This window comes from Carya illinoinensis, chromosome 3 (assembly GCF_018687715.1).
Source record: "Carya illinoinensis cultivar Pawnee chromosome 3, C.illinoinensisPawnee_v1, whole genome shotgun sequence".
NCBI lineage: Eukaryota > Viridiplantae > Streptophyta > Magnoliopsida > Fagales > Juglandaceae > Carya > Carya illinoinensis.
In genome coordinates, this window is record NC_056754.1 from 54,457,831 (window position 1) to 54,599,878 (window position 142,048).

General features: G+C 36.7%; 11 protein-coding genes, 1 long non-coding RNA gene, 1 other non-coding gene and 1 pseudogene across 44 annotated transcripts; 12 read left to right on the forward strand and 2 right to left on the reverse strand.

The window, feature by feature from the left end:
• Nucleotides 1–332: 332 nt before the first annotated feature.
• LOC122305378 (MDIS1-interacting receptor like kinase 2-like) lies at nt 333–4,383 on the forward strand. Of its 2 annotated transcripts, XM_043117873.1 has the most exons (3): nt 333–791; nt 864–3,756; nt 3,880–4,383. In XM_043117873.1, exons 1-3 carry the CDS (start codon nt 459–461, stop codon nt 4,272–4,274), a joined length of 3,621 nt encoding a protein of 1,206 aa, XP_042973807.1. In that variant the 5' UTR covers nt 333–458; the 3' UTR covers nt 4,275–4,383. The 2 variants fall into 2 exon arrangements, with proteins under 2 accessions (XP_042973807.1, XP_042973806.1); XM_043117872.1 differs by having other exon boundaries at nt 335–3,756.
• Nucleotides 4,384–7,056: 2,673 nt separating this feature from the next.
• On the forward strand, nt 7,057–13,149 carry LOC122305791. Of its 5 annotated transcripts, none has more exons than XR_006241243.1 (6): nt 7,057–7,208; nt 8,870–9,019; nt 9,108–9,194; nt 9,291–11,975; nt 12,077–12,199; nt 12,436–13,149. It is a non-coding gene; the product is annotated as an uncharacterized LOC122305791 (long non-coding RNA). The 5 variants fall into 5 exon arrangements; XR_006241245.1 differs by having other exon boundaries at nt 12,717–13,149; XR_006241244.1 differs by having other exon boundaries at nt 9,291–11,746; nt 11,838–11,975; nt 12,077–13,149.
• An 11,309-nt stretch (nt 13,150–24,458) lies between these two features.
• On the forward strand, nt 24,459–28,646 carry LOC122305381 (annotated as a pseudogene).
• A 2,002-nt stretch (nt 28,647–30,648) lies between these two features.
• On the forward strand, nt 30,649–34,860 carry LOC122305382 (MDIS1-interacting receptor like kinase 2-like). Its single transcript, XM_043117878.1, has 2 exons — nt 30,649–34,231; nt 34,356–34,860. Exons 1-2 carry the CDS (start codon nt 30,952–30,954, stop codon nt 34,748–34,750), a joined length of 3,675 nt encoding a protein of 1,224 aa, XP_042973812.1. The 5' UTR covers nt 30,649–30,951; the 3' UTR covers nt 34,751–34,860.
• On the forward strand, nt 34,856–53,793 carry LOC122305384 (60S ribosomal protein L23). 2 transcript variants are annotated; one of them, XM_043117881.1, is made up of 5 exons: nt 34,856–34,861; nt 50,816–50,845; nt 50,932–51,216; nt 53,020–53,061; nt 53,502–53,793. In XM_043117881.1, the coding sequence occupies exons 2-5, from the start codon at nt 50,833–50,835 to the stop codon at nt 53,582–53,584; spliced, it is 423 nt and encodes a 140-aa protein (XP_042973815.1). In that variant the 5' UTR covers nt 34,856–34,861; nt 50,816–50,832; the 3' UTR covers nt 53,585–53,793. The 2 variants fall into 2 exon arrangements, with proteins under 2 accessions (XP_042973815.1, XP_042973814.1); XM_043117880.1 differs by lacking the exon at nt 34,856–34,861 and having other exon boundaries at nt 50,679–50,845.
• LOC122305965 lies at nt 51,788–51,930 on the forward strand. The gene has a single exon (XR_006241390.1). It is a non-coding gene; the product is annotated as a small nucleolar RNA snoR137 (small nucleolar RNA).
• A 6,099-nt stretch (nt 53,794–59,892) lies between the features above and the next one.
• Nucleotides 59,893–61,977, forward strand: LOC122305383 (acid phosphatase 1). The gene is made up of 3 exons (XM_043117879.1): nt 59,893–60,490; nt 60,957–61,166; nt 61,555–61,977. Exons 1-3 carry the CDS (start codon nt 60,105–60,107, stop codon nt 61,730–61,732), a joined length of 774 nt encoding a protein of 257 aa, XP_042973813.1. The 5' UTR covers nt 59,893–60,104; the 3' UTR covers nt 61,733–61,977.
• Nucleotides 61,978–64,896: 2,919 nt separating this feature from the next.
• On the forward strand, nt 64,897–72,999 carry LOC122305387 (protein PHOSPHATE STARVATION RESPONSE 1-like). 3 transcript variants are annotated; one of them, XM_043117896.1, is made up of 9 exons: nt 64,897–65,171; nt 67,578–67,730; nt 67,908–68,210; nt 68,358–68,568; nt 68,655–68,731; nt 68,847–68,886; nt 69,994–70,051; nt 71,197–71,266; nt 72,449–72,999. In XM_043117896.1, the coding sequence occupies exons 2-9, from the start codon at nt 67,584–67,586 to the stop codon at nt 72,809–72,811; spliced, it is 1,269 nt and encodes a 422-aa protein (XP_042973830.1). In that variant the 5' UTR covers nt 64,897–65,171; nt 67,578–67,583; the 3' UTR covers nt 72,812–72,999. The 3 variants fall into 3 exon arrangements, with proteins under 3 accessions (XP_042973830.1, XP_042973828.1, XP_042973829.1); XM_043117894.1 differs by having other exon boundaries at nt 64,901–65,171; nt 67,578–68,210; XM_043117895.1 differs by lacking the exon at nt 64,897–65,171 and adding an exon at nt 65,523–65,789 and having other exon boundaries at nt 67,578–68,210.
• Nucleotides 73,000–75,366: 2,367 nt separating this feature from the next.
• On the forward strand, nt 75,367–82,669 carry LOC122305385 (cellulose synthase A catalytic subunit 4 [UDP-forming]-like). The gene is made up of 12 exons (XM_043117882.1): nt 75,367–75,627; nt 75,799–75,997; nt 76,110–76,228; nt 78,170–78,227; nt 78,342–78,492; nt 78,645–79,257; nt 79,366–79,503; nt 79,783–79,908; nt 79,997–80,209; nt 80,323–80,835; nt 81,144–81,494; nt 81,836–82,669. The coding sequence occupies exons 1-12, from the start codon at nt 75,382–75,384 to the stop codon at nt 82,415–82,417; spliced, it is 3,309 nt and encodes a 1,102-aa protein (XP_042973816.1). The 5' UTR covers nt 75,367–75,381; the 3' UTR covers nt 82,418–82,669.
• A 555-nt stretch (nt 82,670–83,224) lies between these two features.
• LOC122305386 (probable inactive histone-lysine N-methyltransferase SUVR2) lies at nt 83,225–91,674 on the reverse strand. Of its 10 annotated transcripts, XM_043117893.1 has the most exons (11): nt 91,353–91,674; nt 89,252–89,486; nt 89,105–89,140; nt 88,519–89,002; nt 87,057–87,262; nt 86,178–86,852; nt 85,744–86,006; nt 84,913–84,979; nt 84,739–84,789; nt 84,025–84,203; nt 83,577–83,994 (listed from the first exon to the last, which is right to left on the reverse strand). In XM_043117893.1, exons 2-11 carry the CDS (start codon nt 89,432–89,434, stop codon nt 83,991–83,993), a joined length of 2,148 nt encoding a protein of 715 aa, XP_042973827.1. In that variant the 5' UTR covers nt 89,435–89,486; nt 91,353–91,674; the 3' UTR covers nt 83,577–83,990. The 10 variants fall into 10 exon arrangements, with proteins under 10 accessions (XP_042973825.1, XP_042973826.1, XP_042973827.1 ...); XM_043117891.1 differs by lacking the exon at nt 83,577–83,994 and adding an exon at nt 83,225–83,549 and having other exon boundaries at nt 84,107–84,203; nt 86,178–87,262; XM_043117888.1 differs by having other exon boundaries at nt 86,178–87,262; nt 89,252–89,477.
• Nucleotides 91,675–97,139: 5,465 nt separating this feature from the next.
• Nucleotides 97,140–98,928, forward strand: LOC122305390 (plasmodesmata-located protein 1-like). 2 transcript variants are annotated; one of them, XM_043117898.1, is made up of 3 exons: nt 97,140–98,075; nt 98,337–98,456; nt 98,700–98,928. In XM_043117898.1, the coding sequence occupies exons 1-3, from the start codon at nt 97,325–97,327 to the stop codon at nt 98,705–98,707; spliced, it is 879 nt and encodes a 292-aa protein (XP_042973832.1). In that variant the 5' UTR covers nt 97,140–97,324; the 3' UTR covers nt 98,708–98,928. The 2 variants fall into 2 exon arrangements, with proteins under 2 accessions (XP_042973832.1, XP_042973831.1); XM_043117897.1 differs by having other exon boundaries at nt 97,141–98,075; nt 98,337–98,492.
• Nucleotides 98,929–102,304: 3,376 nt separating this feature from the next.
• On the reverse strand, nt 102,305–112,967 carry LOC122305391 (mitochondrial import receptor subunit TOM9-2-like). Of its 3 annotated transcripts, none has more exons than XM_043117902.1 (2): nt 112,480–112,967; nt 102,305–102,461 (listed from the first exon to the last, which is right to left on the reverse strand). In XM_043117902.1, exon 1 carries the CDS (start codon nt 112,833–112,835, stop codon nt 112,521–112,523), a length of 315 nt encoding a protein of 104 aa, XP_042973836.1. In that variant the 5' UTR covers nt 112,836–112,967; the 3' UTR covers nt 102,305–102,461; nt 112,480–112,520. The 3 variants fall into 3 exon arrangements, with proteins under 3 accessions (XP_042973836.1, XP_042973834.1, XP_042973835.1); XM_043117900.1 differs by lacking the exon at nt 102,305–102,461 and adding an exon at nt 102,752–103,010; XM_043117901.1 differs by lacking the exon at nt 102,305–102,461 and adding an exon at nt 102,752–103,109.
• A 3,695-nt stretch (nt 112,968–116,662) lies between these two features.
• LOC122305793 lies at nt 116,663–119,037 on the forward strand. Of its 7 annotated transcripts, XM_043118341.1 has the most exons (7): nt 116,663–116,988; nt 117,103–117,133; nt 117,236–117,340; nt 117,732–117,827; nt 117,950–118,048; nt 118,277–118,341; nt 118,593–118,731. In XM_043118341.1, the coding sequence occupies exons 1-6, from the start codon at nt 116,797–116,799 to the stop codon at nt 118,327–118,329; spliced, it is 576 nt and encodes a 191-aa protein (XP_042974275.1). In that variant the 5' UTR covers nt 116,663–116,796; the 3' UTR covers nt 118,330–118,341; nt 118,593–118,731. The 7 variants fall into 7 exon arrangements, with proteins under 7 accessions (XP_042974275.1, XP_042974269.1, XP_042974270.1 ...); XM_043118335.1 differs by lacking the exon at nt 118,277–118,341 and having other exon boundaries at nt 116,666–116,988; nt 118,593–119,037; XM_043118336.1 differs by lacking the exon at nt 118,277–118,341 and having other exon boundaries at nt 116,666–116,988; nt 117,103–117,118; nt 118,593–119,037.
• Nucleotides 119,038–120,763: 1,726 nt separating this feature from the next.
• LOC122305392 (pre-mRNA-processing factor 39-like) lies at nt 120,764–138,928 on the forward strand. Of its 6 annotated transcripts, none has more exons than XM_043117903.1 (14): nt 120,764–120,922; nt 121,889–122,411; nt 123,141–123,250; nt 123,827–124,056; nt 124,690–124,857; nt 125,656–126,019; nt 126,504–126,647; nt 134,239–134,391; nt 134,503–134,619; nt 135,201–135,281; nt 135,407–135,556; nt 136,408–136,707; nt 137,760–137,876; nt 138,596–138,928. In XM_043117903.1, the coding sequence occupies exons 2-14, from the start codon at nt 121,931–121,933 to the stop codon at nt 138,701–138,703; spliced, it is 2,523 nt and encodes an 840-aa protein (XP_042973837.1). In that variant the 5' UTR covers nt 120,764–120,922; nt 121,889–121,930; the 3' UTR covers nt 138,704–138,928. The 6 variants fall into 6 exon arrangements, with proteins under 6 accessions (XP_042973837.1, XP_042973840.1, XP_042973841.1 ...); XM_043117906.1 differs by having other exon boundaries at nt 137,763–137,876; XM_043117907.1 differs by having other exon boundaries at nt 123,147–123,250.
• The last annotated feature ends 3,120 nt before the right edge of the window (nt 138,929–142,048 follow it).

A 142,048-nucleotide genomic window follows, 5' to 3' on the forward strand; every position in this document is an offset into this window, starting at 1 on the left:
TCCTCACATGGGCCACTCATGATATATTAATCACCATATTATAGTCCAACTATAATATATTTAAAATTTCCCCAACATATCTTCATACATCAAGTTCTGGTTTCTTTGACCGAAACCAGAAAAATGAAAATAGAAAGAGATCTGATGGGTTCTAAATGGGTGCAAAATGCCCCTTAATTCAATCTCACCTTCCATTACAGTGAGACTTTAGGAGTTACAAAATACTCGAGAGAAGTAGTAATAGTTAGTTTTCTTGCCTTTTTGCATAAAACACACATGAAAGTGACATGGAGCCGTCTAAGTTGAACATTATCATTCGATAATGATTTAATGAAGATCTGATACCAATGACATTTTCTGACTCTTTTTTTTTTTTCACTCTCTCCCCCTCATTCTGACTGCTATAAGAGATCAAATCCAGATAAAAAAACATTGCATATCGAAGTCAAAAACTAGGCATGAAAACAGATACCAAGCCTCCTCCTCTTATCCTTAACATTCTCTTGCTCTTCTTGCTTTCACAAAACATCACAGCATCACCAGCAACTCAAGCAGAAGTTCTTATCAAATGGAAAAACAGCCTCCCAGTTCCTCCTCCTTTCACTTCATGGTCCCTCACCAACCTCAACAACCTCTGCAATTGGACAAGCATTGTCTGCGACTCATCAGAAACTGTCTCAGAGATAAACCTCTCCAGCACCAACCTCAATGGAACCCTTCTCCAATTCAATTTCACTCCATTTATTAACCTCACACGCTTTGATCTCAGCAACAACAATCTCAGTGGATCAATACCACCAGCCATTGGAAACCTCTCCAAGCTCACTTACTTGGACTTGGGTCTCAACTACTTTGACAACAAAATACCTCCGGAGATAGGCCGCTTAACGGAGCTTCGGTACCTAAGTTTCTTCAGCAACTATCTGAAAGGTACAGTCCCTTATCAGTTGAACAATCTTCAAAAGGTATGGTACTTAGACCTTGGTTTCAACTACTTAGTCGATCCTGACTGGTCCAGGTTTTCGGCCATGCCGTTGTTGACCCATCTTAGCTTTTCTTTCAATGAGCTCCATTCCGGATTCCCGGGATATATAATTGATTGTCAGAACTTGACGTTCTTGGATTTATACCAGAATAAGTTCAATGGATCCATACCAGAAATGGTATTTTCCAATCTGGGCAAGCTCGAATACCTTAATCTTACCGATAATTTATTCCAAGGGCCACTGTCACCAAACTTTCCCCAGCTTTCCAAGCTCAAACATCTTCTTCTAGGACGAAACCAGTTCAGCGGTTTCATACCTGAAGATATCGGTTCGATGTCGAAACTGCAAATGATAGAATTGTACAATAATTCATTGGAAGGGACAATTCCTTCTTCAATAGGCCAGCTCAGCGAACTCTGGAAGCTTGATCTCAGAAGCAATGCCTTGAATTCTTCTATACCTTTTGAGCTTGGTTTTTGTTCAAACCTCACCTTCTTGGCACTGGCCGTAAATTCATTGACCGGCGAATTGCCTGTATCCTTGACCAACTTGACAGGCATTACCAATTTGGGTTTATCTGATAATTCGCTTTCTGGTGAGATCTCACCTTATTTTCTATCCAGTTGGACCGAGCTGATCTCGTTTCAAATTCAAAACAATCATTTCACTGGAGAAATTCATCCACATATTGGCCTATTGACCAAGCTCAATTACCTTTATCTGTATAACAATCAGCTCTCTGGCTCAATTCCCTCCGAGGTTGGGAACTTGAAAGATTTGATGGAGTTGGACCTTTCAACAAACCGGCTCTCCGGTTATATTCCTCTAACATTGTGGAGCCTCACAAATCTTCTAAGGTTGCAGCTTTTCAACAATAATCTCAGTGGGACAATACCACCGGAGATTGGAAATATGACATCGCTGGAGACTCTTGATCTCAGCGCTAATCAAATCTCAGGGGAGTTGCCGGACACCATTTCTGGCCTCATTAATTTACGGTCGATCTCTCTTTTCACCAACAACTTCTCGGGCACTATTCCAAGGGACTTTGGGAAGTATAGTCCTTCTCTGGCCGATGTTAGCTTTTCCAACAACAGCTTCTCGGGAGAACTCCCACCTGATTTGTGTAGCGGCTTTGCTCTTCAAGGTATCACCGTGAACGGCAACAACTTCACCGGGCCATTGCCGGAGTGCTTAAAAAATTGTTCACAACTAAGTAGAGCACGTTTTGAACGGAACCGATTCAATGGAGACATTACAAATGCCTTTGGAGTTTCTCCAAGTCTTTATTTCATTGGGCTTAGTGACAATCAGTTTATCGGTCAAATCTCACCAGACTGGGGAGAATTTACATCTCTCTCTAATTTACAGATTGACAGAAACAGAATTTCAGGCAAGATCCCAGTCGAGCTTGCGAAGTTGACAGAATTGCGAATTTTAAGTCTGAGCTCCAACAACTTGTCCGGGGAAGTTCCAAGTGAACTGAGAAATCTAAGTCAGATATACATGCTCAATCTGAGCAGGAATGATTTGACAGGAGAGATTCCTCGAAGTCTTGCTAGTTTGAGTGAGCTTCAGGTACTTGATTTGTCTGAGAACAAATTGAGTGGGAACATACCCAAAGAGCTTTCGAATTGTGAAAAATTATTGAGCTTGGACCTGAGTAACAACAATCTATCAGGTGAAATACCACCCGAGCTTGGTAACTTAATTGCATTGCAGTACTTGTTGGACCTCAGCAGCAATTTACTCTCAGGAACAATCCCTCAAAACCTTGCAAAGCTTTTGACATTGGAGAGTCTTAACGTTTCACATAACCAACTCTCAGGGGAAATCCCAGCATCATTCTCCAACATGGTTAGTCTACGCAACAGCTCCATTGATTTTTCTTACAATAAGCTAGCAGGTCAGATCCCAACAAGTAAAGTGTTTGAAGAAGCACCCGAAATAGCGTATGTTGGAAACTCAGGCTTGTGTGGAAATGCAGAAGGGCTGAATTCTTGTTACGCAGACCCCAAAAAGAAAAAGGATTCTAAGACGGTTCTTCTAGTTGTCCTCATGCCGGTATTTGGCCTTTTATTCCTTGCTATCGTAGTTGCCGGACTCATGATATGTTACCGGAAAACCAAACTCCTCGATGATGAAAGCAAAGGAGTTGGAAACTCTGATGAGAGGGCGGAGTCTATGATATGGGAAAGAGAAGGTAAATTCACATTCCAAGATATTGTGAAGGCCACAGAGGACTTCAACGACAAGTACTGCATCGGAAAAGGTGGATTTGGAAGCGTATACAGAGCCGCATTGTCAACAGGTCAGATTGTTGCAGTTAAAAGGCTTAACATGTCAGACTCCAGTGACATTCCGGCAGCCAGTCGCCAGACTTTTGAGAACGAGATACGTATGTTAACTGAAGTTAGGCACCGGAATATCATCAAGCTTTACGGGTTTTGTTCCATTAGAGGGTGCATGTACTTGGTTTACGAATATGTGGAGAGAGGCAGCTTAGGAAATGTGTTGTATGGGGTGGAAGGGAAAGTAGAGCTTGATTGGGTTACAAGGGTGAAAATTGTGCGGGGTGTGGCTCATGCAGTTTCTTATCTCCACCATGATTGCTCTCCACCAATTGTGCACCGAGACATAACTGTGAATAACATATTACTCGAGTCAGAGTTCGAACCAAGGCTCTCAGATTTTGGCATTGCAAGACTGCTAAACCCAGATACAACTAACTGGACAACAATTGCCGGGTCTTATGGCTACATGGCTCCAGGTAAGCAAACAATCTACCATCTGCATTTTTGGTCTGCTCATTTTATGTACTTAACTACAATATCTATTGAGACAGTTTTTTTTTTTATCAAGAGGTTGATAATGTTATGTCATGGGTGTGCAGAGCTTGCTCTCAGCATGCGAGTAACGGATAAATGCGATGTTTATAGCTTCGGAGTGGTGGCATTAGAAGTTATGATGGGAAGACATCCAAGGGAGCTCCTAGCTTCCTTGTCATCATCCCAACCAGTTTCAGACAGCACGGAATTTCTGTTGAAGGATGTGCTTGACCAAGGACTCCCAACACCAACAGGCAAAATAGCAGAGGCTGTAGTGTTTGTAGTGACTAGAGCTTTACTATGTGTGCGTGACAATCCAGATTCAAGGCCTTCGATGCGTTTTGTGGAACAAGAATTGTCAGGTCGAACACAAGCTTGCATTTCAGACCCTTTTGAGACCATCACCATTAGCAAGCTTACCAGCCTTGAAGAAATAAACCGAAGTGGCATTAAAGGGTAGTTGTGGTTTAGGTTTGCAGGCCATGGATTAATTGTACAGCATTTTTCCTTTCTTTTTTCCATTCTGTTTCAGTTGCAGAATCCAAAGACTTTTGTGATAGTTGCACATGCATCCAATGACTTTTTCTTCTCCCCAGTCCTCGTTGGAACTCGAGGACTTTCCAATCATTTTCCCTTTAGCATTTATTTTCCACCGAGGACTTTCCAATCATTTTCCCCCTAGCATTTATTTATTACTTGATATTTTTCTCTTTCTTTTTTGTTTTTTGTTTTTGGACAGTGGCAGAATTAGTAATTTTTTTAAGAGCCAAAATTTTTAATGTACACACGTTGAAATTTAAAACTCATAATATATATATATATATATAATTAGATCTCGATAATTTATAATTTACTTGTAAAAATTAAATTCTAAAAATATATTATATTATTATATGTTTCATATTTTTTACGATAAAGTTTTATAAAATATGATTCATCTATTATTATTTTTATAATAAGATATTTAAAATTTATTTACTTCATATAAACTATTAAGTGAGCTTTGAGAATATCATATTTCATTCTAGTATGTAAGCTAGTTTATTAAGTTTCATGTAAACTTTAGATATTTTCGTATCACATTATGCATATAATACTATAATACAGACCTTAAATAAGTTTTTTCGTACTCAATGAAATCTAGAAGATAAAACCTCTCAACTATTTTTCATATAAATCACCAATTTTAAATTATTTTTCTTATATTTTTACTTTAAATTCTATATGAAGAAGCCTAATATTGTATAATAAAAAATTTATTAATATAGAAAATTTTGATATCCATATTAATAAATTTTTTATTTTTCTTAAATTTAGTTTTGATTTAATTTTGAGGAGACCACAATTTTGAAAATAAATAATATATAAAAATTATATAAAGTTATGAGATTATAGGAAAAAAATTATAAAGACATTTTTAAGTATATTAAAATTTTATAGAGTATATAAAAATAATAAATTTTTTTAGGGGCCATTTTTTATATTTATAAAATTATGATTAAAAACTACGTATATTTTGATTCCGTAAATACATGTACGTCCACCCCTGGGTGGCGTTTGAGCCGTCAATGCTAACTTAATTGCAAAGAACTTTTTTTCAATTTAATAAATCTACTTTCTTCTTTTTCTTTTTCTTTTTTTTTTCTTTCTTTTTTTAATTTAAACTAAAGGGGGACGACCAGGGATATATAAATAAAAATTAAAAAAAAATTCTTTATGTATGCCTCAACACAATTTAAGACATATCTATTTATCACCTCCAAACTTGTACCAAACTGTTCTTTTAGCCATTTTAATCATAAGATTATGCGAACCCACTCTTTAGAGAGAGAGAGAGAGAGAGGCTCCTCATTATCTCTAAAAACCCACACAAAACAACTCCTCCCTCCCTTCTTCTTCCCTCTTCTCTCTTTCATCATCTCTCTAATTTTCCTCCTTGTTTTCTTTCCTTTTTTGGTGTTTTTCAGGGTTAAGTATGGAGGAAGGCTGATATGCTACTTTCCGGAAGTCCAGCGACCACCACGCACCTCACAGCTAGCTTCCCAACGCGCTTATCATTCAGATAAGTGAAGAAATTCGTCGAAAGGAGCAGCGCGTGACCCACACACGTGCTTCGAAGTAGATGTGTGAACCCCACACGCCTCCGCCAGGGGTGATTTTCTGCCGCCATGCGTAGTTGTTTTGGATCTAGGGCCACCAGTTATTTCAGATCTGACTGAACGCCATGTTTCCAGAGTGACGTGTTTCCTTCACGCGCCATGCCAACCTCTGTTATGTGCTTTTTTTTTTTCCATATATTTATATTTTCTGCTATTTACTTTGTTTTAGGTTGTATTTAAGAAAAAAAATACAAAAAATAAAATAAAATAAAAAATATTATCCCTAGGACTTGTTAGAGGGTGTACTCCACTCCATGGGAGGGAGAGATATATTACTGTCTTTCTAAGACAGTGTATGCCTCACAGACAGTTTGTCTGGAGGTGTTGGACAAGACCATGTCAGCCATGTGTGTTAGGGAGGTTGAAATGTTAGAATTTGGCTTATATTTCCCAAGTCAGAGTTGTAATGCCTGATGATGAATGAATGAACAATGTTTCACTATATTAAAAAAACAATAAAAAAAAATCATATGATTATACTTAACATTGAGGATTATATCATATGGTTAGATACAGTTGGTGTTAAGAATAAACATTACTCTCTTAGCAAAAGATCACTTTATTCTCTTGCTAACAGTTGGTTGGTTGCTTGGAAGCAAGAGTGTGTCAGTGTGGTGTGGATGCTCACCATTTTCAACTTTGGAGCTACATCTTATAGCACTGGCACTGGCCTATCCAAATGCAATGAACTCTAAATTTTACATTTTTTTGAGTTAAAATCCCTACATTGGACTAGCGAAAGTGGTGTTTTCTTGACTTTGAGCTAATTCCTCTCCCTAGTCATACTTGGTGAGGCACTGTAGAAGGACCAAACCTTTATTTTATGAGTTACACTACACAACCACCACTGTTCACACATCCACCGCACTCCAACCTACATGGCAAATAATTTTTATTTTTTTGAAAAAAATTAAAAAAGCACGTTTTGATATACATTTCAATTTCTTCCCCCCCTTCCGTCCCCCTGGTTCGTCTTCACTAATTGCAGAAATCTTCCCCGCGTTTTCTCCTCCACGTCGCCCCCAGCTCGTGTCTTCGCCGGTCTGACCCTCCCCCCCCCCCCCCGGGCATCACTACGGAACTTTGTGGGTTCATCATGCCGTCACGGTGGAATGAAAGTGAACATCTAGGTGCACCATTTCCGTATGAGTTCTCGAGCCTCACGGTTTCGGAACGGGTTCAGTCCTCTAGTGGATGAGCTACTTCCGAGACCCACCTTCTCTCGTCTTGAAAGGGTAAGAAACTAATGGCTAGGGTTTTGATTTTTCTCTTTTTGTTCACATCTCTCCATTTATAGCATTATTCTGTTTTGTGTGTTATTTGCATTTATTACCCAGCATTTGATGTTGGTTTCTGCGATTTGATGTTGGTTTGAGCTGTGTTTTGTGGTGTTTTTGGGTTATTGATATTGTATCTATGCCACCGATTTTGTGGTTGTATTTCAGTGAGATTTATTGGTTGGGACTGGTTGTAAGGGGAAAACAGAGGGTTGTTGAGCAGAAAGAGTTTGAGAGGCTTGGTATACAACATGGTATCAGGTTCATAAACATGATCTGGTCTCAAATTATTGAGGAAAAAAATTTGGACCTTTTACCAGCTCCTTAAAACAGAACCATACATCCAAGATCTTGCTAGCATAGGACAGTCTTGACCCTGCTATTTTCATAACCATTTAGACGCATGGTGACATTGGAACTCTTTCCTATGTTCATAAATGGAAAGAGTTTTGACACCAACTCTTTCCTATATTGGTGGATTGACTTTTGACCCTAGCTCATTATTATAAGTTCCTCATGCACATTTTATATTATTACGAAGACGGTATACAATCCATAAATAAAGTTGTACTACAAAATCTCGTGTGCGTAAGAGAGAATTATAGTATATATAGAGAAGGAAAGATAACTTAGCTCCTGTACTAGAGAGTGGATAATATTACTTTAAATATCGACATGATGCGGTCATGTGGTCTTGTGGTGCTAGTTTATGGCATATGCATGGCAAAATTACACGTTGAGTTTGTTGTTGAGTGTGTTGGTGCGATGGACACAATGTGGCCTCGACCATGGTGCTCCATTTTGACCAAAACCTTGGGACATATGGTAACTCTCTAGGACTGGTCATGGTAAGTATTACACGTATAAGTTAGTAGCATTATTATTAAAACAGAAAGATCTTGAACAGAGTTTGCAATGAAAATATTGCATGAAGATGATGTGTAAGTACATCCAAAAATATTAAACTTATGGTACATTTATGACTTGCTACGTGCATACACCTTGTGGAAAGGCACAAGAATGCTGAACTATATATGTACACAAAAAATTTGAGAAATACAGGCTTCAATTACATGGATTTCCAAATTGCACCCCTAGCCTGTCATTAATTTATATTTCTTGAGAGTTGATAACGTTGCATGCACTAAGCACAGAGATATTTATGAATATTGCCCCTGGTAAACATTTCTTTGAATGATTATCCTTAAATACAATGGAGGTGTAGCTAGACAGCCTAAGTCCCCTGCCCCAAGTAAGGTTCCTCACTATTACTCCCAACAATTTAAAGATAAAGAAGCCCAAATTCCAACCTTGCACTACCCACGATCAATACTGGAAATATACAAAAAGTTATTAATATAAATTAGAATATGGGCAAAATATCAATGATAGAGCAGGTCTTTTTTTGGCTTTTGTCATTTAAGTGATTAATATTTGGTCATACTCGATACATGTCATAAAACTGAATAAAATTTTTATTTGGGTACTCATGCCAAAAGTTCAATGGTTATTAAATTCAATTTATATGTTATTCATAACCTTTTTAATTATAATTTTCATATTTTTTAATATAATATTATGCCCAAAGCACTGTTGACAAGAGTGTTATGTGTTTGCAGGGTGTTAGATGAGGTTGATTTTAAGTAGATAAGCTGCCCACCCACTAAATTTACGTGTATTAGATACTGTTCCATAGAAATATCTATTCAAATAGCGTGATGGGTGAAGATGAAGATGGAAGGCCACCCAAGCCTTCTACATTGACCCGGGTTTGATACACAGATTGCATATTTGTATATGCTCGCAATGTTAGATATTGTAGCTCTTACTTAATCCATGTTTTATTTTATATTGTAGGGATATCATGGTACTGCAATTCCATATGGCCCGCCATATATGATGCCTACATATCAAAATCCATATTCTTATACTTGGGGTAGCCAGGTTAATAAATTTTGATTTCATGGTTGATTTATTTATTTATTTATTTTTTGTTACATGCGGGGGTTTGAGTCATTCTAATGCAGTGGGTAATTGCAGCATTTCGCAATGCCACCCTTTGGGCCAACCATGCCATACCTTATGTCGAGTAATTTGGAGGAGCTGAGAGGAGGTGAAGATACAACCCAAGTAGCTATTTAAGGTCACTTTTTATGGTTTATCTTGTACCTCCGTATTTCTTTAGTAAATAACACAATAAGGAAAATACAGCATTCAGCAATGCCTCATGACGAACCAACTATGCGAAATCCAAATTTTCCAAGTGGTTCATCATCTATGCAATTTAGTGTTGAAAGTGAAAAGAATGTTCGAGGTACACTTTTCACTTTATTATATTAACATCCTATGTATATAAAATCCAAGTTTTTCCTAACCTTGTCCCATTTCCTTTTCAGAAACTTCACCCGACATAAATTTGTAATCCCCAAAGCGGAAGAGATGTTTGAAGATTCAGACGAAGATAATAAAGTTGAGCCTCCGAAAGCTGGTATGAAATTTGGGTCTGATAAAAAGGTTTTAGTGTACTACAAACGATATGCCAAACAAGAGGGTTTTGGTGTTATTATAAGAAGGATGAAGAGAGATATAGATGGGAGTGCAAAGTATGTGACGATTTCGTGTGCAAGTGGCGGCAAGTACTATCCTAGTGTCGATCGCAATTTATCAAAGCCACGGCCGACGACAAAAATGGATTGTAAGGCGAAGGTTAATGCTTGCCTTGTGAATGGGGAATGTGTGTTGACCAGTGTCGATCTTGTTCAGAATCATAGTACTGTTAGCCCTAAAAAATTCCAATTTTTTAGATCTCACAAAAATTTAGATGAATACAGTCAGAAGATGCTCAACTTGAATGATAGAGTAGGTATTCAAATGCATAAAAATTTCAATGCACTTGTGACTGAAGCTGGGGGTATGAGAACTTGGATTTCCAAGAGAAAGATTGTAAAAATTTTATTGACAGAGCTAGAGTTTTGAGAATGGGTAAAGGAGGTGGGGAAGCACTGAACGAATATTTTAAGAGAATGAGGAAAATGAATGATGGCTTTGTGTCCGTCATGGATGTGGATGATGAGTTTAGAGTTAGGAATGTCTTTTGGGTTGATGCAAGAAGTCGAGCAGCATATGAGTATTTTGGAGATGTGATCACGTTCAATAGGACGTACCTCACAAATAGGTATGGAATGCCCTTTGCTCCCTTTTTCGGTGTTAATCATCACGGACAGTCCATACTTTTAGGGGCAGGCTTAATTTCTAGCGAGGATACAAGTACTTTCATCTGGTTGTTTGAAGCATGGTTAGAATGCATGAATGGACGGGCACCCCAAGCAATCATAACAGACCAAGACAGGGCAATGAAGAATGCCATTGGAGTAGTATTCCCGAACACAAAGCATAGATATTGTCTATAATGCGGAAACTGCCTGAAAAATTGGGATCCCACGCAGAATACAACGGGTTGAAGACTGCCATTCAGAATGCAGTCTATGATACACAGAGTTGCCAAGAATTTGAGGAGAAATGGGGGCAGCTAATGCATAACTATGATCTTACTGATAATGCATGGTTGCAAGGGTTGTACATCGAGAGATCATTTTGGGACCAGTTTATTTGAAAGGTGTATTCTGGGCTGGCTTGAGCACTACCCAACGTTCTGAAAGCATGAATGCCTTTTTCGACAGATTTGTACATTCCGGTACGACCTTAAAAGAAATTGTCGATCAGTTCGACAATGCTTTGAGGAAGAAGGTGGAGACGGAGACAACAGCTGATTTCCAATCCTGTATCCAAACGATCCCATGTGTTTCACCATTCAAAATTGAGAGGCAGTTTCAGTCATGTTACACGAATGCAAAATTTAAAGAGATCCAGGTAGAGGTTTTGGGGATGCTTTTATGTAACCTTTCAGTTGTCAGCACACAAGGTAGCATTTCTACCTTCGATGTTTTTGAAGAAATTTCCACCCCCGATGGACAGTCCAAAATTTTGAAGTATCTAGTTTACTTGAATGAATAGGAATTCGAAGATAAATGCACTTGTGCCCTGTTTGAGATGAGGGAGATTATTTGTAGGCATGCATTTAAAGTATGTCAGATAAAGTACATTCATGATTTGCTAGAGAAATATGTGTTGGACCGATGGCGGAAGGATACAAAGAGAAGATACACACTGGTTAAGAGTAGCTATGATGATTGTGGGGTCAATGCAGATGCACGTCGGTATGAGCTTGTTGTTAAAAGATGTATAAGATTTGCGACCTGTATATCGCGAAATGATGAGCATGTGAATGCATTCTTCCAATTTTTGGATGAGTTTGAGCAAAAGTTGGTAGGTGTAGAGCCTGTCACCTATTCAACAAAGGTGACAGAGAATGTGAACGCCGCTAGGGGTAAGAAAATTTTTTAAATCCACATGTTGTTCGGGGGAAATGGAGGCCGCCAACGCCAAGAAAGGTCCCGATAGTCAAGAAGGCTGCTGGGAAGAGGAAGAGGAAACATGTATTTCACATCTTGGTTCGTCAGTTGTGAGGTTTTTGAATTGCATACATTTGGGTTCCTAATATATGTTATTTTCTGTTTTCCAATTTAGGTAAAGAGGAAAATATTTGATGATGAATCACAAAAAGTCGACCAAACGGTGTTAGAAGTTGGTGCTACTGTTGACGAGAATGTGATCCCAACCCAGTGTAGTAATTTAACACAAGTAACGCCACTAGCCAATGATCAGGTGTGAGGTTATTTCCACTAACTCGCATATACGCTATTTTAACGCAATTTTCCATTTTTAATGTATATTATTTTAATGGAACAAATTCTGTATTACTTTAGGCTATGCCAAGCTTGCCCCATGATACTTAGCATTGGATAGTGTATGTGTATTTTGGAGATAAAAGATGTATTGTGAACTGTGGTGGGAGATAGAGATTGGAGCAACAAATTTTGTCAACTATGGTAAGCGGGAGAAATGTCGAGAATGTGGTATTTAAGTTTTAATTTTCTGCAATACACCAATTTAGAATTTTCAGATAGTTTTTTAATGTTTTGTTTTGCTTCAGTTGCATTATTTTAATCTCCTAAAATAGCATATATATATAATCCAATTTATCTTTAGCACATCCAAGAACTCCCTTGGTGTTGGTAACGGGGATTTTCGCTCTTTTAACATATTTGTGGTTGTGCACATGCAGTTTTGTATGGGGGTAGAGAATGATCATCATCATTGTCGGGTCTACTACCTTTGAAATTTGGAGAGTGTAGCGAATATTATCTCGGCGTCTGAGCCATACGGAGTGAAACATAACATACCATTGAAACAGATATTTTATTTATTGGGATTTAGAAGCTTGACTTCTAAAACCATTGTGCTTTCTAATTATTTTGTTATGAATGTGAAATATTTATTTGAAAGTTTATTATATATGTGTAGGAACACCACTAACTTGAAATATTTGCATTTAATATCTTGCAGGGACTATTAGCAGATGGTATTCGGTTATTTTGATCCTACTCAACAGTGTAGGGAATGTGTATGTATTTTGGCAATTTTTTGGAGGGTATGGCATAGGAGTTGAAAGGAGAATCACTTTTGTTAGTGTATTTTGAAAGAAGAATCACTTTTGTGAAGGAAGTTGAAAGGAGAATCACAGGTGTAAAGGAATTTGTATATGAAAATGTGAAATATTTATTTGTAAATTCATGGTTGTATATGAAGTGAAACAAATATTTGTAAATAAAAATGTATATGAAGTGGAACATGTGAATGCAGCAGGTAGTTCATCATTTGGTAATAAGTTACAAATAAATAGCATAGATATTGAATGGTACAGCACTACTAGGTTGAAATACTTGCTATTTGGATGCTTATGTAAATTCTGTATGTTTGGTGGTTGCTGAACATAACAGGGTTTACGTGTACAAATATAATGGCAGAATATTTCATCATCTATTTGAGATGAGTTTTAAGAAATTTTGTATATGAATGCTTGAGGGTAGCAGGTTTTGAAAATTTGTAAAAATACAAAATTTCTTTAGTAAAAATTGGAGTATGATTTTGACTCCAAATGTGTTGGCAACCAATTCTCAGAAAGTCTCGGCATTGCATTGCAATTAGTCCATCTTGTGAATTTAAGTGATTACAGAATATGCTTGTCTTCTCGGTTTATTGTCTTGGCCTTCAATTAGTCTTGGCATTCCAAGTTTATTGTCTTCTCGATCCCAGGTAGTTATTTTTGTGGTCGCTACACTTTTGGGAAAATGTGGAGTATGATCTAGATATCGGGTTACAGGTCACTTTCAAATGTAACTAATGAGTTTCTTCCAAAATTACTCATGATTCTAATGTTTTATTTGGATGATACGATGAGATTTTTTTGGCTAGTGGATTTACTTATTCTGTAAGTTTTAATGCTTGAGGGTAGCAGGTTTTGACAATTTGGAAAAATACAAAATTTCTTTAGTGAAGATTGGAGTAAGCTAACAAATTCTGGTATGAGTATTGTAGTGTATGTGTATTAATGATCCGATGCACTCTAGCTTTAAGAGAATAGACAGACGGCATTACACATGCAGTTATGTAGACAGTGAAAATGCTTTTAGAAGACAAATGCATAAATAGGCTTTTCTACTGAAAAAAAAAATTCAAAAGCAGTCCTTACAAACCAGAAGATAGTCACAACTAGTCCATCTTGGCAAGGCCACAAAATATTCCAAAAGTCTTGCCACTTCGGTGTCATGCAAAGTTAGTGTATTACAATCCGGTGTCATAATTGTACATCTGGCTTAGGATAAGACATAATTTTTTACATCTGACACTAAGATGATACATCAACATTTACATCCAACCTAATACAAGAGAGACAATCCAAAATAGACACAACAAAATACGACCAATCATATTCTCTACTATCCTTCTTCCCAGTTCACCCTCATGCTTGTTAAGCATATGCTCTCTCTCCAATAGTTTGTCCTTTTCTTTTTGAGCTTCATATTCACGCAACAATAAAGCATCCTCCCTTTTTTGAAGTTCATTCTCTCTTGTCTTGTTTATTCTCACGTACTACTGATTGAAATATATCTTCCCAAATGAAGAATTGACATCTTGGTTCTTCCTGTGGACAATTCAAGAATTTCAAGCTTACATTATAGGTCATTTTTGTTCATCCATTCAAAACCAATCTGAAAAAGGGGGAGGTTAATTACCGTGTAATAATTCGGACAAGTATAAAATTTCCTTCTCGGATTTTTGTGGGTGTGGGAGATCTTTAATGGCAATTTCAACCCACACCAACAAGTCTGTGATTCAATGTCAAGATCATTAACTACAAAGGATGATGATTGACTTGATGCCATAGTTTATCTACATGATGATTGACAAATGATCCCCAGAAAATTATAAGCAATATCGAACGCAATGACTACTTTAAGTGCAAGCATAACTGACATATTAAGTGCACAATTGCCATTCATCATTATTACAGGCTATCGGCATAATATAAAACATTATTTAAACCATTGAAGCATCATATAACCCACGAAGCAGGGAATCCAACAATTGGCATGTTAACTATGGGTATGGGGAGCAAAAAATCTGGCTGCACTTTTTATTGGTCTTCCAAGTTTTACATTATTTTTTAAACAAAACAGTTTAGAAAAAATCTGGGTGCATCTCGAGGCTAACTGAATAAGTTTGACATTATTTTTTAAACAAAACAAGTAATAATTTGGGTGCAGTTGTAGATGCAACTTCCATTCCTGCTTTAGCATACCAAAAAAGAAATTAAGTTATATAGAACTAAATAGCAACAATATCATGAAAGAAAAATCATACAGAATGGAGCAGCAGTGTAATAGGTTTGTTGGATTCCCTATTATAACAGGGTTGTCCACAAAAACATACCTCAAATGCCCATAAATTCGGCGCATTGAGTTTTGGTATGCTAAAAATTGACTTCTATGAGCATAAGGTCCTATTGGTGACATTAGTACTATGCTTATATAATAAAAAACAACATTAACTAAGCTTACGAATAAAACTTAACAAATTACTTAAAAATTAAACAAACCTCACTAACTGTTGTATGAAATACAAGTGCAAAATGAACTTGTAAAATGCCCTTGGTACAAAGAGTACATGATGCAGGCTAGCAATAGAAAGCATGGAGGAATTAAATGCCTCCATCTGCATACAACAAACTTACGTGTAATACAAAAAGTAGCATCAAGACAATAGTCATCCTTCCAAGAACTTGAAAGGATCTTGTTTTACATTTATAGGAAAAACCATAAAATCTATACCCCAAAAGGCAATACTAAACCAAACAAACTCATGGGTAGTGCCTTGAAGGTTGTCCACAATAATAACATACAAGGGAATGACCTCCACTTTAGAACAAGCCAATAAAAATTCAAGGAATTCTAGTTGCAGGTATTCAGGTGCCACCATCTTTAATCACAAAGGGAGGGAATGACCTCCAATTTACAAAATATTGCAATTCATACGAAAACTAATTTGTTTTCTAGAAATCAAGAAACAAATAATTCATAGGCTATGCTCTAAATATAGGCCCTGCCTCACCTGCAGTTGTAGACATGATTTATCTCATAAATATTGGGTCTAAATTTCAACCCCAAAAAATTTTGCCAACTTCGAAAACCACAATACAAAATATTGGCAAGCCCACAAAATACTCCAAAAAACTTCCCAACTTCCAGATATGCAATATTAATATCCACAAAAAGCAACACAACACCCAGGAAACAGACAAATTACAGGAACAAAAATTCAACATGAATTTCAATACCAAAATGACTTCCCAAACAAAAAAATTAGACCACAATGGGAAAAAAATAACAAAAAGTTTAAACTATTTCTCTCCATTCATCAAGTCAATCCATTTTATACAAAAGCAAACAAACTTGTAGACATAGCCATTTCAATGATTCAAACCAGACAATTGTTTACATAAGATATGGGATCCTATGTCTACCTAGACTGTGGAGACATTTAAAACGATTTGAAAAAAAAAAAATAGAAAACTTACCTTCACTACGACTCGGTCCAGCAGCTTGGGGCTGAAGGAGAGAATGGTTGAGAGAGAAAGAATGGGTGAGAGATCTCGTTCTAGGGTTTGGGACTGCGTCAGGGTGAGAAATAACGGGTGAGAGAGAAGAAGAAGGAGGAGTGGGGTGACAGATCTGGTTCTAGGGTTCGGGACTGCGTTGGGGTGAGAGAGAAGAAGAAGGATGAGTCGAGTGAGAGGAAGGACGAGAAAAAAGGAGAAGACAGCGGGAGAAGAATGAGGGCATCGTGAGAGGGAGGAGGTCTGAGGGAGAGCATCGTGGGAGGACAGACAGAGAAAGAGAAGCTCGAAGGAGAAGAAGGGGCTTGAATGATTTGAAATCGGGTTGGGAAGGAAAACCGTGATGTGGCTCCGGACCGGATTTGCCACGTCAGGAGTGTAGTGTGTGTTTGGAAAACTGGAGGTTGAGTAGCTTTTTTGTTATTTTATTCTTTCCGTCCAATTGTCCCTCTCTCTTTCCCTCGCATTTCTCTTCCTTCCGTTTTGCAATTCCTAGGTTTTCAGTGCTTTCTTTTATCATCGTCGCTTCAAACACACTTTACAAGTAGAGAGAAATCGAAGCCGCGAGCCTCAAATCTTAATTCTCACAGGTTTTGTCATCTGTTCCTCCCTAAAATCCCTTCTTCTTTTGAAAAATATTTGCGATTTTACACCTTCCATTTGCCTCGAGTTTTCTTATTGTTTTTACAATTTCTAGCTTTTTATTCAATAGACAATTTCTAGTTTAGCTATTGAGGCCCCAAGATTGTGTGGACTCTAAGATATAATTATTTTTGTATTTATGCATTTAAAGTTAGTTTATATCCAATTTAGTATGCAATGGTAATATATTTTATTTGTTGTGAACTTTATGTTCGATTGAGATTTTATTTGGGTCAGAAGGTGGTCCAATTTAATTCGAAGATTAATTTTTTTAAAACTTTCTTTAGATTATTGTCTTTATATTCCTTCTACCATCCTGGGATGTAGTTTGTGATAGTTTGCAGTTTGTGATAACGTTTTTTTATTTGCTATGGATCCCCTTTGATTGACCTTGTATTTATAAAAGTGTGAAGGACATCTATTCTAATTGCTCTAATGTTGGCCGTTTAATGTTCTTTCTTTTGTTTAGATCATCTTATTGAAGGGTTTATCCAAAAAATCAGAGTTTTCTGGAAGTTTGTGCATGTCCTTCTTAAATCAATTCAATTCAGTTATTCAATCAAAGTTTTTGGTGTTTGTGCATTTTTGTGGAAGTCTAGTAGCCTGTTTGTGCATTATTGGAAATTAGTTGATTGAAATTATGCAAAACAGAACACACACACACACAACATATATATGGACACACCAGAATTTCATGAGCCCTGTTTATCTTCTTTGCATACCAGATCAAACTTCTTTATTTTTTGCTACATTTGTATCAAGGCTTATCTTACATCCTACATGAGATATGTAATGATAAAAAAAATTCATGTTTTTGAGGTAATAAGATCAAACTTATTTGATAATGGGTGCCATCTGATTGAGTCCCCAAAAGCAAACTAGATGATAAGTTATATGTAGTTGAACTATAAAACTATAATTTCATGCATGATCACATCCTATTTAGAAAAATTCGTGTGAACGCAATAGCAACAACTGTTGGGTGATAATTGTTGTGTGAATGCAATAGAAAAATTATAACTTGAATTATTCTTGTTGGATAATAGTTGCAGTTGATCCAGCTGATGTGAATGCAATAGCAACATCTGTCAAGAGAACTCTTGCAACCTATGGCACTCCTGCCTTGAAAGAGATGATCCAGAATTGCATGGCCCAAGATCTTTCATGGAAGGTAACAACAGGCTAAGGAAACTAGAGGCAACGTGTGGAGAATGTGAGAATCCTGGAAGGTAGAAGGGAGCGGCGGTAGAAAATGGGATGTGTTTCGTAACCTAAGTTTAAGTCTGAGATGGAGTACTGTGCAGAACTAAAGGAAGAAGCTTCAGTCAAAGGGTCAAAGCACGTGCACGTGATAGGAAATGAATTGAGCCGGGCATGGCCTTGGGCACGGGCTGTTTAGAGGGTAGCTGGGTTGAGGAATTAAGGGTCTTGTTCGGAAGCTATGTTAATTTATTAGTCTATGTTTTATTTGATGTTTGTAAGTCAGCTTAGTTTAAAGTCTAGTCCATTAGTGGCCCATATGGCCCATTTATGTTTTTGAGTGTAAGCAGGGTGACCTTATAGAAGGAGCCACCAGGTCTATAGTTGATCATCTGAAATGCAATGCAATCATAACTTTCTCTTTTCCTCTCTATTTATCATTTCTATTTGGAGGTGCTCCCTCGAAAGAGCCTGTTTTCCAGTAAAAACAAGGGGTTTGTTACAAGTGGTATCAAGAGACTCGTCCTGTGAAGAAGATGGCTGAAGGAACTAGACTAACTCAACTACAAGAGGGGCTCAATGCCCTAAAAAAAGCTGCAAATGCTCAATATCAAGAAATCAAAAAGTCTACAGATGCGCAATATCAAGACATTAAAAAGGCTACTGATGCTAGGTTCTCTAATGTAGACAGCGACATGGCTACCCTAGAAAAAACAAAATGAGGCCATTGTTCAACAACTGACCATCCTCACTGTTGAAATGCAGAAAAGCAACCCTAGCAACAGCTCTATTTCCGAACCATTTGAGGGACCCCCACCATTAGATGAAGCGAGCAACCTGCAACTGCAACAGCACCTACACCAACAACAGCAGGCCTATGTGCAGCAGAACTTTCAGCAGCAACAACAACAACAGCAACAGAACTTTCAGCAACAGTCTTTTCAGCATCAACAGCAGGCTTTTCAGCAACATCAGCAGGCTTTTCAACAACAACAACAGAACCTACATATCATGCAAATGGGTGAGACGCAGATGCAACCAAAAGTGTTGAGACTTGACTTTCCTATTTTCAATGGAGATGACCCTACAGGTTGGATTTACAAAGCAAATCATTTCTTTATGTTTTTCAATGTCATTCCACAAAATAGAGTTAGGTTGGCCTCTTTTTACATGGATGGTAAGGCACTAATATGGTTTCAAGAGATGGAAGACAGCGGGCACATCCCAAACTGGGATGCCTTTACAAAGGCTCTGCTTATTAGGTTTGGACCAAACATTTATGACGACCCTATGGAGGAGTTAACTAAGCTAAGACAATCGGGTACTGTGGTGGATTACTTATCGAATCGGTTACGTGGGTTATCGGAGGCCTACAAGTTCAGTTGCTTTGTGAGTGGGTTAAGGGATGATATTCAGTTGACAGTAAAAATGCTTAATCCCACAAACCTGATCTCAGCCTTCGGCTTGACAAGAATCCAAGAAGAAAAAGCCAACATCTCCAAGAAATACCCAAGACCCAACCTAACATATTCACCCACCCCTGGAATCTTAAAAAACCCACAACCCCATCCAGCCGAGAACTCCAAACTCAAACCAAATCTGACCATCCACAAAATAAACTAGAACCAAATGAAAGACAGGAGAGAAAATGGTCTATGCTATCACTGTGACTCTAAATGGGCACCAGGCCATAAAGGTCAAAATCCAAGATTGTACATGTTGGATGATATAGCATTGGACAATGAGGAAAGTGGGAAAGTTGAGGAAGAACCTTGTGAAACCAAAGAAGAACCCATTCCAACCTTAGACCTATGCACCACCAAAACCAAACCAGAAATTTCCCTACATGCCATAATTGGAACCCACAACCCAAGAACCGTGAGAGTAAAGGGGAGAATTAACAATCAATGGATTACCATACTGATTGATATGGGCTCCACCCACAACTTCTTAGATCTTGCCATACTCAAAAGAACCAACATACCATGGAAAAATCAGGAGCCTGTGAAAGTGAGAGTTGCTAATGGGGAAGTCATTGTTAGTGAAGGAAGTTGCAAGGGAGTGAGGGTTGTAATTCAAGGGACTACTTTTCTCTTGGAGTTACAAGTGTTGGTATTAGCTGGTTGTGACATGGTGTTGGGTATCAAATGGCTTCAAGAGCTTGTGAAGGTGCTATGGGATTTCGAAATGCTGACCATGCAGTTTTCCTATGAGGGTCAAGAGGTTAAGTTGCAGGGCCTGACAGCAGCAAAAATGATTGAGGAGGGTCCTTTGACTAAACTAAACAAGCTGGAAAACAAGGGGATAATTTTACAGTTGTTAGAAGATGAAAACCTTCTGGAACAGCGGGCTAAAATTGAAGTTCCAGCCCCTATAAAAAATCTGATGAAGTATTTTCTGAACCCAAAGGCCTTCCACCCCTTCGTACCCATGACAACGCTATCAACCTAATACCCGAGACCAAGCCCATTTCCATATGACCATACCGATACCCTTATTACCAAAAAGATGAGATTGAGAAAATTGTTCAAGAGTTATTAATGACAGGGGTAATCAGGCTGAGCCAAAGCCCCTACTCATCTCTGGTGTTATTGGTGAGGAAGGCGGATGGATCGTGGCGGCTGTGTGTTGATTACAGGGGCTTGAACAGCATTACTATCAAGGATAAGTTCCCTATTCCTATGGTGGAAGAAGTAATGGATGAGTTGCATGGGTCGGTACTTTTCTCAAAGCTGGATTTGAGGTCCGGCTACCACCAAATTCGAGTTAAACACGATGATGTGCCAAAAACTGCTTTTAGGACTCATGAGGGACGCTATGAGTTCTTAGTAATGCCCTTTGGGCTTACCAACACTCCCTCCACATTTCAAGTCTCATGAATGAGGTATTTCAGCCCTTTCTAAGAAAATTTATTCTTGTTTTTTTTACGATATTCTTGTTTACAGCAAGTCTGAAAAGGAGCATGTCAACCACCTAAGGGTTGCTTTAGAGACTCTAAAACAACATCAGTTGTTTGCAAAGAAATCAAAGTGTTGCTTTGGCTACAAGGAAGTGGCCTACCTAGGCCATGTGATTTCAGCAACGGGAGTCAAGGCGGATCCCGACAAGCTAAAGGTGATGGTGGACTGGCCCCTACCAAAATCCTTAAAGGCATTGAGGGGGTTCTTGGGTTTAACAGGCTACTACTGCAGGTTTATAAAAGGTTATGGGGGATTGTAGCCCCGCTGACTAGTATGTTAAAAAAAGATGGGTTTCTATGGCCGACAGAATCTAAGGAGGCCTTTTGCAAGCTTAAGGAGGCAGTTACACAACCACCGGTATTAGCGTTGCCTGACTTCACACTACCATTCACAATTGAGTGTGATGCATCAGGAACAGCAATAGGGGCAGTTTTGATGCAAAGGGGGTAGCCAATTTTTTTCAGTCAAGCATTGAAGGGAAGATCTCTCTCTATGTCAACCTATGAGAAGGAACTGTTCGCTCTTGTTTCAGCAGTCATGAAATGGAGGTCGTACTTGTTGGGAAGAACCTTTGTAGTGAAGACAGACCAGCAAAGTCTCAAACATTTGCTGGACCAAAAAGTGGGCACCCCTATGCAACAAAGGTGGATCACCAAGCTCCTAGGTTATGATTTTATCGTGGAGTACAAGCGAGGGGCTGAAAACCGGGCAGCGGATGCCTTATCAAGGAAGGATAAGTGGGAAGAATAGACACTGATGCTAATCACCTTCCCTAGTGTAGAATGGGTGGATGAATTGAAAGAGGCGTATGAGACTGATGTGCACGTGAAAAACTTGTTACAGAATTGTTTAGATGGCAAAATGGGGCCCAAGTACTCAGTTAGAGATGGGTTGTTATTATACAAGAACAGGTTGTATATCCCTGATCAAGTGGAGTTTAAAAACAAGCTGCTGGAGCTAACCCACAGCAGCCCATGGGGGGGACATTCAGGCTACGATAAGTCTGCCCACAGGATGAGAAGAGATTTTTATTGGCCCGGGATGAAGAGGGATCTCAAACAGTTCATTAGGGCATGTGACTTGTGCCAAAGGGTCAAAGCTGACAATTTTTTGCCAAATGGGTTGCTGCAACCCTTGCCTATACCTTCTCAGCCGTGGACTCAGATATCCATGGATTTTATTGAGGGCTTACCCAACTCCCATGGTTACAACAGTTTGTGGGTAGTGGTTGACCGCTTGACTAAGTATGGTCATTTTGTACCCTTAAAGCACCCGTACACAGCCAAAACAGTCGCAGATTCATTTATGAAGAATATTTTTAAGTTACGCGGAATGCCCCAATCCATAGTGTCCGACAGGGATACTACGTTCACAAGTCACTTCTGGCAAGAGTTATTCAAGTTGCAGGGTGTCCAGATGGCTATGAGCACATCATACCATCCTCAGACTGATGGACAATCATAGGCTGTCAACAAAGCAGTGGAGAATTACTTGCGATGTTTCACGAGAGACCGACCGAAGGACTGGTCAGAGTGGATACCTCTAGCTGAGTGGTGGTACAATTCCACTCAGCGTCTATCAACTAAGGTCACACCCTATGAGGCTCTCTATGGGTACCCCCCACCCCGTGTAATGGACTACATCCCTGGCACCTCACGAATGGAATCAGTGGACCAAGTCTTGTGCAACAAAGACCAAATGCTCAACATTCTCAAACAAAATTTACAAAGTGCTCAAAACAGGATGAAAAAATATGCAGATCTTAGAAGAAGGGAACAACAATTTGAAGAAGGAGATCTGGTATACCTCAGATTGCAGCCATATCGTCAAACGACGGTGTCCCATAGAAGGGACCTGAAGTTAGCTCCCAGGTATTTCGGGCCATATCGAGTGCTGAAAAAGGTGGGGGCCGTGGCTTATACCTTGGATCTTCCTCCATCCTCACGCATACACCCCACCTTCCACGTATCACAATTGAAGAAAAAAATCGGTTCAAAAACAGTAGCTATTCCATCGCTGCCACCTGTGGACGTTCACGGTGTACTACGTCCAGAACCAGAGGAAGTAATAAAGAGGCGCATGGTCAAGGCTGGGAACCGGGCAAGGGTGGAGTTGCTCGTGAAGTGGCACGGCCAGGATGCTGCAGATGCGACTTGGGAGGTCTATTCCAAGCTTCAAGAGGCTTTTTCCCACCTTGAGGGCAAGGTTTTTTAATGGGGAAGGGAGTGTAACAACCAGCTAAGGAAACTAGAGGCAACGTGTGGAGAATGTGAGAATCCTGGAAGGTAGAAGGGAGCGACGGCTGAAAATGGGATGTGTTTCGTAACCTAAGTTTAAGTCTGAGATGGAGTACTGTGCAGAACTAAAGGAAGAAGCTTCAATCAAAGGGTCAAAACACGTGCACGTGATAGGAAATGAATTGAGCCGGGCATGGCCTTGGGCACGGGTTGTTTAGAGTCTAGCTGGGTTGAGGAATTAAGGGTCTTGTTCGGAAGCTATGTTAATTTATTAGTCTATGTTTTATTTTATGTTTGTAAGTCAGCTTAGTTTAAAGTCCAGTCCATTAGTGGCCCATATGGCCCATTTATGTTTTTAAGTGTAAGCAGGGTGACCTTATAGAAGGCGTCGCCAGGTCTGTAGTTGATCATCTGAAATGCAATACAATCATAACTTTCTCTTTTCCTCTCTATCTATCATTTCTATTTGGAGGTGCTCCCTCGAAAGAGCCTGTTTTCCAGTAAAAACAAGGGGTTTGTTATAGAAGGTCAGTATGATATTAACATGCCGGAGCAAGAGCCAGAGCTCATTCATCATATTAGCAATGGGCATTTCAATCTCATTCAAGTACCAATTCGTGAGCAAGAGCAACATGCCTGATGAAGAAGTCATTGTTGTTTTGCAATTTTACTTTCGGAGGGTTATTGATGTTTTGAAGCTATGTATACATGAGTGACACAAAGCTAATATGTGCTGTTATGAACCAAAGAACATGTGGTTTTTGGCAGATATTGATTAATAAAAGTTTTAAGCAGTATGTAATAGGTTAATTTTAAGTAAAAATTAAGTATTAATTAATATATAAAATGTATTTATAAAATATCAAAACAAATTTATAAAATATTATTAAAATATATAATATTATATTACTATTTTGATTTTAAAATAACTAGTAGCCAATGGTTTTGACTATAGCCAAAATTTGGACTCACGCGTTTCCCAGTTTTCGTCGCTTTACGCGTGTTCGATGCAGCTGCTTCGTTCCATGCACTTGCAGTGAAGCATGGAAGAGGACTTGCGAGGATCCTCTCCATGAACTTTCGGATTACTTTACACAAGCATTTAAAATTTGATTTGACATCCCACTGACTTCAGAAAATAGATTGCCTTCTGGTCTTTTTAGCCGTAGCACACCAGCCAGGGTCGTCAACTCCACCCAACCCCAGCGGCACGACATTCTTCTATTTCCCATTCCCTTCAAAATTTCCTTTCCCCAACACAAACCTTTACCATGAAAAGCATTAAAAAACCTCTCTTTGTTCTCTTCCATTTTCTGATGCTTTGCTTGCTTCCATTGAAGATCACATCATCACCAAGAACACAAGCAGAAGCTCTCATTAAATGGAAAAACAGCCTTTCTCCTCTTCCTCTTCCTCTAGCTTCATGGTCGCTATCCAACCTCAACAACTTTTGCAACTGGACAGCCATTGCCTGCCACACCATCGGAACAGTCTCCGAGATAAACCTCTCCGGAACTTACCTCACCGGATCACTTGCCCATTTCGATTTCAGTTCATTTCCCGATCTCACCCGCTTGGACCTCAACAGCAACAAATTTAGCGGATCGATACCACCAGCCATTGGAAACCTCTCCAAGCTCGCTCACTTGGACTTGGGCACCAACAGTTTTGAAGACGAAATACCTTCTGAGATAGGCCAGTTAATGGAGCTTCAGTATCTCAGTCTTTTCAGCAACAGTCTGAATGGCACCATCCCCAATCAACTCAGCAATCTCCAAAAGGTGTGGTACTTAGACCTTGGAGCAAACTACTTTTCGTCTCTCGACTCGTCCAAATTTTCAAGTATGCCTTCCTTGACCCACCTGAGCTTGATCTTCAATTCACTCCAATCTGAATTCCCTGAGTTCATAACGCACTGCCGGAACTTGACACACCTCGACTTGTCTTTTAATTCTCTGACCGGTCTGATTCCTGAATCGGTATTTACCAATCTGGATAAACTTGAATGCTTCAATCTCACTAGTAATCAGTTCCAAGGACCATTGTCGCCAAGTATTTCTAAGCTTTCCAAGCTCAAAGAACTTCGCCTGGGAAATAACCATTTCGCTGGTCCAATTCCTCAGGAGATGGGTTTGATATCCGAACTTCGAATTCTTGAATTGTACAACAGTTCGTTCCAAGGGAAGATTCCATCCTCTATAGGCCGACTCAAGAAGCTTGAGAAGCTTGATCTTCATACAAATTTCTTGAGTTTTTCAATTCCTCCTGAGCTAGGCCTTTGTACGAATCTTACCTATTTGGCACTAGCAGGTAATAGTCTCACCGGAGCCCTGCCTTTATCACTATCTAATCTGACCAAACTTACCGATTTGGGTTTTTCAGAGAATTTACTTTCTGGTTATATTTCGCCTTATTTAATCGCCAATTGGACTGATTTGATCTCATTGCAACTCCAACATAACAATTTGACCGGGAACATTCCGGCAGAAATAGGCCTGTTGAAAAAGCTCAATATTCTTTTTCTTTATAAGAATTGCCTCTCTGGATCAATTCCCCCTGAAATAGGAAACTTGAAAGATCTGACAGAGTTAGACCTTTCAGAAAACCAATTCCGGGGTCCAATTCCCCTAACAGTGTGGAATCTCAAAAAGCTTAAAACCTTATATCTTTTCTATAACAATTTTAGCGGCACACTTCCCCCGGAGATTGGAAATATGACGTCGCTGACTACTTTTGATATCAACACTAACCAACTGTACGGGCAGTTGCCAGAGACCATTGCTCAACTATATAATTTAACAACATTCTCTGTGTTCAGCAATAACTTCTCTGGCAGCATATCCAGTGACTTCGGGAAGTATAGTCCTAGTTTGAGCTATGTCAGCTTTTCAGACAACAGCTTCTCAGGTGAATTGCCACCTGAATTGTGTAGTGGTTTAGCTCTTGAGAATATTACCGTGGATTATAACCACTTCACAGGATCATTGCCAGAGTGCTTGAGGAATTGTGCAAAACTCAGCAGAGTCCGATTTGATGGGAACCAATTCACTGGATACATCACAAACGCCTTTGGAGTTCATCCAAATCTTGATTTCCTCACTCTTAGTGACAATCAATTTGTTGGTCAACTCTCACCGGAGTGGGGAGAATGTGGAAACCTCACCAATCTAGAGATGGGGAGAAACAGAATTTCTGGAAAGATTCCAGTTGAGCTCGCGAAGCTGCCTCAATTGCACGTTTTAAGTCTGAGCTCCAACCACTTGTCCGGGGAAATTCTAATTGAACTGGGAAATCTAAGCCTGCTGTACAAGCTCAATCTTAGCAGGAATGATTTGACGGGAGAGATTCCTCGGAGTCTTGGCAATTTGAGTGAGCTTCAGGTACTTGATTTGTCTGAGAACAAATTCACTGGCAACATACCCAAAGAGCTTTCGAATTGTGAAAAATTAATGAGCTTGGACCTGAGCAACAACAATCTATCAGGTGAAATACCACCCGAGCTTGGTAACTTAATTTCATTGCAGTACTTGTTGGACCTCAGCAGCAATTCACTCTCAGGAACAATCCCTCAAAACCTGCAAAGCTTTTGACATTAGAGAGTCTTAACGTTTCACATAACCAACTCTCAGGGGAAATCCCAGCATCATTCTCCAACATGGTTAGTCTACGCAACAGCTCCATTGATTTTTCTTACAATAAGCTAGCAGGTCAGATCCCAACAAGTAAAGTGTTTGAAGAAGCACCCGAAAAAGCGTATGTTGGAAACTCAGGCTTGTGTGGAAATGCAGAAGGGCTGAATTCTTGTTACGCAGACCCCAAAAAGAAAAAGGATTCCAAGACGGTTCTTCTAGTTGTCCTCATTCCGGTATTTGGCCTTTTATTCCTTGCTATCGTAGTTGCCGGACTCATCACATGTTACGGGAAAACCAAACTCCTCGATGATGAAAGCAAAGGATTTGGAGACTCTGATGAGAGGGCGGATATGGGAAAGAGAAAGTAAATTCACATTCCAAGATATTGTGAAGGCCACAGAGGACTTCAACGAGAAGTACTGCATCGGAAAAGGTGGATTTGGAAGCGTATACAGAGCCGCATTGTCAACAAGTCAGATTGTTGCAGTTAAAAGGCTTAACATGTCAGACTCCAGTGACATTCCGGCAGCCAGTCGCCAGACTTTTGAGAACGAGATACGTATGTTAACTGAAGTTAGGCACCGGAATATCATCAAGCTTTACGGGTTTTGTTCCATTAGAGGGTGCATGTACTTGGTTTACGAATATGTGGAGAGAGGCAGCTTAGGAAATGTGTTGTATGGGGTGGAAGGGAAAGTAGAGCTTGATTGGGTTACAAGGGTGAGAATTGTGCGGGGTGTGGCTCATGCAGTTTCTTACCTCCACCATGATTGCTCTCCACCAATTGTGCACCGAGACATAACTGTGAATAACATATTACTCAAGTCGGAGTTTGAACCAAGGCTCTCAGATTTTGGCATTGCAAGACTGCTAAACCCAGATACAACTAACTGGACAACAATTGCCGGGTCTTATGGCTACATGGCTCCAGGTAAGCAAACAATCTAACATCTGCATTTTTGTTCTGCTCATTTTATGTACTTACTTAACTACAATATCTATTGAGACAGTTTTTTTTATCAAGAGGTTGATAATGTTATGTCATGGGTGTGCAGAGCTTGCTCTCACCATGCGAGTAACGGATAAATGCGATGTTTATAGCTTCGGAGTGGTGGCATTAGAAGTTATGATGGGAAGGCATCCAAGGGAGCTCCTAGCTTCCTTGTCATCATCCCAACCAGTTTCAGACAGCACGGAATTTCTGTTGAAGGATGTGCTTGACCAAGGACTCCCAACACCAACGGGCAAAATAGCAGAGGCTGTAGTGTTTGTAGTGACCAGAGCTTTACTATGTGTGCGTGACAATCCAGATTCAAGGCCTTCGATGCGTTTTGTGGAACAAGAATTGTCAGGTCGAACGCAAGCTTGCATTTCAGACCCTTTTGAGACCATCACCATTAGCAAGCTTACCAGCCTTGAAGAAATAAGCCGAAGTGGCATTAAAGGGTAGCTGTGGCTTAGGTTTGCAGGCCATGGATTAATTGTCAGCATTTTTCCTTCTTTCTTTTTTCCATTCTGTTTCAGTTGCAGAATCCAAAGACTTTTGTGATAGTTGCACATTTTCTTCTCCCCAGTCCTCGTTGGAAACTCGAGGACTTCCCAATCATTTTCCCTTTAGCATTTATTTTCCATCGAGGACTTTCCAATCATTTTCTCTCTAGCATTTATTTATTATTTTCTATTTTTCTCTTTCTTTTTTGTTTTTTCTTGGGCAGTGGCAGAATCATTAATTTTTTTAAGAGCTAAATTTTTTAATGTACACACATTGAAATTTAAAACTCAAATATATATATAATTAGATCTCGATAATTTGTAATTTACTTATAAAAATAAAATTCTAAATATATATTATCTTAATATAAGTTTCAAATTTTTGACAATAACATTTTATGAAATAATATTTATCTATTATTATTTTTATAATAAAATATTTAGAATTTATTTGCTTCATATAAATTATTAAGTGATCTTTGATAATGTTATCTTATTCTAGTATGAAAGTTAATTTATTAAGTTTTATGTAAACTCTAGATATTTTCGTGTCACATTAAGTATATAATACTATAATACAGACCTTAAATAAGTTTTTTCTTACTCAATAAAGTCTAGAAGATAAAACTTCTTAATTATTTTTCATATAAATCACTAACCTTAAATAATTTTTCTTATATTTTTACTTTAGATTCTATATTAAGAAGCCTAATATTGAATAACAAAAAACTTTGAAATCTATATAAATAAGTTTATTATTTTTCCTAAACTTAGTTTTAATTTAATTTTGGTGAGATCACACTTTTAAAAATAAATAATATATAAAAATTATATAAAGTTATGAGATTATAGGAAAAAAATTGAAAAGACATTTTTAAGTATATTGAAATTTTATAAAATTTTGTAGAGTATATGAAAATTATAAATTTTTTTGGAAGCCATTTTCTATCTTTATAAAATTATGATTAAAAACTAGCTATATTTTGATTCCTTAAATACATGTACGTCCGCCCCTGAGGACTTAATTGCAAAGAACATTTTTTTCATTTAATAAATCTACTTTTTTTTAAAAAAAAAAAAAAATTAAACTAAAGGAGGACCACAGAGATAAATAAATAAATAAATAATTCTTTATATATGCCTTAACACAATTTAAGACATATCTATTTATCTCCTCCAAACTTGCATCAAATTGTTCTTTTAGCCATCTTAATCATATGATTATGCAAACCCACCCTTTAGAGAGATACGCTCCTCATTTTCTATAAAAACCCACACAAAACAACTCCTCCCTCCCTCCTCTCTTCCCTCTTCTCTCTTTCATCATCTCTCTAGTTTTCATCATTGTTTTCTTTCTTTTTTTGGTGTTTTTCAGGGTTAAGTATGAAGGAAGGCTACTATGCTGCTTTTTGGAGTCCAGCGACCACCACGCACCCCACAGCTGGCTTCCCAAGGTGCTTATCATTCAGATAAGTGAAGAAGTTCAGAAGTTCGTCGAAAAAAGCGGCACGTGAGCCACACATGTGATTCAAAGTAGATGTGTGAATCACACGTGCCTCCACCAGGGGTGATTTTCTGCTGCCACACGTAGCTGTTTTAGATCAAAGGCCATCAATTATTTCAAATCTGACTGACTGCCATGTTTTCAGAGTGACGTGTTTTTCTCACACGCCATGCTAGCCTCTGTTATATGCTTTTTCTTTTTCCATGTATTTATATTTTCTACTATTTACTTTGTTTTAGGGGGTATTTAAGGACAAAAAATACAAAAAATGAAAAATATTATCTCTAAGGCATGTTAAACGGTGTACTCCACTCCATAGGAGAGGGAGACATATTACTGTCTTAGAACTATGTTCTAAGACAGTACATGCCTCACAAACATTTTATCTAGAGGTATTGGACAAGACCATGCCAATCATATGTGTTAGGAAGTTTGAAATGTTAGAATTTTAATTGTATTTCTCAAGTCAAGATTGTAATATCCACATATGAATGAATGAACAAATTTTCACTATAAAATAAATAAATAAATAAATCATATGATTATGCTTAACATTGAGGATTATATCATATGGTTCGATACGGTTGGTTTGTTGCTTGGGAGCGTGTCTGATGTGGATGCTCACCATTTTCAACTTTGGAGCTACATCTTACGCGTTTCCAAGTTTTCATCGGATTTACGCGTGTTCGATGCAGCTGCTTCTTTCCATGCACTTGCAGTGAAGCATGGAAAAGGACTCCTCCATGCGAGGATCCTCTCCATGAACTTTCGGATTACTTTACACAAGCATTTAAAATTTGATTTGACATCCCACAGACTTCAGAAAATAGCTTGCCTTCTGGTCCTTTTAGCCGTAGCAGACCCTCCAGGGTCGTCAACTCCACCCAACCCCAGCGGCACGACATTCTTCTATTTCCCATTCCCTTCAAAATTTCCTTTCCCCAACACAAACCTTTACCATGAAAAGCATTCAAAGACCTCCCTTTGTTCTCTTCCATTTTCTGATTCTTTGCTTGCTTCCACTGAAGATCACATCATCACCAAGAACCCAAGCAGAAGCTCTCATTAAATGGAAAAACAGCCTTTCTCCTCCTCTTCCTCTTCCTCTAGCGTCATGGTCGCTATCCGACCTCAACAACTTTTGCAACTGGACAGCCATTGCCTGCCACACCATCGGAACAGTCTCCGAGATAAACCTCTCCGGAACTAACCTCACAGGAACACTTGCCCATTTCGATTTCAGTTCATTTCCCGATCTCACCCGCTTGGACCTCAACAGCAACAATTTTAGCGGATCAATACCACCAGCCATTGGAAACCTCTCCAAGCTCACTCACCTGGACTTGGGCACCAACAGTTTTGAAGACGAAATACCTTCTGAGATAGGCCAGTTAATGGAGCTTCAGTATCTCTGTCTTTTTAACAACAGTCTGAATGGCACCATCCCCAATCAACTCAGCAATCTCCAAAAGGTGTGGTACTTAGACCTTGGAGCAAACTACTTTTCGTCTCTCGACTCGTCCAAATTTTCAAGTATGCCTTCCTTGACCCACCTGAGCTTGTTCCTCAATTCACTCCAATCTGAATTCCCTGAGTTCATAACGCATTGCCGGAACTTGACATACCTCGACTTGTCTCTTAATTCTCTGACCGGTCTGATACCTGAATCCGTATTTACCAAAATGGATAAACTTGAATACTTCAATCTCACTAATAATCAGTTCCAAGGACCATTGTCGCCAAGTATTTCTAAGCTTTCCAAGCTCCAAGAACTTCGCCTGGGAAATAACCATTTCGCCGGTCCAATTCCTCAGGAGATTGGTTTGATATCTGAACTTCGAATTCTTGAATTGTTCAACAGTTGGTTCCAGGGGAAGATTCCATCGTCTATAGGCCGACTCAAGAAGCTTGAGAAGCTTGATCTTCGAACAAATTTCTTGAGCTCTTCAATTCCTCATGAGCTAGGCCTTTGTACGAATCTTACCTATATGGCACTAGCAGGTAATAGTCTCACCGGAGCCCTGCCTTTATCACTGTCTAATCTGACCAAACTTACAGATTTGGGTTTTTCAGAGAATTCACTTTCTGGTTATATTACGCCTTCTTTAATCACCAACTGGACTGATTTGATCTCATTGCAACTCCAAAATAACAAGTTGACCGGGAACATTCCAGCAGAAATAGGCCTGTTGAAAAACCTCAATTATCTATTTCTCTATAATAATGGCCTCTCTGGATTAATTCCCCCTGAAATAGGAAACTTGAAATATCTGATAGAGTTAGACCTTTCAGGAAACCAATTCCGGGGTCCAATTCCCCAAACATTGTGGAATCTCACAGAGCTTAAAATCTTACAACTTTTCAATAACCATTTTAGCGGCACACTTCCCCCGGAGATTGGAAAAATGAAGTCGCTGACTACTCTTGATATCAACACTAACCAACTGTGCGGGCAATTGCCAGAGACCATTGCTCAACTGAATAATTTAATATCATTCTCTGTGTTCGGCAATAACTTCTCTGGCAGCATATCCAGTGACTTTGGTAAGTATAGTCCTAGTTTGAGTTATGTAAGCTTTTCAGACAACAGCTTCTCAGGAGAATTGCCATCTGAATTGTGTAGTGGTTTAGCTCTTGCGAATATTACCGTGGATTATAACCACTTCACAGGATCATTGCCAGAGTGCTTGAGGAATTGTGCCAAACTCCGTAGAGTCCGATTTGATGGGAACCAATTCACTGGAGACATCACAAACGCCTTTGGAGTTCATCCAAATCTTGATTTCCTCACTATTAATGACAATCAATTTGTTGGTCAACTCTCACCGGAGTGGGGAGAATGTGTAAACCTCACCAATCTACAGATGGGAAGAAACAGAATTTCTGGAAAGATCCCAGTTGAGCTTGCGAAGCTGACTCAATTGCAAGTTTTAAGTCTGAATTCCAACCACTTGTCCGGGGAAATTCCAATTGAACTGGGAAATCTAAGCCTGCTATACAGGCTCAATCTTAGCAGGAATGATTTGACGGGAGAGATTCCTTGGAGTCTTGGCAATTTGAGTGAGCTTAACGAACTTGATTTGTCTGAGAACAAATTCACTGGCAACATACCCAGAGAGCTTGGGAATTGTGATGGATTATTGAGCTTGGACCTGAGCAACAACAACCTATCAGGTGAAATACCGCCCGAGCTTGGTGGCTTGACTTCATTGCAGTACATGTTGGACCTCAGCAACAATTCACTATCAGGAACTATGCCTCAAAACCTTGAGAAGTTTTCATCATTGGAGAGTCTTAATGTTTCACATAACCAACTGTCAGGAAAAATCCCAGCATCATTCTCCAACATGGTTAGTCTACGCTCCATTGATTTTTCTTACAATAAGTTAGCAGGTCAGATCCCAACAAGTAAAGTTTTCAAAGAAGCACCCACAAAAGCTTATGTTGGAAACTCAGGCTTGTGTGGAAGTGCAGGACTGAAACCTTGTTATACAGATTCCAAAAAGCAAAAGCATTCTAATAAAATTCTCTTAATCGTCGTTCCGGTATGTGGCCTCTTATTTCTTGCAACCATTGTTCCTGGATTCATAAAATGTTACCAGAAAATAAAACGCAGTCATGAAGAAAACCGAGTTGGACACTCTGACGAGAAGGCGGAGTGTATGATATGGGAAAGAAAAGGTAAATTCACATTCCAGGATATTGTGAAGGCCACAGAGGACTTCAGTGAAAAGTACTGCATTGGAAAAGGTGGATTTGGAAGCGTATGCAAAGCAGCATTATCAACCAGTCAGATTGTTGCAGTTAAAAGGCTAAACATGTCAGACTCCAGTGACATTCCGGCAGCCAGTCGCCAGACTTTTGAGAACGAGATCCGTATGTTAACTGAAGTTAGGCACCGGAATATCATCAAGTTTTACGGTTTCTGTTCCATTAGAGGGGGCATGTACTTGGTTTACGAATATGTAGAGAGAGGCAGCTTAAGAAATGTGTTGTATGGGAAAGTGGAGCTTGATTGGGTTACAAGGGTGAAAATTGTGCAGGGTGTGGCTCATGCAGTTTCTTACCTGCACCATGATTGCTCTCCACCAATTGTGCACCGAGACATAACTGTGAATAACATATTACTCGAGTCAGAGTTCGAACCAAGGCTATCAGATTTTGGCATTGCAAGATTGCTAAACCCAGATGCAACTGGCTGGACAACAGCTGCCGGGTCTTTTGGCTACATGGCTCCAGGTAAGCAAACAATCTAACATCTGCATTTTTGTTCTGCTCATTTTAGTTACTTAATTAACTACAACATCTATTGAGACAGTTTTTTTTAACAAGAGGTTGATAATTTTATGTAATGGATGTGCAGAGCTTGCTCTCACCATGCGAGTGACGGATAAATGTGATGTTTATAGCTTTGGAGTGGTGGCATTAGAAGTTATGATGGGAAGGCATCCAGGGGAGCTCCTAGCTTCACTGTCATCGTCCCAATCACTTTCAGACAGCACAGAATTTCTGTTGAAGGATGTGCTGGACCAACGACTCCCAACACCAGCAGGCAAAATAGCAGAGGCTGTAGTGTTTGTAGTGACCAGAGCTTTACTATGTGTGCGTGACAATCCAGATTCAAGGCCTCCCATGCGTTTTGTGGAACAAGAATTGTCAGGTCGAACACAAGCTTGCATTTCAGATCCTTTTGACACTATCACCATTAGCAAGCTTACCAGTCTTGAACGAAAAAAGGGAAATGGCATTAAAGAGTGAGCTGTGGTTTAGGTTCGCGAGTTATGCTACCCAACCCCCTACTGTTTCCAACCTCCGCACTCCTGCCTACGTGGCTTTTAATTTTTTTTTTTATTGAAAACGTGTGTCTTCGTTCGTAAGTTTCATTTCAATTTCCCCCTGCCCCCCGCGCGTTCTTCTTCAGTTCTTCCTTCCCCAGTTTCCGTCCTCCACCCACTCCCCCAGATCGTGTCCTTTCGCCGGCCTCACCCTACTCGGCCACCCCGTGTGGCTCCATCACTCCGGAACATTGTGAGTTCATCACTCCGTCCGGCACCGTGAATATTTTCTGTTCCGGGTTCATCATATTCGTACGGCTTCGGATGTTCCGCACCATTTCCACTGGTTTGTAGCTGGTTTGTTCTGAGTATTTCCTGTTCTGAGTATTTTCTATTCCGGCACCGTGAATATTTTCTGTTCTGAGTATTTTCTGTTCCGGCAGCGTGAATATTTTCTGTTCTGAGTTCATCCTCCGCTGGTTTGTAGCTGCTGACCCAATGTCTGTTGCCTTAAAAGGGTAAGAAAATAAAGAAAATGATTTTTATTTTTCTCTTTCCGTTTCAATCTCTCCATTTCTAGCATTACTCATTTTGTAGCGTTTTTGTGTTTATGGATCTGCGATTTGATGTTTATTTGATCTGTGTTTTGTGGGGTTTTTGGGTTGTTGCTGTTATATGAATGCCACTAAGTTTAAGTAACATTTAAATGCATTTTGATCTTCAATGTTACCTAACAAGAACACGAGAATGATTGCCACGGCCGAGATGATCTTGTCCAAGATATTTTATTGTGTGAAAGCCTTCATTTTCTACTTGACTGATTTGTTGATTGTTGCATCAGTTGTCTAACCAGGCCTACCAGCTTAAAAGCCATAACTTCCGTTTTGGGTTGCGTGAGAATCAATTTAGTGTAAATTCCAGTCATAGCCACGTATAAGAACAAGAATCTCTGCCATTTATTGGAGTAGTGAAGAAGAGAAAGTTGTACAGGAGAGCCCACTTGATTAATTCTGTCCTCCAGTTATGCTGCACATGAGGGGTTTTAGACAAGTAGATCACGTGTATAATAAAAGGCCTACAATTACAACAACTCATTGCATAAACAATAATAGGCCCTTACACCAAAACTGGAATAGATAATTTCGTTGAGCCGAAAATAATTATGACTTTTTGCAATTCATATTTCTATAGCCTCAACCTTATATGATCATGACGAGAAAGAATGATGCACTGAATTTCGGCGTCCGACCCATACGGAGTGAAACATAACACACAACAGTAACAGATATTTTATTTATTGGGATTTTGAAGCTGGACTTCTCATTCCATATTGCTTTATATTACAATTTGTTATGAATGTGAATAATTATGAAAGTTTATTATATATGTGTAGGAACTAAATAAATTAAGATATTTGCATTTAATAGTTTGTTGATCTATTTGCAGATGGTACTGGTACTTGACGCTTTTTGATCCTCATATTGCTCCCTGGAATGTGTATGTATTTTGGCTATATTTTGGAGGCTATGGCAGAGGAGTTGAAAGGAGAATCACTTTTGTAAATGAATTTGTATATGCAGTGGATAAATTATTTGTAACTAGGACATGGATGTATAGGAGGCTATGGATAATATATTTGTAAATAAATTAGTATATGAAATGGAGCATTCTGAAAGCAGGTAGTTCATTCATAATTGGGTCATTCCTTACAAATAAGTAGCAAGAATGTTGCATATGAACTTAACTTGTCCCATATTAATACCACCTGGAATGAGCAGCTTCTTTGTATAATAACAGGTTTGTTGGATTGTTGTATTAAAAAAGGGTTGTCCAGCTAATGCAATGTATAATGGCAGAATGAGGGAGATGGGGTCCATGTTTGGGTGAATGTAAATTTTGGTTATATATGCAACATAGTAGCAAGTTATGCAATGAAAAAATGACTTATTTATTACGTGTTGCAAATGGGTTTCAATGCTACGGAGTTGACAAAAGCACTCATTGGGTGGGCAAAGCAACAAATTAAAGTTTTTACACAAAAAGGTAGCGTGGAACAAAACTGGTTTATGGTTAGAATGTAGTAATTTCACACCCGAGGCACTCTAGCCCCCACTAAATAAACAGAGTGCTTTAAACTAGGCACAAATATGAGTTAAAATTATAATATGCTTGTATAACTCAAATTCATAAATAGGCTTTTCTACTAAAAACACTCAATTTTAGTCCGTACAAAACCAAATGATATTCACAACTAAACATATGGCAACTTGATTTTATCTGTCCAAAAATCTTGCCCCACCTTACTTCCAGAGATGCAAAAAAAAAATTATAATCAGCTGTGATAATTATACATGTTAGTGTTTTAGATAAAGTTATTTACATCTAAAACATTTCATGACACATCTACATTTAGAACCAAACTATTACAAGAGATACAATCCAAAATAGATACAAGAAAATACGACAAATCCTATTCTCTACTATCCTTCTGCCAAACTCGCCCTCTTGCTTGTTAAGCATTTGCTCTCTCTCTACTAGTTTGTCCTCTTCTTTTTTAGCTTCATATTCACGCAACAATAAAGCATTCTCCCTCTTCCGAAGTTCATTCTCTCTTGTCTTGTTTACATTATCACGTACTACTGATTGAAATATATCTTCCCAGATGAAGAATTGACATATTGGTTCTCCCCGTAGACAATTCAAGAATTTCAAGTTCCATTTCCAAAAAATTTTGTACATGCATTCAAAAGCAATCCAATCCAAAAAAGGGAGAGGTTAATTACCGTGTAATAATTCAGACAAGCATAAAATTTCCTTCCAAGATTTTTGTGGGTGTGGGAGATCTTTAATGGCAATTTCAAACCACACCAACAACTCGGTGATTCAATTTCATCACAATTAACTATATAGGATGATGATTGACTCGATGCCATAGCAATATCGAACGTAATGACTACTTTAAGCCCAAAAAAATCAGGTTATATATAATAGCAAAAAAATCATGAAAATTTCAGGTAAAATATAGATGTTGTTTTGGACAATCTCTAACATCTTCCTTCATGATCTCAAAATCAGCACTATGTAGTGAAGGCAAAGTACAAGGGGCTTTCTTCCTTCTAGGCTATCTTACATATAGACATATGTTTTGGACAATTACTAATATCTTCCTTCCTCTAAATAAATCAGCATTGTATGTAGTCAATACTCAATTCAAAGCTTACAGTGTTAAAACATGCATATGTGTCTATCAATTAAAATTAGCATTTTGAAAATTGAATTAATAAGCCAACAAAAGGAAGAGAGACATCCAGGCCACCTTAAAATTAAATACTTTTCATTGACAATATACAAATGATAATGTTATTGATGATGATGATAATCTAGTCCACTCAATCTTTCAACGGGTTAATAAGGCTTAACTAGTTAAAAAATTAATATATGGTATCCTGCAGTAACTAGCATACAATGAGATCAGTATAGCCATTGTTTTATACATCCAAGCAGAGGCATATAATTAATTTACTAAAATACCAAATAAAACACACATAACCATTAGCTACAACTAAACAAACATATCTGATATCCAAATGGTTTTGGCAAATTTCCAAACTTTCTAGTTGGCAATTATTTTACATTCAACACTTAACATAGTTCATAACAGAGAGCTTTTACAAAAACAAAATGTAATTTACAATGGATGTAAAAACCTAATTCGCCTGGGTTTGTTATTTGGAGTAAAAGTAAAGGTAAATACTTGGGTTTTCTATCGGATTTTGCTTTTCTGCATTGTACCATAGAAACAATACATGGCCCTTAACATTGGAATTCAGAACTTCCTTAAATTTGAACAAAGGAAAGGAACACTGATACAGACTTGCAGTTCCCAAAAGTTGGCTCTTTAACCTAATTTCTAAAGGAAAGGCCCTTAACATGTGCGACTGAGAAGTAAATCCCATTAAAGTATGGCTCCACAAAAAAATACATAAACTCTGAGAGACAGACACGCAGCATTCAAACGTAAAACTTTAAAATGAATTGGATAAAAAAAACAAACCTTTGACGCCGATTTCTTCAGCTCAAGGGGGTGAGGGAAATGTGTCCAGCGGCTCAGGGATGAAACGGAGAAGGGCTTAGAGAGAGAGCGCATGGGTAAGAGAGCAAAAGCAGTAAAATGGTCTTTGATGGAAGAGCAAAAGCAGTGGTTCAAATGGCTGTATCCTCTTTGGTTTCTTCGCCAATTTGGTTTGCTTCATTTTAAACTGGAGAGACTATAACATACCAGAGTTCTCTTAAGTGTAGAGCAAATACACAATTTCACAGAGGTTTAGAGAAAACCCCATCACGACAAAGCTTAAATCATGAAACCACCCACAATTCCTCAAAGCCAAAATGGTAAACAGAAATAAAATAAAATAAAATAAAATAAATAAATAAAAGAAAAGGAAAAGGAAAAGGAAGAAGAAAATCTACCAATACAATAGATTATCTTGAAGAATTGAAACACAAGCCGAGATGGATAAAAGTACCAAAATCCATAGATAGGGAGAGAGATTGAGACGGAGAGGGGCTCACCTTGAGTTATTGACGTCTACGATGGAGAGATTGGCGGATCTGGTTTTGTCTACGATGTCTGGAGTTTGCAAGGGAACCTCAACCCACCGTTCGAAGTTTGAGAGTGAGAGAGATGGCTGGGGTTAGCACGAGATCCTTACAAAGAGGGCTCGGTGAAAGGGACAGATCAGGACTAAAGGGGGTGAGGGAGATGGGGTCTTCGTTAAGGACAATAAATAGCATTTCTAGGGTTTCAGGGGTGAGGGGCGTCGGGGTGATGGGTGAGGGAAGTGTAAGACCGGGTTGAGGGAGAAAATATGGGCTGACGGAGAAGAGATGGGCCCTGGGGGGAGGAACGATGCAGGCTCGAGCCTGAGGGAGAAGAGGATGGCTGAGGGAAGCTTGGCCCTGGGGGAGTGAAGGGTAAGAGGCAAGTGAGAGAAGCCTGAGAGAAGTGGGCAACTAAATCGACGTAGGTTAGAGAACCGGGTTCGCCACGTCAGGAGTGTGGCATGCGGTTAGAGAATCGGGGGCTGAGTAGCTTTTTCGATGAGATTAATGGACCTTGAGGTTAAGGCAACAAGTATAATACCACTTTTTTCCTTCTTTCTATTTTCCAATATGTTTCAGCTGCAGAATCCAAAGACTTTTGTGATAGTTTCACATGTATCCAATGACTTTTTCTTCTCCCAGTCCTCGTTGGAAATTTGAGGACTTTTGACTTTTTCTTTCCATTCGTGTGATTTGGATTAGATATAAGATGAGATGAGATGGTTTTAGATTAAAGATAAAAATTGAATAAAATATTATTAGAATATCATTTTCTTAATAATATTATTATTTTGAGATTTGAAAAAGTTGAATTGTTTATTATATTTTGTGTGTGAATTTAAAAAAGTTGTAATGGTGAGATGAGATGAGATGAGTTAAGATGTTTTCGAATCCAAACAAGGTGTCCCATTTGGACAGAAAAAGTATTTCATCTTAAAGCTTTCAAAGGTCCTGGCTTGTAATGAGGTGTTCTCTCTCTTGGATACTACGGCTATGTCTAATTACGTGGTTTAATAAATTTCTTCTTACCTAAAAAAGAAAATAAATAAAATAAATAAAGGAGTTTCTTCAAAGGAAACAGTTCTTATCATATTATGAATTGTTTTTCTCATGCCGTAGCCAAATGTACTTGCTTTCTAGTTTATCTTTGATTTCTTTGATAAGTGTTGTGGTAACAGTGTTTCATTAACACGCTTTTTATTTTTGTTTTATGAATATGCAAAGCTTGTACTCACAATGCAGATAACTGAAAAATGTGACGTTTATAGCTTTGGAGTGGTGGCATTAGAAGTTATGATGGGAAGGCACCCAAGGGAGCTCCTAGCTTCCTTGTCATCATCCCAATCGACAATGGCAAGATTAGTCACAGATAATGAAGAGTTTCCTCTAAAGGATAAGCTAGACCAACGTCTCCCACCAACCACAGGCCAAATAGCAGAGGAAGTGGCGTATGTACTAACCATGGCGTTACGAATGGTAAATCATAATCCAGAGTCACGACTCCCATGCGTTTTGTGGCACAAAACTTGTCATCATTACCAAGTTCAAACGTGTCATCATTACCAAGTTCATCATCCTTAAAAAACAAAGCAGAGGGATTAGAGGGTGAGTTGGGATTTGAGTTTCGTTGAGCTTTATGCCTTACATATAATAAGAGCTTTTTTCCTTTTTGTTTTAAGCCCGAGGTTGAGCTATAGTGGTAAGAACTCTGGACCCCTAACGTTAAGGTCTTGAGGACTCGACCATACCATGTATTAGGATACTACCTCATCCAATATGTATTAACGTCTAAGTTATGTTATAACCATTCACCAACCACATTGCATTATCTTTTCAAGGCAGAACACTATGGGTTTTTTTTTTTTCTCACTCCGTACATAATCAATTTTTTTTTTATATAAGTAAATGATTGTATTAATAAAAATAAATATAACTCGAGTACACAAGAAGGTATACAGTAGGTGACACCTATCCAGGGAGAAGAAATATTCAATACCCTAATGTGAAATCCTCACTTATTTTATAGGTTGAAACTTGAATTTTTGTTACATAATGTTTCATGTAAAGAATCTAATTTTTACCATATGCACTTCGCCTGCCATAACCAAATCTGAATGTGATTAGAGTTCAAATATTATTTTTTATTTATTTTTATTAAACTAATTGAGTTTTTCTACTTATAATCTATACACCACATATTTGTTATTGAAAAAATGAAAAAAAAAAAAAGTGAAATAAATATAATGTGTAGTGTATGAAAATGATAAGTAGAATTATTAGGATGAAAATATCATACGTGATCTAGATTCAGCTTATTCGATGGGGGCTAATCATACACTTCTGTCTCTTTTATTATTATTTTATTATTCAATTATTTTAATCTAAATTAAAAATTTCATAACATGACATTCTTGCATAATTTAGAAGAAAATAAATTTAATCAACTAACATAATCATGTAATTTAATTAAAAATCAATTCAATTTTATAAAAATCGATATTCTATTACTCTTTGAGTAAATCTTTATAAAATTGAATTTCTTTTTAATTAATTTACGTGATTACGTTAGTTGATTGTATTTATTTTCTTCTAGATTAAGCAAGAAAGCCATATTATGAAACTTTTAATCTAGATTCAAATGGTAAAAAAGATATTAAAAAAAAAATAGTTGAGTAGTAAAGTAGTATTAAATAGGGGTGCTACCCGCACCATACGGTGCGGGGTAGCCCCCCCCGCCCCCCGCCCCCGCATGGGGCGGATGAGAAAAATCCACTCCGTCCCCCGCCTCCGGTGTGCGGGGGCGGGGTACCCTGTCCCGCATGACGGGGTACGGGTGGGGGGCCAGTCCGTCCGGCCCCCCGCACCCCCCTTCTGGGCCTTGGGCCCAGAGGCAATTTCTGGGCCGAAAATGGCCCAGACGCAATTTCTAGGCCATTTTGGGCCCAGAAATCTCAGCAATGGGCCATTTTGGGCCCATAAAATTATAAGTAAAAAAGAAAAAAAAAAATTTTCGAAATTTAAAAGAAAAAAAAAATGTTATGTCTAAGAGTTTAATACGTAATAAACTAATAATAATAACTAAGCTATTACAAAATTGAAAGGCTAAACAATTACAAAATTACAAACATAAAAGTGTCCAAAGGACATTGTATCAACATTACAAATTATTGAATACAAAATTTTTACAAATCATTAAAAATTGATCATTCTAAAGAGGCTTGTCAGCTGTGGCTTGTCTTTGAGTCAAGAGGTGTGACAGTTGGGGCGGCCCGGGCTTGAACACATTTTTATGTTGCAGAGGTGCTAGACGTCTCATGTGTTACTACAAAAATTAATATTAAAATTAATAACGATGAAATGGAAATGAATATAAAAAAATTAAAATAATAAAATAAAAAATAATTACCAGGTGGTCCAAATCCAGACTGATCACCACCCTCATCGGTCTCCTTAAAATCTAAAATATCCGGAACATGAATATCCTTTCCTATCGTCCAACTCTGTGTGCATATCAATGCCTCTACAGTTGTAGGAGACAATGAACTACGGAAAGGATCCAATATACGACCTCCGGTACTAAAGGCTGACTCTGAGGCAACGGTGCTAATAGGGATGGCCAAAATACAGCGGGCAATCTCAGAAATGATGGGATATTTCTTTGAGGCATTCTTCCACCATCCTAATATATCCCAATGATCATCATCATCTTGGACCATATCCGCTGACAAATAGTTGTCTAACTCAGAAACGACCTCCGTAGATTGTTGGACTAGTGTGGGATTCTGTGCGAGGGTCTTAGTCCACGGCATTCTGCGCTTCTTTGTAGGAGGCCCGGTCACGATGTCTGTAGAAGGAGTTGGGGTCGGTGTATGTGTCTTCGATGTAGTACCACCCTTAATTGCCATAAACTCGTCATACAATTTTTTCAGGGTATCTCGGGCCAATTCACCAATAATGTCAGTCCATACCTGATCGTGAACAAGTCCCAACCCATATAACAAGCCTGAAACTTTCAGACGGGGATCAAGAATAACAGCCACATATAAGAAAATATTCATTCTAGTCAAATCTCCCCAATACTTGTCATATTTTAGCATCATGGAATTTGCCATCCCCCTCATCCTTTCATTGGAACCCCTACGCATATCTTCTAATTCTTCTTTTACCCTACATATTTGTTGACAAAACCCATGGGATGTAGGGTACAAAGAACCAGATATATTCAACGTGACATCATAAAATAATCCAAGAAAATCAACGAAAGTAGAAACTACCACCCAGTCATCATCATTAGGCTTTCGTGATCCCCCGTGCTCATCAAAGTATTTGACATATTGGATGTCTTCATCACCCAATAATTGAAAGGCTGCCTTATATTCCTGGGCCGCCTCCAACATCAAGAAGGTTGAGTTCCATCTGGTAGGAACATCAGTACAAAGACCCTTTTTCGATGTTATGCCCGCAGCCTTTGCAGCAACTTTGAATTTCTCCAATCTTGAAGGAGAAGACCTCACCCATTTCACAGCCATTCTAACTCGGGCAACCGAGTCATCAACATCTTTCAACCCCTCAGTCACAATTAAATTCAAAATATGTGCAGCACATCTAACATGCAAGTATTCACCACCCAAGAATGTCTTATTTGCATCTTTAAGATAATTCTTTAGATATCCCAATGCGACATCATTAGATGACGCATTATCAACTGACACAGACAAAACCTTTTCCAACCCCCACTCCTTTATTGCGGCCTCCAATGCCTTCCCAATCGTCTCACCCTTATGATCAGTTATTTGACAAAATTTAATAATCTTTTTGTGCAGAACCCAATCAGCATCAACAAAATGCACAGTCAACGACATGTAATTCATATTTTGGATAGAAGTCCAAGTATCGGTAGTGAGGCAAACTACCAAACCCGCGAGTTGGCCCCTCAAAACATCTTTATCACGAAGGTACATCTTCTTAATATCCTTTGCCACGGTGTGACGAGAAGGAAGTACAAATCTGGGTTCCAACTCTTGGACAAATTCTTGGAACCCTTTACCCTCCACAAACTGAAAAGGCAGCTCGTCCATGATAATCATACGAGCTAACTTCCTTCTACACTCATCGGGGTTATACTTCGTATACCCCTTCAATGTTGGCCCTCCGGCCCCACTACTCCCATCAGCCATTTTAATATCTAGTCTAGATTGGCCCTTCTCTACTAAGGATTTTAATATTGGACTCTTCTTGCATTGTTCCTCTAGATGGACCTTCAGCTGGGATGTAGCATGTTTCTTATAGTGACATCCATACATTTTCCCACAGTGATTACATTTAGCTTGTGGGTTGTTGGGGTCCCCACCCTCTAGTTTGGTAAAGTGTTGCCAAACTATAGATACAGGTTTCTTGCCCTGTGTGGGCTTCGGAGCAGGGCAAGGTGTACTCGTTATAGGGGTAGGAGTAGGGTTAGTTTCTGGGGTAGGGGTGTTGGCTGGGGAAGGCGAGCTATCACTGAAATCCGAAGACATTCCTGATTTTCCAACAAAAAAAAAAAAAAAATTCAAAGTACAATTCAACACAATCAGCAAAAACTACATTCATAACTATTATTGATGTATTAAGTACTTTTTATATATAATGATGATAATATGAATGGCTACACTATAATAAGTTTTTACACCTCATATAAGCAATTCCAAATAATTTGATTAGGAAGAGTCGAAGAGAGATGCTTCATATTTTTAATAGGCATTATTTTAATAGGCCATGTTAATAGGCATTATTTTAATAGGCCACTTTAAAATAGGCATTATTTTAATAGGCCACTTTAAAATACATTTTTTAATAGGCATTATATTATTTAGGGTATCTCATTTTTACTTTTCATATATTTAATTTTATAAAATTCATTTCTTAATAGTTACTGACATTAATATTAGTATATTGGTATATCTTTTAATTTTTTAAAATCTTGAAAGATGTTTAAAAAATTTGAAAATGAGATATATGTTAAAAAAAATAGTTTATTTACCACATGACAAAAGAAATAATAATTTATGACAGAAAAATATATATTTTTTCGAAATTTACTATCTTACTAAAAAAACTATCTTATTAAATTTTCACTTTAATAAGAAAATTTATTTTAAATATTATAATATTTTCATCTCTTAATTTTTGTCCAATCATTTATCTCCATTCCAACGTCTAAAAAATATAAAAATAAAAGCAACATTCATAACAAGTAACAACTCAAATTAGGTATGGGAGACAGAGACAAGCATCCAAAACGTGATGATTTAGGGGTTTCAACCCCTAAATCAAATTAGGGTTTCGGATTTGAACCCCAATCCGAAACCCTAAATTGATAGGGGTTTCAACCCCTAATTCAAAATTAGGGTTTCGGATTGGGGTTCCAATCCGAAACCCTAATTTTGATTTAGGGGTTTCAACCCCTAAATCAAATTAGGGTTTCGGATTTGGGATAGAATTTTTAAAATTAGAGACATTTAATTAGGGTTTCGGATTTGGGATACATTTAATTAGAGACAAGTAACAACTTTAAAATACATTTAAAACTTTTCAAATCTGATAAAAATGCAACTCTGATAGAATTTTTGTCCAATAATTTTGATTTAGGGGTTGAAACCCCTAAATCAAATTAGGGTTTCGGATTGGAACCCCAATCCGAAACCCTAATTTGATTTAGGTTTCAACCCCTAAATCAAATTAGGGTTTCGGATTGGGGTTCCAATCCGAAACCCTAAATTGATAGGGGTTTCAACCCCTAATTCAATTTAGGGGTTAGGGTTGGGGATTGGGGTTCCAATCCGAAACCCTAAATTGATTTAGGTTTCAACCCCTAAATCAAAATTAGGGTTTCGGATTGGAACCCCAATCCGAAACCCTAACCCCTAAATTGATTTAGGGGTTTCAATCATGAAACCCCTAAATCAATTTAGGGGTCCGAATCACAATGCAATTAACAAAAACAAAAAAAATAACAGAGCATTCAATCGGCAATCCAAAATTTTCACACAATCCGAAGACATCCACAGCACACAATCCAAACAATCCCATCCTCCATCTCCGATTCAACCCCATCCTACCTCCAATCTCCGATCAAAACTAAAAAAAAAATAAAAAATAATAACCAAACGGAGAAAATCAAAAGGGGAGGAGAAATGTTACCGTGCGGCGTGCGGCTTGCGTCCGGCCTCGTGCGTCGTGCGAGAGAGAGGGATGATGGAATACGTGCGGCGGCCGGACTGGTTGCCGGTGGGAGGAGGGAACACCGAATGGAACGCCGAAGGGGGTGAAGCCGTGAAGGGACTCGGGAGGGGAAGGGAGGGCCCGAGGGGAGGGGAGGGGAGGGGAATCAGGGGATCGGGGGGGGGGGGGGGGGTTGGGTTATGGGTTAGGGTATTTAGAGAAACGGCGCCGTTTTGTCCACTACAAAACGGCGCCGTTTCTCTTATATAACTTATATATATATAATATATATAATATATTATATATTTATATTATATATATAGATGCGGGGCGGGGGAAACACGGACCGGGGGGGGTCCGTTTCCGTCCCCCGCCTCCGCTGGGGGTTGGGATACGGGCCGGGGCCCCCCCGCCCTGGCCCTAACGGTGCGGGGCGCCCCGCCCGCCCTATGCGGGGGCGGGGCGAACGGGGCGGGGCAGCGGGTTCCGGGGCCCCGCTGCCCACCCCTAGTATTAAATGAGGTGTAAGGATATTATTACCCTATTCGATTATCCTTTGGGTTATTAGGTTTTATTCTTATATGGTTAAGGAATGACGGTCTTGAGAAATCACACCTAAATCGTGAGGAAAATCGCTCTTCCTTCCATTCAAGCTCGGGTAAAAATTAATTAGCGAATTGACCGACAAATCTCCACCATATTTTCAGTCATTTGTTATATTGCCTGCATAGGATGGCCTCAGCATGGTCATTTGTTGTTCCTAACTCCTCTCAAAGCATCAAATATGTAGTCATCTCACATTTATGGGATCGGTAGTTGGTGAGAAAATCACCCGTTTGATTAAATATGCACCAATAAATTTTTACCTCTTATTTTAGTGTGTGTGCTTCTAGAGGAGCACGTATGCAAGAATAGGATGAGATTCGACTGGTCCGTATCAGAGAAACCAACCAGACTAGCCATTTTTGGATGGTCCGGTCCAGTCTAGTCTAATTTTTATAGAATTGAACTCATTAAGTCCAGTGCCAGTTTAAGGGTTTTTCACTTAAGACCAGACCGAATGAAAAATAAATTAAAAAAATATTATTATTTATATAAATAATTGTATAAATTAATTATATAATTATTAACTAATACTAATATTTATAATTATATACTATTACTAATAGTCTAATATGGTATAAAAAAATAATAATAATACTAATAGTATGATATAGACTATAATTATAGTTATACTAAATCATTATAAGTAATACTAATATCTAGTTATACTAATAGTCTACTATTAATACTATTATATAGTTATACTAGTCACTATAATTAACACTAATATATAGCTATACGATATAGTTGTACTAATTAGTCTAAATTCTAATATAGGCTATATAGGTATAACTAATACTAATATTTATATTAATAATAATACTCTAGTCTCTAATATAGTAATGTAGAATATAGTTATACTAAATCACTAATTCACTATAACTAATGTTGGGAGGATTTTTTCCTGAAGGTGCAAGCCCAACCCAATTTATGGTGACACTCTGACTAGGATAAGGTTGAAGCCTACTTGACCCTTTGACGGCCCATTAGGGTAGCCCTCGACCCGATATGGCATAGGCCTAGTTGATTGGTTGGGTCCGCCAACATGCAGAGAACATCAGACCATCCATTTCCCCAACGTGGTAAGAAGAACACGCCACCTTGATGGGATTCTATGTTCGGGCAACTCCCCATCCCAATGGCCATGCTATGTTAATTATCCATGCCAAGGAGTCACGCTGCATTAAATGAGCTCTGTCAAGAGGAGTTCCCTCGTTCAGTTGTAGGGCATGTGTTGCTGACCCCAGGGGCAGATATAAAAGCAGCCCCAAGTGCTGGGTAAGGGGTTCAAACTCACTAGACTCTCCAAGAAATCTTCTTCCTTTAAAAATCCCTAACTAACTTAAGTATTGGAGGTTCTATATGGCCAACCCCCCTCCGGTCACCGGACCCTGGAGTGTTTCCCTGTGTGCAAGAACAGGTTGAAAACCTGAGTCGCCGAGGATCCAGCGAGCTCAAAGGCACACGAAACACGTCGTTAACAATTAATATTATTAATATATAGCTATACTAATAGTCTAATACTAATCATAATAACTAAATCACTATAAGTCTATAACTACATATATTTAGTATCAATGTATTATTATATTCTTTAATATATAACTATAATATATAGTACTAGTATATAGTAACATATTAACATATTATAAGAGTTATAGTATAAATTATAATATATGTATAAATTTATAATAGTATTAGTGTAGTTAACTTAATATGTTAGTATTAAATCACTATAACTACATAGATTATTAGTAATAAGAGTATTACTATTATTTAATATAGTATTACCAATTTATCACTAACATATAGGATACTACTAGTATAATTATTAGTTAATATAGTTATAGTATTAGTATTAGTGTAATAGTGTATTATTAATTTATTAGTTATAGTAAATAAGTTAATAACTAGTATTATATACTAACAGACTAATAGTATTAATTTATACTCATATATATTATATGAGCTTCTTGGTGCAAATTGGAACTAAGTTGCTAGTTTGTTATATGATAAATATTAAATACTATGATTGATAATATTGTTTAAATTATTTGGATGGATATAGAAAATTTTTTATTTTTTTGTAGTAAAATATTTTATTCAAATTTATTGTATATAGACAATTTTTCTTTTATACTAATTTTTATTTTTCTTTCAAGTTCTTTTTTGATATTTTTGATTTAAAATTAGATAAACTGTTAGTGAGTTTTTACCGTTAGGCTAAAAAAGATGGGATATAAAGATGAAGCCATTAGCCCATTTGGAACAAGGTTAGACCAAACGGAACCAACTGGACCGCCCCGATCCTTATAGCTGCTCGGTCCGGTCCAGGATAGAAAAACTTTAGATCGAATGGGTCTGGTCCAAACCCAATCGGATCAGATCAAACTCCCCCTACGTAAGAAGGAAGTTTGAGTTTGATGTAAATGGATAAAATATCTTCTGCCTTATATATAATTATCAATAAAATAAAAAGTTATAAGGAGTCGTGTAGTCTCACTTGGTCTAGTACATCAATGAAGTATTTGCAGCCACTTTCTACTCCAAATCAAAGTGGCATATTTTTTATCTCACCTTAGCCCTTGCTATCCACACAGATCTCTAGTTTCATGGACCCTTCACCACTCATGCTTCCATCACCTCTAAACCAAATAGGCATCCCCTTCAGTCTACATCAACAAGACTGGGTCAGTTCGTCTACTTTGCTTGGCAAATCTCGCCAACCCATTTCAATCTATTTGCATAGAATTTGCTCGTAACTGTATGTTAGGAAAAATTCTCTCCAAGTGATAACTCCTAAAAATTATTTGCAAAGATATAAACTTTAGAGCTATGAAGAGAGCAAACAATTAAAATTAAAAGTAATACTACGAACAGTCGTAAAGTACGCAAGTATTGCGTAATTATTTTAAAAAAGAATGGAATTTACAATTAAAAATTAATTTTTTATCATATGAATCTTATATTTACTCATTTTTTAAAAATGATTATGAGATGTTTATGCATTTTAAAACTGTAAATATTTAAAATTAAAACTCATACTTTATAGCAGATAAAAACTATTACTACTTTAGCCAATCCTTAAAATCTCAACTCAATATAATGATTACAAAAATTTTATAAGCAGTCACTTTTATGTATTCATTATACACTCTATTAATGTGATTAGCTGTATCACTTATTTTTAGTACAAAATAACTGTTTTGACTAATCACATTACTAAAATACGTAAAGAATACATAAAAATGACTGCATATAACAGAATTCTAATTATTATTTAATGACTATGTATTGACGTGGCTAATGATTTATATTTATTTTAAAATAAATTTTTTTATAATATTATGAATCACATTAGATTATATAAATATATAAATTTTATTATATAAAATTTCTTATACACCAAATATTTTTCTAATAATAAATAGCGTGTATTTTACTCCCAAAGAAAAATAATAAATGTAGAACAATTAATCCGAAATGCGGGATAGATTAGAATGTGTATCCAAACACCCCTAAACCCTCGCAAACCCTAGAACCACAGCAGCAGAGCAAGCCGCCGTCACTCATATATAGCCCGCCATTCACGTTCTCCAAAGGGGAAGCAAGTGTGTGAGAGCGAGCGCAACGCGCAGGCAAGCGATCAACCGATCGACAATGTCGAAGCGAGGTTCGTATCGCTGTTTGTCATTTTCCTGCACTTTCTCATCAACCAAATGGTACTTTTCACTTCTAACATTCTTCCACTTTTTACAGGTAGGGGAGGATCTGCGGGGAACAAGTTCAGGATGTCTCTGGGTCTACCGGTGGCTGCCACGGTCAACTGTGCTGACAACACGGGGGCGAAGAACCTGTACATCATATCGGTGAAGGGAATCAAAGGGAGGTTGAATCGGCTGCCCTCCGCCTGCGTGGGAGACATGGTCATGGCCACCGTCAAGAAGGGGAAACCTGACTTGAGAAAGAAGGTCCTTCCCGCCGTCATCGTCCGCCAGCGGAAGCCCTGGCGCCGAAAGGACGGTGTCTTCATGTACTTTGAAGGTAAGCGTCCGAAAGACGTCGTTTTTCTCGCCAGTTTTTTTTTTCGATATTATGTCTGATCTTATGTTGCATATTTGTCTTTAGAGGAGCCCCGTCACGTTTGTTAAGAACTAGCGTTAGAAAAAAAAAACACGCTTAAAATGACCGATCAAGAATATATATATGCGCTGTAAATGTGCCATGGTTTAGTTGGTTTGGAAGATTACAGTAGCTTAGGATTTTTGTTTTCTGTATGGTATTTTGTGGGCTCCCGTGGATTGTGGAGAATATGTGACGTAGTCAGCTGATTTATACTCGAGTGGAATGGGGATTTTGTATTCACTGGTGTTTCTGTATTTGTGGTTCTATGGATTTGTGTAGTTGACACTGATTATTTTTCAATGAAGGGCGGTCTCCCAGTGGAGCCTTTAGATTGCAACATTCACCATACTTGTGCTTGCTTTTATTAGAGTTTATCATGCTTTTTATTTTCAGGATTCTGTCATTTGGTTGAGTTAGTATTTTATTTTCATTTTTCTATCCCCTTTCACGTTCTTCATCCAGCTGTGCTTGCCTATTGGTCATTTTTTAATTTGCTTCAATATAAAGAAAAAGATGAGTGCCCAATTAACTAGTTGGTCATTCATTGTTAGAAGCATACATCAAAGAAAATACCAGCTTTAAACAGTACGATGTTCATCTCTTGCATTGTGCTACCTGTCTTCTGGTAATTGTATTTCTAGAAATGGTTGATGTCTTTTCCTATTGCTTTGTTTGTTGAAGCGCTTCATGTAGCGGGGTGACCCTTTCTACAAAATAGATGGGAAATTAGGGATTAGGAGTGTAAATAATTCGGTCTGGACAAACACAACCGACCAAAATGAAATTTTTGGTTCGGACTGGACCGGTTGGTCTCGGTCCCAAAATGTGGACCGATGGCATTCTGTCCGGTCTCGAGGTCTACAAATTTTGGACCAGACCAAACCCCTATATATGTTTTTAAAATATTTTTAATAATTTAATATATCATTTTTATATAGTAATTATATAAGTTAATGGTGTAATTTTCTATAAAATAATATATGCTATCAATTAATAATAAATTATAAATCATGTAATAATTTATGTCATTATATGTAAATAGTTAATACATTATATATACATACATAATCTATTTACACTTAATTAAAATAATTAGGTAAATTTTTTTTAAATACCTAAGCTGCAAGCAAGCTGAATAATCTATGTACAATGAAATTTATTTGATATTCATTAACCATATATAAAATGTATGACATTATTAATAATTATGCATACTAAAGAGTAAAGTCTAAGTTAGTAAGTGGTATGTTTTTAATGAGTTAGTTACATAATCCACATTAATAATTCACTTAATTTTAATTTAGTAATTTAAATAATTTTTTTAATTAATTTATTTGAAAAAAAAAAAGATGAAAAAAATAATAAAATAATTAGACCAGACCGAGTGGACCGACCAAACCAATAGCTACCGGTCCAGTCCAATCCCTATGGATGTTTAGATTGGACTGGACCGATTTACATATTAGGGATCTTTAAGATGGGAATGAATGTTTTTTGTATGATTAAATGAAAGCAATATTTTGAACGGATCACCAAGTTTTTAGCTTGGCCTTGGGCTGTCTTGACAAAAGATTGTGAATATTGTGATCCTAATTAAGATACTCTCTCTTTTTATTCATTTTTTCTGTCATTTGGTTGGTAGATGTCACATATTTGCTTATTCATTCACTTCTTACAACCAGCTACCTTCAGTTTCTGAGTTCTTGTTTTTGGTTTTTGCAGATAATGCTGGGGTCATTGTGAATCCCAAGGGAGAAATGAAAGGTATCATCATCTGTTATATCTGTTCTATGAAATGCTATAACCTGAAGCTTATCGGGAATCCGTTGATCTTAGTCACGTCTCATAGATTTTTTTTTTTTTTAATAACTTGGGTGGTGTTATGAGTACCTGCTAATCCTGGGGAACTTGCATCTCTAAAAGCGTGTTTAAGTTTATGTCTGTCACTGTGTTTAGAAAGAAGAATTGGTTGTTTTTTATTTATGTAGTTCAGTTATTTATTTTGTGGTAAGGCAGGACTTATTCACATTTAGCAGAAAAGATGATAAGCTTTTCCAGGCACAATTGTCGTGGTGGGAGGGTCTGATATTATGTGTTGGTTGTCCAGACAGCAATCTCATTGAGCTGTAAATTATGGGGTCTCTCATTTTCCCCCCTTCTTTTTTGTTATGATTTTGATGGGGTTGCTCTTGTGGTTATTGTAGGTTCTGCTATCACGGGTCCAATTGGGAAAGAGTGTGCTGATCTCTGGCCAAGAATTGCGAGTGCTGCCAATGCTATTGTCTAAAAGTGAATTCTAAGATACTGGTTTCATGATTTGTCGGTGATTGTAGGTTTTGAATCTTGTTTTGGGAGTTTTGTTTGGCTTATATAATCATTCTGTGTTTTAGGACAACTATGATGGTTAGATAGTTGCAACTGTTCAAATTTTGTTTACAATTTAGGTCGCCATTCTAATATTCATGCAGAGTCTTTGCATTGTTGTTGGTGATTTCATCTTGGCATTTGCCTCCCTTCAGTTAAGCAAGTTTTGTGTGTGTGTGTGTGTTTTTTTTTTTTTGAAATCAAAATAACTTCATTGCTCAAGCACAAGTTTACAAAGAATCAAAAGACACTACATGCCTAATACAGTCAGGTACTCCTCAAGATCATAGAGATCAATATCACTGGAAAGAGCATCCTTGGCAAGCAAGTGAGCTGCCAGATTAGAATTCGGTCTTGCATAGTAAAACCTCCAAGAGGCAAATGATTTTAACACCTCTTTAGTATATTCAATGATTAGACCAGCTTGGCTCCAATCCTTTTGAACTTTTTGCATCCTTTCCACCACCTGCATTGAATCACCTTCAAAGATGATATCATGAAAACCAGTCTCTTTACAGAATTATACAGCCAACAGCATAGCATATGCTTCTGCTGTGAAGGGAGAAATTCTGAGGTTCCTTCGTGCTCTAAGGGTCCCGTGAACCAAACCATTACAATTCCTAATAATTGCTCCAATACCAATTAGACCCATAGTCTCATTGACAGAAGCATCCCAATTCATTTTATATGCCCGTCCGGAGGTTTTTTCCATCTTTGTGCGCTGAGAGAGCACCCAGTTGCTATAACATTAGGACCATTCTGCTTAGCCTTTATGGTGTTGAAACATCCTAGATCATCTTTAGCTTTTTGAACAATGGAGTTAGGGTGTCTAAACTCCTTACCAAACATGAATTCATTCCTTCTTGACCAGAAAAGCCTTGCAATCATCCCTACTTCCTCCAACACACTCTTTGGTAGTCTGTCTGTCATTTGCTCCCAAATAGATTTAAAGGTTACACCTGCCAGAGAAAGCTTCTGTACTGGTCTACTGGCTTGATTCCAGACATCTTGAGCTGCATTACAACTCCTGGACACATGTTATCCTCTCTGATTTTCCTTTTGAACAGGTTAGAAAAAGTAGGTAAAACCTCATTACAAGCTCTTCATAGGAACATCCTCACCCTATTTGGAACCTGCAATTTCCACAGGATTTTCCATGAATCATTAGGAGCAAGGCCAGCTAGGGTACCAACCTTAAGTTATTAGACTGTATCTCTCTATGAAGATGGTAGGCACTGTTCACAGAGAATATGCCATTTATGGTTCCTCCCCAGATCACACGATCCTCTCTATTTTCGAGACTGATAGGGATTGTTTTAATAGTCTCCACCTCTTGCTGAGAGAATAAACTTGAGAGCATGATATCATTCCACATCCTGAGATCTAGATAAATTAAATCAGCCACCATCTTAACATTAGCTGTGGCATCAGTCCTTGTATGTGGGGCAAGAAAATGAGGTCGAGAGAGCCATCTGTCCTCCCATATCTTCACCTGTTATCCGTTGCCAATCATCCATTGTAACCCCTCTTTTAGAAGTTGATTTCCAGCATGCATACTCCTCCAGGCCAGTGATGGCCTTAATATATTCGCATCCAGAATAGAGACTTTTGGGAAATATTTCTGTTTAAGAATAAGAGCAGGGAGAGATTCAAGGGATTGTAGCACTCTCCACCCATTTTTTGCTAGGAGAGCAAGATTAAAGCTGTTAAAATTCCTGAACCACAGTCTTCCTTGATCTTTTGCTTTGCTTAGCTGATTCCCTTCAGTTAAGCAAGTTTTGTGTGTTGATCAGATGGTGTTACGATTTTCACCAACACAATGAGAAAATGACTAGGACTTCAATTTTTGGAGAATGAATTGATCTTAACATGCCCATTAACTTTGAGAGCGAAACAGAGAACTCGAGGGGAAAGCAATAGTAGCAAGTTGTATAAACTAATATGAAGGATTCTTTCACATGCCCCTTGAAAGGTTTTTTCCTTAGCATTTTGCACAGAAATTACAATCCTGTATACATCTTGAAAATTAAGATACTTTAATGTTGAATGTTGCGTTTGTAATGAGTGAGATCACAAAAGCTATCAACCAAGCGCGCACCTCATCAAAACCAAAATCTTTCTTAAAACGAAGCACTTCCTTTTGCAAATTCAAGGATTAACAATTAAGATAAAAGTAACATCTATGACAAACAACAGGAAAAACGGAAAATAGACGGCAGCAGTTGCTCCAGTGAATGGGAAAGCATTCCAAATTCAAGGTATGAAATTTGCACCTAAGAAGATAAGAGCAATGAGCCTAATTTGGCCAATTCTCTTCAATTAAGGTGTTATTCGAGAACCCAAGTGGCTGTTCACCCCGAGATAAAAGCAGATGGACGGGGAATTTTCTAACCAGTTATCATGATGTACGCATTCTCAATACATCATTCAATATGCCTAATAAAATTGTGGAACCAACATGTTGGTAGCCTGAGGTAGGTATACCCTCCAACAGAGGCCAAAACAGTCCCTAAAGTAGAAAACCCTAGTGGGAAATTTATAGCTATGGCAAGAAAAGAGGAAAAAGAAATCTACTCTTTAACAGTTTTATAGAGAACATGAGTCCAACTCTCCAAGTAGAATCTCAGCAATTGCTCCACCAAACTGGATTTCCCATATGCTAATGTTGGGATGAATAATGAATATTGCACTAAAGAGGATGATAATGGTGAAGAGTAATGTTTAGATACATGTCTAATGTCTAGTGTGCACAAGTCTCGTACAAGTCATTTAAAAAAAAAAAAAACCTGTTATGAAAAGGTTAATTTTTTTTACTGGGATTTACCTTTTTGCAAAACACTTACATGAAATTTTGCATTCTAATGCGTAGAAATTAATTTCAACAGTAAACACCAATATAACTCACTGATCAATGCAAATTTTAAGTTGTCTAATGTCATAGGACTTAGAAGTGAGGAAAAGAGATGGCTGACAAGTTTAGACGCAGTTGATAGAGATAGAGAACGATCGGCAAGTATTTAGAGCTTTTTAATCATTTCGTCTCCAGTCTGCCCATGATGATCCCATTTAAATTTATTCTGACGAAAACCTTTAGATCTCCCTAGAACCTTTTTTTTTTTATTATTATTGTAAAACTTGGAAGCTAGAACTCAAGAGGTGGACCTTTATGCTTTCAAACTGGCAAGTTTTAAATAAAGTTATCATTGTTATTTTCAAATCTATGAATTGGAAAGGGATGATGCGACCGACCAATACAAGTAAAGGAGATGCTTCAAAAATCATGTAAAAGATAGATAGATAGATAGACAGACAGATTCAGGATATGATGAGTAAATAACTTTTTTCTTGTGTTTTTGGGAAAGATTTCTGTTATGTTAAAGGGAAAGCCTATTTACTGATTTAACTCTCCTCGGATCCGTTCATTTACAGTCGTGATTTGCTCCATGTTTGATAGGTATAATAGGTGCTCGATTTATTCGCCATCATAGGATTTTGTGTGTAAAATTCACCTCTACTTTCTCTTGCTCCTATGCCACGTACTTTGATCTCTCTCTCTCTCTCATGCCGATCTTCTCTTTGCATATTTTTTAAGTGGGCCAGTTCAATCAACAAGCGTGATCATTCTCGCAACGAAGAATCCAAAAAGTTAAAGAAAAAAAAAAAGTGAATGACATGTTTGAGCAGGCAGTTCTTTGAGGCATTTAGGCATGGACGGCGGGATTCTCATCGTGTGAACGTGAAGATTTACGTAAGAAAAGACCTAATAAATATGTATTTGTCCTACTTTTTCTTTTTTGTGACGCTTCTGGGAAAGTTGAACCCGAATCTTTGAGTAAAATAGACGGAAGGTAACAGACGACAAGAAGAGTAACAACTTTTTGTGAATGCTATCCATTCTATAAAGTGCTCTCAAAGCTCCACTAATGGCGTTACATCACTTTGATGCAAATCTTCGACACTCTCCAAAGCTGCTGGGACCCTTTCTGACTAGATATGTGTAGGAAAGAAACCCAAGTTGGATTGGATGGACTGTTGAAGTTAATGATGCTAATGATTCTCAGTCCCTCAAATGAGAGTGAAATGTATTAATATGCGATACCTACTACTGATAATTGACAGTTGAAAAAAGAATACAATCTTCCATGTTCTCTTTTTGCCTATAATAATCTTGGTGCTTCACCCAGTTTTTTGGTGGGGAAGAAGCAAGAGAAATGAAAATGTCAAGGGGGATTGAGTTTGTGAAGTTGAGGAAGAGAATTTCATGTGATGGGTCTGCAATCACTGTTGTGAGTGTCAAAAGAAGAGCGCACCAGTTGGATTGTTGCCATGGATCTCGTCTTTTGAGGCAGTTGGTTTGGAAGTTCAAGTCCCTTTGGAAGCAAAATTTTTGTTTGCAAAGGAGCAAGGCACAGTACAGCTATGATCTTCACAGCTATTCTCTCAACTTTGATGATGGTTTCTCTAATGACTATCCCTTACACGATGGTTCCAGATGATTTTGTTTTTCCTTTTTTTCAAAATAATCAATGAACGGTCCTCAGGCCTTCCATTGTTTTTTAGGCCATTTTTGAGGCATATACGCAAGGTTTCATTGAAGATGATGGGATGATTTGTGAATATATGAATGATTTTCTCAGCTCTAGTTATTATTTTAGTCTTGCTTGACTAGTGGCAGATTGTTTAACATCAAGCCGCTCTCTTTACAAGCACCAAGCCTCTTTCTATGTTAATTTCTTCATGGCCTCTTTCTATATTGCTCCTTATGTTTGTGAAATTCATCTGAATTTGCCCATTGCAGTAATCCGCTTTGGAATGGTTGCACACTTTTTCCCCTGCCCACGACATCTACTGATCTACATGCAACCAAACTGAGGAAGAAAGGATATCACAAAATTTTTCAAATTTGCCCATTATTGATTTATTTTTAATTTCACATTTTGGTTTTGGGTCAGAAATTATTTGCAATTAGCTGGCGAGAATAATAATAAAATCCCCACCAGATCTAAGAACAAAATCGATGTCTCTTTTTCCTAGTTAAAAAACTATGAACTTTCCCACATTCTGAGAGAGAGAGAGAGAGAGAGAGAGAGAGAGAGAGGCATATTCTTTTCCCAATAAATGTAGAATTTGAACTTTGAAGTCAAGTTTCTGATATTCCTTTTAGAGACTGTACAACTTTATTAGCTGGCGTCTTCAATACATGTGATGTGCTGTGCGTGTTCTCTCACAAAAGAGATTGATCTTGCACCCCCCTTTTTTTTGGGGGGATATTAGTAGAGATTAGCCAACAGATGCAAGTATCTTATGCGTCCAGATGCAACAAGTCATTCTGAAATCCAAGACGAATTGACTCTTTAAGAAAGAGTTATCAGTTCATCTTCTTGCAAACTTGGACTCTAAAGAGTGTTTGGATTTGGTTTTAGTAAGCAGTTTAAATATTTACAAGAAGGTTGAGCAGGTATTATTTACTTTTCTATTAGTTGAAGTCCAAATTTCCTTGAAAAATCAAAGTCTTGTACCAGAACTTAGGGACAACTCATGCTAAGATACAATGTCAATTAAGCATTGTGGAGGAGAGATTACAAAGCTCCAGGTTATGATATGGTTTTTGAGCCTTTTGAGTTATTCATCTAATTCTCATGTTTCTTTCCATTCTGAATTACTCTTAACAAAAGCCTTAAAAGGAAAATGACTGTGCTTGGCATCTGTAACAGTTTCTTTTGGGATTTTCCCCTATCCATTGGCATATCCCTCCTGTTGACCAAAAGATCATGACTGCTATGGTGCAATCCACTACCACCAAAATCGATTGGAAACATGTGGGGAAGCCAAGCAAACAACTTTATATTTAAAATTGAATCTAAAATCTATTAAGATAGAAGGTGACCAGGTTCATATCTGAATGCAGATATCACAGAAATATCCCTCTCCACAAACTATATAACATTTTATATTTATGTATAGCAAAAAGCTTCTCTACCTCTCTCTTTTTGGGCCAACCCTTCAAACCTTTCTTGGTAACACTTCAACTAGTGCATATGGTTGTAATCATATCCATTATGGGCCAAATCTAAGCCCAACTCCCTAGGCCAAAACTGTACAAAGACGCGGTTGCCGCGTTGTCTTGACTCTTACTACATAGTGCATAACCAAAAGGAAACAAGAAAAAAATAATAATTAGACACAACCTCGTAGGGAACAGCATCTATGAGTTGTGAAGCATGAGTTTTCTTTTTGTCTTCTTGCTCGTTATGTACTCAATTAGTCCAAAATTAATTTGCTACCAATCCAATGTAATCAATTACCCCATGTGATCATCAAAGACAGGCCATGACACCATCCCCCACCCCCATGTGACCCTTTTATGTGCCTGCTCTCCCCCACTCCAAATAACTTCACCATTCTCCATCCTCCTCATCATTCTCTCTTGACCTTTTGTGAGAATGCAAATGGGAAAACTCCTAGGATTCCTACTGCTCTTCTCAAGCCTCTGCATCGGATTTGTGTCTGCAGATTGGAACATATTGAACCAGAAAAGGAAAAATGGGGTGGGATCTAGCTTGAAGAACTATTGTGAGAGTTGGAGGATCAATGTTGAACTAAACAACATTAGGGGATTCGAAGTTGTGCCCGAAGAATGCGTGGAGTACATTAAGAAATACATGACATCTTCGCAATACAAAGCTGACTCCGAAAGAGCGATTGAGGAGGTCATTCTTTACCTAAGCCATTGTTGCACCATGAAGGGAGATGGTAAAGATGCATGGATTTTTGATGTTGATGATACGCTTCTGTCCACCGTACCTTACTACAAGAAACATGGCTTTGGGTAAGTTCAAAGTAGTACTATGATATATTTGTTTTCATTGATATAATGCATGCCGATAGATCGGTTCCAGGAGCCTCCAATAAATGCATTGGTGATAACAGCACTGAGGTTTACAAGTCTCAAATCTAGGGAAGATCAGATCGTTTAGTTTTCCTCAGCTATATGTTGTTCTACAAAGAAACGTCACTCCCAATGAATTTTTAGTAAAAAAAGTATAGCAATTCCATGTTTTTAACCTATTTTTGCAATGCAGAGATGATTTTCTTTTCTTCTTTCAGTAATGAGACAATGCAGGGCAATGAGCTTTTGTCATTAATTTTTGAGAAGTTATTTTGTATTGGGACTATGTATTGGACCAACTTCAGCAAATTGGGCCTTATTTTCATTTGCTAAGAGCCTGCTCAATTTTGTTTGCTCTAGTTTTCTGATAGCCTATGCAATTAATGGGTTATGAAACTCAAATCAGGGGAAGGAAGCTGAATACAACCTCTATGGAAGCATGGATGGGAGAGAGTAAGGCACCAGCTCTTGAGCACTCATTCAAGCTCTTCCACGAGATCAAAGACAGAGGTCTTAAGATCTTTTTGATTTCTTCAAGAAAGGAAACACTAAGATCTCCCACTGTTGATAACCTCATCAAGGCTGGTTATCATGGATGGACGAGTCTGGTACTAAGGTATGTATGTTCATCCACTACAATGCTTCTAATTCTATTTAATTTTTCTGTCTTTCCCTTGATCCAACGACATGGTGGAAGCCAAGCCTTTTAATAAACAACATTACACCTACCTTGGGAATTTTTTTTAGTCATTATTTTCTCCATTTAAAAATGCATAATTGTTTGTTCTGATATAAAGGTAACACAGAGTTGTGTGCTACAGAGGTTTTTTTGTGAGTGTTTTTGCCTTGAAGAATTACTACCCCGTCTTGTTTTTCAAAGCTCCCATGTCTGCTAGACATCTAAATGGATATTATCAGTACAAGATTAAAACGGATGGATTTTAGCTGGTAGAAGCCTGAAACTATCCTGAAGAATTCTATCAATCAACTACATATATGTACAGGGGTCTTGAAGATGAATTTATGGAAGTGCAAACATACAAATCCAAGGCGAGGCAGCATTTGACTAATCAAGGGTACCGCATATGGGGCATTATCGGAGATCAATGGAGCAGTTTTGAGGGGCCTTCCTCAGTAAAAAGAACATTCAAACTACCCAATTCCATCTACTATCTTGCATAGAAGTCTCAAGCTATAAGAGCATGTTCATTTGAAGTCCAAGCTACTATTTTTCTTCTAGATTGTCCCTCACAGAGTTATCTCCACCTGATCTTGCACCTTCATCCTTGTTCAAGTCCATGATTATAAAATATCATCAACATCTTTTAAAAAAAAAAAAAAGAAGAAGATCCAATGCTTTGTGTACTGAGATTTTACCTTAAACCTAATAGCAGATTGTTCAAAATAATTGAAGAGAAAAATTCAAATATGCGTCTAAAGTGAACATCATAGAGCAGAGGTTACACATTGAACAAGGAAAAAAAAAGATCTGATCAGGGTAGTTATCATACACGAGAGTGAAGGGTAGTAGGGGGATATTACACATGATAAGCCAAATAACGTATTCATCTGTGGCCAACAAAATAATTGAAAAGCAGACTCAAAAGCAGTTCTCAAGGCTCCAAAGCCGTGACTTATGCCTGACTTGTGTCAATTTTGCAACCAACAGTCACTATCAATGTCTCAACAGTCAAATGGCATATCTAATCCTAATAACCCCACTTGGCATTAATCTGAAAGTCATCAAGTTTTGTTCACATTACCAAGATCCCACCTGTTAAAATCTTTGGGGAAGCTTGTTGTCATGATGAGGTTTATATGACTTTTTGTTTCGGTATTTGTAAATTTTTCATTGTTTGCACTTGGGTGCTGCTCCCACTGATTTTGTGAGCTTTGAACTGAAGTAGTCTTTTTTTGGGAAAAGAAAACTCAGCTATCATTGTTCGAGTCTATGAGATTAATGACTTATTATCTGGCAAAGTGGAAAATGGTCCCTTTAAGAGACTTTGCTAAACTAAAATTGGGGCAAAAGTGTCTTATATGTAGCAAATGCTCATAATAAAAAACCAGAAAAAAGAAGGATCTATGTAGATTATACCTGATAGAAATCTTATCAAATTGAGAGTTGGAGATACCATAGTGTTTGGATAGAAAATATTCGGACTTGACCCAAGTAAATTTTCCATCTCGGTGCAAGTTTCTGATGTAATTTTCAAGTCCAAAGTCTGTTTGTACAATCTAGATACTGATACCTGAAAGCTGTTCTTTTCTCCAATATACCCATCTATTGGAGTGGGTATATATATATATATATGCTCTCTAAGAAGAATCCAAGTCTCACAGGTACATATAGGGCATGTATGATTTGTTTGGTGGGGCAGGAGTTTAATTTAGGAGGTCCGAAAAGAACATTCAATCTACCAAAGCATAAAGCACACAATTTGCAAGCATACTTATGTTGTTTCAAGGATGTTGGTGGTTGTGATGAATGATGGTGGTTATGAAAATCAGATGTCATACGTGAGAAAAATATGGTAAAAAAAACAAAAATATATATTATGGTGCATGACATTATACAAAAACCGTGGTAATCTCTAAGAAGTATTAGATGATAGATGTAGACACATAAAGCATAATCCACGGCACTTGTTGAGTAATTAACGTTATCTAGAATAAAATCCATATGCACAATCCTAGTTGCACTTGTGGGAAATTACTTGTCGAGAGCCCATGCATCCCGGGATTAGTTAGGAATCAAGACGTTGTTCCTAGACGCCCGGTGCCAATAAAAAAATTCACATGCGCAGTACTTAACAAATGAGATGAAGCCTATTTTATTTGTTCATTTTTCTTTCTCTCTAAGCCTTAGATTTTGGTCCGAAACTCTAAAGAATCTTATTAGTCCATCTTTGATATCGTATAAGATCATGGTATAGGAATTGTCATACTATATTGGCATTGATGCTGGTTAGGAACTGACTCTTCATAGCATACAGTCAATCAAGCAATGACCAGAGTGAAAGAAAAGCTTAACAATTTTGCTAAGAAAATCTGCAAGTGGCTTTAGAGATCAGAGATCAAATGGTGTAATCTTACCAACTAGGAATCTTACTATAAGATCCGGGTTTCTAAAATCCGGTTTTACCTGGGTACGGGTCCGGGTCATAAACTAAACTAACCCAGACTAGAATCCGGTTTTGAGCAAAGATATACCCAGATACCGAAACTGGAACGTGGTTGACCACCCTTAATTATTCTTATATGCAAAAAGCATGATTTTTTCAGCATGATGTTGCTCAAAATTGATCAAGAGGGAATCAGTTGAGGACAAATTAGAAGAAGACACGTAGTGAATTTACAAGTGAAATGTCTAATATGAATACAACGAATTACGAATTGAAACTTTAGAATGACAGAAAATAGAAGGGTGGATAAAGGTGGAAGGAAAACTCAAAACATAGAATGTATAGACATTTTATATGCCAAGAAGTGGAAATGTGGACATTCTTGATCACCTTGGCCCACCATTTTTCATCTTTCCAAAATGCAATTTTAGGGTTTTTGTTTAAACATATTAAAACACTTTCTTATATTAGTTTGATCCAAAACATCATGACATAGTTGGTATTACCTAAATAAGTATTCGTTAAATGGTAGTTTTTAATGGAGTTGAGCTTTCCATATTCTAAGGGTTAGATTTTAATAATTCGTTGTATCGAAGTATTTATCGGATTTTGATATTTTCGTTCGATTGTTTAGATAATTTTTTTATTTATTTATATAAAAATTACATAATATATATTAACATGACTTGATATTGTACGTCATATCTACTTTATTAAAAAAAAAAATCAATCTATTGCATATATAGTTAATCTAATTATTAATAAACTATATTGAAAGATAATTATCCTATTTGGGTTGAGTTTATATCCATTAATTAATCACTAAATGTATTATTAAATTTGAAAGAATTTTAACAAAAAATACTCAAAAAACAGAAATTTCATTAACTTTGGGTGTGGATTATCCAATAATTTTTTATTTTTTGGAGTTGAAACTTGAAAGTCCACCATGCAAACTATCCATCTGCAGCCTGACACTTGTCCAGCTAAAATTCCCAGGGACCATGTTTGTTTTGTGGGAAAGTAGAAGAAAGAAAATGTATGGAGCCCACCACGTCCCATTGGCCTTTTGAGCAAAACGAAAGGGCATTTTTTTAAAAATAAAAATAAAAATAAAATAATCCAAACGGCAATCACCTAAGCCCTACGTGCACCCAATTGGGTATCTTCCTCCCCCACCAACCAGGAACCTCCAAATGTAGGTCCCACCAACACTTGAGTTGCAGTATTCCCTCACACTATTGTACACGCGCTACGATGGAGCGTGTGAATTATACTGTTCCTTATAATGCAGTCGCCAATATGCCACCAAGGGAGGGGCGCAAAGCGCACTCGTCACCCCACCGTTCACTTCCTCGGGCACGCCGGTGACGGAATTCAAAGCACCCGCCTGTGTCTTCGCCACCATCTTCATCGTGCTGAGCTCAAATTCTTGGCTTTCAATCCATTCAGAGCCTTTTGGACTCCGACTTTCCGACCTTCCTATGATTTTTTAGGTAAGAATTATATTTATGCTTTTGTTGGGTGATATTTGAAGGCCATCTTGGTTGCTATCGTCAAATTTGGTATATCTATTTGGGCCTTGATTCACTTTTTGGCGTTTTTCAATCTATGGGGTGCAAATTGAATTGGGTCACTTTTTTTTTTTTTGTGTATTTGATTTTGTTTTTGTGTGTTTGTGGATAATGTGTTTTTCGTTCTATAGTTTTTCATGCACATGTGCTGTAAACTTTTGAAGTCAGATTGACTAGTGCTTTAATGATGATAGTGAACTTTTGTTCGGATATGGTTGTGAAAAAATGATCCCAGTCTTTGGCTCTTACTCAGTTTAGTCTCTCAATGAACAGGATGTAAAAGCATATTACGGCTTTATTGGGGTTGCTAGCCTCCAGATGTTTATGTGACTATTTGAATGAGAAAGCAACTACTTAGGGTGGGCTAACTGCTCTGCCATTTTTAAATGAATCTTTGGATGTCCTGAAATAGATGGGGCCTTCTTCCCCTTACCTGGGACTCACTCAGACGGCAAACAGGATGGCCTGGAATGGGAATTCTACTTTGATGTGTTTCCAAAGCCTGGGCAAGGTGGCAACATCCACCTCTCAGGGCCAGGGGTGAGAATCAATCTTAATGCTAACATTTGGTGGGCCACTAATAGGCTGATGTGGAATCACTTTATTGGAGCCTTCCCCTGACTGATCAGCTCCAGAAGTGGGCTGGTGTTCGGGGAAAAGGTAGATTCTGGAAATGGAATCAGAAAACCTATATAATCAGTTGTGCAAATTCTATGGTAGAATGGGGTTCATCAATGGAATCTCATCGATCCAGACTTTCGTCCAACACTATAAAAACACTTTATATTTTCCTTAATTTTCTCTTAGTCATGCGAATTAAATGCATATGCACAACTTTTTGATTTTTAGAAGTAAATGTATATGCACAAAGAATCCATGAAGTGGTCTTAAGTATCCTTTGTTATGGCAAGTATGTCTAGATATGTAGTGGATAGTGGAGACGGTGATCTTGATAGAATTAGCACTTGCAAGACTTTCCAAATAAGTTGACTGGGGTTGTCCACGATTTCTATTTGGAGTTTTACGATGAAGATCTCTATTTTGTCCTTTATGTGCTTATTTGTAGGTCTTTGGAAATTTGAGTATGATGACCATGATTATTGAGCATGTTGATGGTTTTATTTTCTGATTTAGAGCATACCTATCAAAAAAAAAACCTGATTTAGATCAGTTACCATTTCAAAGGCAGTGAATTCACTCGAATTTCAATGATGATAGTTGTCAGTATTTTGACAGGTGACCTTCTATTCTCGTTGCATTTTGTGGTGGATACAGTTATTCAATAATCATGAAGATATCTTGAACTTCAATATTTTCATTGTTCTGTATCAATTATTTTCCTTACTCTATTAGAATGAATGTTTGATTTCGTATAAGAAAATGGAGGGTTTTTCTGTATCATGCTTCCTTGTGCTTAATGTTCAGGGCTTGTTGAGAAGAGGATTGTTATATATTGGGCCTCAGAAATTCCACGTGGGAATTTGAAAGATGCTTGTAGCTCGCAAGTATTTCTATCATTCTCAGATTTCAATTAAACCAATAACTTATAATGCTGAAATTATGGATTTTGGGAGGCTAGATTCTTGGAAAGATGTACTGTAGTAGAGGAGAGATTCGACATTTCACTATTTTCTTTGACTATTTTTCATTTTTATGGCCCAAGGACTCGTAAATCTGATCATAACAAAGCCTGGGAATCTCTAATTGCATTATTGTTAGATATCCAGTCCTAGTTTGGCAAGCTTTGGTTCCAAGTATATGCTGGTGACTGGGTCATGGGTTGTTCTAGGGCAAGTGTCTTATTTATGAGTGTGAGGATCCGACCAGAGTTCACAACCAATATTGCTCAAATAAGACAGTGAGGTTTATGATTATCTATTCTCTAGCACTCATAGTTCAAGGACTGATCTCATATATTTTCAATTATAGATATCTGTATGTGTGGGCTTGCTCATATATCGTATGTGTCACCTGCCTTAATTTAGTTTTCACAGAAAGCTTCTCATCCTCTTCCCCATTAAGAAACTCTTACTACAGTGTGCTTCATTGTGGTTTGTAGTTTACATCGATGTAGCACTTCTGTTTGCAGATGTGCCAACACTTACTATAGTGTGTCTCCGATTAGTCAGTATTTTACATCGATCCAATACCTCTGTCTGCAGGCGTAAAATTGATTACATTTTCCTTTGTGTGGGTCTCAAGAACAAGCAACCCAACCGGGTTTAGTGGGTTGTTAGTTGGTGACTATTTACTACCGTAACAGGGTGGCACAAAATAAGCTAACAGTTATTGACTAAACATTGACATGTTCTTCCTTTTTTGATCTAGGACCTAATGGAGGCACGCCCTACTTTATCAATTCAAAGATCAGGTGCAAAGCAGCTTAGTAACATGGGGATGTCTGGAGCACTGTCTTCATCTTCACCAGTCCTTCCAGCCCCTTTGCAAGAGACATATCCGAAGTTGCCAGACTCTCAACAGGTTTATATGGAAAGAGAATTTGCGAAAAGGCCTTTTACCCATACAAGTCATTTACCCTCTGATAGTGGAGTGGCTGGTCACATGTTTTCATCATCCCCAGGATTTTCATTAGATCTTCATTACTCATCTCTTTTACCCCATGAAGAGTATTCAAAAAACTCTCCTTTTATTTCTCAGTTATCAACTATTGGAGCAGCTTTTCCATTGACACACACTTCTCATTCGAGATCTGTTCAATCTACAAAATCAAGTCATTATGCCGAAGAAAACTCTGCTTCGTGGAATACTGATTCACTTCCAAGTTTTCTTGATTTTCCTGTAAATACCTTTATTGAGAGTAGTCAGATAGAAAGCAGTGGGTGTAATACTGTCCTGCCATCTGAGGAATTTGGTAAATGGGCAGACCAGCTAATTTCTGATGACGTTGCAAATTGGAATGAGCTTCTTGGAGACACCAATGTTACAGATATGGAACCAAAGGTTGGATATTCATAAGATGTGGTCATTAATAGTCGTCCATAAGGAAAATAGATAATTTCCAGTGTGATTAATTTTGAATCATTTTGGCATTGTTTCTTTTTCTTTTCTTTTCTTTTTTCTTTTGATGTTATTGTCTTGTTTCTTTAGATGGCATGCCAGGTGTCCAAACCATCTCCAAATTTTCAAGCACATGAGTCCCAAGTTCATCAGCAGCTTCCTGTTCCATCTGGAGAAATTCGTGCTATTGCTACTCCCACTTCCTCGGCAAATAGTGCCCCAGCCAAGCCACGCATGCGCTGGACACCAGAACTTCATGAAGCCTTTGTGGAGGCTGTCAATAAACTTGGTGGTAGTGAAAGTATGTAACTCTTTAATCCACACCACACTTTTAGTCTATAATTATGTAGCTTTGGCTTCAATTGATTAATAATTCTTGTTTTACAGAAGCTACTCCAAAGGGTGTGCTGAAGTTCATGAAAGTTGAAGGATTGACCATCTATCATGTGAAAAGCCATTTGCAGGTATTATGCTTTATTTCTTTTACCATGATATTAGTTTCCTGCATAAATAATGTGCAACTCTGCATTTGCATGTGAACTTACTTTTAACTGGAGATTTTGCCCCCATGAATTGTAGAAATATCGGACAGCCAGATACAGACCAGATTCTTCAGAAGGTATGTAACAAGTACTTCTGTGTGGGCATGCGTGCCGGTGCATGCCTGTGCATCTGTGTTTTCCCATTTTTGGTTTTATTTGTACTGCTTTAATTTGCCTCAATATATCAGTTTCTTTCTGTTTGAATGAAGAACAGGGTCGGATGTTATTCCATACTGTATCAGCTCCTTTTGGTTTGAATGTTGTTCTTTTCTAGGAAGAAAAGGAGAGGGATGTTTAAGGAGGCATTTTTTGCCCTTGTTTACATTTTTATGGAAATTGAAGTCTCTAAAAGAAGTAAATGCTTTTTGCAGTAGGCTTATTATAATTTCTTTGTCATGTTGTTGAAGCTTTTTTATGATGTGAAAGAAAAGGTAGAGACAAACAAGTAGTTTTTGGCATAACTGGTTGCCCCAAATGTAGAATGAGACGAATACCTTTTATCATTTCAGGGATCATCAAATTTGTCATTAGATTAATCTTGTGTGCTTTATACTGTAGATATTGTGGGCTTAAGAGGAATCCGCAGAATCTTCTGTCATGTCTTTGTAGTTTTTATGGTAGATACCATCATATGAACATTTCTTCTTGATTTCTCAGCTTAACTCAAGTTAACTGAGCCTTATTCCCAGTTAAAGTTTGGCTTCTTCACGACTTTCTTGTATATGTCCCAGCTATGCATATTTAGCTCATCTCTAAAATTCTCATTTTCTGATAAAAGAAAAGTTTGGATTCTTCATTCTCTCTCTCTCTCTCTCTCTCTCTCTCTCTCTCTCTCTCTCTCTCTCTCTCTCTCTCTCTCTCTCTCTCTCTCTCTCTCTCTCTCTCTCTCTCTCTCTCTCTCTCTCACACACACACACACACACACACACTCAAAGGTTTCTCATTCCATTTATTTGTTGTGAACACTTCAACTTTACTCAATGAAGGCAGTGCCTTTGATATAATCGTGCCACTATAAATACTTCCTTGCTCATTGTAGCTCAGTTGTTTCTCTTTCTAGAGCTTGGACTTGTGCTATTTTGTTACCAAAGTTTTTTGTGGTTGGCACGAAGATGTTGACTTGTTTTACAATCTAATGATTATTTTTTTTGTAAGTATAATGGGTTGTCAAATTTTATCTGTAGGATCCTCAGAGAAGAAGTTAACTCCAATTGAAGACATGTCAACTCTTGACTTGAAAACGTAAGTCGGCTATTTATTTATACGCAAAGAATTTTTTTTTTTTTATGTTACATAAGGTGTGCTACATTTAACCTTTGGCTTGTATGATTGCATAATCTGGCCTTGTTTGAGGAATTTATTGCAACATGTTATGTACACCATGGATCTCAATATATTGGCTGCTATGTTTCCAGATGGGGGACTTGACTTTGACCTTCTGGATATATGAAGTATAAGGATTTTTTTTTCCATAAGTGCAAGGATACCGTGAGTGTTGATAGGCAGTTTCCAGTTTTATGAGACACTGCAATGCTATTATAACTTGGAAAATGGGCATTCATGTTAGAACCATCAAGGTTTTTTTATTCACAAGAACAAAGTACAAGGACACTGTGAGTGTTGATAGGCAGTTTTCAGTTTTATGAGACACTGCAATGCTATTATAATTTTGAATATGGGCATTCAGGCTAGAACCATCAACCTAATAGTACACATCAGCCTAGAACCATGCAAGATGTACCACACATCAACCTATACTTTCCAGTTTCCAGTTAATGAGAATTTTACTAAAAGAAAAGAATGAATACATCCTTTTTTATGAGTTTATTAGATTGAAAATTGTCTAGGCTCTAAACGTTTAAGATGTCCAAGGCACTGCTAATAGTACAAATCGACCTAGAACGATAACTGAATGATTTAGAAACTAAAAGTGGCGAAAATCATCAATAAGTTGTCATGCATTTTCTTCAGCAACTCTAGTTTCTGCGGAGAGGAATGTTGAATGTCCAGTTTTACTAGATAGCTGTTGCATTTTTTAAGACTGAATCCAGCAAGAACAGAACATGCGCTCGAGCCCTTGAAAATGTTCTGTGCTGTCACTGTTTCCAGCAGCTTATAATTGATGTGTTAGGTGGTAGATCAAACTACCTAAAGTAGAGAATCAGCCTTACCAATAAATGAGAAAAAGAGAAGCCAAATGGTTAATATTAGAGGCTGGAAGGACTTTCTATAAGGATCATTCAATGAGCCTAGATTACATTCAAAACAAGGCCAATCTTTAAATATTTCAAGCTTGTGCATGTTATGGCTATTGTTCTCCCATATTAAGTGCCGAATTATCATGCTAATCTAAATTGACTGTGAACTCTATTTTGTTTGGATAACAGGGGTATCGAGATTACGGAAGCTCTACGATTGCAGATTGAAGTTCAGAAGCGGCTTCATGAACAGCTTGAGGTATGAGTTCCTTCTAGAGAAAAGGATTTCCTTTTCAGTTTATTTGGAAATGTGTTAGGTTAGCTTTACTCTGTCATTGCAGTGATTTATGGCCCAGTGAGAGGTGCTGATTGGTATGAGTGATCTTATCCCCCAATTAGGCACTTGGCTGTGGTTAATATGGGTTGGGGCATGAAATATTTGTTACATGGGTCTTTACAGAGACTGCACCTAGTTGGTGTTTTCTCGTCAATTTCTTTACTTATCAGGGGGAGGGGGGTGAAGTAATGGCACATCTGATTTGGATATCACTTAAAGGATTCAATGTTTCCTTTTGTGTGGAACTATTGAGAAAATATTTTTTCCCTATTGCGGAAAGCGAGATGAGGTGGGGATGTAGACCAAAAGCCATAGTACCAATTTGGCCTGACCTTACTTTTTGGAATTTCATGATATTTCTCGTTTATATATTATATCATGATATTGGTTTCCAGATTTTCTATTGTTCTTTGTCATGATGGCTGCAATGTCAATAATGTTCCGATTGCAAATGATCAATTTATAAAGCATGTTACATATCATTTGTTTACGAGCAGGAATTGATTTTCATGGAATTCCCAAAGAAAACACTGAAGGAAATTAGGAATTGGTTATCTAGTATTTTAATTTTTTTCCCCAGTTCCGAGAAGTAGCACTGCCACTTCGACTATAATGTAGTTATGCTCTCTTATTTTTTCTAATTCCTTTTTTTAATCGAATTTCCTTCTTTTTTAAACGGGATTTATAGAGTTTACCGTTGAAACTGGGTAATGGGTGGGATGGAAGATTGATGTCTGCCACCTTTTATTAGAGTCCAGATTTAATGTTGGCACTGAGGAATATTGAACTAGTTGATCGGGGAAGGATTGGGGCTGCGTTGTTTATTGAAACGTTAGCTTTCAGTTCAACATTTGGTTGGCAATTTTTATTGTTGCTGCTATACTTTTGCTGGCTTGATTGTTATGCATGCTCATTGAATCAAGGGCAAAACATAGGGGTGTTCTTCTGAGCACCCATAGGTACAAATATTTCAGGTTGTATATATATCATGTGTGGGGGACATGCATGTATCAGCTGTACCCCTTTTCAAGGTTAGTTACCTATTTGCTGGGTTGCCATATCCATAATTATGTTGTAATTTTTTTTTCTTTAACGTCTGAACAGATTCAAAGGAATCTACAGTTGCGAATAGAAGAACAAGGAAGGTACCTCCAAATGATGTTTGAGAAGCAATGCAAGCCTGGCATGGACAAGCTGAAGGCATCAGCATCTGCTTCACAGGACCCCCCCGTTCCATCTTCGGATGCAGTTCCAGATTCCCCTGCCAAAACTGAACTGAAAGCCTCCCAGTTGGACGATTGCCATGGTAAAACAGGTGCTGAGCCAGTCAATGCCAACACTAGGTTGGAAGAAACCTCGTGGGAGCTGGGTGAGAAAGAAAAGGCACCTGAACAAGAAGCCCCTCGGGATTTTGAAGCAGATGAATCTAGTTCTCAACCCTCAAAGCGTCCAAGAACGGATGAATAATAAGCCATATCACCTTCCACATCAGTATTGGACTGACAAGACTGTACTGATTAATGGAATATTTTATTCTTTTGAGTGAGACAGACATAGCTGACTGATGGATAGAGCTTTGGGACTTAGATATACTATCTATTCTAAAGAAAAATTTGCAGATGCAGTAACAAATTAGTTGAGTAAAGTTTTGATCATGGTGTTCTTCGACCTTGTCAGTTGTACTGATCTTTTGAGTTGACCAAGGATGCATGGATGATGGTACATGATGCATGTCCCCATTAATATTAAGCCATCAATGATCAATGTTTACTTACAAATAGTATATATGCTTCTCATTCCATTAATATCTGTACCAGATCATGCGGATTTAATTATTAGAAACGAAAGAACATAAACATTCTTAGATTTGTAACTTCATTGTGGAGTTTTGATTTTTTGTTTTTGTTTTTTAAATGTGGCATTCTTCGATTATTAATTGCATAAAATGATATAACGAAGAAAAAAGACGAAATGTAGAGAATATGCACTATGCGTTTCAAATTACTCATAAGATTTCAATTTTATCTAATAATTATAATTTATATAGTGTGTCTAAATGTCAATACGAGATCATTTCAAACTACCTCACTATTATTGATCACTATTTTTTTTGTAATTATTATTCATTATTTTTTTATTACTATTCATATATAATCTGAGATCACTTTAATATCTACAAATGTAGCCTTAATTCATACTCATTTAATGTAAAAAATAAAATAAAAACAAAAACTTTTTATTTTTTTATTATTTTTAGCAATTTTGAGCAGTGAAAGAAGATTCTTAATTGACAATGAAGTTTACCCCAACAAAACAAATTAATTAGAATACAGTGTTGGATCGTGAAAGCGAGAAATATTATGACGCAGTACTTATGGCCACCTAATTATTTAATTAAATAATTAATTAAGATGGTATTATATATATATATAGTCAACCATTAATATATACAAAATAATGAGGTTTTAGTTGTTGTTGTCAATATTGGTGGTGGTAGGTTCTATATATTAATCTACTGATCTGATGGATGTAAATGATGATGAATTTTCTGTTTATTTTTCTCTTTCTTTTAGTTAATATTAATAATATCGGTGGGTCTTCGGTCTTCCTCTCTCTCTCATTCATTTTCAACCCACCCCCCAACCAATAAAATAACTGAAAAAACCAGATTAATTCATCATGAATCTTGTAATTTCCTAATTATAATTAATAGTAGTAAGTGCACCTGACTGAAAATACCCGTTAATTAGTATATTTGACGAAAAAACATGATGCAATACTAACAAAATTATATCACATGGTAGAAAACAGTAGCCATGCCAAGAGCACGTGGCTCAGATGGCATGAGACCCAGTTTTTATAAGAGAGGTCTTGGATTCAATCTCCTTCTCCAAATCCCTTATTATAAAAAAAATAAAATAAAATAATATTTGTAACAATAAAACTTCATCACTAAAAATGACTATTTATAACAAAAATAAATTTTGCTTAATATACTTTCACCAAGGCGGCAATATTTGCTAGAGTAGAGTAACGACATTTCATCGTTGCAAATACTCTTTTGTAATAAAAATTGTATTTTTTACAATGATTTTTTTCGTTGCAATAAGTCATTTATGTTGTATTGTATTCACTCATCACATCTAACATCAAAGTGTTTATAAATAATAAAAAAAATGCAAAATACCCCCTATATATTAAAAAGACTTTGGTCTTGCCGGCCTTTTTTTTTTTATTAAAATTCGATCCTTTCCTTTTGTTTTTTCTTTAAGACATTGTAGCTTAAGAAAACAAAAAGATCAAAAAGAAGTGTAAACCAAGCTAGGTAGCTAGGCATATTTTCTAGTATTCGAACTTAGAGATCTCTTTGTATTAAATTGTTGATAAGATTCTCTTATATCTATGTGTGTTTGTATTAATTTAGACTCGTGCATTTTTTTTCTTACTTGGAATTATGATAAGAGATGACTATTTAATTAATATATATGCGCCTATATATATAGTGGAAGAAGATCCTCTCAAATATATTCTTGTTCGAAGTTGATAAGAGACTTATGTGAAAGAGAGAAATACATGAATGAAATGAGGCATCTAACACTCATTACTATCCGTATAAATATTTCAGATAGTATTATGCGACCGATAAATTATATATTTCAAACAGTATTAAATGAGTAATAAATATTATAGAATTTATTTTATATATCTCTCTCTCCTCCAATCGAGACCGGGAAGTTGGGGTTACATGACATAAGCTGCATGCATATATATATATATATATATATATATATATATGTGTGTATGGTATTAGTATATGGTTGTTGGGGGTATGTAGAGCTGGGATCAGTACTGAGCCTAGTTAGCTTCAGGCTTAAAATCCTTTAAGTCGAAGATAGCTATGCAGCATTGACACATGCAGCCAGCCAGAAAGCAACCAAACCAAACCATATTTCTCTCCTACCTATCGCTCGCTAGCTAACGTCTCTTAGACTCAAACACACGACTTCCCAACTCACGGTTGGTGGAGACTGATCTTCATGCAGTCACATGCACTATTACTAGTATACTACTTCTACTTGCACCTCATATACATTTCGATCCTCTGCCCCTCCGCTTCCCTATATTACCTCCTTTCACTTCTCTCCTCTCCCCCATCTCTCCATTCTCCACGTCCTTTAATTTTTGTGCTTGCCGTGGCGGCCTCAAACACCATGGCTGGCCTAGTTACTGGTCCCGACACACGGAAGGAACTGCATTCTTCGCATGGTACTTCTGATCATGAGGTAGCTTGATCTTCTCTCTCTTTTCTCAGTACATTTCTTCTCTAAAGCTGTTTTGCTTTTAGATCAAGATAAAAAATAGTTCCTCTAAAAGCTTTAAGTTGTTAGAAGCAGAAAAAGAAGATAAGTTGATGTTTTTCTTACAAATTAATTTGTATCATGCATGCATGGCAGAACCGGCCTCCAACCAGTCAGTCTGTGTCGAAAATATGTCGAGTTTGTGGGGATGAGATTGGATACAAGGAAGATGGTTCGTTGTTTGTGGCGTGCCATGAATGCGGGTTCCCTGTTTGCAGACCATGTTATGACTACGAAAGGAGTGAAGGGCACCAGAGCTGTCCCCAGTGCAACGCCCGCTATAAGCGTCAAAAGGGTTAGCTCAAGTTCTCATTATGTAGTCTCGTTTTAACTGTATCTATCTTCGGTTTGTTAATGAAAATGGGACTCGGAAAATATCGTTTTCTGGTATTTCTCTCTCCATGCAGGATGTCCTCGGGTTGCCGGAGACGAAGATAACTTCGATGCAGATGACTTTGATGATGAGTTTCCGATTAAGAGTGGCCTTGGCGATTCTGATAGGCAACATGCAGTCATTAACCATTCGGTAATTTTTCTATAAATTATGAAGATACCAACGTCATGATATTAATATATATAAATATATATATATATATATATATATATATATAAATCTTTTTGATTTATATAATGGTTATCTGTGAAATTTTGTTAGTTTAACAGTTTTTATTATTTTACCATTAAAATTAACGCCCATTAATTGCATGAATAAATTAAAGTGACTCTCTCTCTCTTCTTAAAAATTCTTAAAAATTCTTATTTTTTTAACATTTCTCTCCAATTACTTATAAATAAATTCATAGTTATCAAAGTTCATGCATCATGCATCGATCCAAGAACCCATGCATTGATGATCATTTATTTATAAGGTATATTAGATATATTTATATGTTCTATTGTATATATATATGTGATATTTTATATAAATTATAATTTATATATAAATTTATATATGTGATTTAAAATTTCTATTCATTCCTTATATAAATAAAGAAAAATGTAAAATAATTAAGTTTAAATCTATTTATCAACTACATTTATGAATACAATTATTCCAATAAAATATTATTTATTTATCAATTTAAATTCATTATGAAACATTAAAATTAAATAATAATATCTTATAAAAACCTTAATATTTTATTTCTTTATAAAAATTATATCACTTTTTAAAAATAATCTCTTTATTAAACTAAGAAAACGTGTTGTACACGTTACTTTACTGTTAACGATTTGTCTCCTGCACTGTACAGTTTTGGTTCAAGGTTCTCTTTTTTCACACATTTGTTGTTTCGAGCAATACTCAGGAGCATGTGCAATAGTAAATAATAAGATTTTAGTACTAAATGTTTTAAAATCGATTTAAGTCTATCTTACTATTTGATGTTAAAAATTATATATATTTTTTAAAAAACATTACATTATTAATCAAAATTTTTTTCTTAATAAAAATAACATTTCTATACACTGGGCGAACGTCCCTTGGACGTTGCCCAACTACTAGTATATATATATTTGTGTGTGTGTGTGTGTGGTGGCCAAATAAAGTAGATCATATATAAGTAATGATACTGATCATCATCCTCTCATCTTCTCATGACATGATATTAGATGATTAAAGACTATTTATTATATTTCACATATAGATCTATCATCTAATATCACATCATCAAATAATGAGAAAATAGATGATGAATAGATCACATAGGACTGCTTTGGTTACACAGATATATATATAAATTATCTCATATGATCATCTCATATAATTATTACAATTTTCTTAAACTCTTACACAAAATCTTATAAACAATTCAATTTTTTCAAATTCTAAAATAAAAATAATATTAAAAAATTATATTCTAACAATATTTTATTTAATTTTCAACTTTTATCTCATTTTATCTTATCTGTGTAACCAAATGCCTAAAACAAATGAGGGATGCTACTTATCATCCCACACCATACACTTTACATAATTTAAAATTATTTTTATTATTTTATTTTTGTTAAACTAATTGAATTGTTCTACTTATCATCCATACACTATATACTTGTTATAAGAAAAATGAAAAATAAAATAAAATAAGTATGGTATGTGGAAATGATAAGTAGAATTATTCAAAATAAATAATAAAACTACATCTCTTCCCACCTACATGTAAGGGGAGCAGTAAGAAATAAAATAAATAATAAAAATCCACTTCTTATCATCAACTTAAACTTCTAAGATAAGTGGTGATTTCATATTAATCAAATCTATCTACCTCAAATGGCAAGATGAAAATTACTTATATTTTGCAAACAAATCATGTAAGCTTATGTAGCTTAAAGCCTTGACCGCTGATCAGGTTTTTCAAAATGAATACAAAAGATAAGTCATCGATATATATATGGTCATCTATTACAAGATGCAAGCTGGGAATTCAAACAGTAGGAAAGGACTCATGGCGGCGAGTTTAATTTGCAGGAAAATGGGGACTACAATCACCCGCAGTGGCATCCTACTGGCTCGTTTGCAGGAAGTGGTAAGATAATCTTTAAACAAGTTTGAGGTGTTCAATTTTTTTCACAAGGTTTAAATTTGTTTATACTTTTACTTATCGATCTATATGTTTTGAATGGTGGGGGATGGGGCACAGTTGCTGGCAAGGATTTTGAAGGCGAGAGAGAGGCGTATAGTAATGCTGAATGGAAAGAAAGAGTAGAGAAGTGGAAAGTCAGGCAAGAGAAGAGAGGTTTGGTGAGCAAAGATGATGGAAATAATGATCAAGGAGATGACGACGATTTCCTGTTAAGTTTAATCTCCTTTCAATGCTTCAACTTCATATACTTAAAACAAAACCATTCGTGATCGAATATACATGAAACCCATGTTTATTTTAAGAAGTATTGAGATTTTAATTCTCAGACTATGCACCAGAAATAACATTATCCTTTTGCAGTTTGGCTGAAGCCAGGCAACCAATGTGGCGAAAAATTCCAATCCCCTCAAGTAAAATCAGTCCATATCGCATAGTTATTGTTCTCCGGCTCTTCATTCTTGCTTTCTTCCTCCGCTTCCGAATCTTAACTCCAGCAAATGATGCTTATCCCTTGTGGCTCATCTCTGTAATATGCGAGACATGGTTTGCCTTCTCTTGGATACTTGATCAATTTCCTAAATGGTGCCCCACTACCAGAGAAACTTACTTGGATCGCTTGTCCATGAGGTTTGAGCGTGAGGGAGAACCAAACCGTTTAGCCCCAGTTGATGTCTATGTCAGTACTGTTGACCCTCTCAAGGAACCGCCAATCATAACTGCAAACACAGTTCTTTCCATCTTGGCTGTCGATTACCCTGTTGATAAGGTGAGCTGTTATGTGTCGGATGATGGTGCATCGATGCTCCTTTTCGATACACTATCAGAAACTGCTGAGTTTGCCAGAGTATGGGTGCCATTTTGTAAGAAATATAGCGTAGAGCCAAGGGCCCCAGAGTTCTACTTCTCTCAGAAGATTGACTACTTGAAAGATAAAGTGCTGCCCACCTTTGTAAAGGATCGCAGGGCTATGAAAGTAAGCAAACAGACTTAAGGAAAATAAAACCTATTTGTTCTGCTTTCCTGCAACACTTCTCCTGAAAACCAATGTGGCTTAAGGGAGTGTGTTTGTGTTGTATTGCAGAGAGAATACGAGGAGTTCAAAGTAAGGATTAATGCATTGGTGGCGAAGGCACAGAAGAAACCAGAAGATGGATGGGTGATGCAGGACGGTACCCCTTGGCCAGGAAACAACACCCGTGATCATCCTGGCATGATTCAGGTTTGGCAAATTCATCCCTACTGTATTTCTTTTCTCGGTCTAATTGCCTATGTGTCATCAAAGTTTGACTCTTATCGGCATTTAACTTCCTTTTGATTCTCGGAAAGACCCTGGTGTTGGAAAGTAAAATGAATAAGTAACTTCGTTTGTGTTGAATTTGCTGACCTTTTTTCAACCCCCAGTTTTCTCTTGTTCTTTTCACATTCAAACATTAGCTTCTGTTTGGGTTGACATGCTATTAAATTAAAACCGCTTGTGGAAATGCTACTTTTTTTGCAGGTATATCTTGGAAGTGAAGGTGCATTAGATGTGGAAGGGAAGGAGCTGCCACGGTTAGTGTATGTTTCACGTGAGAAACGTCCTGGATATCAACACCACAAGAAAGCCGGTGCCATGAATGCCATGGTGGGTAGCTTGTATTCAAACAATACAATCTGTGTGTAATCTGATGTCTGCCTATTCTTATTACCTGGATTGTGTATGTTATCAATAGGTTCGAGTTTCTGCAGTGCTTACCAATGCACCTTTTATGCTGAATCTGGATTGTGATCACTACATCAACAATAGCAAGGCTATACGGGAAGCCATGTGTTTTTTGATGGACCCCCAGTTTGGAAAGAAACTCTGCTACGTTCAGTTTCCTCAAAGATTCGATGGCATTGATCGACATGATCGATATGCTAATCGCAACATTGTATTCTTTGATGTAAGTCATTCAATTCTTAGATAATTGGCCATCTCAAACTGATTCTGATTACTAATTTGCATACAAATTTTCACAATTGCCTGTCCAATTCTTTCAATGTTGTATGTTTACAGATCAACATGAAAGGCCTAGATGGCATCCAAGGTCCAGTGTATGTTGGCACTGGATGTGTCTTCAACAGACCGGCATTGTACGGCTATGATCCTCCTGTATCTGAGAAGCGGCCAAAGATGACATGTGACTGCTGGCCTTCATGGTGCTGCTGCTGTTGTGGTGGTTCAAGGAAGTCAAAGTCAAAGAAGAAGGGTGAAAGAAGCTTGCTTGGGAGACTTTACCCTAAGAAGAAGAAAATGATGGGGAAGAGCTACATGAAGAAAGGGTCTGAACCTATGTTTGAACTTGAAGATATTGAAGAAGGGCTCGAAGGTTATGATGAGTTGGAAAAATCATCACTCATGTCACAAAAGAATTTTGAGAAAAGGTTTGGACAATCACCAGTTTTTATTGCTTCCACTCTTATGGAAGATGGTGGTCTTCCTGAAGGGACTAATCAAGCATCGCTTATTAAGGAGGCCATTCATGTTATCAGTTGCGGCTATGAAGAGAAAACTGAATGGGGAAAAGAGGTGATTAACTCCTAGCCCCTCTCTAAATGCATTCAAAGGTTCTTAAAAAATTTGATTATCAATGTTAACTTTCCATATCAAGACACATTCAAGCTTTTAAGGAATAAAAACGTTTCAGAGAATTTCCAAAAAATTAATAAGTTGGACAATTTTCTAGGATTTTAGCGTCATCTTATGCCTTGAGTTCAAAAAAAATAATAATGGTATATAGTTCAAGTCATAGAGGTAAAACCAGAAATTTCAAGCTCATTACATGATGATCTTATGAGTCATTTGATTACACAATTGCTAATTCCTTCTCATTGCAGATTGGGTGGATATATGGCTCGGTCACAGAAGATATTCTGACAGGCTTCAAGATGCACTGCAGAGGATGGAAGTCAGTGTACTGCATGCCAAAGAGAGCAGCTTTCAAGGGATCAGCACCAATTAATCTATCAGATCGTTTACACCAAGTTCTGAGATGGGCTCTTGGCTCTGTTGAGATTTTCCTTAGTCGCCACTGCCCACTATGGTATGCTTATGGAGGAAAATTGAAATGGCTGGAGAGATTGGCTTACATCAACACCATCGTTTACCCTTTCACTTCCATCCCTCTGCTTGCATACTGCACCATTCCAGCCGTCTGTCTTCTCACAGGAAAATTCATCATCCCCACTGTAAGCAGTACTCAAAATTTATCTAAGGCCACTATATACAATTTCCTAATCAATCAACCTTAATCCATGAGATCAGATTTGTTTTAAATTTGTTTGGCTGTCTCGGGAGAAACATAAGAATTGGCCAATCTAGATATTGGAAGGGAAGTAACTCTAGTGGTTAAATGTGCTACTGGATAAACAGGAAGGCTAAAATAAGACTGAAATTTAATGACCTCCACATTGGAAGTCGTTATTCAAAGAAGTTTCATCCTAACACGACAAATTCATTGCAAAATCTTTTCATTGTATTTCCTATCTAGCCAGACAAGCTCTAATCATATGTCTGTCTTGTTGTACAGCTGACAAACCTTGCTAGCGTATATTTCATGGCTCTTTTCCTCTCCATCATAGTAACTGGCGTGCTCGAGCTCCGATGGAGTGGTGTTAGCATTGAGGATTGGTGGCGCAATGAGCAATTCTGGGTGATTGGTGGTGTCTCAGCACATCTTTTTGCGGTCTTCCAAGGCCTCCTCAAGGTCCTTGCTGGAGTTGACACAAACTTCACAGTGACATCAAAGGCAGCTGAAGATGCTGAGTTTGGGGAGCTCTACCTCTTCAAGTGGACCACCCTTCTAATCCCACCAACCACACTTATAATTATGAACATGGTGGGAGTCGTGGCCGGAGTTTCCGATGCCATTAACAATGGCTATGGCTCATGGGGTCCATTATTTGGGAAGCTGTTTTTTGCCTTCTGGGTCATTGTTCATCTTTATCCTTTCCTCAAAGGTTTAATGGGTAGGCAAAACAGGACTCCTACCATCGTAGTCCTTTGGTCCGTACTTCTTGCATCAATTTTCTCCCTGATTTGGGTCCGAATTGATCCATTCTTGCCAAAGCAATCCGGACCAACCCTCAAACAATGTGGAGTGGAGTGCTAGACATGCTCTTGTTCATCCTTTCTTCCAGTGGTTTCCCTTTATAGTTTATGATGCCACTTGTTGCTTGTTTCAATCCTCAAATATTCCGAGGCTTTCCAAAGAGTGTTTGTTGTGCATAGTCTTTAAGTTTAAAGAGAGATTTTGATGGTAATGTACCTACCAAAGGGGAGAGCCCTTGCCAATATGTACACACGAAAATCACAAGAAAAACTGAGATATGAATTATATTTTAGCACTGTTCCTACTGTGAAATGAACTGTATACGCTTATCCTAAGGCTTATAAGGTAACCTCACATTGGAATTCTTAAATGTTCTTAAATTGAATGATTCTGCATTTCATCCCCACACTACACTTCTTTTAATTTTTTCTTTTTTCCCATAACAAATATATAGTGTATAGATGATGAGTAGAACAACGCAGTTAATATAACCAGAATAAAATAAAATAAAATAAAAATTTAAAATATATAAAATGTATGGCATAAGATAATGAGTAGCCTGAGTAGACTTGAAAAAATAACAACATTTTTATTTTATTTTTCATTTTGCGATATATGCATACTTTTTCTGTTTTGGTTCAAATATTCAAAATTAACGAATACTGAAAATTAATTATACTAGTATGGTACCAAACTCACTTTCTTGTCCTATAACCTTTATATGAAACTCTGCATGTACCAAACTATTGAAGAATACAGATATCGTTTTTCTATAATATAACCTTAACAAAACGAGCACGGCTGGCAATTTCTACTTTCCAATTACTTGCATTGTAGACTTCTACGTTCATATGGAAGAAAATCCAGTAAACAACTACACCCTTTTTCAAACTATCGATAATTTCAGCAGTACGATAGCAGCAAGATCTTTGCAAAGAGGAGCGGTGATTTTGAAACACCTTTGGTCTATTTACAAACCCCTGTACAAAAGCATTTCACATTTCAAAAAAGCACACCAGTGACTCCAAAAGCTATCCCCAGCTTTACACTAGGCAGTATAGTTAGTTGGACCATATATAGTTTTCAGTAAATTCAGCAGCTTAATTTAGTGGAAGACCATCAAATCTAGAAAAGATAGCTGATAGACGAACCCCATCCATGTGTCATCTCACAATTGATGCAGATCTAGACCCTGTGCCATGAAAACACAACAATCTATCATTATTTGGGATAGTAGCAGCAACGGTGATGAGGAGGACAATCAAGAATTGAAGTAAATATTGAGAAAAACAAATGCATTGAACCAAAAAGATCATCAAGTTCATGTTCCAAATGTCTAACCTACTTACAAGAAAAAGTGGCTTCCCATGAAGATTTCGTAACAAGCGGGAAAAGCCACCCCCCCAAAACCAAGATTCTGGCCAACTCAAATGTTATTTAGTGAATCACCAAAACTACTTAAAAATGTTCTGTCTAGGTCCATTTTAAGGCTACGCATCCAAGACTTCAGCGTTAAGTCCTTTCAAACTTTTAGATTAATAAAAAAGGCAATGCAGCAGAAACTAACAGTGTATTATTTATTAGCTCAGAATCATCACAAGCAAAGAAACCAAGCTACAAGCGTGCAAGATCATTAACTAGAAAAAAAATTTCGATAGGTTCATTAACTAGAAAAAATAAAGGTCAATATTCTCATGTTGCAATAAAGAAGGATTTGCAACATGTAGAATAATGAGAAAGGGTGCGTACTAGTTGAGCGCTTCATGTTTCTGCAGAACTTACTACCACATCGACAGCAGAATCCCTTCACAGGCTGATCATGGTCGTCAAAGTTGATGCCATAATCCTACACACATCATGTAAAGCAGACCAACGGATGACAAAATAAGCTTCTAGAATTAACGCATGCATGAATCATAAGCTTCTAGAATTAATGCATGCATAAACTAAGTCCAAGGTTGATTTACTATTAATATGAACTAAAGTGACAAGATAGCAGGACAAAAATGAATTTGTACATCCAAAGGAAAAAAGTTAGGGCCATCTTAATGCATTACTGCTTGTTCGAGCTCAAGCAGGCAAGCACATATGCCAAAACATATGAAGGTAATGGCTCAACGTTTTTCTGACCTCAACCCCCAACAGGAAAAGAAAAAGAAAAGAATAGCCTTAAATCAATGTTGTGACACTTTTGTACAATACAATGACATAATTTTTTTTTTTTTTTCATTCATGATTCATTGTAGTGCTCTGAATCAGCAAAACAATTAACCCATGTCCTTCATTCGTGTAAATAGTATAGGAAATATAAAAAACGAAATCAGATCGTGTTATATGCAAACAACCATCAACTGCACTCTAATAATTAAAAACCTACTCACCCAAGTGAGTTCCTCCAAGGCAGTTACTACTCTTGTTGTGAAGAAGGCAAGCTACATAAAAAGAAAACAAAATAAAGTACTCCATTAGACTTAATTTGTACAGAACTCAGTTTCCTATCACTAAGCAAGGACATCACACTGAAAATGCAAGTAAAAGCCTCAAAGATCCCATACATGGTAGTAGATACGATCGGGGCTCTCCACTTTAACTGGGATCTCAACCAAGTTTGCGTCCAAACACCTAGTGAAATAAAGAACAGAATGATCACATACTTACAAATTGAATCTCTATAGCTGGTAAAACATCTGTCTACCTAGTTAAGGAACTATCATTATTTGTCACCATATATTGCAAAAGGAAAAATCTTCTTGTCATCCTCACACTTCACACACCACACTTATTTTAATTTTTTTTTCATTTTTTCTATAATAAATATGTAGTGTGTGGATGATAAATAGAATAATTTAATTAGTTTAATAAGAATAAAATAAAATAAAAAAAATAAAAAATAATATTTTAATATATAAAGTGTGTGGTGTGGAATGATGTATAGCATTTCTCATTGCAAAAATAGAGGCTAGAGATGATTAATCTCTCTCAGAGTTAACTTCATTTTCACTCGACGAAACATTTCTGTTATCAATTGATCATTGATGACTGTCATTTGCACAAGATTTCACCTATTTGTCTAATCACGCCGCCTAAAGGGAGGAGGGCATTTTGATCTTTAGCTACTCTCCCACCTCTGATAGTTTACAGAGAGCTATGTTGACATGATAATGTCAGATTTTTACCTAATTTCCTACAACATCATTTCTGATTGTAAATAATTAAATATCATGAACGTCAGAAATTGAGGTCACTTTATTATTATTTCAAAATGAGCTTATACAAGTTAGATACCAAATTTATGAGTACGTTCCTCACAGCATCTTCACCTTACCAATTGGAGACGGATAGAGAGACAGATAGAGGCCATGAGGTTTTGAGATTTAAACAAGTACCTATGGTTAATAAACCTAGCAACATTGCCAAAAAATGTTGCATCCAAACAGAGAGCTTCTTCATTCTTTAGATCTCCTGAACCCCAGTCTGCATCCAGTAGAATTGAGTACGTAGGTTTGCCACTTTTGCTGTTTTCCAAGTTTCTATCATACAACTCAGTGTTGGTTAAAATTTCTCCAGCATACTCACACACAAATGCACCTTTTGGCAGGTCCTCTAGGGTTCGGAGACCCCATCCTTTTCCTTCAGAAGTGCAAAACACCTGAAATACAGAGCAAACTTTATGAAGTCTATATGTAACAAATTACATGGTATTTCAAGTGCAAAACCAAAATTAATGAGATATGAATATCTGCATCAAGATCAAATTCTCTAAGTAAATGTTACATTAGCATGGGAAAACAACTGTACAACTCCAAGTTACAATCCCCACCTGCAACTTGCAAGTTATGCCTCGCTGCACCACTCTATTGCCACAGTTTTTACTGCAGCCACACTTGCTCCAGCATTCTTTGATAAACTTCCTCCTTAAGTGGCCTTTGCATGGTTCTAAACAGACATCATTCCTCACTCTTTCAAGCGGGCATTCTCTACAATACAAGTTCTGGTGTCTTTGTGAGTCGCGAGTGATAGAGATACACTCTTCCAAGAATTCTTCCCTAAGAAGACCTTCTTTTGCGTATGCAAACTGGCCTCCGGTTTCATTTGCACAATGACAAGGTGTAGATAAGAAAAGGCAATCACCCAAACAACTGGAACAACAATCCTCATCCCCAATCCGAGATAGGGCAAAGTTGACAGAAGCATTTTGGAAAACAAGGTTTTGAGGTATGTACTTAAAGGGTGGTAGATGTTCCCCGTTGATTTCATTGACCCACAAAATTCTGTCCCTTTCTTCTCCTTTTGTTATGTCATTAACATCATGGATGGACATTAAATCGCTAGAACTTAATGACATAGGTCTTGAAAGAGGCACATCCACTGCAGAAGGGCATTGAACATGGACTGATCCATTTGTAGTACAGGATGGCATGCACAAAGTTTCTTCATCATCTCCAATTCCCAAAGTGCCCTGTGCAGAAGATCTCTCCAATACATCAGGGCCTTCCTGCGATTCATTAGGGCCATAAGTTCCCAGTTCCAAGACGCACTCACACATATCGTTCAACAGTTTCATGACAGAAAATTTTGGGTCAATGATTTTATATGTGCGTAAACATTTGTCCTCCATCAGTTTCATAACCTCAGTACGACTAGGCATATGGAAATCTGGTCTTCCAAGGGTGGAGTTGCAGCTCAGAGAAATCTTTACCTCTCCTAAGGGCGAGGAGGCAATCTCTACATTGGGAGGAGATTCCTCTGGGATGGTTGCAAGTGTGCAGTTGGTTTCCCTCTCACTCGTTAAAGCTAGAGCATCATCACCTCTGTTTCCTACACCCATGGATGCTGGAATCTCTGGACCATCTTGTTTTTCAACTGTATCATTCCCAACTGAAGAATCTACCTTACTCGATGGATCTGTAAGCAAAACCAAGATGTTAGAAGAGCATGAATTGCATTTTTAATATCAAGCAAAGCTTATTGAATAGTGCACTCCTTTAAGTTCCATGCTTCTCGGCCGTTTACATTTATCGTTCAGATATCAGGGTTGGACAGATCATTCAACTCATCATGATGAATTGTAGAAGAGACAATCAGTATGTCATACATCCATTATTAACTAGAGATAATTACATGTTTCAGACGATGTTCCCACATGTTTAGAATGCCTTTGATCACCTAACCAATATGATCACCTTGTAGATTATATGAAAGCACATTATATTACTATCATAAAATGGGCTCATCAATTAAACCAGATGAACTTGGTCATGGAAGCTCAAATGACCAAGACCTACATAGTAGAAAACTCTGCAAAGAGAGAGGGGTAGCATAATACCAATGGATAAAAATGTGGATATTGATTGTAATTATGAGTCAAAACCTTCAAGAAATGATAACATAGTGAAAGTTGCAAAAACATAAGACTAATAAGAAATTATGAATAGCTTAAAGTTACATCCCAAGGAAATAATTGAAAACATGGGACAGAGTGATGGCAATGAGGGGATAGGGGAAGGGTGTCTGCTGTCACCATCTTCTTAGGTTGTAATCACACGTTTGCTTTCGTAGCAAAATTCACACTGTATACATACTACATCAATCAAGTGCACCCGCAAACACAAAAGACTAAAAACTAAGCTTTAGAGCTTTAGCAGAAATGGATGAACTTGTCAGGAATAATGCTACTTTGCCCCTCCATTTTGCTCCCTCATTTTGACCACTCATGCATTTATTTTTTTATTTTTATTTTTATTTTTTCTTCTTTTGCTTACTGATTAAGGAAGTAACTATTAATGTATTGGTATTTGTTTATATTTAAAAAAAAAATTAAATGTTAAAAAAATATGAAAAGAAAAAATGATAAAAATTAAAAAAGGGAATTTGGCCTAGGGGGCACGCCCAGCTGTGACAGCTGGGCGGCTCCTTAGCAGCACTCTTTTCAGAAATAAGGCATGACCAAAGTGGAATCTAGTCAATCTAATACACAGACACGAATGTTCCAAAAAAGCATATTGATACAGAGTGCGTGCAAGCACTCATATAGACAGTGAAATAAAGCATAACACAAATAATGATACAAACAAGGTTAAAACATTCTATACCCCAAAAAGTATTTGGATATATGAGCGATGCTAATCTAGATATATGGCTCCAGGGAAACAAAGATGTACCTGGACGGATCACTGCAATAGGAACCTCATAGTCTGGCACATCACTGCTAAACATATCATCTGTAAATGGCTCATCCTTTGGCTTGATCAATACATGAGTATCTGGAACCTTCGGCTTGGGCAAACTCGCAATGCCTGGCTCAGCCATTGGCTCAGCCATTGGCTCTTTAATGCGAATGCTTGCTGTTCTCTCAGACATTGATCGTTTTCCCAGGGGCTCAATTTGAGGTAAGAGAGGCTGCTTGCCTTTGTTAACAATACTACGCTGGGGTGTCTCCTTTATTTCTCGAGGCTGCTGTCGGAAAGAAGTTTTGGGCAGTTCATCCTCCTCCACTTTAGGCCTTTTTACCGAACTTCCACCCAAACTTTGGTTACAGGCATTGACCGACGGTGAAACCTGACCCCCTTGGCCTCTCAAGCGCAACCTCTTTAGAGGACGTTCAGGCTCATCATGCGTCAGAGCTTCTTCCTCCAAATCTTCTTCCTGCCAGTTACAAATGCAAGAAGGTCAGTCAATACGGGCACAAAACAAAAACATAAATAAAATAACTAACACCAGTGCAAGGTAGAGAAAAGACTGGCATACGTCAGTATTCTTACACTTCTTCTTCTGTTCCATAACCTGATCGAAAGGATTCATATTAGATAAGCAGGTATGTAAGACAAAAGGGAAGGAAAGGGAATAGTAAAACAGATCCAACTGAATTTTAACTGATAAAGGAGAATATCGAACCTTAGTCTCCTCCTCCTCAAATATAGCATCTGCAAGAGCTCTATAATTCTCCTCTTCTATAAGTTCCCAGCTTTTGTCATACAATTTTAGAAGATTTTTTAACACCGGTTTCACTTTCTCTTGACTAATTCCAATATCCCCCATTGCACGAAAGGCTGCTGCAACTCTAGGATTCGGCGCCATTAGTAACCACTCAGCAAGAATTTATACGAGAGACTCTCGAATGCTGAAACCCCTACAATTTCCAATATTTATGAGTATAGGTAGAAGAGTCTTAAAGAAAATGCACCAAGTAAAATTAAATGCCATATCAGAAAAGGACATACAAACCTCAGTTCTAATAACTTGCCAGAACACTCAAAACTTAGGAAATAACCATAGAGAACAGATACTAAATAAACCATCAGCTCTTCCATCAGCTCAAAGCTGAATGTAAGCACAGATTAACTGGTACTACAGTATGGGATACCGACCACGTGCACCCACCTGGGCATGCACAGCCCAAGCCCATGAAAAGACCTACCTCCTCGAGCACAACAACCTTGCCATTAAAGGCTGCTTGTAAAGACAGGTTTTCTTCAAGCTTCACATAAGGATGGGATTGCATCAATTTCTAGTATCCTTAAGCAACATAAATAAATCACACCATAAGCAACATCTTACTCTTCTTATTATGAAAATCTAGCATTCTCACATCGGCATAAATCCAAACAGTGGCGAACATGCATTTTAAAAAGAAAAAAATCCACTAATCATCCCCACACCACACACCACAAATGATTTTTTAATTTTTGTTTTTTTTTTCCCCTTACCAAATGTGTGTTGTATAGATGATGGGTAGAAAAACTCAATTAGTTTAGAAGCAATAAAACCAAAAAAATTAAAAATAAATAAAAATAAGTGTGGGGTGTGATGTGTGAGATGATGAGTAGCGAAGCTCATTAAGCAATCCACATAACCATATTATAAGTTTTCCCCATCCTATCACATTCTGTAGTAGGAACTAAGCAGCACGCTTTATATTAGTTCCTATCTCACATATTAAAGCAGATAACATTTCTGAAACTGGATTCAACCACCAGATGCCACAAAACCCAGGCAAAATATATTACAAGTCTAAAAACACAGAGATAACACTTTATCAAGGATTGGGGTAAGTTTTTATGAAAAGCTAACATTATTTACTATAGCGATGGAATTCCCATCTGGCATGGCATGCCTTTTTCCCTTGGGTACAAAATGAACAGACTACAATGAACCATTACCGAAAGAGCACAAATGCAACAGCTGAAAGAACCAAAATGACAACATGATTTCAAATTTTTAATTTGGGCGTTCTTTTCCTTGCAGCCAGAACAACTATATCTAGAATACAAAACACCGCACGCAAGCCGCAAGAGCAATACTTCTCCTTGCAACTTCAAGTGAGTACACAACTCTCCCACCTGGGGCATTCTTTTAATTACTCACGAAATTAACACACAAAATGTTACATAAAAAAGAGTAAATTTCCTCTCACTCTCACGCATGCAGACACACTCAAAATGTTACATGCAAAATCGCCATCAGCTAAAAGTAATCTCACCAAAATAAATTCTCGATTATTTTGAAACCTTAAAAGATAAAAACCTAAAAATCAAAAAATAGCGAAAAAAAGAAACGCAACCCCGTTAAGAAACAAGAAAGAATTAGGAAAGCATTGCCTAGGTACCTCCAAAAATAATACTATAGGAAAATAGAATAAACCGAAACTTGCTATTATTTTTCAAAAAATGTAGATTGATTCTTTTCTTTTCTAGGAGCTTCTCCGCGCCCAAACACGTTCAAACCGGCAGATTCTCTCAAAACAAGTACAGCATTTTCAAAATAGACCCCCAAAAAATAAGAGCAAAATAAGGAAAAAAAACCGAATAATACGTCGAGGTGGAAGCCAAAAAATAAAAAACACAGAACTTGCCTAAGAATCTTCGAAATTTCGGAAGCAAAAATCACCCCGGTCATAAAAGCGTCATTTCCGCAAAGAGTTTGCGAACTGACTAAAACACTAAAAAAAATGATAACAATAGGGCACCGGAAGCAAAGGCCAGTACTCACCACCCACCTTTGTCAGAGTCTTGCACAGAGAGCGAGAAGAGAATAGCAACTGACTCTTGGGAGGAGCGAGCTACTAAACTCAAGAGTCAGAGAAGCTGAAGGAAGCGCGTGTTTGGACGAAGAACCGGGGGAGTGGGGTCCACTTGTTGCTATTTTTGGGCCCCAACCAATGGAAGTGATTTTTGTGCGGCGGCGCGTGTAGTATACTTGGGATGTTATGCTTTTGGGATTGAATTGAAATTCGAAACGATGAGAGCAGCAGCAGCATCAGCAGCAACTTTTGGGCAACGAACGTCTCTTTAATTTGCTTAATCATCCATTACTGTTAGTTTGGTTCTTGCAATGTAACGAGATAAATTTTAATTCAATCCAATTTTAAATTAAATTTAATATTTAAATTCATATCTTTTTAAATTAATAAATACATCTCAATTTAAAAATATTTATAATTTTTTAATTCAATATTTTTTTAATTTCGTAATTTTTTAATTTTTTATAAATAATATTATATTTTTTTAATATTTAAATATATCTAAATTTATATTTTATATAACTCACTCTATTATTTCAATATTATTTATGAAAAATTGATCCCAACTGCTGCTGAGGTGAACATCCAAATCCAGACTTAGGACTTGTACGAAGGCTTCTAATTGGATGGCAATTATGGGCCTTTACCACTGAGTCAGGTTGGGTTTCTCTCTCTCTATTTCTTTTGTGAATTGGACCTTACGCAAGTCCACAAATTCATAGGCCGCAAATTTGAGGCCATTTACATGCTATGAATGAATAAGATGTCGATATAATTTAATTTAAAATTTAAATTTGACAAATCAAATTATTTCATATAGATGATTTGTGATATAAATATTTTCAAATAATACTATTTAAAATTAAATATATCAAGAAAAATGATAATATGACTATGAAATATGACTACCAAATGTGTCCACTCATATTTTTTTTATTTTTCTTAATAATTAAGGAAATGATTATTAGTGAATTATTTTTATCTTAATAGTTAAGGATGTTTAAAAAATTATTAAAGAAAAATTTTAAAAAAAATTCATTTGTACTAGTTTGCACATTTAGTAATCACCCTAGCATTGTTCTTATATCAATTTTTCATTCAATGATTGTTTTGTCATATGTTTTAATTTTTAAAATTCAAATTTAAGAATTTATCTTCTAAATTAAATTATGATATGAAAGTACATAATATTATTATGACTTGAGAATAGAAATTTTCATTTTGTAATTTTTTTAATTGTTATGAATATGATGTTTATCAGGTGAAGAATTTCAATTTTCAAAAATCCTCTTTGTTTGAGAAGTTTCTAGTTCTACATATTCAAACTTGTTATCTTATTGTGAATCATTTGAAATTTTTGGTCTTTAAAGAGACCAAGTCATCTTTTTTGCTCAATCAACAAGTTGTATTCTTTTCAAGAAAATACTTCACCCATAAAGAGATTATAAAAAAGTAAACTTACAAACTAATGTGACTTAATATTGTACGTCAGATTATAAAATTATTTTTATTATAAAGTAGATCAAACGGATTTCGTGATGTCACATCAGTTTATAAGTTTACTTTATGTAATCTCCTCATATCTGTAGCAGTCCTCTTCTTTTTAATTGTATTGAATGTATCCAAAGTTTAACACTTGCTAGTACCCTTAAAACTCATGACACTTTTAGCCTACGATCCAGTCTGCTGATTATCTTTTTTTCAAATCTCTCTCTATCTTTGAGAATTGATAATTTCTTTTCAGTTTATGTGAAAATGGATAATCTTTGAACTACTCAATGTAAATATAACGAATTTTGGTCATTTTCAACATATAAATACACTATCTATTTAATAATTTTTTTGTTGTGAATCATATTCATCATTTGTCTAAAAGAACTTGTGACGCCCCCAAATTCCGTTTGGGATTGGACGGACATTTGAAGCGTCGAGACATGCAACACAAGGTTACCTGCCCCCGTTCATGACATATAAGATGCAATGTTCCTAACATGCATCTAACATTATGCAATATTCGCAGCAGATAATTTTTTTTCTTTAGCAATACTATGCACCAAATTGAAAATATCCCAAATACTTAAAACATACTTCATACATAAAGACTCATTGAGTAGATCACAACACTAGTCCAAAATGGTTATGATCCAAAAAATACTAAAAATGCAACTCCATTGTACAAGTAGTAATTTACGTTAACTATTATATTAACATTGACGTCGCACCATCGCTTAGTCAACTGTGTCTAGTTGATCAGCTCCTGATTCTCCTTCAGGTCCTGTAACAAGATCTACCATTCGGGGGGAATGGTAGTTGGGACTACCAAAGTGAGATTTGATTACAAATCTCAGTAAGTTAACAAAAAACTTCCACACAAGCTAATGATGCATGCATGACAGTAAAAGTATAAATGCATAATCAAATTCATAAGTAATTAAAGCATAAGTTGGCATACAACATAACATAATTGACATAACTTAAATTGAAACATGAACTGAACTTGACTTGACATGAACTTGACTTGACATGAATTTGACCTGAAACTTGACTTAACATGAAAAATACATACTCCACAGTTGTTGTGGCCCCATGTATTCTACGTGTAAATACATACTCCACAGTTGTTGTGGCCTCATATATTCTACACAAACTTGACTTAACATGAAAAATACATACTCCACAGTTGTTGTGGCCCCATGTATTCTACACAAACTTGACTTAACATGAAAAATACATACTCCACAGTTGTTGTGGCCCCATGTATTCTACGGAAACTTATTCTTTAACTGTTTAAATACATACTCCACAGTTGTTGTGGCCCCATTTATTCTACGTGACACAATTGTTGTGTCTCACGTAGTGTATGCGTCACAATTGCTGTGACCCCATACATAAGTAATCAAGATGAAATGTGACTGGAATACGAAATGACTGAAATCCTGACGTAACATAACGTGACTTGAATATAACTTGAAATACATAACCAACTTGAGATAGAAATATTTCGTAACATTGCATAACATATAATAGACAACATATTTAACATGACATATTTGCAACAGTGAATATTACATGACTTGACATACATGTAATAGATGGCATACTTAGCATGACGTACTTGTAAGGTACAGTAATACATGACAGAATATATTATGTAACAGATAAAAATTGACGACAGAATAAATTCTGTATAATAGACAATTACGTGATAACTTGGCATGGCATGACATATATGATAACATACATACATACACTGTAGTTCCTTTACTTAGCACACATACACAGTAGACTGCTAGTAAGTTAAAAACTAACTTATCTTGATCTCCGCATTTCTTATAAAACTTCAAGTGCGACCACGAGGAACTGTAATTAGTGATTCTAAAAGTTAGAACTAAATCACTAAATATTTGAAATATGGAAAATACTAACTTAAAGAGTAAAATTTTCATTTTACTCTCTACATGTGGGAAAATGACCATTTTACCCATAACTTAAGGATTTTGCATACTAACTCCAAAAGTTTCTAAAATTTACATTCCTCATGTAAATTTTGTCCTAAACTTAAATATCAACTCAGAAAAATTTAAAACAAAACACAACTATGAAGAACACACTATGGTCGAAACATCCATAGGCCATTTCCCTTGATTTTTGTTGCAATTCCTTCCAACTTCAAAACTCATGCTTAAACCAAAATTTTGCAACAAACATCTTCCAATCCTAAGTTCAAAACCATACTTAAAACATCCATTTAGAAAAAGCTAATAATCAACACCAAACGTTTTTGTAAAAAGATCCAAGCACTTGAATCACAAGTTTTGACCTTAAATCAAAACATCTCCAAGAATTTCAAAAAATCAAATCTTACTTCTAACATATTCATAATATCATCCTAACATCAACCATGCTTTAAATCATCAAACTAAAGTCACCAAAATCACAAAATAACATTTGGAGTTTTTGGTTTTACACTTAGTCCAAAAACATAAACTTTTTCCTCAACTAGTTTTGATAAATCTCTTGATCTATGACTTATAAATATATGATCTTCAAACCAAACCATTACATGGTTTAAAAAGATGTCCTAAAACATATATAAGCTTCTAATTCAAGATCACATGGTTAGAAATTAACCAAAACATAAATTTAGCCAAGAATATCCACACTTTGGCTTATCTGAATATCTCTTTGCATAAAATTTCATATCTTTGAAACTAATATCAAATATCTTCAAAATAATAATATAACATGTATATAAGATGTTTAGGATCCTCCAATAAAATTATCAAAGTCATTAGAATAGGTTTAGACCACCAAAGAGTTAAACTTTCTCAAAACAGAAACTGTTTTTCCTCTTCCAGTTTCTAAATCTAAGAAAATCTTTCATCAAAACCTTTAATCATGCAAAAATCCTCAACCAATAGTCATATATACATGTTAACAATACTCCATAAAAATTTCGGACCAATATCTATCCATTAGCTTGGTCAAAAACTCCAAACTATAACATATTCTCCAGTTTACCTCCCAGAATGACCTTTCTATAGTTTATACAATATTTTACTGATCAAATGATCTTCAAATGGGGTAAATAAGATATCCATGTAAATTAGACTAAAAAAGGAACAGCTTATATGAAAGAGAGTTTATGATAAAACACTTACAACAGCTTCGAAATTGGCGTGTAAAATACCTCCTAAAAGCTGTCCGAGAGAGAGTGTTTGATATTCTTTCAATGGAAAGTGTAAATGAAGATAATTTCGTGGGGAGAGGTGGCTGGAGATACTTATGGATGAGATATGGAAGAGATGAGGCTGGAGTTGAGAGTTGAGTGTAGTTTTCTCCTACCCAAAATATCTATAAAAAATTATCTCATAATATTCTATCCAATAGTATCTACAAAAAATCAATTTAAGATATTTTTATCTAATAATATCTATAAAAATCAATTCAAAATATTTTTACCCAATAATATTCATGAAAATTACCTCAAGATATTTCTTTTTATCCAATAATATCTACAGTTTTGAACAGACGTTTTGTCCGAAAATATGAAAAAATGTTATTGCGCCATAAGACTTTAAATAGCCCTCCGAGTCTAATGGCACAAACCATAATACATTTTGACACTTCTAACTATCTCCAATAATCAAAAACACACTTCTGATACTATAGTAAATAATAACACTAACTATATAGTTAGACAAAAACCTATACGATTAATGGACTCGTGAAGTTTTCACGAGGTTCCTAAAATTAATAGAAATTTCACAATTAAATTTCTAGCAGGCTATTACAGAACTAATAGTCAATGCATTCTTATGGAGTAAATTCAGGGCAGTAAGTACTTTACATTATTTATGCTTTTTGGTATAGGGATCCTCAGTCCCTACAGTTTTTAGGGAAATGTTTCCATGTCATTTGACCTACATGGTTTATTATTGGGACAATTATGGATAGCCTAGCCTATTCTCATTTACCATGGCACCATAATAATCTAACTTTAGTTAATATTTGAAAACCCAAATCTATCCGTGGAGAAGTGCATCGAAAAACTAAAACTTACATAAAAATTTTATCTGTAATTATTTTTATATATTTTTTATATATTTTATTTGATCGGTTGCATTAAATTTTTTTAATATAAAATAATTATTTTAATTAATTAAATTAATAAAATACATAAAAAATACAAAGTGACTGTGCGCGTAGCTGAACTCAAACTTAAGTGACTGTGCGCGTAGCTGAACTCAAACTTATAAAGGCAGAAAGGCCAGACAAACTTGCCCAACAAGCTCCCAACTCCACCGAGAACACCAGCAAGCCCACTCCCCCACTCTCCATATAGAAATACTCAAAAAACTCACACCCGTTCATCAATACAAGCTAGCTCCCAACACCTTCCCCAAAACCGTCCATGGCGTAGAAACAAAAATTTCACAACTTTCCAGATGGATTTGCCCAGAACACTCTTCTCTATATTTTCTATTTCTATGCTTTCCTCGTTCTTTCCCTGTGCTGAAAGTGCAGCAGACTACACAAACTTGGTCTTCAAGGGCTGTGCAGAGCAGAAGTTCCAGGACTCAACTGGGATTTACTCACAAAACCTCAAGACCCTCTTGTCTTCTTTGGTTTCACTGTCTTCACAGAAGACTTTCTCCTCTACCAACTCAGGTGCAGATCAAAATAGCATCATGGGTCTTTACCAATGCAGAGGGGACCTCACGCTCCCCGAGTGCTTCAACTGCGTGAGCAAGATATCAGATACGGCAGACAAGCGATGTGGCAAAGCTGTAGCAGCTAGAATTCAACTCAACGGGTGTTATGTGCGGTATGAGGTTGCTGGGTTCAAACAAGTTTCTGACACTGAATTTCTGTACAAGGTGTGTGGATCAACTCAAGCAAGTGAAGCTGGGTTTGATCAAAAGAGGAACACGGCCTTTGATATGGTGGAGAGTGGGGTTAAGACTGATGCTAGCACGGGGGGTTTGTTTTACACAGGGAGATATGAATCGGTTTACGTGTTGGGGCAGTGTGAGGGCGATTTAGGCAGTGATGATTGTGGGGATTGTGTGAGTAGTGCAGTGGAGAGGGCCAAAGCTGACTGTGGTGAATCCATCTCTGGGCAAGTGTATCTACAAAAGTGCTATGTCAGCTACAGCTATTACCCAAAAGGCGTCCCCAGCATATCTTCATCATCAGGTAAACTTATAAATCAACTCTACATATGCAAGCTTCATCTCCTTAATCTGTTGAATGACAGCAAGTGTTTTACTTTTTTCCCCCTCCTACATGGACAGATACTAAAAAACAGTTTACAGTTTATAATTGGAGAGAGAGAGAGAGAGAGAGAGAGAGAGAGAGAGAGAGAGAGGTTTAGCTAGGTGGCTCTTCTCCTGTGGGAATTTAAGGGGTAAAAGTTTGTTTTTTGATACCTGTGAATGGTATGTTTCATTTGTATAGGGAACGAGGAGCAACGACACACACAGAGGACAGTGGCTCTTGCAGTTGGAGGTTTGGCAGCTTGTGGCTTCATTACAGTTTTTTTCCTGTTTGTTAAATCAGTGATGAAGAAACGAGGTGGTAAGCATGGAGGCTGAGCTACACTGCTAATTATATGTTAGTCTCCCACAACATTTCCCTTTATATATGTTCACAGATTCAACGGTTACTATAAATATGCAGAAAAAACAAATTATTTGCAAGTGAGACATCGAATACATTGTTAAAAATAAGATTTCACAATGATAAAAAAAAAAAAAATGACATATCATAATGAATTGCACATTAATCTTGCAAACAACAAAAACTTAATTTTTTGTGCAGATGATTGAGAGGGTGAGATGGGTTTTGAAGTTTGCAATGCTTTATAAGATTGGTGGTCTGATGTTTTGACATCACAAGAGAAAGAAAGTAAAAGTTAGGCAGAAATTTATTGGGGAATGTGAGGGGATAAGGTATCTATCCCCTTCAACTCAACTTTAATTGCAGTTTGTTCTGATGTACAAAGATTTATAGAGCCAGACTGAATGTGAATCTCACAATATTTTGCTTCCTTGGCTTGCAGTTTTTTCTTCATATCTATACCTTGCAGGCATATCCATAAATGAAACTTAAAACCGTTGCTTGGCAATAATCACTTCCTTTATTTGCATGGATTTTGGCTGTACTGGTAATCAGTGACAAAGTTTCATAATTTTGCTCAAAATTAAAATTTTATGTGCATTTATTTTATATATTTTATTAATGTAATTAGTTGTGTTAATTTTTTTAATATAAAATAATTATTTTAATCAATCACATCAATAAAATGTAGAGAATATATGTAAAAGTGACCTGTGTTTTTTCTTTTCTGAACATGCTGAAAAAGTTGATGAATTTGTGTGTGAAAACGAGTTGGTGGATTTGTCATTTGTGTGTGAAAACAAGTTGTGGTTTACTCTCATATGATGAGATATCGGTAAGACTAGACTATTAGAAGCTTGCTTCTGTCACTCAAACTCTATTTCTATATGATATGTGTCCAAATCCCAGTTGTCATTTCAAAATCTCTCAATAAAACTTTCAACCAAATAAGCCCACAAATCTACTCAAGACATTCAGTACTGTTTAGTTATCAAGATTTTTTATTTTAAATACAAAATTTTTATCTTATTATTATAATTTTTTTAAATCTCTATATAAAATATAATAAGTAATTTAATTTTTTCTTGAATTTTTTTAAATCTTAAAATAATAATAATATTAAAAACTTAAAATTTTTATAAAAAAAAATTTTAATGATCAAGCAAAACCAAGTATTAAATGTTGATGCTTTTTCCATGTTTAGTTGGCAGTTTGTAATTGGTCCACGAATGATTTTCAATAAGATTATTACCTCATACCTTCGTAATTAAGTAATGAGATGGGCCAATATAAATCTTCCTTGTTTTTCATTTTTCTTTGTATCTGTGGGTTGGGGAAACAGTGTAGACAGTACAAAATGATAAAGTAGCCATCTGTCTCCAAAACGACATAAAATTCCAACGTGTCCATCCATGATCGAGATTGTTCTTACGTTTCCTCTCGACAAAAGATAAAGAACCTCATAATCACCAACACGTTTTAAAATCACTTTAGACGGACTTTAGTTACAATAAGTATTACTTTATTTGGTTGCGGTTTCAAATTTCAATACTAAGGTTGATTTTTACTTTTATTATGTTTGAATTGAAATGAATTAAGATAAAAATTAAATAAATTATTATTATTATTATTTATTATTTTAAAATTTTAAAAATAATTAAATTATTTATTATATTTTATATAAAAAAATTAAAATATATAATAAAATAAAATGAAATATTTTACCGTTTAAAGAGGACTGATATCGCCCCGCAATCAACACAATCATGCAAACGCGGTCCGATCAATCGAATTGATAAAAATAAATAAATAAACAAACAAAAAATATAAGTCGCAATCAAGAAAAAGTAAGCTTATATGTCAAATCAACTGGACAAAATAATTGAATACTTAATGCCCCTCAAGGTCTTATTTTCTTGTCTCATATTAAATAAAAAATAATGATAAGTTTTATTATTTTTAAATTTTTATTTTATTTAATAATTAAAAAAGTAAATATTAATTAAATTATATATTTTTTCTCTTTTTAATAATTAATAATGTTAAAAAAATATTTAAAATAAAATAATAAAAAATTTAAATACACTTTAATAATAAAGTAGCGGTGGTATGCTTATCATTACCTATTAAAGAAACTGAACTTGCATTTTTTATAAGAAAATGCTTGTGCCCTCTCCGAGTGCCCGTCAAAGTGACTCCTAGTCACATAAAAAAAAATTAAATTAAATTTTTTTATTTAATAATTAATAAAGTGATTTTAAATATATTAATATTATTTTATATTTTTTAAAATATTTAAATATATTAAAAAAATTTAAAATAAAAAATAAAAAAAATTGACCGTGCGGTCAAATGAAACAGTGCACTCTAGACAACATAGTAGCACCGTTCTTTTTTATAAGCAGTAAACAGGGACCCCGAGACTGCTGCACTGGGTTGATTAACTATTAGTACCTAGCATCAGTTATGAAATTTTTACAGAAGGATTGTAGCATCAATGCCAACGAAGAATACAGATGTTGACAGTAGAGACAAGTCGGGAGGGACATCCAAGCTCAGAGTTTGTTAGTTTAGCACTTAAAAATTCTCATCTTAAATTTAAAATTTTTATTTTATTATTATAATTTTTTCAAATTTTTATATAAAATATAATAAATAATTTAATTTTTTCTTAATTTTTTTAAATTTTAAAATAATAATAATATTAAAATATTCTCTACTACCAAACCATGAGACAAATTAACACGGCTGATAGAGTATTGGTAAAGGTGTAGCCTAAGTAGCACTATTCTATTTAACCGTTAATATATTTGTATTTTTTTCATATTTTTATATATTTAACTCTTTTTAAAAATTTAAAAATATATATCAATATACTTAAAATTATTTTCTTAATAATTAAGTAATAAAAAAACTTTACTGACATTTCACAAAAGCGGTCAAAAGGGTCGGCATTCAAACTTGGAAAAAGCTAGTTTGCCGCTGGGCGGTACTGCTCAAGGGTACCGAGAAAAATATATTTTTTTAAATTTTTTTTATTTAATGATTAAGAAAGTCATTTTAAGTGTATTGGTGTATTTTTTTTTTATTTAATGATTAAGAAAGTGATTAAAAAATTGTGAAAAAAGAATTGAAAAAAAAAAAAAAAAAATTACACTAGACGGTAAGCCAAGCAATAAGGGTGAGGCGGCTTGTTGAATGGGCGTGAAGACATCCTGACCATTCAAAGATCGGACCTCTGCCTTGCTGGCTTTTGCCGCCCTGCCCACAATGTCTCAGGTCCTACCACCCTAGGGGACCCCTTCCCAGATGATCTATTCCTTTATTTATTTTCCTGGAAAAAAAATACACGTATAATGGGTACCTAGCCAATGGCCGAAAGAGCAGTTTATACTCTGTGCTATTGAATATGGAAAAATAGCCCATGAATGACCAGAACTAAAAGGCCTCTTCAAAAATATATTCAAACATGGGTCGATGGGGTTCTAGGTAGTTCAGAAGATTCGAAGAAGAGAGATGAGTAACTCTAGACAATATACCACCTGCATGTTTCCCATACCCGTCCCTGCCTAAAAGATTACCATATCGAGTTGGCCAAGATGGATTTTCCGCCGGGGGGGGGGGGGGGGGGGGGGGGGGGGGGGTGGTTGGTTGTGGGGTTTCATAGGTCTTCATTTTCTCTTAAAAGCTCATATCACACAAACATGGCCCAACTTTAAGAGCTGAAAACTGACTTCTGATTTCCGAACCAACACAAGAAAAAATAAGTATCAGAGAATGAATGAAGAGGAGCAAAAGGGAGCATAAAAAGGATAAAAAAACATTTAAATATTGATTTCATAACAATCTGTCCCATTGAGATACTTCGCATAGGAAATTAACTACCCGTCTACGTCTCTATCCACTCAATCTTCCAGCATTGTCACCCAATTTGAATCTTCTATGCGGCAGTAGATTGACATGCTGGCAGGAAATCACTATTTAACAATGTTATTCGGCCATTATTAATCCTTAGCGTACTTGCAAGTCGCATGATACAACATTATCATTTTTTTTTTTTTTTGGATAAATAATCATACAACTATTAACAGGTGCACACCATTATCAAAATTTACAAGTCAAACACAGATCACAGGCCCTTCTTACAAGCAAACCAAATTGAAACACTTGGCAAATACCAGCTACCATGACTTCGAACGGATAAAAAAAAAGGATATTAAAAATAAAAGATAAATGATTAAAAGAAAAAAGGCTTTGCAAGAGACAAGAATCCAACAATTAAAGATTTCTTAAATGAGTAACATCATATTCAGTTTGAACAGAAACAGTTATTTGGCAACAGAAAACATGCCTAAATATTCCAACCCTCCCCAAAAGGTTCTACCTTAATGTTTATATTGTTCTCTTTTTTTTTTTCTCCTTTTCATTGGTGGATCTTGCATTCATCTTGTCAAACAAGTCGCATGAAAATCACCGAGCTTGAAGCTAACGGACATTGTACCACTGCTTCTTCTGCATTATTCCATATTTGAGAACATACGAGATGTCTTCAGGTGCATTCAAAAGAACCCCTACGCCTCCCCTCTCCCAACAATATAACTTTCGGGAAAACTAAATCAGCATAAACCTCGAATTCAGTACGAATTTTCACTATGCCTACTTATGGCCACTGGTTCAAAAATTATGGAATTGACTGAATTAGTAATTCTTCTATTCGCTCCAACTGTAAAGAAACTGACCTCACAGCGAGCTGGACAAACTGTTTGGTTTTTATCGACTACACTAGATATTTAAGTTTGCCAATAACTCAAGTCTCACCTCCATCAATTTTACACAACAAATCATTGATCCTAAGAACTTGTGTGATTGTGTCCCTATGATTCGCAAATCCTCCATATTTGCTTGTACTTCACATTCTGCTTAATTCAATGATGATAGTAATAATCGAAAACTTCGAATGAACTGCAAAGCCTATAGCATGCAACTGATTATACACCAAGCAGAAAACATGGTTCTAGATTGTGCACAGAAGAGTGCTTGGCTATAAACAATCACCTACAGAGATTATTCATAACCCTTATGCTACAGTAGAAGGAGTTGACTTAAAAACACAAGTCAAAGTTTCAGAATCATGCTACAAAGATTATTGACTATAGACAAGGGTGCGCGCGTGGGGGTTGATACTCTAATGAAGTGAGGGGGAGGTATGGCGTGTGCTTATGGAAATTTATTATGTGGGGATGGTAGAGTTTCAAAAGGCATATCCGGTTTGTGGTTAGAGAGGGTTCTAGAATCAGGTTTTGGCATGATGTGAAGATTGCGCTCTTCATAGGACATTTCCAGCACTCTATCGTATTGCAAGGAGGTTCAAGGTCGTCCTCAAGTGGCGGCAATGTAGAAGATGATTCCGTTGTGTATCATATGGTGTATGTAGTCGGAAAGAAATGAGCGGTACTTTGAAGATAGGGAACACACAGTGGCTAAGCTTCAAGCCCCGTTTGGTTGCAATACTCAACTGAGATCAACTCAGTTCAGTATAATTTTAAACTGAGTCTAACATCCAAACACTTAACTCTCAAATTACTAAACTCATCTTAACTCAAAACCTCTTTACACGTGAAACCTACAACTTTTTTAACTCAACACTTTTTAGATGGGCCCTACATAACTCACTCCACTTACTCAGCTTACTACTATTCATAAAGAACTCAGCTAAAGCTCAACTCACTGTTGAAAACCACCCTAAGTGTGAAAACAGCCCCCCAAACTCAGCACCATCCTTTATTTTGTTGTATTAGGCGCCACCCAAGTTCCTGTAGCAAATGACGCCCCCCAACTCTGCCGCAAATTGCTGCACCGAATTCCTCCAAAATCATAACTGCTCTCCCCTATAAAAGGAAGAGCTCAGTTGTGTAGAGAGTGGGTGGGAAAACACAGAGAAAGAGAGGACGTGATAGAAAATTTGTAGAGTTTTGTAATCTCGTACAAATTCAGTAAAAGAGGCTCCAGTGGACATAGGCAATTTGTTGAACCACTTAAATATCGTCTTGTGTGATTTTGGACAGGCCAGAGGCGCAACAATTAGTATCAGAGCTCTGGTTCACGTTGTCCAGAAATTAAGTTGATTAAAATCAACTTTTGACAACTGCAAGGTGTTCCTCGCGTCGAAACGAATTCGTTGCCGCAAACGGAATCGAAAACAAAGGTCGGAAGAGCTCACACGCGCCCCAAGAAGGTCGGAGCGTGGATCCACGCGCCAAACGCGCATCTGGAGGTTGAAAACGACTGAACCTCTCGCTCCACGCGCCCTGAGGTTGAAGACGCGTGACTCGCACGCACCTCATGCGCCCAGAAGGAGGAAGACGTGTGAAGTCCACGCCCTCATGCGCCCTAGAAGGTATATACGCATGTCCTCCACGTGCCCACGCTTTCCCAATCGCACTGATGCGGCACATGCATCTCACGCGCCAGATGATCAAGACCGTTCGTTTTCCAGATCCATTTTGGGCTTGATCTAAGCCATTTGGAGTCTGATTTCAACGATCAAATAGTACTTTCCAACTATTTGGATCATTCCGGACTCATCCGTACGGTTAGGATTTTGAAATTTTGTGTCTAAATTTTCTAAATTCAAATAGAAAGATTTAGAATAGATAAGAGCTCTGAAAATGCCAGTAGCTCTGGGCGTCGATCTACATTGTCAAATGACAAGTTTGAAGCTGAGAAATTCGATGGAACAAGCAACTTCGGCATGTGGCAGTGTGAAGTCATGGACGTTTTGATCCAATAAGAGGTGGATATTACGTTGGTCGGAAAACCAGATGATATAACTGAAAAAGATTGGAAGAAGCTTAATATCCAAGCTTGTATTACAATCCAATTATGCATTACTAAATAACATAAGTATTTTGTCATGAGAGATATAAATGCTAAGAAATTTGGCAGAAATTGAAGGATAAGTTCATGAAGAAAAGCATTGAGAGCCGTTTGCACTTGAAGAAAAAGCTCTTCAGATTCCAATTTCATGAAGGTATTTCCATGTCTGAACATCTGAATAGTTATAACCAAATTCTTGCTGATTTGTTAAACTTGGATGTTGAAATCCAAGATGAAGATAAAGCTTTATTTTTGTTAAATTCCTTACCTGATACATATGAGCATTTAATTACTACTCTACTGTATGAGAAGGAAAATATAAGTTTGACGATGTATCCAGTTCTTTAATTAGCAATGAGTACCGCAAAAAGGATAAACAGGTACAACAAGATACATCAAGTGAAGCACTAACAGCAAGAGGGAGACCACAATCAAGATATCTCGGAAAGAAGAAAGGTTTTCAATCGAAAACCCGGGCCACATCACGTGGTTCATCAGTCGAAAGAAAACTCGCTAGAGATGAGTGTTCCTTTTGTCACAACAAAAGACACTGGAAGAAAGATTGTCCCAAGCTGAAGGAACAACAGCAAAATCAACCCACCACAGTCAAAGTCGTGGACATAGATGATGATTCAGATTTTGCCTTGACAAGTTCATCATCCATTTGTCATTCCGATGAATGGATTATGGATTCCGGATGTACCTATCACATGTGTCCCAATCAAGACTGATTTACTGATTTCACAAAGATTGAAGGTGGAGCAGTACTTATGGACAATGGCAGTGCTTGTAAGACTCAGGGAATAGGTAGCATTCGGTTAAAACTGCACGATGGTAGCATCAAGACTCTGATAAAAGTTCGGTACGTTTCGAACTTGCAGAAGAATCTCATCTCACTGGGATCTCTGAATTCGAAAGGATTCAAAATCACCATTAAAGACGGAACTTTTAAAGTACTAATGGGAGTTCAGGTGGCTATGAAGGGTTTGAGGCGAGGAAACTTGTACTTATTGCAAGGAAGTACTGTTGAAGGAAGAGCTTCCGCATGCTGTGAGAAGCTAGATAAGACTGATGCCGACACCATCAATCTTTAAAATATGCGTATGGGACACGCTGGAGAAAAAGCTTTGCAAATACTGGTGAAGCAAGGCTTACTCAAAGGTGCCAAAACTGGTAAACTGTCTTTCTGTGAGCACTGTGTATTGGGGAAACAGAGTCGAATCAAGTTTGGAACTGATGTACATAATACACAGGGAATACTTGACTATGTACACTCCGATGTTTGGGGACCTACCCAAAATGCATCTTTGGGAGGTAAGCATTGGTTTGTAATTTTTGTAGATGATTATTGTCGTCATGTGTGGGTGTATACGATGAAGAATAAAGATGAAGTGCTGAAAATCTTCCTTGATTGGAAGAAAATGGTTGAAACTCAGACCAGCAGAAAAATCAAGTGGCTCAAATCTGATAATGGAGGTGAGTACACTTCAGACCCTTTCATGGAAGTATGCCGGAGAGAGGGAATTGTAAGACACTTCACGGTACAAGGTACACTGCAGCAGAACGGTGTGGCAAAACGGATGAATCGTACTTTATTAGAAAAAGTGCGATGTATGTTACTGGACGCTGGATTCAGTAAACAATTTTGGGCTGAAGCTATGACATATGCTTGCCACCTCATCAACCGACTACCTGCAGTTGCCAATGACGGGAAGACACGCATTGAAATGTGAAAAGGTAATCATGCTACTGATTATGACTTTTTACACATTTTTTGATGTCCTGCTTACTGTCATGCACAAGGAAATAAGCTTGACCCTAGAGCCAAAAAAATAAAATTTTTAAGTTTTAGTACTGGTGTAAAAGGGTATAGACTCTGGTACATAAAGTACATAGAGTCTAAGAAGGTTATCATCCATATAGATGTAACATTCAACGAGTCTAAGATGCTTAAGTTACATAAGCATAAAGATTCAAATGTAGGCAGTCATGATAGCGAAACACCTGGTGATTCGCAAAAGGTAGAGTTTTCCACTCAAAATGATTCAGGAGAAACAAATAGAGAGCACGAACAAGATGAGATTGATAGTCCAGTACTAAAACTTAAGAATTTTGCTTTCTTGGCTCTAGGGTCAAGCTTACTTCCTTGAGCATGATAGTAAGCTTTCCACATTTCAATGGGTGTCTTCCCGTCATTGGCAGCTGCAGGTAGTCAGTTGATGAGGTGGCAAGCATATGTCACAGCTTCAGCCCAAAATTATTTACTGAATCCAACATCCAGTAACATACATCGTACTTTTTCTAATAAAATACGATTCATCCGTTCTGTCACACAGTTCTACTGCGGTGTATCTCGTACCGTAAAGTGTCTTACAATTCCCTCTCTCCGGCATACTTCCATGAAGGGGTCTGAAATGTACTCACCTCTATTATCAAATCTGAGCCGCTTGATCTTTGTGCCGGTCTGAGTCTCAACCATTTTATTCCAATCAATGAAGATTTTCAGCACTTCATCTTTATCATTCATCGTATACACCCACACATGACGAGAATAATCATCCACAAAAGTTACAAACCAATGCTTACCTTTCAAATATGCATTTTGGGTAGGTCCCCAAATATCGGAGTGTACATAGTCAAGTATTCCCCATGTATTATGTAGAGCGGTTCCAAACTTAATCCGACTCTGTTTTCCCAATACACAGTGCTCACAGAAAGACAATTTACCAGTTTTGGCACTTTTGAGTAAACTTTGCTTCACCAGTGTTTGCAAAACTTTTTCTCCAGTGTCTCTCATACGCATATGCCAAAGATTGGTGGTGTCGACATCAGTCTCATCTAGCTTTTCACAGCATGTCGAAGCTCTTCCTTCAACAGTACTTCCTTACAATAAGTACAAGTTTCCTCGCCTCAAACTCTTCATAGCCACCTGAACTCCCATTAATACTTTGAGAGTTCCGTCTTCAATGGTAATTCTGAATCCCTTTGAATCCAGAGATCCCAGTAAGATGAGATTCTTCCGCAAGTTCGGAACGTACCGAACTTCTATCAAAGTCTTGACACTGCCATCGTGCAGCTTTAACCGAATGCTACCTATTCCCTGAGTCTTACAGGCACTGCCAATGCCCATAAGTAATGCTCATCCCTCAATCTTTGTGAAGTCAATAAACCAATCTCGATTGGGACACATGTGATAGGTACATCCAGAATCCATAATCCATTCATCGGAATGACAAATGGATGATGAACTTGTCAAGGCAAAATCCGAATCATCATCTATGTCCACGACATTAGCTGTGGTGGGTTGATTCTGTTGTTGTCCCTTCAGCTTGGGACAATCTTTCTTCCAGTGTCCTTTGTTGTGACAAAATGAACACTCATCTCTAGCGAGTTTTCTTCCGACTGATAAATCACGTGATATAGCCCGGGTTTTCGATTGAAAACCTTTCTTCTTTCCAGGATACCTTGATTGTGGTCTCCCTCTCGCTGTTAGCGCTTCACTTGATGTATCTTGTTGTACCTACTTATCATTTTTGCGGTACTCATTGCTAATTAAAGAACTAGATATATTGTTAAAACTAATATTTTCCTTCTCATACAGTAGAGTAGTAATTAAATGCTCATATGTATCAGGTAAGGAATTTAACAAAAGTAAAGCTCTATCTTCATCTTGGATTTCAACATCCAAGTTTAACAAATCAGCAAGAATTTGGTTATAATTATTCAGATGTTCAGACATAGAAATACCTTCACGAAATTAGAATATGAAGAGTTTTTTCTTCAAGTGCAAACGGCTCTCAATGCTGTTCTTCATGAACTTATCCTCAAATTTCTGCCAAAGTTTCTTAGCATTTATCTCTCTCATGACAAAATACTTCTGCTCTTTGGTAATGCATAACCGGATTGTAATACAAGCTTGGGTATTAAGCTTTTTCCAATCTTTTTCAGTCATATCATCTTGTTTTCCGTTCAACGCAATATCTAACTCTTGTTGGATCAAAACGTTCATGACTTCACACTGCCACATGCCGAAGTTGCTTGTTCTATCAAACTTCTCAACTTCAAACTTGGCATTTGATATTGTGGATCGACGCCCGGAGCTCTGAACTACTGACATTTTCAGAGCTCCTATCTCTTCCAAATCTTTCTATTTGAATTTAGAAAATTTAGACACAAATTTTCAAAATTCTAACCGTACGAATGAGTTTAGAATGATCCAAATAGTTGGAAAGCACTATTTGATCGTTGAAATCGGACTCTAAATGGCTTATATCAAGCCCAAAATGGATCTAGAAAACGAACGGTCCTGATCGTCTGGCGTGTGAGATGCACGCTGGGCAGCAGTGCAACTGGGGAAGCGTGGGCTCGTGGAGGACACGTGCATATGCCTTCTAGGGCGCGTGGGGTCGCATGAGGGAGTGGACTTCACGCGTCTTCCTCTTTCTGGGCGCGTGAGGTGCATGCGAGTCATGCGTCTTCAACCTCCGGGCGTGTGGAGTGTGAGGTTCAGTCCTCTTCAGCCCCCAGATACGCATTTGGAGCCTGGATGCACACTCCGATCTTCTTGGGACGCGTGTGAGCTCCTCCGACCTCCGTTTTTCATTCTGTTTACAGCAACGGATTCGTCTCGACGCGAGAAACACCCTGGAGTTGTCAAAAGTTGATTTCGATCAACTTAATTTCTGGACAGCACGATCCAGAACTCTGATACCAATTGTTGCGCCTCTGGAAACTTAATTTCTGGACAGCACGATCCAGAACTCTGATACCAATTGTTGCGCCTCTGGCCTGTCCAAAATCACACGAGACGATATTTAAGTGGTTCAGCAAATTGCATATGTCCACTGAAGCCTCTTTTACTGAATTTGTATAAGATTATAAAACTCTACAGATGTTCTCTCACGTCCTCTCTTTCTCTGTATTTTCCCACCCACTCTCTACACAATCGAGCTCTCCCTTTTATAGGAGAGAGCAACTACGATTTCGGAGAAATTTGGTGCGCAATTTGCAGCAGAGTTTGGGGGAAATCATTTGCTACAAGAACTTGGGTGGCGCCTAATACAACAAACTAGAGAATGGTGCTAAGTTTGGGGGGGCTGGTTTCACACTTAGGGTGGTTTTCAACATTGAGTTGAGCTTTAGCTAAGTTCTTTATGAATAGTAGTAAGCTGAATAAGTGAAGTGAGTTATGTGAAGCCCATCTAAAATGCGTTTAGATTTGTTTGGATGTTAAAATAAGTTTAGTACTATTTATGATAAATTAAAAAATGTTGTAGATCTCGCATATAAAGAAGTGTTGAATTAAAAAAATTGTGGGTCCCACGTGTAAAGAGGTTTTGAGTTAAAATGAGTTTAGTAATTTAAGAGTTGAGTGTTTAGATATTAGACTCAGTTTAAAATTATACTGAACTGAGTTGATCTCAGCTGAGTGTTGCAACCAAACGGGGCTTGAAGCTTCGCCACTGTGTGTTCCCTATCTTCAAAGCACCGCCCATTTCTTTCCGACTACATACACCACATGATACACAACGGAATCATCTTCTACATTGCCGCCACTTGAGGACGACCTTGAATCTCCTTGCAACAAGCTAATAAATCCAACACCATCAATGGCATTACCGAAGCAACATCAACTCTTTTAAATATCTCATTCCAGAGCCTTTTTGTCACCTCACAGTGTAATAATAAGTGATCCCTAGATTCTCTATGCTTTTTACACAAATAGCACCAATCCATCACAATGAGTCTCATCTTCCTCAAGTTGTTTATGGTCAAAATCTTTCTAAGAGCAACAGTCCATACGAAGAAAGTTACTTTAGTAGACACATGAGACCTCCAAATCCTCTTTCAAGGGAATGAAACCTGGCCTAGTGCTATCAAGATCTTATAGTATGCCCTGACTGTACATTTTTTACTATCATTGGCCCTTCACTGCATCTTATCCTCCTGTACTGTAGTGTTTCCCATGGAGTATAATAACTTGAAAAATTCGGAAACGGTGTGCAATTCCCCATCATGAATATCCCTATTAAAAAGGACATTTCACTGGTAAGAACCATGAGAAAATACCCGCATATTTGCCACAGAAGCCTCACTGTTAGTTTCAATACGATAGAGTGCTGGAAATGCCCTATGAAGAGCGCAATCTTCACATCAAACATCATGCCAAAACCTGATTCTAGAACCCTCTCCAACTACAAATCGGATATGACTTTTGAAACTCTACCATCCCCATCTACTAAATTTCCATAAGCTCACGCCATACCTCCCCCTCACTTCATTGGAGCACCAACCCACACACACGCACGCTTGTCTATAGTCAATAATCTTTGTAGCATGATTCTGAAACTTTGACTTGTGTTTTTAAGTCAACTCCTTGTACCGTAGCATAAGGGTTATGAATAATCTCTATAGGTGATTGTTTATAGCCAAGCACTCTTCTGTGCACTATCTAGAACCATGTTTTCTACTTGGTGTATAATCAATTGCATGCTATAGGCTTTGCAGTTCATTCGAAATTTTCGATTATTACTATCATCATTGAATTGAGCAGAATGTGAAGTACAAGCAAATATGGAGGATTTGCGAATCATGGGGACACAATCACACAAGTTCTTAGGATTAATGATTTGTTGTGTAAAATTGATGGAGGTGAGACTTGTGTAATCTAAAATGTATTTAGATATTCTTTTATATACTTTCTATGTACATAGGCCATGCTTATTTCATTCAAATCAATAAAATTTATTTCTTTTGTATCAAAAATAGAGAATCATGCTACAAAAACATAACAAATTATGCGGATTTTCCATGTACTAAGATAATAAAAGAGTAATTTGGAGAAGGAAACAAGAGCATGAATTAGAAATTTGAAAATAGGACACAATGCTCAAATCAAGCATTTCATCACCGTGGAAACAGAGAATAGTATGGCCATTTTTTTAAAGCCCAAAACAGAAAAACAAAAACTCCTAGTACTAACATCATAAATTATAGGCAATATCCCAAACCCTATAGCATACAACCCTTTTAAATTATTTCTATCTGTCTCTCTCTAAATCGGCACAGCCTTGATAGATTCACAGATTAAGTTGAAGATCAGTACCCAATGGTCGCCAAACGGACCCGATACTCGTTTGTTACGGTTCACTTCTGGGGCTGGGGCGGGGTACCGAGAAGGCTGGCCTGCTGCAGCTCGAGCTCATTCATCTGCTGCTCACGGTCCATCTCGATGATGAGAGGTACTACCAGGATCAGGAATGTCGTGCCGGCGATCCACGCGGCCTTTCCCGTGCTCTTCAGAAGCTTCCTGGTCACGAGTACGGCGTCGCTAGCTGCCTGCCTGCCTCGCGACACGATGGGGGAACCACTCAGCTTCGAGATTATGCTGCCGTTGGAGTCACTTTTCGCGGCCCGCCTCTCCGGCAGGGAAACTCCGCCTCTTCGGGGTTGCGACGCCATATAGGAGATAGTGACAAAGGTTTTGAGAAGCTGAACCGCTCGAAGGGACAGAGGGGAAGGTTTCAACTTCTGAGAAAGGTTTTGGTCTTCACCGAAACAGTGAAACTTCAACTTGTATTTTCAGGCAGAATTGACAAGTAATCAGACAAAAAATTTTTATCCCCATCTTATATTTTATTATAATTTTTAAAAAATTTTATATAAAATATAATAAATATTTTAATTTTTAAAAAATTTTAATTCAATTTTTAAAAAATTTAAAATAATAATATTAAAAAATAATATTTTAAACTTTCATTTAAAATAAAAAATTTTCATTTCATTATTTAAAACAACAGTAAAAATTAAAGAGATTCAGAAATAAGATGAAATAAAATATTTTAGATAAAAGTTAAAAGTTGAATAAAATATTATTATTTTAAATATTTTAAAAAGTTAGATTGAGATTTTAAAAAATTAAATTGTTTATTATATTTTATATGAGAATTTAAAAAATTTATAATAATGAGATAAAATACTTTCTAAATCTAAACAAACTCTAAACCAATGAAAATCATTGTACACAGATAATTTACATATTGTACTCTAGAAAAATAATTTGTCTAAATTTTAAATAAATAAATATTACACATACTACCTATTAAAAAATAAATAAATGTTACACAAACTATTGTAAAAAAGTGAATCACATCTTAAAAAAGTATAATCTATTTTTTTTAATTAATGAGACTTAATTTTTATAAAAGATTTGTATTTAACTTATCGATTTAAGGCTTGTATCTATAATTATTTTCTTCACAAATCTTCACCAAATATTATTATCCTCTAATTTTATATTTTCTTGGAGAATGAAACGAAAGCTTGAATTATCGTAACTAAAAAAATAATAAAAGTATAAAATTAGTCTCTAAAGTGATAGTCTTGTTTTACTCAAAATATATGAAAAATATTTTAGCAATAAAGAGATCCTATAAAAAAAAAAAATTCATAAACTGATGTAATTTGATATGGTACGTCAATTTATAAAGTCACTTTTATTATAAAATAGATTTTACAGATTTTATGAAAACATATCAGTTTATGAATTTACTTTGTATAATATATTTATGTCTGTATTAATTCTCAAAATATATATACCATATAAGTGTTTTGATAAGTAAAAACTTTGAGTGAAAAAGAAGCATCTATACTAACAACTTCTAAATTTGTCAAAGCGTCAATTAAGTTATTCCTTTCTCTATACATATAAATTAATTCAAGAGGAAAAAAAAAATTGATACCATTTATGTCAGTCCACATCTCAAATACTTCCAATGAGACTTTGATTTTTGTTAAACTAGTTTACAGCAAGAGTCTATCTCCGCTACTAATTCTAAAATTTATCTCGACAGGGAAGGCTATCCAAATTATCACATAATTTAAATTATAAATTAAAATTTGTAAATATAATCATAATTTAAAAATTAGAATTGTATTCACAAAAATGTATTGCCTTGGCTTCTTAAGGCAGCCTTTATATAAGAGATCAAGACAATACAAGAGTTTTATTTGACCATCTAACCTGCTAAACCAACCTTTGTGTACAAAAGTCTTATTTTTAATATTTATTTGAAAGCTTGGAAATTTATAATTATTAAATATTTTGTAGATGTTTGGAAATAAAGTATTCGAGAATACCTGTTAATACTCTCGTACACAAACTAGGCCTAAGACTTATAAACCGATGTCTAAACTTAACTGTTGATCAAACCTTATAAGTTTTTTTTATGCGTAGTTGGATGGTTGAAATTTGAACTAGTGATAGAGACATAACATGTAGATTTCGTACCATTTAATGTTGTTCACGTAAATTCATATGTTGTGCTCCCCATCTTTAGTAACTTCATGATGTTCAATTTGAATTATCTTGCTCGCTATCACCGGAAAGTCCTATGCTCATTCTAGAGTAAGCAAGGGAGGAGCACACTTTGAATGCATGATATTCTTTAACCTTAACAGAACATGCAAGAAGGAGTTAGAGTTCAGCTATAGTTTGTGCAATAGTTTCTATACAATCTATATAATCCTTGGTGATGAGAATAAAATATCCCAAGTCCAATCTCAATAAGGTATCTCATCAAAAGGAAAAAGTGAGAGAAGGAGAATGGAGGATAAAAGGTGAGAGATGGATAGCGTGTCAAGAGAAAATAGAGGATGTGATATAAATGAGCCAATATGTGATTTAAAGGAGGAGAAGACAGAGGTTAAAGAGGGGATTAGACTAAACCAGAAGGGGGACTTCGGGATGACTTCAACTTATTCTTCAGCTTCTCCAATCTGAGAATGAGAGCTCCATAGAGAAGACTTATAAGAGAAAATAGATTTTTTATTTCTATTGTATAATGAGAATAAGAGACTATAAAATTTTTTATATTATAGTGGATTTGCCATCTAAACAACCTATTGATGTAGGTCCAATATTGAATCACATAAATTTATGTCTCTATTTTCATTTATTTTTTATTAATTATTATGAATGTATGCACGATATTGTACAGTTGCAAATGACTACTGTTGGGGGCTTCAAACCATGCCAATTGAGGTCCAAATCGTCATAGTGGATTAATAACAACTTTTTCTTCCATTTCGTCCTGTGCTAATTTTTGACCGTTTAACCTATTGGATGTTTTTTTAAAAATTAAAGTATAGGAATTTTGGAATTCATCATTTTGAAACTTGGAATGTGCTATATATGATATGATAAAGATAAAAATAAAAATAGTAAAGAAAATTATATATCTCAAGTGATGGCGTTACTAGTGTAGATCATGTTGAGTAAAGTGATTATACGTTATAATTTGATTTAAAAAATAAATTTCAAAATTTAAATTTTATAAATTAAAAAATAATGTTACATATAGTCATAAAGTCTAAAAGCATTGTAAAGTTTATTTGAAAAAAACTAAAGTCTATTATTAAAAAATTAATTTTTTCTTCATATAAATCTCGCATTTATTTACTTTTTCAAAATAATTGCACAATGTTTGCGCACTCATGACTACAAGTATTATTTCTTAAAATGTAGAGGTCACTATTAAAAAAATATATTTTTTATGTATGTCTCAGATTTATCTATTTTTTTAAAAAGAAATGAAGTATGAACTGCATACTCCAGAATTACAAATATCATTTATCATAATAAATATTAAGGGTTTGCATGAGATTGTGATAGGAGTCTTAAAAAATACTTAAATAGTTTTAAAAGCTATTTAATGGAAAAATCAAATTGTTTTAGTATTATATATTAAAACACTTTTAATTTTAAATAAGTTAGAAAACACGTTTGACGAAAAATGAAAATCATCAACCGTGCTTTTTTGAATAATGTGGTAATTTGAATTTTAAAAAAATTATCAATAGACGAAAATATCAATACAAATTTAAGATAATTATAACTTAAAAAAATATAACTATAATATTTAATAATTCAAATAATCGTTAATTCTATATCAGAAAATACTATTTTAATTTATTTCCAAACAAATATAATATGTTTAAAATTATTTTAAACATATAATTATCAAACAGTAAATAATTTTTTAATATTAAAATTGATTACTTAAACTATAAATTATAAGTTATAATTTCTATTGTAATCATGCTCCATTAAGGTTAGGAAATCTGTTATTTAAAGCTAATTATTGTGCTGAATAATTTAAACTTAAAGCCTGCCTAATCTTGCCTGCGAAACCTCTCTGCCTTTCTTTTTCGTGCAACCACCAGATCAAACAATATCCTGTCATCAACGGTTGATATCCGACGTCATATCAAATACAAATAGAACCATCCGTATACCCAGTCCTCATAAGTCCCGTTTTCCACTCCCACATCGCTGGTCCGTGTTCTGAAAGGGGCCACCTCGCTGCCATGTTCTGGTCGAGAATCCATTCTTCTTGGTTTCCAAGCCAAGAAATGGAAATCAATGGCACTTTTCAGTTTCACGTGGCTGTTACTTCCATTCGAGTCTATCACTTCTCCTCAACTATACATATTGCCTCCTTCGTTATTCATTGGCATTACGTTTATTGACACAGAAGGTGGCTCCATATTTCATTTTCCCAGGAAAATAGAGCTCAAAAGTGAGTTCCCTCTTATAGCCATCTATGCTTATTCGGTACTATTTTTTGTATGTTTCCGATATAGTGTTATTTGATATATTCCATTCCTTCTATTATTATTGTAAATTTCTGATTATCGTAAAAGACACTCCTTGCTTCTGGATTTTCAGGTTATAAGATCCAAAAGTGAGTATTTTGCATGTGGGGTTTCTATTTTTTGTATCTTTATGATTTCTTTTTGTCTACAAGTTTTTCTTTTTCCGGAGATTCATAACTTTTTGTTTTTGTTTTTAAATGTTGAAGTGAATCCAATTGTGAAGGTGAGGGCACAGGATGATCAGTTTTCACCCAGAAATGATACTGGATTGTTGCTGTTTTTGAGGACTATTGACACTCTATCCATGCAAGGTAGCTGTGTTGCTCTGCTATATTATTTATGTTAAACATTCGATTATAGGAAGAAAATTTTAGGCCTCTATCGTTTACTTATCAAAAAGAAAAAAGAAAGAAAATTTTTGGCCTTCCAAAATTTTCCATCTTTGTTTAAGCTTTTCCATCAAACCCCAGACGAGAGAAAAAAGAAGAAGAAGCTTTTCCAGCAATATTGAGGCTCACACCAGATAATTTTTGTTCAATTATCTGTTTGATGATGGAGGCTGTTTTAAGAAGAGATTTTTAACCTAAATAATTCCATTTTGATGCAACAATTACATGCTTGGGAAAATATCGCCATTGAGCATTACAGATGAAACTTATAATCCGTTACAGAGTAATTGAATCCGTGATTATGTTTTCACAGCTGAGGACCATCAGAGCCATTCCCCATCACCTGTTGACAGAATCACAAAGGTTCATGTCCCAAACATACGAACACAATCGAGTCCTATGTCCCAAGGTCGAGTTTTTTCACATTTTAGTAAATAGTTTCATGGAAAGTAGAGTGGAATGGCTAAGATGTCTAACATGTAGTAAGATATGATGATATTTATTGATCAGATAAAGCATATTACTTTGCAGGGACAATGAAGAACAATTTCAAACATGTCAGTACAAATAGCAAATCAAATGTTAGAGCTAATTCAGTTCTGCGGCCACGAGCGGTCCTATCTAGTCCAGGTAATTTGATCTATATTGTTGTGTGGATGTGTGTATGCATGTATTCTAATTATACTGACCAAAAACACCCACTTGGTTCTTCAAATTTGAGGGCGGAGTTTAGAAGGTCCAAGCAGTATTTGCTTTAACTTTGAGTAATCATGTCAGGCTAAGGAGGTTTTAGAGAACAAACCTGTCTAATGTTTTTGAGGTTGCATTTGCTATAACATGTCTTAATTTCTTTGGTAGCCAACATTCTACTACTGGACTCCTTAAATTGGTTCGAGTCCTTGACAAATTGACAAGTCAATGAGGTTTTTTACAGGCCCTTTTCTGTTCTGCTCAACCACTTGCATGCATGAGTTTATACTTAGAGAAGTACCATGCATCATCATTTTAACCATCATCTTTCATAATCCGATGTGCCATCAAATGATTGGAACACTATTTAAATATTTTATTCATTTGTCAATCATTTGATGTTACATTGGAAAATGTTAAAAGGGTGATAGTTAAAAGGATGATGTATGCACAAGGCGCATAATAACCCTTATTATGTCATCAGATAATGATGGGATGATTGGAAGCATAAACAAACTAATGGAAGATCGATCTTTGGATCATAGCAAGAAAGAGAGGATGGCATTGCCAGCCCAAATCAAGACTGTGCATAATCAGGTTAAGGCAGCAGTGCCTCTGAACACAAGAAAAGGCTCCAAAGAGGTTTCAGACAGAAAGAGTGGTATAAAGCAAAGGAAATCAGGTCCTGAACCTGTAACACAAAAACAGAAGCCACGTGTCGGAGAAGGAAAATCGAGCCTCCATGCAGTATAAATCTCGAACCTATTCGATTGAATTGTGCTTTTACTTGGCGTTATTCTGCAGTTTCAGCTATATATCCCAAATGCCTTTTGTTCTCTTCTCTTGATGTTTGGTTTTCAACTTCTCTTGTGCAATGTACATGACTGATCTTGGGGAATGTACCGCGTACTGATAAACTTGCCTTCGAATTGTACTTTGTATCATGAATCCTATCTTTATACGCTATGACTATGAGATGCTGTATTAAAGAGAAATACAAGGAGAAAAAGCAGTAACCATGACGGGAGATTTCTTCCATTTAAGAACTCTATTGTTTTAGATTAGTACGTGCAAGCATTGAGATATCAAAATATTATTAGTTAATGCTGGCCTTAGTGTAAAAAAAGTGCATGTGGATCCTTGATTTTCTCTGGTTCAAAACTCTACAAACATGTTAAAATGACTCGTTTATTCTAGTACGAAAGAAGAATAAATTCCAAAAATCTCACTTGCGGTTTAATCCATAAAAAGATTTTATAAAACTCAATTCATAGACTGATTTGACTTTATTTGATATATGAGATTATAAAATTATTTTTATTATAAAATAGATTTAAGTTACGTTTGGATGTTGAGCTGAGTTCGTTATGAATATTAGTGAGTTGAGTTGGTGAAATAAGTTATGTGAGGTCTCTCTAAAATAAGTTTAAATGTATTTGAATATTAAGATGAGTTTAGTATTATGTATGAGAAGTTTAAAAAGGTTGTAAATCTTACATATAAAGAGGTATTGAGTTGAAAAAGATTATGGGTTCTACATGTAAAGAAATTTTGAGTTGAGTAATTTAAGAGTTAGATATTTGGATGTTAGACTTAATTTAAAATTAAACTGAATTGAGTTGATTTCCGTTAGATTTTACAACTAAACGGGATTCGCAATGGCCCACAACATTGACATGAAGTTACACATCACATGGAGTTACGCCATTTTGTAAATTTATTTTTATGAAATCTTTTTATAGCTAGCAACACGCTTATTATATATGCTAATGTCAAGACTGAGTGATGACATTAGCATTTCATGCCATACAAAAAATTAATAAAATTAACCCATTACACTCTCAAAGCTATTAGGTCGATATCAAAGTTAGAACCCCCTTGGGGCTTCGAGTTGTGTAAAATTTATAATAATTTAAAGGTATATTTGCCCATATTTTTTCAAAGCATAAATTGAGAATGCTCAAGAGAAATCTTTACCAATATCATTGGTTTATGGTTAATGGGCTTTGCTAGACGCAGTCGGCAAATACAGTCGGCTGTACGGAATAAATAAAAAAAAATATAAAACATGGCTATACAGAATGAATAAAAAAAAGTTATAAAAATAATTTTTTTTCATATAGGTCCCATATTAATTCATTTTTTTCAAAGCGACTGCACGCCGACTGCATTTGCCGACTGCACAAATCATTTCTCATGGTTAATTTACATAAAGTCGCAATGGCCCTAAAAAATGTAGAATTGAATATTTTATAATTTCTATATAAATATAAAGATTTATAATGAGAATCACAAATATATAAATTAAATTTTTTAACATTTATTGAAGATTTTGTGAGGTTAAAAAATTTTATTTGAATAATTAGAGAGAAATACTTGCGTAGTGCTACAATATACAAATTCAAGCGCATCTCTTTTTCGAAAAAAGTAAAAAAATATAAAATTTATATGAAAACAATAATTTTTTTTTCTTTATTTTTTTTAAAATAATATTATATATAATTATGAAATATATAAATATTGTATAATCGTTTTAAAAAAAATAAGAGTGAAATTTATTATTTAAAATTTAATTTCTTTATTATTATTGTTAACCAACGGTCCAGATCTGACGCCATCATCGAGTACCATAGTTCTGCCCAAACGCGGCCCGACTCGATATAAAATCTGGTCCCCAAATTCGTTGCCCTACTTGCTGCTACTACCACCACCTGCTGCTGCAGTAATTACACAAACCTCAATCAAAAACCTTCGAAGCCGAATCCAGAACTCTCTGCAAACCACCAACGACACCGGTTTCTTATTTTTCCTCAGGTACTCCTCACTTACCCATTTCCTTTTATCACTCGTTTCGGTTCCGACAGTTTCGGTCGAATTAGGGTTTAGCATATGAAACGAAACCCTAGGTTTATCGTTTAGTTTCAAAACATAGTTTTATGGATGTGTGTATGGATCTGTACAGCGCAATTTCTTACTTTTTGAGTTTTGTAGTCTTTTTGGTTTACATTTACTTAAGTTTATGTACATGTGGTGGTCTATCTTCTTGTAGACCATTCCATATTTTTTAGAAAAAAATTTAGTTTAAAAGATTCACGGCAATATTCATAGTTGTGGAATGTTTCGGTGGTCCGTAATTTTAGATCTTAATCGTGCTTTTACGCATAGCAACGAGGAAATTATTGTTGGTTCAGCAGTGGGATTAAACAAAGAGACTATGTCAAGTACTGCGTATTTACTGTGATGAACTGGTAGACATGATGATTAGTTTATATTTTTCAGCAACATTTAGGTAAAGATCATTATCTAGTATTTTAGATCAAGAACTAGATCAGAAATTGGAATTTTCTGTTAATGTCGTCTTTTGATACCACAAAAGATGACATTGTGCTTTTCGACTAATATATATAAATAGCTTCATTGGGCTTTATGAATATCAGAATTACTCCACAACCATCAAAGCAATAACTCTACCACTTGCCACCACAGCAACTATCAATACCTTCGTCTGCTTGGCTTCACAATCAGACTTGAAAATGCTACTAAGACTCTAGTTTGACCTACCTTCTCTGTTTTAATTATCTACATATTATATGCCTGCCCAGCTTCTCATCTCTCTGAACATCATATTACCTTTATGAGTTAATTTTGAACGTGATTACTGTTGATAAATTCTTTTGGATTGCCGTAACCATTATTTTTTTTAAAGAACTGAAGCAAAATATGCAGTATGGGTGCATGTGTCTTCTGAATTTATCAAGAGTTACAACTTTGTTTTTGTAGTCTTGCAGTTTATGCTACCAAGTAGTAATCTTTTCATTAGGTATGGGAGACCATGATACAGATATGATATCTGAGACATCTGCTGTGATGGGCTATACGTCTGGGAGTTATACTTCCACAGACTATTCTGATGCCAACTCAAATGTTGTCCCTGACACCAGTGCTTTCCCATCTAAGGCTACTGGGGATTTTGCTGCCCCTGCTGCTCTGGCTGATATAAATTCTACCGTTCCTGGTGGTTTTGATTTGGGAGATGGGAACATATATAGTACAGATCCTAATCCCATCTTGCAAGAAGCACATGTGAGTACATCATTTGAAGCCAAGCCAGCTGTCGGAGTTGCTAATACTAGTGAGAAAGTCACCGATCTAGAAAATGCAGCAACAGAGTTGTCTCAAGCAGCTGGTAATATTTCTTCTGTGGATGTTAGTGTTGGTGAAACGGGTACCCTCACAGTTGAGAATGGAAATTCTTCTGATAATATGGCGAGAGCTGCCGATGAGCAACAGTTTGATGGTTTCGGTATGTTTTTCTATCTTCAAATTTGTTATATCATTATGTCAGGTGCAAGGTGGTTGTGGTTTTTATTTGGCATTTTAAGGCTATATATTGCTCCAGATGACCCGCATCCCACCTACAAACCCACCTATCTTCGAAATTTTCTCAAAAGATTTCAGAAACTTTCAAGATTATTTTCAATCCAAACATGCTTTCGTATTTTAGGAATAAGGGGAGGAATTTAATGGTTCTTGCCAATTTTAGTAGATACAGATTTTGATTAGTCCAGGTCTTGAGGTTTTCTAGCATGATTTTCAAGTTTACTTGGTCCTTCAGGGCTTTTTTTTTTTTCAAAAGAGTGATGCCAATGCATATTTTAAGAAACTGGACGAAGTATTGTTATTTTCTTCATCTGTGCTGCATTTTTCTCACGGGTTTGCTGACTGGGCAACCTAATGCGACTAGAATTATTTTATATCTTCTTCTCTCTCTGTTTCTTGTCTATCTCATGTGTACTATCCGCCATCAATTTGACTAATGGATAGATTATTTAAAAAAAGAGAATACACCACTTCATCGGTCACCCTTATGAAATTACTGATAAAAAAAAATATTCCATCTTATGAAATCTGAAGTTCCTGTTTTGTGTTCTTTCTCTGCTATTTTTATTCCTCCTATTATTGAAAAATCTGTATGCAGATTTAAGTGTATAATTTCCTGATTGTTTTAAATCCTTTTCCTCTTTATTTGTAGTACCAGCTATGTCTGCGGAAGAAGATCGACTTTGGAACATTGTGAGGGCTAATTCTTTAGATTTTAATGCATGGACTTCCTTGATTGAAGAGACCGAGAAGGTGGCACAGGTATGTCAGCGAATTTCAGATGTTTGATGAGTCATTTTGTTGAGTTTTCCAATCTGCACGTGTTTTTCTTTGTTATTTTAGGAAGATGCCCAACAAATTGGTTGTCTGTATGGTATTGATATCCTTCTCTTATATTGCATGAACCAATTGTCCATTCATATGTATTTTTGAAATGAGTAGATAGTATAGTATGGCTTTCTGAATCACCTCTATTTACTTACATGGTTATGTCATAGTATGTTTTTTTTGATAATTAATATTAAATTTTATTGATTTAAAGAAGGCGTAAGCCAGGTACACTGGAAGTATTCATGTGAATACACCGCTTTAAGATCTAGAAATTGTTATATGTCATAGTATGTTCTCACCCTTTTGTTTGTCTTCTTATAAAAAAAATGTTCTCACCCTTTTGCTTGATTACAAATCTTTGGAATGTGAAAGTGGTGCCTTTGAGTATAGAAACTGCATTTTTTATTTTATTTATTTAATATCTTGGGTATATTTTGCCTGCTCTTTGGAGGACTGGTCCTGGTTTTTATATTTAACGAATAACATATTATCTCAACTCCCTTGCAGGAGAACATTTTGAAAATTCGAAAAGTTTATGACGCTTTTTTGGCAGAATTTCCTTTGTGTTATGGTTATTGGAAAAAGTATGCAGACCATGAGGCTCATCTAGGCTCTGTAGACAAAGTTGTGGAGGTTTATGAACGGGCAGTTCAAGGAGTGACATATTCAGTGGACATTTGGTTGCATTATTGCATATTTTCCATTAGCACATATGGGGATCCAGACACCATCAGAAGGTAATAGATTTTAATTTTAATTTTATTATTATTTTTTTTGTGGCATTGGGGGATCATTATTGCATTGTTTCATCAGTCACAAGGCTATAGTATTTGTTGATGCTGACATCATTCCGGTATGCCTGCAACAGTGATTCTTCACACTTTTGGCGGAAAGGTTTAATGGTAATGCACCACAGAAATGATTTTTTCCCTGATGTGCAAACCCTTGATTTGATGCTATTGTAAAAGTGTAGCTGTTTTTAAGATCTTGTTTATTTTGTTTTTGGTTTCGTATACCCCTTCTTTTCTCGCCTCTTTCCCCATAGGCCTATGCTGTAGTCATTTAGTTGTCATTGAATCATGGCTATCTTTAACTTTGACACACTGAGGGGCATCAATATGCAAATTGCTGCTGGGAAGCTCTCGTCAAGTTAAGGGCTAAGATGGCCTCTATCACTGCTCCCTTTCATGGACATAGTATGATTTTTTCCAGGAAGGTAAATGTAGCGTTTGGAAGTGATATGCTGTTAACAATGATTTTCTTCTCCTTGACGTTGGCCACTGTCACCGATATATGGATGTGCTTGGGTTAAATGGGTTAATTTTTATACTTATAGAATAATGGTTTCTATTATTTTTATGGTGTTTCAGGCTTTTTGAACGAGGATTAGCTTATGTTGGAACGGATTACCTGTCGTTCACCCTCTGGGATAAATATATTGAATATGAATACATGCAGCAAGAATGGGGCCGTCTTGCTATGATTTACACCCGGATTTTGGAGTATCCAAATCAACAATTGGATCGGTATTTTACCAGGTGATTCCTCGAACCCTTGTACATTACCCATATGTTTATTTGTTGATCTTGAAATCCCTAGTTGTGGGATTGGGTTCCTTGAGTTCACTCTATGTTACATTAGAAACCTCTTGCACATGTCCAGTCTTGCATTCAAAAGATTTGGGGTGGCTGAATGTGTTCGGGGCAGGTTTTGTAGTGGTCAGATAGAGTACTGTTTCATTAGATTTACACTTTCACATGCCTGGTTTGTATGATAAAGGCAATAGAGTTAAGAAGGTTGTATTCCTCCATTAACTATGATGGTTTTGTGAGTCATAGTAGAACAAATGGAAGACTGATTGTGGGTGTTTTGAGGCCATGCTGTGAAGAGGTTTGTGTTTGATCATGGATGGCATCCTCAGTTTTGCTTTGCTTGAGGAGTTTTTGGTGCTTTTTCAGGCTTTAGGGGGAGTTCATTATGTTGCTTGTAGTGTTGCATAATCTCTGTTGGGGTAGTTTGTATATGTGGCATACTGGTTTTAGGGCTTTGTGCGAGGAGTTTGTGCTGCTTTTTCGGGCTTTAGGGGGATCTCATTATGTTGCTTGTAGTGTTGCATAATCTCTGTTGGGGTAGTTGGTATATGTGGGATAGGACCTGGTGGTTTTAGGGCTTAGTTTGGTGGTTTTTTTTACCTCTTTGATTCAGTGGTTTTCTTGTATACTTGTATTCTTGGGTTCGCCATTTCGTTTTAATTGGATTTTGTTTACATGTAAAAAAATTATATAATATTTTCTTTTCGAAGTTTTATTTATCTTCCTGGTGCGATGGCAAAACAGCTTCAAAGAGTTAGCTGGAAGTCGACCTTTGTCTGAAATAATGACTGCGGAGGAAGCTGCAACAGCAGCTGGTGGACTTTCGGAGGATAGTGTCCAAGCGAATGAGGGAGAGGTTCATCCTGATGCTACAGAACAATCTCCTAAACCTGTAAGTGCTGGCTTAACAGAAGCAGAGGAGTTGCAGAAGTATATCGCCGTTAGAGAAGAGATGTATAAGAAAGCTAAAGAGTTCGATTCTAAGATCATTGGTTTTGAAACAGCTATTAGGAGGCCCTACTTTCATGTCCGGCCCCTCAATGTTGCAGAGCTTGAAAATTGGCATAGCTATTTGGATTTCATGGAAAAGGAAGGTGACTTTAACAAGGTATTGGAGTGATTTTGCTTTCTGTTTCTCTGTTTTGTAGTTTTTGGTTGTCCTCGTTACATATTGACTCACAGTTAAATAATATCTGCTGCCGCCAATGCTTTATTGGCTAAACCGTTGGATGAAGGAACTTTTTAAACGGGAAATTGAACTGAGACTAAAGCATGGGCCTTCGATTTGGTTTCTTTAAGGCTAAGTACTTCAAACCCTCATTTGTCAGTGGACGTTCCAGGTTGATGATGTGTTTGTATAGTAAATTTTATTCTTTTTAAAGTTCCAATGTTATGCATGCAGGTGTCTTCTTATCTTCCTAACCATCTGTCTGTCAGACAAGGAGGGTCCCTCCCTTCGTATTTGAGGGGCCTCTCTGTTCCGCTAACGGAGTATATCTTATGCATATCTCCTTTGTGCTTTGAAATGTTATTTTAATTTTGTGAGCTGAATACCAAATAATGTATTGTCAATTTTCTTCTTTGTGAATTAGGTGGTCAAGTTATATGAAAGATGCCTGGTTGCATGTGCCAATTATCCTGAATATTGGATACGGTATGTTTTATGCATGGAAGCTAGTGGAATGTTGGATCTTGCAAATAATGCACTTGCTCGTGCAACCCAAGTCTTTGTCAAGGTAGGATATTTCCCATATGAATTTTCTTCATTAGGAAATAGGGAAAGGAGTGCGAAGGGAAGTTTACTTCCCAATGAGTTTTTTGCTCGGAGAGAGAAAAATAACTGAAGAATATAGATATATGGTTTTACGTTCATGCCACTACTTAAATCATTTAAAATGCGCTATCGTAGAAATATAGTTTGATCATTAATTTTTTTTTAATAAGTAAAAATTTTATTTTATTTTGATAGGTATTAAGAAATTTTATTCTAAGTAAATAAGCATAGCCCAAGTACATGGGAAGTGTACAAGAGAATACACCTAAATACAAACTAAAGCAAAACAAAATTAAATAACAGCATTACACATATTCATATCCCTCACTAGATTGTTCACCCCAAACTTTAAAGTGTTAAAGAAAAAATCCCAAAATTCCCCCATAGTGCATTCACAATCTTGGAAGCACCTCCTGTTTCTCTCAAGCCATAAACACCAAAACAAACAGGAAGGAAGTACAAACCTTATTCCAACTCACCAAGTGAAATTCCGCACACCCAAACCTCCAAAGCCACTTCCTAAGGAGGGCTTTATTAAAAAGCTTTAAATTCCGCACACCCAAACCTCCAGTAGACACCGGATTACAAACCTTATTCCAACTCACCAAGTGAAATTTAGGTTCCTCCCCAATACCATCCCATAAGAAATTTCTAAAAATCCTCAATTTTTTTGACCACCCCTGCTGGAATAAGGAAAAGAGAGAGGTAACAAGTGGGTAAATTAGACAAGGTGCTTTTAATCAAAGTTAATTCTACCCCCTTTGGACAAATATAGTTTTTTCCAGCCAGCTAGCCTCCTCTCGATTTTCTCAATCACCCCATCCCAAATAGACACAGATTTATGAGGAGCCCCCAAAGGTAGCCCAAGATATTTCATGGGTAAAGAAGAAACTTTACAGCCCAGAATATTGGCCAGATCAAAAATATTGCTGACTGAAGCCACAGGAACAATTTCAGACTTAGATAAATTAATTCTAAGCCCGGAGACAGCTTCAAAACATAACAATAAGGGGAGGTTTGGGGTAGAGAAGAGAATTTTGAGTTTGAGACGAGAGTTTAAAATATTATTTTTAGTATTATTATTGTTTTATGATTTGAAAAAGTTTTATTGGGATTTGAAAAAGTTTTATTGGGATTTGAAAAAGTTGAACTGTTTATTATATTTTGTATGAGAATTTGGGAAAGTTGTAATGATGAGATGAGAATTTTGAGTTTGAGATGAGATTTTTTTGCCCCCAAACCTGCCCAAAGCTCTTAAAGCATGAAGATTATCCTTGTTAGCATCTCTGAAAATTAAAGTATCAAGTGTGAAGAGAAGGTGAGAAACTGTACATCTCCCACCTTAAACCCCTACACAAAACCTCCTTCAACAGCCACTTCAATCATATGACTCAAGGCGTCCATGACTAAGACCAAAAGGAAAGTAGATAATGGGTCTCCTTGCCTTAATCCACAGGAGCTGCTGAAAAAGCCAGCCGAAGAACCATTCACCAAAATAGAGAATTTGGCCGTTGAAATACAATGTCTCATCCACAAGCACCATTTCTCCCCAAATCCAAATCTCCCAAGCAAGTAAAGGAGAAAATCCCAATTGACATGATCAAAAGCCTTTTCCATGTCCAATTTGACTAAAATTCTAGATTGTCCCATCATTTTTCTACTTTCCAAAACACTCATGAGCAACTAATATCGAGTCAAGGATTTGTCTTCGCTTCACGAATGCATTTTGGGATTTTTTTATAATCTTATCTATAACCACACAAAGGCGGTTGGCTAACACCTTAGAGATGATCTTATAAACCCCACTTATCAAGCTAATATGGTGAAAATCCCTCGTTTCTACAGCACCCGCCCTTTTAGGGATGAGAGCTGTAAAAGTTGTGTTAAAACTTTTTTCAAATTTCCTGAAGGAATAGAATTCATCAAAAACTTTCATAATGTCATCCTTCACAATATCCCAGCAAGCTTGGAAAAATTCCATGGAAAAACCATTTGGACCCGGAGCCTTATCCTTAGACATGCCCCTAACTACATCAAGAACTTCATCTTCCTCAAAGGGCCTCTCTAACCAAACTGCTGTAGAATGATCAATGGGGTCAAAAACCAGCCCATCTAACTTGGGCCTCCATGAATGTTCTTCACGAAAAAGATTCTCATAGAAATTCACAATATTATCTTCAATCTCCCCCTTGTCGCAAATCACATTTTCACCAACATGAAGGACTTCGATGGTGGTGTTTCTACGATGAGAATTAGCCATTTTATGGAAGAATTTCGTACATTTATCTCCTTCCTTAAGCCATAAAATTCTGGATTTTTGTCTCCATGAAATTTCTTCCATAAGCCCAAATTTTTCAATATCATTTAGCACCCTTTTCTTCAACTCCTTTTCTTCACTAGAAATTGTACCCCTCAACTCCTTATCCTCCAAACTGTTCAGCTGTTCCATAAGGAGTAATCTATTGTTTTTTAACATTTCCAAAAATCTCCACATTCCATTTCTTCAAATCTTTTTTATGCTCCTTAAAATTTCCTGCCAAAATAAAGCTGGGAGTGCCATTGAAGTGATAAGAGGCCCACCACCTTCTTACTCTTTCAAAGCAGCCTTCCTCCTTCAACCACATATTTTCAAATTTAAAGTATCTTTTTCCACTCACAATACCCCAACAGTCCAACAGAATAGGATAGCGGTCGGAAACTACATGTTGTAACCTTTTCTGATTTAGATCCGGAAAAAGAGCTTCCCAAGATGCAGAAACCAGAAATCTGTCAGTACGGGACCAAGCTCTCCCATTTGTCCAAGTGTAATCTCCTCATCTCCTCCCCCCATAGGCAAATCAATCAACTGCAGCTCAGAAATAAGTTCTGAAAATTCAAACATAGCTTTAGAAAAAAGCGAGTCAGAGACTCGCTCACAAGGAAAATGACTAATGTTAAAATCGCCTCCAAAACAACATGGAAGATCCCACCAACTGCAGAGTCCCACAATTTCTTCCCACAATACACTCCTACTAGAATCTGAATTTGGTCCGTAAACACCAGCAAAAGCCCATTCAACACCATCAACAACATTCTTGAAATGACAAGCCACCAAATATTCTCCCACATAGTGCTCTACTACCTCCACAACCCTCCTATCTTACATAACAGTGATGCCTCCTGACGATCCATTAGAGACTAACTCTACCCACAGCCCACATGATTACAACTCCATAAATTATGAACTACCGAATGGCTAACAATCTTCAATTTAGTTTCTTGGAAATAGTAGATATCAGCCTTCAACTGTCTTAACATATTTTTCACACGAAGACGCTTTCTAAAGCCATTCAGCCCTTGAACATTCCATGAAATAATTTGAGGTTTCATGGGATACCATTAACAGCCCTCTTTGCCTTTTTCTCTAAAAGCACTCCCCACCCTTGGATTTATAATTAATTGAACATTCCAATCTTTTAAGCTCCCTCTCCTTTTTAGCAGCAGATTTAGCCATAGCTGGATGCCCAGCCTCAATAGCAATAAGTAGAGCCCTAAATTGCTCTTCGTAACCCTCACAAGAGATATCAAGAACACTACTAAGTTCTTCCACCTTCCTCAAAACTCAATCAAAAGAATTATTAGACCATTCAATACCCGGGTTAAAGGAGCATAAAGGAACAGGATCAAGATCTTCATCAAATTCAAAAAATTCACCTGATTCACTCGATACAGAACCTTCCCCTCCACTTATCACCAATTGCATATCAGAGTTAAAATTTTTAGAGCAAGGATATTGTGAAGCTGACAGCTCATGCCCTATTTCTCCCTCACTGTCAACATCAACAGCCTCCACATCATTCTCTTCCATAGAAAATAAAGGAGTACTTCACAACCCCCACATCAAGCACAGAACTTGACTCCATAGATTCCTCGGAAGAGCCTCCAGACTCTTGCATCTTGCTGAACTACTTGTTCCCCTAACTGCTCTACCCTCACACACCTTGCCAGTAGGATCTCCCAAGTCAAATGACAACTTATATGAAGAAAGAAGCTTGGCCGAATCGTTCTTCTCCTTAGAAATATCTACCACCTTGGGAACTGTAGCAACTTCCTTCGTCGGGAGTTCACCAGAATGTGCGGATGCTGCCAGCGCACCAATCTGTGACATCGAATCAGATGACAGTACCTCGAAGGGCAGCCACAATAACGGGGTCGGAGCTCACCACTGAAGTGTGGCCGGAAGAGTCAACCTTCACTATTGACCCCTTCTGTGCAGACGGACTATCAGTCGGAGCCGCTGTGGGCTTGGGCTGAGATTTCTCCTTCACTGGGCTTAAAGTGCTCTGAGGCCCTCCATGAAACTGTTAAGTTTGTAAAACAGGCCTCATCATTGGGCCTCTAACTGGCCCATTTTGCATGCACGAAAATAAGGCCTTAGACCCATCCTTCCCCCCCTTCTTCTCAACTAAGATTTCAGCAGAATCATTAGAAACAAAACCTAAGCCTGAAATAAGGCCCAGTCCATCATCAACAATCTTCAATAATGAATCCAACTTCTCCTTCCACCCCATGAGCTCTGCCCGTATGTGCCAAGAGACCCTTCAACTTCTCCTATTTTCTTTAACTTCTGGGAATGCCAACCGTCAACCCCAACTACAGGAGATTTTCTGCTCCTCACATCCTTTGAACTTTCCTTCTTATTTCTAGCAGACATCACTGCCTCATTATACCCAAGATAGTTTTTACCCAAGATAGTTTTTATCAGCAACTTTGCTGGGACCAGAGGATTCCTGCACTGGAACCTTCAAAGCTGACAAATAAGGTGTTTCATGAAAGGACGAAACCCCACATTGAGAATTAGCAAATTGCACCTCTTTTCCTTTGGAAGCCTTGATAACAGCACCGTTATTGGAAACACCTCTGTTTTCAGAAACAAGAACAGAGGAATTTGAACCAACAAGCTCTCTTATCTTCCTCACAAAAACTTCCCAACCACTTCTGTTTCTGCCTTCAGGAATTGCAATGATGCCCCTTCCTTTGCTCGTGCCCAGCTCGGATAATTTAACAAACCTACTATACGAGTTTTGACAAAGTTGAATCAAGAAAGCTCTGTTTCCCTCCCTTCTGGTCTGGTAGGGTGCCCTATTGCCCAAGAAATTCGAACAATTCTCAACCGCCTTGGCCAACCAAACCACCGCATCTCGGCAAAGGTATATTGCATTCTTGAACTTTCTGCATTTCTCCACAATGCAATAAACCCCCCTCCCCCTGCTTCTTAACTCAAATAATTTAGCTTCAATCCAAACACTACACTCCAATCCCAAAATGCCGAAAAAGAGAGAGAAATAGAAATAGAATAAAAGCAAAAACTAAAACAAAGAGGAGAAAGTATCAGGAGAAGAAAATGAAAAGAAAAGAGATCAGGAATATTTTCTAACGAGAAGCACCGGAAAAAGAAGATGAAAAGTCATAAGGTAGAGAGAGAGAGAGAGCTCCCACACAAAATATAATAAATATAATAAGTAAAAATTTTATTCATCAAATGCAATAGGCAAAGCCCATGTACACATGATGTATACAAAAGAAACACCAAAATACATTCTAATACTAGAAAAATGAGGACAAAAACTCATGGATGGTCCCTCCATCAAGTACAATAGCTGAAAACCAACTAAACAAGGAACACAAAAATTTCCAGAGTTCTTCTACATTGCGTTCCCTATTATTAAAACACCTTTCATTCCTTTCCAACCAAATGCATCACATAATGCACAAAGGAATCATCTTCCATGCAGCTGTCACTTGAGAGCAAGTATGAAGTCTAGTCCAACATGCGAGTAAATCTACCACTGATTTTGGCATAACCCAGGTCAGTCCGGATCTTCTAAACACACCATCCCATAACACTTTAACCACGTCACAATGTAGAAATAGATGATCCACTGATTCTGCAGCTTTCTTTCACATGAAGCATCACTCCATAACAATCATTCCACACTTTCTCAAATTGTCAATTGTCTGAATATTCCCAATTGCTGAATACAACAATCTGGAAAAATAAGTAACCTCCTCAATTTCCCAATCCTGGACAGGTCTGAAAATATAACATCCCAATGCACCTCTCCATTAGAGTAACTCATCAACTCTGAGATTGAGGCCTGCTGATTAACAGCCAACCTGAAAACTGCCGGAAAAGCTCTAAACAGTGCATTCTCACTACACCAAACCTCAAACCAGAATAACTCTTGAACCATCATCTACCACAAATTTGACTTGTCTCACAAAATTATTCCATCCTTTTATAATAAATTTCCATAAACTCACGCCTTAAGTTCCCTTACTCTCCTTAGTAAGCCATCCCCCCAATCACTCCCATACTTCCGAACAATCAACCCCCTGCACAACGCTTCCTCTTCCCTATGATATCTCCACAACCACTTCCCCTACATCACCTTATTAAAACTACACAAATTACGAAGCCCCAAGCCTCTATCGGCAATTGGGCAGCGACCTTTCTTCCAGCTTACTGAAGGAATCTTATTTGCCTCTCCCAAACCACCCCACAAAAATGCTCTATACAACTTTTCAATATGATTAGCCACTCCAACTGGTAAAGGAAATAATGAAAGAAAGTGGGTTGGGATATTAGAAAGAGTACTCTTTCTAGGGGTGATTCTACCCCCTTTTGATAAATACAACCTTTTGGTACTTGGGCTATGCCTATCTTAATCAATACAATTATTTCTTACTTATCAAAAAATAAATAAATACAACCTTTTCCATGCCGCCAACCTTCTATCAATCTTCTCAACCACCCCTTCCCAAATATACTTTGCCTTGAATGACGCCACCGGCAGGAGACCCAAATATTTCATGGGCAAATAAGCAACTCTACACCCCAATAATTTTGCCAAATTGTTAATATTATGCACATCTCCCACTGGGAACAGCTCTGATTTACTCAAGTTCACCTTAAGAAAAGAGAAATTTCACAACTTTTATGAGGAGCCTGCTTGCCCTCTTTTAATCTGCCTGCTGTGGTGCGAATTGGTTTTGGTGGGCTGAAGGGGTTATGCCTCTCCCTCATCCCCACCTTGCCCCATCCTTTTCCTACCTACCAAACGAAGGTATTTCCCTTCATTCACTGTTCTCTGCTACCCTTCTCCACCCTCCTCCATTTCCTCCGAGCAAACGGTGTAAAGTATGGGCATCCTATTTGTTGTTCATCAATATTCATATTAACAGATTATGAGTTGGAAGACCCTTTGAACCACCATATGGTTTTAGGCTTTTAAGTTCCAACATTCTTATCTTAATTAACGATAAAATGAATTTCCTTTCCTTCTCTTTTCTGGTCATTTCAGTATCGAACCCTCGATATGTTTGAAGTGCTAATGTGTTTTACAAATAAGCTTACATTGCCATACCTTTTCATCTTCCGTTGTCAGTATTCAGCCATGATATATTACAATTTCTATCTATTACTTTCCTTTAAAATTTAATTCCCTTACATATGATGTACTTTTTTATGCCAAATTTAATTATCATTTTTTTTTTCCCGTGGTCTATAACAGAGACAACCAGAGATTCACCTTTTTGCTGCACGGTTTAAAGAGCAAAATGGGGATATACCTGGTTCTCAAGATGCCTATCAACTGGTGCATACTGAAATCTCTCCTGGTCTCATTGAAGCAATTATTAAACATGCAAATATGGAATATCGCCTGGTATGTTGAGTTAGAAGCTGTTTTAAGGTTTTAATTTTCGATATATATGCTATAAATTTTTTTGATAAATTTATTACATTTTTAACTCAAATAATTTCTCCTTCATTGCAGGGGAATCTAGAAGCTGCCTACTCCTTGTATGAACAGGCCATTGCTATTGAAAAAGGAAAAGAGCATTCACAGACATTACCGATGCTGTATGCGCAATACTCTCGATTTGTGTATATGGTAAGTTGGGCAACATGTTTGTCTGTGTATGTAGCTTACAGGTATAATGCTTTTGGTTTGATTTGATTCTTGATACCAACAGTATTCAGCATACTGTTCTCATCCTTCATTATGTCTTTTATTTTTATTTTGTGTTTGATTCGTCATGACTTTTGCAAATTTAAAATTCAGAGATTTTGTGGTTGTTTTTGTTTTTTGAGGAGTCATTTTCTAAGTGAACAAGATTAAAGTAGGCATACTTTTCATTTTCAACTTTAGGGACAAGAAAAGTGCCTGAACATGCTGTTTTAGTGTCTCAATTTAAATACGTTTTGTTTTTATTTCTTTTAGATGTTGGCTGTTTCTTTGTTTTGTTATTTCAAGTAAACACAAGATACACTTGTCAAGATAAAAACAAGACAATGGTTATGATTTCCATGTTGACATGAAATTCCAATGAACTAAATTTCTTGATATATCCCCAATAAATCTTTTATCATATTCTTCCATATTTCCCCTTGGACATCTGTTGAAGTCATTATTTTCCTTTTTTGGCACTTCATGCTATGACTGATATCTCTCTTTCCTGATTTTATTGGTAGGTTTCTGGTAATGAAGAAAAAGCTAGGGAAATTCTAGTTCAAGCACTTGAGCATGTCCAACTATCAAAACCGATTCTTGAGGTCTGTTCTCTCTCTCTCTCTCTCTCTCTCGTCTGCATGTGTGCAGACACATTTTGTTTAAAAAATATTGTCTCAGTAAGGTTCTTTTAGCTAATTTACTGCTTTTGCTTCCATGATGCCTGTAGGCTTTAATACATTTTGAGGTAATTCAGTCCTTACCGAAGCGAATCGATTATTTGGATTCATTGGTTGTTAAGTTCATTGTTCCTGACCTGGAGAGCCCCAATGTTGCTAGTCCAGCTGATCGGGAAGAGCTATCGTGCATTTTTTTGGAGGTACAGTGCATTTTTCCAGACATATTTTCTTTTTGGCTGTTGAAGATCTCTCTCTCTCTCTCTCATTCATTCATGATTGGGTCCTTCAGCATTTCCTTGCATACAAGAGTTTGATTGGGTCAGCTGGGTTGGGTATGGGCTGATTAGCAATGTGTATTCTTCAGGCTGAAGCCTCTGTGTTTTTTCTGTTGAGTAATTGTCTTTGTTATATGTTCATGGTTTATAATGGTCACTCTTTAAAGATTGGATTGTAGTTTAGAAATCATTTTAGAAATTAGTTTGCACCAAAGTTGAATATCTTCTAGTATTGCAAACACCCAATTCTGTCTGGATATTCTTTTCTTGGGAAAATGTTGCTTCAAAGTCCTGTGTGCTTGCATGGATTTTTCAAAACAGAGAGAATCTGTAGATCACTTACTTTTACATTGTGAGATCACAAGGGGGCTATGGAATGAGATTTTTAGAAGATTGGATATTGCTTGGGTAATGCCTTCACGGGTGGTGGATTTATTGGCCTGTTGGAAGGAGCTTCAAGGCAGTTTTCAAGTGGCGGCAGTGTGGAAGATGATCCCGTTGTGTATCATGTGGTGTACATGGTCGGAGAGGAATGAGAGATGCTTTGAAGATAGGGAACGCACAATGGAGGAACTTCAGAATTTTTTTATGTGCACTTTAATGCTGTGGTTTTCAGCCATTATACTTGATGGAAACAATGTCCATGATTTTCTTTCTTTAGCTAGAATGTAATTAGGTGTTTCTTTTGTATACTTCCTGTGTACACGGGCTATGCCTACTTCATTCGTATGAATAAAATTCTCTTATTACTTATAAAAAAAAAATGGATTTTTCAGTTTGTGAATGCCTTTGGGGATGTACCATCCATCAAGAAGGCTGAGGATCGGCATGCCAAGCTTTTCTTACCCCACCGGAGCACCTCAGAGTTGAAAAAGCGCCATGCAGAGGATTATCTAGCATCAGATAAAGCTAAGATAGCTAGGTCTTATTCTGTTCCTTCACCTGCCCAGTCCTTGATGGGTGCATATCCAAATGCACAAAACCAGTGGACATCTGGTTATGGTTTGCAGCCTCAAGCTTGGCCTCCAGCTACACAAGCACAGGGACAACAGTGGGCCCCTGGATATACGCAACAGGTAAATCTTATTTTCATGTATATACATGCCGTATGCTCATTTGTCATGGCTGGCTGAGGAGTATCTTTGACTAATTTGCTGGAGTTTCCATGTCACCAAAATTTCTGTTCAAAGTTAGTTTTTGGTTTTTTCTCATTGATGGCTAATAAATGTGCTGAAGTTTATCAAATTGGTAGGAGTGTTGATGCATTTTGATCCAGTGAAGATGTTCTTTTTGTGCTTCCCTAGTCAGCACAAAACTGTCATACTTTTATTTTTATTTTTTTATGTTGGGGAACCTCTTCAAGGCAGGGCCCTTTCAGACCCACCCCTGTAGAGTAAACCCCGGTCCCATGCACTACACCCTCAGAAGTTTTCCTACGCAGAACTGGTTAAATTGCTGGCTTTTCACCAAGGGATGGCTCAAAAGGATTGTTTGAACTTTGCACCCATGAAGTGTTGAACTTTGGATCTTGAAGGAAGTGATACCCCCAAGACCAAGGCTTTCACCACTTGGGCCAATCCCTTGGGGTTGCAAAACTGTCTATTAAAACAATTCTGAAAACTCATAGCCATTGTACTCAAAGTAACTCAATTAAGCCTGCTATAAAATAGCGAATGTGTGAAAGTATTGTTGCCACGCCCGTAACGAATCAAGAAATCTGGTTGTTTGGTATGTAATTTTCAATCTTAGTATACCAGAGAGACTATTTTGTCAACCGAGAATTTGGTTCTTTCAAGATAGTCTGAGATCATGTATAGTTGAGTACCTTGTTTCCCCATTGCAATTGGAAAAATGTAGTTGCAAGCACAACTGCGCATTAATATATGCACCAATTTAATGTGATTTGTCAAAAAGTAGATTTTATTGAAAACAGTGCTAATTTAAATTTTGAATATGAAGGAATCAATATTGATACACAGATTAGTACGTGACTTTACTTGTACATAGCAAAATTTCATTAAAGGTGCTGATATGATTTTAATGTTTTAATATTTCTCCTCAAGTGTACCCATGAAAAAAAATATATAAATGTGGCTATTATTTATCAAGGAACCTTAAAATCTTGCAGCAGGCTGCATACAGTGCATATAGTGGTTATGGAAGCAGTTACACTAATCCACAAACGGCAGCATCAACGCCACAAACTCCATCTTTCGGGGCTTATCCTAGTACATATCCTGCACAGGTATCTGCTATTATTCTCGTGTGTGGATCCTAATTCTTGTTTGTACATGTTGACGACCTCTATTTGATTTCACATTGGATTTATTTTTTTACTTCTATTTTTGTTTAAAAAAAAAATTGGGGGCCTGGAAGTGTAAAGGTTTTTTTTTTTTTTTTATTTAAAGTTGATTTATCCTTTTTGATGATTTCTTTGCTAGCCACATGGAACTAGTTTATGCTTTTCTAAAGTATTTGCTCCAGGAAAAAATACAGGGTATATTGTTTGTCCATAAAAATCTTTTAGTTATGGGCTTTGTATCCTTCCTTTGGATGTGTATCCCAACTTAAAGGTTGGCAAACCTTTTGGATGTTTATTCACATGTTTGTCAGCTGAACTTCCATTTGTCTCTTCACTTGGTATCTTTTGATGTGTACTCCTTGACCTATTACACATTGAAAGTATGTCCACTTTGACCCAGCTTACTGGGGTATGTATGACAACACCATGAAATGCATTGTTCTGGGTTTAATAAATGTTTCATTTCTTGCCCACACCTCTGAGATTAGTTGAGATTTTGTTCTTGGACACCTAGTGCCAATAATAAATAGATAAATAAATGTTTCATTTCTATCACTTGCCCCCTTAACCTATTGGGGCACATATGAAGACACTTGATATCTCTTTGCTTTTTGCTTACCTGGCATCACTACAGCTGATAATTTTACCTATAATTTGAGCAGGCTTTCCCTCAACAAAGTTACGCACAACCCGCTGCAGCAGCAACTTTGGCTGCCCCAGCCCAGCAGCCTGCGGCAGTTCCTCAGGCTTATTATGGGAGTTACTACTAAAACGGCAAGACGATTGCTGCACTGTTTTGGCAGATGTAATCTATTCTTTTAACTTGCTAGTCTCAATACAGTCCTGGCCCGTACCATGGGTTTTTTTAGACATGGTTATGGTGTAGCTAACAAGAACTATAGGGAAGAGGTCTCTGTTTTAGTTGTTACTGGCAAATAGATGTTGTGTATGTTAATTTTCTTTTCTGTTTTTATTTGCCTGTTAATTTTGGGTTATTTTCATGTACTTTGTCGTGCTTTCTTATAGTCCCCTATGATATTTGGACTTCCCGTATGCATTAGAACTATAATCAAAGAACTAGTTTAAGCATCTTGCCTTCCAAAGTAGCCAAACAACCCTATCTTGTTGACTCCCTCTGCTTTCGATACAAAGCCATGTTCATCATGCATGCCTACCAACTCTTCTCGGCATGCATGCAGAATTGCATTCTAATATTTGGCTCCTTTGTGGTGTTAGGGTCCTCGGGAAAACTTGTCCAGAGATGTGTGCAGTAGAGTTTTCTAATGGTTTCCCTCTGAGAAATGTTTATTTTTCAATATTGGAACATAAATATTCTTGCCCGACTCCCTCGTCTCAAAGTAGAAGGCATTCCATATTGAGCAATGACTCGGACATAATTAGTTTTTACTTTTTATTTTTTATTTTTTTAAAATGAATTGACATTTATGTAAAATAATTATCCTCACAACTCCAGTTTTGTAAAAAATAAAAATTAAAAAAAATACCATCCACTTAAACTTTGTAAAATAAACAATTAATAAGTAATTCTATTGTAAGACGTGTTATTTTTGTCTTATTAAAATGAGAAAATCTATTTCTAAGCCGGTCTGAGACTCCAACACCACACACCAAAACGTGGCAACTTCGGTCTAATAACAACGTCATAGTTTTTCTGTCCATCACAGTTGTCTCCCTCGCTTCTCATCCCTCTTTCACTGCTCTCTCCCTCAGAAGCCTCTCGGGACCCAAATCTCACTTCGAACAGATCCCTCTCTCGCTACTCTCCCTCTCGAATCTCACTTCCCTCATATCCCTCTCTCACTGCTCTCACTTTCACTTCTCCTAAATGCAAAAAACCCTTTCTTATTGTCTTCTCCTCCCATCTACGTACCCTCAACTCCAAGCCCGCTTTCCTCGCTTCTATTTGAAAACCTTCCTAATATTATCTTGTTAGGTGTTATTTGTACTAGGTTTATAAATACTCCCAAATAACTCCCTCTCCATTCAATTCAATTTGTACATGATCACAAATAATTTCTATTTGAAAATCCTTTCTAACATTATCTTGCTGTAAGATTCCTAGTCTAATGTCGATCACATAGGCAACACCTCTTGCATACCATTCTTATATTTGGAAGCATAAATTGTAGTGCAGGAAGCATTGGAAGAAGCTACAGAGTTGAGTTTCAACTGTTCCTAGAGAATGTGAAGACGACCCCATGAATTGTAGTGTAGGAAGCATTGGAAGAAGCTACAGGGTTGAGTCTCACATTCTTTTATTGGTATATCTCTTACTTATCCCCTAGATAGTGGAAGAAAGACTATAGGACAACAGTGGCAGAGGAGACGGCAGCCGGTAGAAGATTTTGGTTTGCCTGAGCGGGAGGGGTGATGCGTTGGAGGGAGCCTGAAAATTCGAAGATTTGAAAATGAAAATGATGATTTTATCTCTTGGCTAAAACGCTTGCTTTTTACTGAAGCAATTTTTTTTTTTTTTTTGAAAAGGCCAAGTCAACAGAGAGTGTGGTGTAAGTTACTGTAGAGGCTTAAGTGTAGCATAACTCTATTCAAAGATATCATGTCAATTAAACATAATGCTTAAATAAATATTTTTTAATTATATAACTGAATATCACGTTATCTTTATTCATAGAATACCCAAGGATTTTTTTCCTTAGGTAGCCATTGTCGTTTTCCTTAAAAAATCATCGATTTCAACCTATAAAGGAAGCCAACTATTATTCGATTATCATTTTCAATCACAACTGTTGAAATTTAATCACTTAAATCTTCAATAAACAATGCTATTATTCATCTTTATTTATCACTTTTTTATTTTTATTTTTTATTTTTTGATACATGGAGGAGGGGAGATTCGATCATTAGTTCTCTTAATGAGAAATCAAGGTGTTACCAATTAATACAAAGGATCTTGACATCTTTATTTATCACTTTTATTCATAGCGATTGATGAGATAATTTTAAATAACCTTAACAATTGAATAAAAAAACTTTAAGGTGTGACACATCTATGACTCTGGGTGCTACTTGGCCGCTTCATTGTGACCGACCATTTTGCCTCATTGTGACCGACCATTTTGACTGCTCAACGTGGCAAGTCCGGTGGCATGCCACGTAGTTATTTATTAAAAAAATCTAGAAATGATCCGAGTAAGCATGATGGCATCAATTCCCTCATTCCTCGGCAATAAATGTTACCTTGAAACAAGTAGAGGAGGCAATGGTCTTGAGGTTCAACTTGACTGAGCGTGATGACAGAGAGGAAGATAAGGTAGATGGGTGGGGTTTTTGGTTTTAAAAGCTTTTTCTGGCATGGTGGGTCTGTCTATGATACATGGTTCAGCCTTACAGCTTCCAACCAAGTATAGAAAAAAAAAAAAAAAAAAAAAAAAATCAAGTCATAAGTTGGATCCATAAAAATATTTTTTCAATCAATTTTATCTGAGAAGGATTTTACTAATATTGGTTTTAGTTTTGGTTTTACAGGTGGCCCAAGGTTCTCCTAATGTTGCCATACTCTTTCTGTCAAATGGGTACACTTTCAGGGATTCTTTTAGAGTTTTGCTATATACAAGCACAGTCGCGTACTAATCCATGTACCAATACTGATTTATTCATATTTAAAACTTAAATTAATATTGTTTTTAATAAAATTTACTTTTCAGTCAATCACATCACATTGATATACAGATTAATACACAATTATGCTTGCAATTATATTTTTCTATTCTTTTATGGTCTCTTTGGGGAGGGGATTAAACTTTAGGTCTTTTATGGTCGTTTGGGTCTTGATTCTTGGGCTTTGAGAGTCGAGATTTGACAAAAAAGGAAGAACTTTCGCAAGACAGGGAGCATTGATTGATAGTGTTTAAGAAATGGAGCATGCCAAACGAACACTAAAATAGGAAATCTTTTTATTTCTCTCTTTTGCTCTATGAATGACATTAGTTGCTTTGCAAAGTCTCTCTCCAATATCACTCTCACTCTCATTTTGAGAATGGACGTAGACGAAGATGATAACTTCATTTGTTTTTTCTTTTAAATAAGTAGCCACGTGGCAGGCTGCTACGAGAGGGACAAATCAAGCAGTCACT

What these genes read in the sequence shown, in the direction of transcription:
- LOC122305378 (XM_043117872.1), top strand. Translation starts at nt 459, where the DNA reads ATGAAAACAGATACCAAGCCTCCTCCTCTTATCCTTAACATTCTCTTG. An exon ending in TTATGGCTACATGGCTCCAG is followed by an intron (nt 3,757 to 3,879) that starts GTAAGCAAACAA and finishes ATGGGTGTGCAG; the next exon opens with AGCTTGCTCTCAGCATGCGA.
- LOC122305391 (XM_043117902.1), bottom strand. Translation starts at nt 112,835, where the DNA reads ATGGCGTCGCAACCCCGAAGAGGCGGAGTTTCCCTGCCGGAGAGGCGG.
- LOC122305382 (XM_043117878.1), top strand. Translation starts at nt 30,952, where the DNA reads ATGAAAAGCATTCAAAGACCTCCCTTTGTTCTCTTCCATTTTCTGATT. An exon ending in TTTTGGCTACATGGCTCCAG is followed by an intron (nt 34,232 to 34,355) that starts GTAAGCAAACAA and finishes ATGGATGTGCAG; the next exon opens with AGCTTGCTCTCACCATGCGA.
- LOC122305387 (XM_043117894.1), top strand. Translation starts at nt 67,584, where the DNA reads ATGGAGGCACGCCCTACTTTATCAATTCAAAGATCAGGTGCAAAGCAG. An exon ending in TAAACTTGGTGGTAGTGAAA is followed by an intron (nt 68,569 to 68,654) that starts GTATGTAACTCT and finishes CTTGTTTTACAG; the next exon opens with AAGCTACTCCAAAGGGTGTG. An exon ending in CAGACCAGATTCTTCAGAAG is followed by an intron (nt 68,887 to 69,993) that starts GTATGTAACAAG and finishes TTTTATCTGTAG; the next exon opens with GATCCTCAGAGAAGAAGTTA.
- LOC122305383 (XM_043117879.1), top strand. Translation starts at nt 60,105, where the DNA reads ATGCAAATGGGAAAACTCCTAGGATTCCTACTGCTCTTCTCAAGCCTC. An exon ending in TACAAGAAACATGGCTTTGG is followed by an intron (nt 60,491 to 60,956) that starts GTAAGTTCAAAG and finishes AACTCAAATCAG; the next exon opens with GGGAAGGAAGCTGAATACAA. An exon ending in TGGACGAGTCTGGTACTAAG is followed by an intron (nt 61,167 to 61,554) that starts GTATGTATGTTC and finishes ATATATGTACAG; the next exon opens with GGGTCTTGAAGATGAATTTA.
- LOC122305793 (XM_043118335.1), top strand. Translation starts at nt 116,797, where the DNA reads ATGGCACTTTTCAGTTTCACGTGGCTGTTACTTCCATTCGAGTCTATC. An exon ending in TGACACTCTATCCATGCAAG is followed by an intron (nt 117,341 to 117,731) that starts GTAGCTGTGTTG and finishes ATGTTTTCACAG; the next exon opens with CTGAGGACCATCAGAGCCAT. An exon ending in ATCGAGTCCTATGTCCCAAG is followed by an intron (nt 117,828 to 117,949) that starts GTCGAGTTTTTT and finishes ATTACTTTGCAG; the next exon opens with GGACAATGAAGAACAATTTC.
- LOC122305384 (XM_043117881.1), top strand. An exon ending in TGTCTTCATGTACTTTGAAG is followed by an intron (nt 51,217 to 53,019) that starts GTAAGCGTCCGA and finishes TGGTTTTTGCAG; the next exon opens with ATAATGCTGGGGTCATTGTG. An exon ending in TCCCAAGGGAGAAATGAAAG is followed by an intron (nt 53,062 to 53,501) that starts GTATCATCATCT and finishes TGGTTATTGTAG; the next exon opens with GTTCTGCTATCACGGGTCCA.
- LOC122305385 (XM_043117882.1), top strand. Translation starts at nt 75,382, where the DNA reads ATGCAGTCACATGCACTATTACTAGTATACTACTTCTACTTGCACCTC. An exon ending in TGGCTCGTTTGCAGGAAGTG is followed by an intron (nt 78,228 to 78,341) that starts GTAAGATAATCT and finishes GATGGGGCACAG; the next exon opens with TTGCTGGCAAGGATTTTGAA. An exon ending in GCAACATTGTATTCTTTGAT is followed by an intron (nt 80,210 to 80,322) that starts GTAAGTCATTCA and finishes GTATGTTTACAG; the next exon opens with ATCAACATGAAAGGCCTAGA.
- LOC122305390 (XM_043117897.1), top strand. Translation starts at nt 97,325, where the DNA reads ATGGATTTGCCCAGAACACTCTTCTCTATATTTTCTATTTCTATGCTT. An exon ending in CAGCATATCTTCATCATCAG is followed by an intron (nt 98,076 to 98,336) that starts GTAAACTTATAA and finishes TCATTTGTATAG; the next exon opens with GGAACGAGGAGCAACGACAC.
- LOC122305386 (XM_043117888.1), bottom strand. Translation starts at nt 89,434, where the DNA reads ATGGCGCCGAATCCTAGAGTTGCAGCAGCCTTTCGTGCAATGGGGGAT. An exon ending in TATTGCAGTGATCCGTCCAG is followed by an intron (nt 87,263 to 88,518) that starts GTACATCTTTGT and finishes TTTTGCTTACAG; the next exon opens with ATCCATCGAGTAAGGTAGAT. An exon ending in CCGATCGTATCTACTACCAT is followed by an intron (nt 84,790 to 84,912) that starts GTATGGGATCTT and finishes CTTTTTATGTAG; the next exon opens with CTTGCCTTCTTCACAACAAG.
- LOC122305392 (XM_043117903.1), top strand. Translation starts at nt 121,931, where the DNA reads ATGGGAGACCATGATACAGATATGATATCTGAGACATCTGCTGTGATG. An exon ending in AGACCGAGAAGGTGGCACAG is followed by an intron (nt 123,251 to 123,826) that starts GTATGTCAGCGA and finishes ACTCCCTTGCAG; the next exon opens with GAGAACATTTTGAAAATTCG. An exon ending in TATCGTGCATTTTTTTGGAG is followed by an intron (nt 135,557 to 136,407) that starts GTACAGTGCATT and finishes TGGATTTTTCAG; the next exon opens with TTTGTGAATGCCTTTGGGGA.